Here is a 104,657-nt window from a genome sequence, read left to right as displayed (position 1 = left end):
GCAATTCTGACAACTAAGCAAATCTGTCTTGGATTCCACAACACCATTGATTATTTTTTTTAAACAATACTTAAATGAATTAAAAAATGCTGCTTTATATTTGAAAATACCATATATGATATACATATAACAATTTTAATTAGCTAAAAAGTCTGTTTTTAATTTTACATAAATCAACAAAAAATTAAAAGTTATTCTCATATAAAAATTGCCATATCTAACAAATAAACACAAAAAATATATAAAAAGCATCAATAGTGAAACAATTGTTACTTGTTTTATTTTACACCCCTTTTGCAGAAGACTTGTTGTAACGGTTACCTAATCTCGCTAGTCTCATGCAGACAATACTAAACGAGATTAATCGATGGGCCGTATCATGCGGACTGAATTTAAATGCTAGCAAGACAGAACTAGTATTGTTTACTAAGAAACACAGTACTCCCGAAATCACGCCGCCATTTTTAAATGGCACCAGGCTAACGATAGGGGATAAAGCAAGCTACTTGGGACTAATTTTGGACAGGAAGCTGTCTTGGAAACAAAACCTGGAAGCGAGGGTAAAGAAAGCTGCTACAGCGCTTTACACATGTAAAAGAATGGTGGGGCCCAGGTGGGGACTGACACCTCGGGTGGCTCACTGGCTGTACACAGCAATTGTAAGGCCGATCATGACCTACGGGATAGTAGTATGGTGGCCAATTACAGAAAAGAAATATGCGATTAGAAGCATGGAAAGTATACAAAGAGCAGCTAGTATTTGCATCAGTGGAGCTCTCAGAACTACGCCAAGCCAGGCACTCAACATAATTTTACACTTGCTGCCAACAGACTTATATTGCAAGCAAATGGCAGCGAAGTCAGCTCTAAGACTGAGGGAAGCCTCCCTATTAGTCGCCTGTAACAAGGGGCATTCTAGGATACTTAGGAAGTTCTCGTTTCTTCCCATAACTACGGATTTTTGCAATCCGGGGGAGCTGAACCTAAATCCGGTCCTCAATATTGCCTTTCCCTCCAGAGAGGAGTGGGAACGGGATGTAGTGGACAAGGAAGAAGGGATTAGCTTCTATACGGATGGTTCCAAACTGGATAACCGAGTAGGCGGCGGTGTCTTCTCGGCTAAATTAGATACCAAAATCGCCTTCCGGTTACCAGACCACTGTAGTGTCTTCCAAGCAGAGGTCACTGCAATTAAAGAAAGCCTTCTTGTGCTAACAAAAAGCGTAATCACAACAAGAAGTGTATTTATATATACAGACAGCCAAGCGGCTTTGATATCTCTGATGTCTCATAGGATTTCGTCGAAGACAGTGAAGGATTGCCATGATCTTCTAGCGGATCTGTCATCCTATTTCACTGTAAATCTGCAATGGGTTCCAGGACACAGTGACATCCCTGGTAACTGCGTAGCAGATGAACTAGCCAGAACAGGCACCACCCTACAACTAGATCCTGGTAAGGTGGACATAAATATGCCTCTGGCTACGTGTAGATACCTAATAGACTTGGCGCGCCATATAACGACTATTGTAGAAACTGTCAGGAAGTAGAAGAGGAGGAGACCATTAAACATCTTCTCTGCGATTGCGCAGCACTATATACGAAAAGAATCGCAACCATCGGTCGTGGGTTTCTTGACGACGTCTCGGAGGTTGCACAGATAAAACTTGTCTCACTGATGAAGTTCGTCAGAAGTACGGGGTGGTTCAGAGAGGAGCCAATAGAGTGAGGGGATCACAGTCCCAGTGGTATCACAATGGGCCTCCTAAAGGCCTAAGTGTGTCGAATGACAGCCACTTTACCTACCTACCTACCTAGTTGTCATCGTAGTCATCTAACTTAGGCTTAGAAAACGTACTCTTTTGACGGCGTCAAACCATAGGGTGAGGGATGTTTGATGAGTGGTGGCACGCAAATAGGTGGTAGAAATTTAACATATTACGTAATATATTCGTTGGCTAAATCATAGGCAGTCGTCTGCTGACAGCGAAACAGCAGGGCCACCCAAACGGCCAAATCGAAAAGACGACGCTGTAAAGCAAAGCGTAAAGCGAGGCATCAGTCAGTGAGATAGCCTTAGGCACTGCGTCTTCTTCATAAGCAAAACCCCGATGTGTTAACGGAAGATTGTGGGGTGTTGAAGGTCACCAACTCCGGCAAGGAGAATGGGCGCTAGAACTACATCCTCCAAATAAACAAAACGGCCGAGGACATTTTGTGTTGGGCGTAGGTAGCGTGTACCTTATTCAGACTCATAAGAAAGAAAATAAATACCTTTTACTTTTAAAACCATTAAAAATAATTATAATTTATTAACCTGAAGAATTGGTGGTTGGCGAAAATCCTCCGCTGAACCCTCTACGAGGTTGCGGATTGGTAATAGATACCACAGTTTCACGACGTAGGCAGGGACGAGCTGGCAGCAGTTTGCCCCTGTTGTAGTAGTGAGGTATCTAGCTCAGGTCAGGCTTCCTATCTGAGTGTTCGTTACTCTTCAATAGTACAGCTGAATAGTCAGCTGAAGAGGCTAAGCTGTCAGCCAAAGGACCGAAAAATAAGGGTGTGACGCCGGCACAATTTTTTTGCTGATGTGGCCCGGAACCGCATTATCATTGGAGTGCTGGATGAGGGAGATCCCGAAGGAAAAATCCAAGAGTCCAATGGAAGTGGAAGCAAGCCGCACTGACGAATGTGGCGTTGGAAGTACTATTAAGCAAAAAAGATTTTATCAGCGAGGGTATGGATACACCATCGCAGCCGGACTAGATAATGCAGCTCATCAGAGTCTGTCAACTGGGGGATGGAGATTTGTCAAGGCCTTCGACGACCCCGCAGCGGAATCTGGTGTGGAGACGAAACGAGCCACAATGCAGATTTTGTTGTTGCTAACAAAAGAATCCGAAGAACTGCTGGCGAAAAGTGGCGGAGAGATCGACTACGGATGTACTTAAGTAAAGGTAATGACCGATAAGTCAGACGCCGATGCAGGCGAAAACATGGCGTCGGAATCGGAATGTGAAGTCGAGGAAGATTCAATGGAGTCCTCGAGTGACGTGGAGAACATAGATCAAGGGGAGTGTATTTCGACGTCTGAGCTCGCAGACAGACTTTCTAAACTCTACACTAAGAGTGAGGTTTTGAGCGACTCTCAAGAAGACGCAGAAAAGACACTAATTAATGCGTCTTCTCCAAGTTAATCTGAACTACAACTCTAATAGTAAACCTCCATCTGGGGTTCCAAAAGACCTGTAGGTCTATTGCATAGCATTTTTTTTATCAACTTATGCATTTATAAATATTTATTTATTTTTTATGCAGTATTATTTTTTTCTTTCATACAAATTACACTTTTTGAGCGTGGTGGCCGATAAGAAAACAAATTGTTTTCTTTTATTAAATAAAAAAGAAGTAAATATTGTTTAAACTATTTTTATTATCTCACAATACAATAACCTACATTATTAAGAATTTTTATCATTGAAACTATAGGTTTATGGTAACTGAAATAAGTTTGAGATTTGGTATTATCTAAATATCTGAAAAATACCGCGTCAATGGTGGTCCCATATTTTTTTGTGGATTCTTGTGGATCATTATTCATTTTCAAATTAAATTTTCACGAAAGAAAAGTTGTTAACCGCTCTGATTTTTTATCAGCGATGTTGAAATCGCCAGCCAAGATAAGTGGAAATTTATTACCATTGATAATCCGATGGAAATACATAATTTCAATTGTATTGTTCAATTCAAAAGATGTACTGTTCCAAAACGTGGGGTAGCTATTTACCAAAATAATAATAATGTTACTTATTTTATTCTTAATAATATTATTTCCCATTAAAAGAATTGTATTTTAAATATAATTATTTTTTAATTACTCTGCTCTTCAATTGATTTGTTCCGCTTGAAATATGCGTAAATACGCCTAAAAGTACTGAACCGGTTAACTTATTAAAAAAAAATTAATAGGGATTTGCTACTTAAATGGCAAATATTCTAGATAAGATTCTTCTATAAAATTGTGCCACATAGCCCCACTTTACGGTTATTCATTCAAAAACATTGAACAAAAAAAAAAACGATATTAAGAGTTTGATCATCGAGTTTCGCCTGCATTTGTGATAATAATAAAATGTATGTTTGTATATAAAGTACTCACTCATGTTCTTGTTGTACTTTGTTTATTCATATTTGATACACTTTATACCCAAACTTTACGCGTACTCCCCGAACATGAGTTTGCCTATAAGCGTCTTTTCGCGACGATGGCAAAAATCAAGAATCATAAATTGAACAACTTTCCGATGTTCCTTCTGGAAGTCAACCCCGCAAGCCCGCAAACAGAAAAAAGTGACAAAAATGGCAACATAGTTCTTGTCGATTTAAAATATTTTGCAATTCTAAATTTGTTTTCTATGGCTCGCAAAATTTGCGTCGATATATAAACCGATAAAGGCTATACAATAGCTTAATAATAATGTTACTAATACTATGAGTCCGATATTGAATAATTTATTTTTATTAATTAAATTTTTATTAAATTCCACATTTTTATTTGCCATTAAAAAATTGTATCTTAAATATTGTTATTTTTGAATAACCCTCCTGTCTCTTCAATTTATTTGTTCCGTTTCAGATATGCGAAAACACGCCTAAAAGTATGCAAACATTTTGCGCATACTTTGTGATCGTGTTGGGTTTTTTCCGTTACGGAATTTCTTGATTCAGTCCCGCGCTCAAAGCCTGCGATAGAAGCTCTGCAATAGCTTAAAAAATTAAAGACTTCTTCAATTCCCGTTTTAAAAATTTAAGCACCTTAAAATATGTGAATATAAGTGCTGATATTTATGTATTGTTTTTGTAACTTAAATTTTTTTTATATTTTATAACAATGATCTATAAAAGTGCACATATGAATATTTTTGTTATTATTATTAGGTTGTTCAATTAAGCGGGAATTCTGTAATTGAAAAAATTGTTCAATTAAACGAGTATCGGTTATTTGATTCCCCGGTTAATTGAACCAAAAATTGTGCAATTTTTGGAGTGCAGTTATCCGGGGGATACTGTACAATTATTATATTCGATTGTCATTGTGGATGAAACAGAATTATGTGAAAATTGCGATTAAATATCAGGGGTTGATTTTAAAAGGGTGAAAATTATAATATATTGTTTTTTTTTAATGCTGAATCATTAAGAAAAAAAAAACATTTTGGACAAAAAACGAACAAATAATAATATTTGGGGTGAACCACTGTTAACTTTTAGGGGTATGTAAAATAGATGTTGGCCGATTCTCAGACCTATCTAATAAGCATACCAGATTTCATCAAAATCGATCTAACTGTTTCGGAGAAGTTTGACAACAAACACTGTGCACGAGAATTTTATATATTAGAATTCAAAAGATGGGGAATTGTACCACACATTTACACTAGTCTCTTTTTATTCATCTTTAGTTCATTTATTTTCGGGAAAGTACAGGGAAAAGTAAAACAAAGGACGCAGTGCATGATTTATTTTTAACCTATCTAACTAGTTGTTTTAAGCCATAATGTCATATGGGAGGCCAGGACCCGCCATTTACCGCCTTAAGCAAATGGCAAATTTTGTGCCCCTTCTAAGCCTATATTTTGCCTCAACAACAAAATTTACAACTTTTGAAACTTATTCAGGTCATTTAATTATAAAAAACACTCATATTCCAAAGGTTTAATACAATAATTCAAAAATTATTACAATTATTAGTACGATAAAGAAAAAGTTAAGTATTTTTGCGCCTTTAATTTGGAAAGATAAGACAGAACTGTTTTATTGTTAATAGTTTGTGCAACTTTATTTTCAATTGATAATGTTGCTAAACCTGTCTTTCTTGACACATTGTAGAGCGCATGCAACTTTGATAAGTATCATTCAGAGAAACTGTTCTCTCCACTAGCTACTGACAAAGGAAGTGTTAGTAACACCCGTATAGCCGTAAATAAATTTAACACGATATATATTAATTCTTTTGAACAAATAGTATAATTTAAAACGTCCAGTGGTATACTTTTATGAGCATTTTTTTTTGCCAATGGCTTGCTTGTTATAGATGCAACAATCCACAAAGAGTTAATGAAAATTCTAAACATATGTAAAAGTTTGCAGCTGATCAATATTAAATAAAAATTCAAAAGTTTTAGTAACTTGTTTCGACTGATCGTATCTTTCATCGATTGACAATACAATGCAGTATTTTGCTTAGCATCCCAAATTGGCTCTTCTCCCTTTTCCTAATAGAACTGTCTGTTTTCGAAATTGAACTGGTGCCGTTTTTAATTCGAATGTACATGCAAACATAAGTATGTGACATTTTGAGTGCAAATCAACGCATAGCAACGTACACCATACAGCAACAGCCCCTGGGTGGTACTTTTGATAAAAATTAACAATACTCCCGTTACTGTTTATAATTTGTATTAGAATGCGAAAATTTGAAGCTATGATTTTTGTATATTATGTACAAATGGAATAAATAAAGAAATTTGGTAATTTTTTTTTTTTGTAAATAAAATTAAAAAATAAATAAAATATGTAAAGAAAATTAGCCAAAATGCCGCTCTAATATTCTTGCAATTGCCTAACTCGCTTACATATATGGAAGAGCCGGTTCTGTGGAAGGACGACCCAAGCTTCCTTGTATCATTAAAGATGTTTATACACTAGTTATTTTTATAATAACTTATATATTTATTTCACTTTTGACAGCATATAGTGGAAATATTCATTAACAGCTAGTAAATATAGCAGGTTCCAATCGACTGATTATTGATTTGGTAGGTTTTACTAAATTTTAAAAAGAAATATAGTTAAATTCTAACAGGTAACTTAAGTGTTTATTAATTTATCTTTCACATTTATTTACCACGAAACGATTAACTTGATACCGTGGTCTTGCTTGTTGAGTGGTCTGTGTTAAGTTCCTCATATTTTCAAATCGCTCCCGTATGCTAAAGTTTTTGATATAAAAATTTGTTCCTATTAAAAAACCGTGCTGGTATTGATTTTTGAAGTTCAAACTCACATTTTTGTGCTTTCGATATTTGAATTATCGGATACTTCGTTAGAGTAGATATCAATACGACTTTCATACATTTCCCGCTCTTTCTCATTGGCCTCCCACTTCTCGAATTTCGCTCGTAGTTGCTTAGCACGTGCCGCTGCTTTTGCCTGTTGCGAATGCATACGGTATTACATAGTTCAGTAAGGTATATCATATGTACATATATGTATTTTACCTCCTTAAGAGCCTCGTCATCCAGAGTACACTTGGAATTCCTATTTGATGAGTCGTAATCTTCCTCGTCATCCTCTTCTTCAAAATCTTCGTTTTCATCCTGTGATTCTACGTCGGTGCTGTTTTCATAATCATACACATGGTTACCATCATCTAAAGGGGGTGTAAAACATTTCAGGGGTCGTGGACCAGCATTCTGGTCACTACTACTTTGTTCCATTTCACGAAACTTGTTCAACATCAGTGCAGTAGTGTGAGATTTTTCGAGTACGTGAGTTTCTTCCTCTATCTTATCAGTTTCGTTTGAGTCTTCAATTTCCGATTCAGGCGTTGGCATCTTCACAACTCCCTCCCTTGGCGGAGTTATACGAAATTCTTTCCTTTTTTGCTCGGTTGGACGATACGTTTCAAAAAATTTAAATTTCGAACTTATTTCTGAGGTCTTGATTTTTATATCCTCTGGTTTCTCATCATACTTAACGATGTCCTGTTTTTGCATGAAGGATGAATTTTATATAGATGGCATTACACAAACAAATACAAACTACCCGAGCAAATTTATAATAAGCAAATTATTAAAATATATTCATTCCAGAACGTATGGAAAACGTAGACAAATAAATACAATGAAATATCACAAGTCTACCATAAGACATACTGTAAAAACTAAATTAACTAAAGTTTAACATATGTATATATTGTCATTTATGTTGTGTATATAGAGTTTGAAGTTTCAAATGGCTATAAAATATAGGTAAGATTTTACTAAGAATAATATATATCAAAATTGCAAAAGATATTTAGTATTATTATAAATTCTGTTTCAAAGTTTACAATACAAACAGCGCGGAAAAATTCGCAAAATAGGGCCGTTTTTTTATTATATTTTGTATGTAGTGTCTACGCATCGTTTTTCCCAAACGTCTAGAGTTGATGGCATAAAAAGAAGTAGTCGTCCTCACGTGATTTGAACCAATTCAACTATAAAAACTGTTCGCGAAAACCCAGCAGTTGCTAGTTATTCTAGCCTATGTCCCTAATTTCATAGCTGCAGAGGATTAGCCGTCTAAAAGTCCAGATTTAAATCGAATGCACTACATGGCCTATCGAATACCCCACAAAAATTTGGAGAGACTCAAAAAATCTTTGTTTCGTGCAGCGTCGTCTATACCAATAGAAATTGCGCGTGCCGCTATTGATCAATGTATCATCGCTCATTTAATATATGCGTTATTCAATAGAATTAAAGTATTATAGTCATTTTTATATCCGTCTGAACTTGTAACAGAACTTATGGCAGGATTTTTAAGTTTGGTTCCTTTTCTCTTACCTCGTTTTCATTTTCGCTATTCTGTCTTCTTGTGTTATATATGTGTTGTTTATTTACTTGTGGATTTGGCGATTTTGGTGAATTCAATTGTTTTCTGTTAGCAACCACATTAGCATCCAATTCCATAAAAATGCTCCGTGAGTTTTTACTAATCGCTAAAATTAGAACGGCATAACAAATTTTAACATTTGTAAAAGGTTTTGTTGTTTTACCTGATTCAAAAACATCTTCATTCTGTAAAGCCTTGTGATTTGTCGAATTATCTTCGCTATTATCATTGGAGTTTTTAAATACTTCTCCTTTTTCGAATCGTTCCTTAAGTGAACGGGCGCCTCCATCATGCTTTATGTCGAGTTTTTTGTCTGATGCCGTAATTCCTATTAGCAACAGAAAATAAAATTATGATTGAATACATCTATTGATTATTCTGTTCTATCTTCAACTGGATAATCTTGTGCTTTCACATGCAAATTTTTGACAAGAGATCACAGCTGAAATATAACAAGAACAGAAGTAGCGAATAAATGTTCAACTTAAGTTCCAGAGATAGATAGGGAGATATTAAGCTGAAATATGGAATTATATTTCTTAAGTGGATTGTCTTTCGATAGATACAATGTCCGATATTTCTTTACAAATTCGTTAACCTATTTCTCTCACCTATTCTATATAGTTGCGAAATAAACAAAACAGTTGGAGAAAGTTAGTTTTACTGTTGTGAAGAGAAATTTTGCACATTGGCTCTATATGAAAACCTTATTTTCATAATATTTATTACACATGTCAATGTTTATACTGTTTGTTAGTCAACAAGTCCTACTGTTTGTTAGTCAACAAACTGCGCTAAAATGTCTTCTGACGCATGCGTAATTGTGCTACGATTATTTCTTGGTAGAGATATTTTTTTATTGCGTTAAAACACGATACAGTAGCCCTTTATTTTTACTTTCAATAAATTATTATAATGGATTTTAAGTCTTAAGTTTTAAAAATACAAGAAAAGAAAGGAATTTTTATATTCTTTTGTCGTTTCAAAACAAAAAAAAAATACTTGGAAACACTGATATACCACTTTAATGAGGTATCCGCAAACTCTCTTGTACGAATTCAACCCGATGGCTTTGTTGTGGCTTTTGCAATTTTCTGACAAACGAGCAGAAGCGAGGAGAGGAATGGCGAATCAAAGACAGCTAATAAAAAAGACATCTTGCAGCTCTCAGATGAGATAATTGTATTATAATTAATCTTATTTACAAGAACACATCAAAGGTCAGCCATCTGCCTCTATTCAATTCATACAATACTAAGCTTCTAAAAGTCGGCGGCATTTTCTAGTTTCTTAAGCGGCTGTATAGGTAGTCATAAAAACAATTATAAGAAAGCGTCTAAAATTGACGCTGTAATAACAACAAATCTAAACAACTATATTCAAAGAGTTCAGATTTATTTGTATGTTCCTTAAACTAGAACAGTAAAAGCAAAACGAATTTGACGTAAAAAATTAAAGTGAAGTAGATGAAAATTCCGGGGGCCTTTTAGAGAAGCATAACACATATATATCCACAACAAACCTTACATAATCTATGTATTTATCTAATGCATAAATTTTTAAAATTTTTAATTGAAATTTTGTAGGTAGGAAAATATGTTTTAGTCAATTTTTTATACTCCTAATGAACCTTTATCTCTGGAATATATTTTTAAAGTAAAACCTATTTTAAATTGTCTTTTATTCTTCCATCCGCGCATCATCATGTTTAATTACAGCTTTCTATATTTACATATAGATTTCATTACATGAAGTACATATCACAACGAAGCCGGATATTTTATCTAATTAAACAAAGTAAGGCGTGACCATGATTTCATCATGACCAATTCTTTAATTAGGGATCAGGGTCATAATGAGTATGTCAACTATGTAATGCCAGCTCAGCCTAGCGTATCAATAAACTTACCTTGCTCTGATTCAGCGACAGCTTGTTGGTACATCTCTTTGATGCGAGCTTGTTTTCCCATGAAGAGTCGTGAACGTATGTTTTGAATTTCCTGTTTACGTTCTTCCCGCCGCTCCTCTTTAGACATCATGTGTCCCTTCTCAAACCTCGTTTTTATATCGTGCATGGCATGACCAAGTCCGACTGGTCGTTCACGTTGTGTTCGTTTCTTTGAGCTAACTAAGTCCGCATCATCATCTTCATTACTATTTTCTTCAATTTCTATATCGCTTATATCACTGTTGCTCTTCGAGGAGTAATCACTCCCATTGTCTAGCTGTCTATCGCCAATCGCTTTTAAACTTAGATCTGAACTAATTCCTTGCGATTTCAATTTCGCTATTTTCGATAATATCGAATTGCTGTGCTTTACAGGGTTTCGCTCCTCTGGATACTTTTCTTGTTCCTGGTGGGTTTGTGCTGCATTTTCAAAAACTTGAAATTTTGAACGTACATTGAGTTGTTGTAATTCTTCCAAACCTAGATCGGGTTTGTCTGAAGCTATTTAATTTTTTTGTAATCAAAGAAAGAAAGAAATTAAGACATTAATATATCGGGTAGCTTGTGTTTTCATGAAAAACGTTTAAAAAAGTTGTTGATTATTGTACCTCTTACAACATCTGGAGGTAACTCAACTGGTTGATTTTCTCTAACGATTAATTCCGGTTTACGTGGAAACTCGGTCTCAGAATTTTCAACACATTTCGGGGAAAATAATAGTTTGAAATGCACCATACAGTAGAAGACTCCCTCATGACTTTGATAATTGTCGACCCTATGATAACAATAATACGAGGAATCAGCTCAATTATATCAATTTCAGTTAGTATACACAATGAATAACAAACAATATACAGGCTAGTATTATAATATATTATGTATGCAAAACATATACAACTAATAAAGAAGATTTCAGTTCGTTCGATGCCGAACTTCAGCTACACTTATTAATCGTACAAAGATATTACGTAAACAAGAAAGGGCTAAGTTCGGGAGTAACCGAAACTTCTGTACTCTCGCAATTTTCCAAGATCATATTAGGTCTAGTAAACAGAAATCCATAATTCTTTCAATAAATTGAATGTTATATTTTGCATAGTAAGAATGATCCAATAAGTGAACTGTCTGCTTGATTTATACACTGTTAAGTGAAAGAATCATATAGACGTTTACATTTTTGGTATGTGGGAATAAGGTGTGGTTGTAGTTCGATTTCGCCCGTTTTCACAATGTAACAGATGAATGCCAAGATAATATTATGCACCGAATTTGGGTAAAGTCGATCCCGAGATATAGAATTTCACCTAAATTAATCGTTATGAATCTTAAGGTGAGCGATGCCATACCCATTATTCAATATCGTCTCTTATGAAGCTTTTAAGCGCCATCTGGGCTGTGTAATTTAAAGGTTCTGACGTATTTATTTGATGAGTCGGCGCACTTTTAGTTATTTTCAACATAACCGTTATATAGGCAGCGGGCGATTTTAGTCGGTTTCATCAATTTTCTCACTGTTTAAGCTAGCTCCTCCAGAGGGACTTATTGTTAATAAGTTTGGTTGATATAGCTTTAGAGGTTTGTGAGATAACTGCAAATGCTTCTTCTTACTTCGATGCCCGTTGTGGCTTAGTTTTGGCCTTTTAAAATTGTTTACTTAACGGAGTTTTTTGGACGTGGCAACTTTCCAATTTCGCCCAACCAATCTGCCTAGTGTGCCACGGAATACATATTATATATACTAACCATATTATTTTTCGATATTTTTAAAATATCTTTTGGTGTCTTATGTTTCTACAAATATTCTCCAAGGGTTTACCGAAATTTTATTAGTTTAACCAATTATATGTATAGCTTAGTAAGTAGACACAAACAAAAAGCGGTGATCCAGTCAGCAACTGAATTAGACACATTTGTATATACTAATGAAATGAGTAGAAAAACTTACTTCAATTGTTTATTACATTCACAGCAGCGGAAGCAATTCTTATGATAAATGCTCTTTTCGGCCTTGATTTCCTCCATTTTGTATACAGGTTTAACGCACAGGCGACAATTGATTTCCTTATCACATTGTGGATTCTGCGACGGGAAATACATTTCTTACTGTTATAACATTAAAAACATGTATGAAGGGTTAAGTTCGGAAATAGCTGAACATTACATATTCTCGCTTTTTGAAAGATTTAAACGCGTGTGAAATGTTTCACTCACTCGTTCTTGGACTCACTTAGCTTCATTACTATACTACTACTTCCTATATCCGAAACATTTTATTATATTTAAAATCAACCTAACTAACCCAAATCACTAAATATTAATTTGTCCATTTGTAAACAATTTTTTTCCCCCCGTTCGTAATATTTCAATACTAAAATTCCTTCGAAAATAGTTTAGTATTTTTGTTTTGAAATTCAATTATTAAAAAATATGGTATGAATGCAAAACCATTTGTATTCGCTGGTAACGAAAATATTTCCTTATATACATATGTAAAGTTTAGCACTTATAATAAGATTTAATAATGTAAACATTTTGATTAGCAGATTGATAATATCACTAGGGATTAAATAAAATACACATTTGTTTTGTTTGAAAAAGATGATAGTGTTACATGTTTGGGTTAAAAATGAATGAATGCTTACATTGAATTTTTTTTGTGCTTTACCAGCGTCACTTGAACGTACATGTATTAAGTTGCGCTTCTGCAGGGCATCGAATTTGCTAAAGCTGGATTTCTAAAAAAAATTCAATCAAATTTTAAATAAATTGAAATAACAAATTCAAATTTAATTGAAATAAATAGAGTTGGACGAACTATATTTAATCTTACTTAAGGTGGACTTCACATTCCTTTTCACATAATAACTAATCTAGGGTAAGGTAATGTTTCAATTTCATTTTCAACAAATAGATCAGGGTAGACAATTTTAGAAAAAAAAAAAGTCATAGTAGTATGAAACCCATTGGTAATGTTAAAAACCAGCCCGTACTCCTACGTCCAGTTCGTGAATCTGGTCGCTCTGGATTTGGTGGAAGAAAGTGTCAAGCTCCTTGCAGAGAAGAAGCGAGAAAGGTCGGAGAGATAACCGTTTATATTCGAACACATGCCAATGATGCTATTGCCCGACATCAATATCGCAATCGTACTAGGTGATACAAATTCGCTCTGGTGGTTGATGGAGTTTCAAAATGTAAAAATTTAACAGTAATGGGGAGAGGGTACCACACTTCTGAACCCTCTGCTTAATTTTTCTACATTTGAAGTTTTGACCTCGGCGGTGCTGTGCACTTTGCGCAGCCATGTATCGGACGATGAGACTCCCCTTGGTTGGCGGGTTTGCCAGGTTTCAGTAGTCCTTCCGACTTTCCACACGTCGGGTATTTAAAGAGTTGCCAGCGACAAATTGAGGACCTTGGTTAGGTAGCTTAGTCCCGTCGAGCCTAGATGTTTTAGCATCAGCATGTTTTTTCCCCTCTGGGCCACTGGATTTGAATGATTTGGCCTTATTGATGACACTCCAAACCTTCTCATCGGTGAAAGTAAGTGGTGCGCAGCCGTCGGGTAAAATATCGCTTGGCCTTGTCTTCGAAGGATGCAGTGTGCAGCTGCCGGCGAAAATAGCTCGCGCTTTTCATTGAATTGAATTTCCACCCGATCGTCATGTCTCTTCGGATGGCGTTAGATATCGCGCTCGTTTGCTAAAACAGCTGCTTCGGATGAGAAGTGTTCAGATCGGATCACTATAACATATAGCTGACATACAAACTGAACGATCGGAATCAAGTTCTTGCATGGATAAAATTTTTATTTGGCGGCAAATCTTCACGAAATTTGCAGCGGGTTATTGCAATAAGGCAAACTCTCAAGAAATTGTTTCGATCGGATAACTTAAGCATACAGCTATCATGCAAACTGAACGATCGGAATCATACGTACTGAACGTAAAGAATCCTTTGTATTTGTGAAGTGTATTAAAAATTCGGTGCAACCGAAGTTAACGTTTTTTATTGTGTTTCCTTTCATTTTTGTTATTTTATCTTTATTTTCCAATATCATCTATTGCTATGAATTTTTTTTAACATTTACCATTTTCAAAGGTTCTGCACTAGCTTATTAGCAAGTAATTATCTCCTACCACTTGGTAAACTTAATCAGGTCTAAAGATGTGCGCTAAACTGGCATTGTGGAATAATACGTTTGGCCTCTGATTAAATAATTAGCCAAGGTCGGTGTAGTCGGCCCTTAAATCAATTTACCCATTTGGAGCTAGGCTAATCAAATGAAATGGCTTAATCGAAACTAATTAAACTTAATATAATCCCGTAAAAATAATTTAAGCGATTGATTCATTTACATTTAATCTAATATATGCACCTTTAATTAAAAAAAAAATAAAATGAAATCAAATTTATTGAATAATGAAAAATTCAGCTTTAGGTTTATCGTTAAAGCTCTCCAACTTACCACCGATATATTCTCATGATCCGTTTCACCTTTTCTACTTTTCTTACTTCTTGCTTTCTTTTTGCCATTGTCTGTTGCTAGCTCTTGTTTGCTTTCGACGGCTGCAACGTTCTCATTTTGCAGGACCTCGGTCGGCTCTTTTATGCTTGCGGAAGTTTTGGTTTCTGTGGTCGTTGAACTAGACATAGAGCTTATTGTAACGGCACCGGATAGTTTTTTCTTGGTTACTTTAGGCGGATAACTGCTCTCGAGGCCATCGAGAATACTGTTATTAAAATCAACGCTAATCGTCTCAATATTCTGGCTCTTAGCGGACTTGAGTGTTGACTTTTTGGTTACTTTGCGTGTAGTTTTTGTGGGAGCCACGGTTGTAGATAAGCTGGTAGACATATTGGCTAAGTATTGCTCTTCAACTTTGAAAACTGTTTGATATTTCAACAGAAAGCGCGACATAAACAAATTTGCATTAGTACTGATTTCTGAAGTAGTAACAAGATCTTGTCATATACTTCAAACAAAGGATATGAGACTACATTAAAGGTAACAGCTATCCACATGTTTTTAATTCAATACGATAAAAAAGTCTGCATCGTCTCCTTGAAGGAAATTATTTACCAATTAAAACACCATTTTCACATAAATAATTTTTTTGGAGGGATGCACAAATTTCAAATAATGAATTAACTTGAATTCACCAAGGTATATTTATACATATGTAAACAATGTAATTATCACAATGGGCCTCCTATAGGCCTAGGTGCGTTGTTAGACAGCCACTCTACCCACCTACCTACAATGTAATTATCATGTAAATATGCAATGCATAATACCGAAATTTTCTAAAGTACATTGACATAAAAATTAATATTAGTAATTAAATCGGACATAAGGCTTATGCGTGCGACGCAAAGAATGCGTACAAGCTACAGACTCACAATTTTTCCTTCCATTTCGTATGTTGTAATTTATTTTTAGAATTCTGCAATCAAGGTAGCAAATGAAAGATAAGGCAGATTAATAAAGAATGTTCACACCCTTTTGAAATCAAACATTGTAAGAACCATGTCATCATAAAACTTATCCCAATATTTATAAGAGCACTCTGGTGCACAGGAATCTTGCGACTATTGCCCAATAATATCAGTACTGGATGTAAACAATACTGCTGATCAGTTCAACTGTAGCATCATCCACTTCTCATATCTCACCCATTGCTTTAACAATTTGAACCAAATTCCGTGGACCAACCCATTGCTTTAACAATTTGAATCAAATTCCGTGGACAATACAACAGATTGAAAATTGGGAAATTTTAACCATAACTAAGCTTACTTGCCAGAAATATTTTACTCAGCTTGTATATTCCTTTTGAAGCTTGAATAAAAATTGCTATTAACCTTTGTGACCACAAATATCCATATAAACAAAGATACGTTGGATATTTCATTGAATTGATTTATTTATTCATTTTTATTGATTTAAATATACCTTGAACGTATTATTAAATTTTGCACGAAGTTTGTAACACCTAGAAGAAAACCTCGGAGATCAGCGTGACGAGCTGAGTCAGTTTAGTCATGTCCGTCTGTCTGAGTGTATACATGCGAACTAGTCCCTCAGTTTTTGAGATATCGATCTGAAATTTTGCACACAATATTTTCTTCCCAAGAAGCTGCTAATTTATTGGAACCGCCTTAATCGGAATACTATAGAATATAGCTGCCATACAAACTGAACGATCAAAATCGAGTTCCTGTAAGAAAGCATGAACCTCTGAAAGGTATTATAGCTTCGGTGCAGCCAAATTAACGTTTCAACTTGTTTTTTTTTTATCAAATTGTAACCGTCGACATTATTTCAAGCTTATTTATAGAAAAACACTCAGATTTGACCATGTGTGCATGTATTAATGGGATCTAGAGTATACTTTTATGTTAATCATTTCCACATTCGACGGACGTAGTCCATGTATTTGAAAATATATTTATTTACTTTTTCTTAAATTATTAATCCCTTTTTTTTGAAAGTGTAGTGCAGGAAAGTTCTGCTGTGGTTTATAAATGAAGACCTGCAAAAGCCGAAATATTTATGTCAAAATTATCTGCTGTTTGATGCCAATTCGAAATGCTTTTGTAACTGTATTATTATAGTAATTTTTATTTTAGCTGTACTATGTATTGTGTATACTTGAGGGCACTATTACCTTAGGTCGCGGTGAAAGTCCCCATTTCAATTTTATTGTGTATACTAAAATATAAATAATGCACTACTAAAAGACAAAAACGTATGACAAAATTCTGCAATATCGGGCGGCGTTTTATTTAAATATGCCAACGCAGGTACACTCAAACATAAATCCATATGGAGCTAGAAATTTAGTATATTTATGTAAGGCGAGTGAAACGATGTCGATTTTCTGTAAAATTTGAAGATACCTTTCGGAATGACGATGTATGTACATGCTTATACAGATATATATTTATAGACAAATAGGTCGCTGTTAAGTTTTGAATGTGGATTGGAATTTGTCATGAAAACTTAATCCTTCATTCATCATCATACTAATAATCATATGTTAATCATAACATACTGCGTGTACTACATATCTCTGTATGTATATATTACAATATTGCTGATTACTAATACGCCTGGTTGTCCGCAAATCTTTGAGTAACTTTACTGTTGAAAAAATTACATAAGTTTGCAGTATGCAGGTATTTGCAACGAAATCCTGCTATTTTACGTGTCACAATATCGTTAGTTTAACACAAATATTACTTTCATGGTAAAGATTACATTAACAACCAAATGATCTATATATGTATATGAATTCATCGATGTTTTTAAGAGCTAATTTTTATACGAGTATACCTACTTTAACTATTACAGATCTGCTAAGTTTAAACTCTATCAATAATGCACTCTCGAAATAGCCGACGTTGCTGCCGCTATTTGAGCAACACAAACGATCGAGTACGCCAAACTGATTGAATGCGCACCGTGCACAGTTTTCTGAACCAACGTAGGCCTCGAGCAGAAAACACTCGACCAACATTTTATGTACAAAGTCTTATATTCACGCATATATCATTAATACATTCACGTTTGTGCACGTACATAAGTGTATATGCAAGCGATTAATGCTGGCAATCGAACTATTTACAATTCGTAAAATCCTAGTGCACAAACGACTCAGAAAATATTTAATTTTCGGCACAGTAAAACGTATAATTGCTAGTTCGGGTATGTGTGTGCATTCACATGTATCAGATAGATGTTTATATTTTTTGCTGTGTGTAATATACGTACGTAAATAAATAAAATGCCTAAAATTCAACAATTTGTGTTTTTAAAGAAAGAACTAAAGTTTAGTTTTTGATATATTATTAAAATTTACGGTATTTGCGCTATTTACATATACATTTGAAAAGTTCGATTTTCATATTTAATAGTGTCATTTTTTTTTTTGCCAGGTGACGTGATTAGAACTTTACGTATATTTTCGTAACAAAAAGTTATGTATTATAATTTTCAACTAATTTTCTGTGAAAAATAGTGTAAGTAAAATTCATTTCTACTTCAACTATGCTAAGATATCATACCTGTTAAAAATTTGTAATTCAAACGGTACCAAAGTTTTGATATTTTAGATTAAAAAAAAACGCTCACATTAAAGAACGAAAATCGTATTTGGACTATTATTTATTAAGTTTATTACGGAAATTAGTATATTTTATGCTGTGTGCTGTAAATCACATCCGTATAGTAGACCAGCAACGGTATACTTTAGAATCGTGCTAAATGTTTGTATCTTATGATGGAAATTTGGGCTGATGGATGGTGTTAAAAAATAATCTTTATTTTGCGTGCATTGAGTTTGCTTGTATATATCTAATAATTTCTATAATAAATTACACATTACTGCACAATAATCAAAAAGCTGCTTATTTTTACATGCCATTTATTTTTTGACAAACTTGCACCTCTGTGAGAATGTCCTCAGCGGCGTCAATGCCAATTCGTCGAAAATTATGCAGAGCAAAAATTGTGGTTTTGGGTAATTTAAAAAAAAATAAATTTATATATTAACCAGAACTTAACTGACAGACGTGATTACGATGTATCCACCAGTAGCTTCTTTCATTATACACATATATATGCATACATGTACTATGAAGACGAAAACGTTATAGCCGGAAAATATGTAGATATGTATTAAGCGCAAATCAACATAAAATGTAACATTTTTTATTTTATTAATCTTATATTCAAGTTTGTTTGATTATATGTAACATTTAATATTACGAATGAGGTAAGTAGGGTAGACCATTCTTTATTATTAATTTTTAAATTTGTTTTAATTCAGTACTATTCGCTCTACAATATTCTTGTTTATCTCTGGCTAGCGCAAATAGAATCGATAGTTTTCCTACACGTGACATTAAAACATATAACATAGTTGCCCATGGGAAAAAGATGGATTTTTCAAATGCAAACTCATGTATTTATAGACATGGTGATAGCTAACTGAATGAGAAGCTGTAATCTCCTGAATTGAATCGTAGATTAAGATGGTATTATTGTCATACTTGGCAAAAAAAATATTGCTTTAAGAATATTGCCGGTGATCTTTGTGATGACCAAATTTGTACCCTTGAATAATCGAGTATCTTCAACCTAAGATTATACGGTGTCATTCCAGCTATACTTGTATGTACATATCTAGAGAATATAAAAGTTCAAGGGAAAATTTACAGGTTCATTTTCAGCCACAGCTGTATCGAATGATTTAAAAGACATCAGCACGTCTGGTAACGACTGCTGTATCTGGAACTCAGTTTAATATTGAAATTCCAAAATACCCAAAACATTTTTTTAAAATGCCCAAGAAGGCTGTGATGAAGAGATAGCCAACCTGTTCCAGTGTGAGAGAGAAAAGTTATGGTATATTACCTTGAAAGTGGGCAGGAAACTGTTCTGTACAATTTGCGTTGCATCAAACGACGTCATTTGGAAACAATTGTTATATAATATTTTTGGATGTTGACTAAAAAGTGTTTAGAGTAATTTTTCATACCAAAACCTGAGTGTAATGGATCAGGTGGTGGGACCAATTTTACTTTTCCACCAGCACAACATAATCCTGCAGATTCACCGCTTATTTTAAAGCTTTATAATGTTGACAAATGATTGATATTTTTTTAATTGTTATAGATTTGTCCCCCAATATTGCCTTCATCTCCAGAGAAGAGTGCGAAAGGTGCGAAGTGGATGATGAAGAAGATGGTTCAGAGAAGAGCTAATAGAGTGAGGGGTATCACAATGGTCCTAATCAAGGCCTATGTATGTCGAAAGACAGCCACTCTAACTACCTACCTTTAGATTTCTCGGCACTTTAGTTCATTTCCGGATCGTAAGAGAATCCTACCAGGTTCACTAAAGCATTGTGTCTGTGGAATCGATCAATTTCATTTTCTCGACTCGCTGAGCTTTTGACAAATTGTTGGGGCTATCGACACAACCTTATATATCCGTAATTGAATCATGAGTCCAATCAACTACAAGCATCAAATATTTCAATACAACGACAAAAATATCTTAACAAACTAACAATGACAACCTTCAAAATATTATTAATATGTTTTTTTTTTGTTGATTTATGTTGTCAACTCAAATACAATTTTCTTTATATTATTATTTCTTTCTCGCAACTTTTCTATAGTTTCTTACTTTTTAAACCTTCCATGGCCTACAATAAACATTTCAAACCCATAATCGGTCCAGCCTTTCTCGAGTTTTAGCGAAAGAAACGAATATTAGATGAGATTGGATATGTTCCTCGCAATTTTTCCATATTTTTTATCGTTTAAATCTTCCCCGAACTTCCACGAATACATATTTCATAATTGGCGAGACAGAAATTCATTTTTAAATACATATATAGATTAATAATAGTTCTGATGTGTATTTAAAGGAAATTATGGTGAAAATATTCTGAAATTATACTTATGATTATGAAATTACGCATACAAAATATCGCATACAAAAATTACCCATTTTTTGGCAACTATTATATCCGGAGGAAAACTGAAAAAACTTTTTTGTTTTTAATGGTTTGCATAATAGTTTCTGCATCTTACCACTGCACACTTTATTTTTCAATATCAATATATTTTATACTTTCTAAATAAATATAACCGTCGTAACTTTTAATCATTCACCTAATTGGCAATTATGTTTTCAATATATAAATTTATTTATTTAGAAATAGTCCAAATATATTCACGCAATATTATTCTATTCATTTCACTAACACGTTTTTACTTGAAACTAATAAATTGAATTCATTTTACGAATTAACACAAGTGTTTGTGTTTTTGTTCTATGCTTCTTTGACTCATTCTAAAATAATTACGTCACAAGATGGCGGTATAGTGCAATTTGTATTTGTAGCAATTGTCACAGCCTAAACCGAAAGGTAACGGTAAATACTTGTCGTGATCTTGTATTCTTTCATTCCTGATGTAAAGATTGTATTTTTTGCTTATTATGTTAATATTCAGGAATGAATGAGCCTTAAGAAAAATATCAGTTGACTTATAGTAATATTGCTATGTAGTACCACGAAGTTTGTAACACCCAGAATGAAACGTCAGGGACCCTATAAAATATGTACTTATATATATGATCAGCTTAAAGAGCTTAATCCATTTAGCCATGTACGTCTATACGCGAATTAGTCCCTAAGTTTTTGAGGTATTGATAAAAAATTTTGCAAACGTTTTTTTCTCCCTTAAAAACAGCTCATTTTTGCCGGAACCGGAATCACTATACCATAAGCTCCCATTCAAACTAAACGATCAAAAGTAAGGTCTTCTATGCAAAGCTATTTTATTTGATGAGATATCTTCACGAAATTCGGAGTGGATAATTGTCGCAAGCAACAGTACAATCTTCTAAGGAATGGTTCAGATCGGATATAGATATAGAATATAGCTGCCATAAAAACTGAACGATCAAAATCAAGTTCTTGTATGGAAAACTTTATAATTTATAATTATACAACGGTATAATCTCTTAAAAAATTGTTCAGATCCACTACAGCATTATTTGTGAAAAGTATTATAATTTCGGTGCAGACGAAGTTAACGTTTTTTCTTGTTGTTATTTTAATTAAGAAAATATGTACATATTTTTCAGCGACTATAAAAATAAGATGCGCGTGTAAATACTTTTAGGGATGCTACATTCAAAAAAAGTTTTGTATTTGGGATGCTCTATTTGTAAAACAAATGTTTTAAAATTCTAAATCGCTGCATATAGTTGAAAAGACTTATGTAAATACGAATTTTATTGCAGGAACTCATTAAGTTTTTTCTTATGCGGAATTGGTGTAATTTTTGTAATATACAATATATATAAAGTAGTGGCCAGCATTTTATCGCACAATTGTACATTCTAGCGTTGGCGGTATAACAGCAAACTAGTATCATGCAATGACCTCGCTGTAAAAACAAATGACCAATACGAGAATTCCGCGATTATAAAAAATTTTGGTGACATGTGTTGCATGCTGTAAAAATTTATAGATTTAATTATTTAAATTTCACAGACTCAACAATAATAATAATAAAAGTATATAGTCTTTATTTAATGAGTCAATTATTTTCCGGAAACATTCTTTCATTCAGTTCCCCGTATTCAGTATCTGGAGCGTGATAAGATTTGATCCGATTGCTACCATTTTTGAACGGGATATGACATAACTTTAAGGCACTATTTGTTCGAAGTTTTTTTCCGATAACTTAATTAGTGTTTGATTTGTATACTGTAATGTAGAAGAATCAGACGGAATTTGAAATTTTATTATATGGGCATATCTCACAAACCAATAGAGCTATTGCAACAAAAGTCCTTTTGGTACTGAAATTAAGTCCTTTTGGTACTTCTTTGTGTATTGTGAAAATCGGTTAAATCAGAAAATAATAATCATAGGAATCGGTATCAAAATTGGATAATGGGCCGCTCACCTTTAGGTGAAATTCTATATTACAAGAACTTCTGGACTAATTTCAACTAAATTTGATGCATAACACTATTTCAATATTCGCATCATGCGAATGTGAAAATGGTCGATATCGGACCACAACCACGTTTACTTCTCACATATAAAAATTAAAATTTCATGTGAATATCTTACTTTACAGAATATAAATTAAGCATCAAGAAATTTGTGGAAATGTAAACAGTGCCTCTAAGGTATACCACCTCACGTCCAAAGAAAAACGAAATCGGACTATAGATTTTCAAGTCCTAAGATACGTAACATGCGGAAAGTGCCAATAGTTTATTTTTGACCGAAATCATCGGTTAAACTTTGAGGTATATTAGAGAAAATTTATCTTATAATAGTGTGTCCTTAAGATGCCGCCATCGACGACATTAACCAGCCTCATTGAAATGTGCCAGAATGATAACTTTGCTAACACTGCTTTATTCCGAAATGCATGAAGTACATACAATTAACCATTAATTTTAAATGAAGACATGTGCTTGATGCTTAATAAGGATTGTCTGGATACACCAACAACAAAGACCAAACTCATCGAGAAAGTTTACCCAAAAAAATTGCACAAGATTACAAAAATCATGCATCACAAGGTTTAGCGAAAGAATTATATTGGCTGCAAATGGATTTTCAGATTCAAAATAAGATAGCTTGCGAATTAATGACACATAAATCGATTGATTTCGTTACTAACCAAGACGATGATGTCAACTATCCAAATAAGTTGCTTTATTCGCTAGAACTGCCCAGGTTACAATCTCATAATTTGCAACAAACAGTCGGATCGGCATGATTATGTTGATAAATATTAATCTGTCTCGTCTTTGAAATGGCACCTGACTTCTGATCAAGAAATTAATTAAAAACGTCATCGAAGCCACAATTTTGAAGGGGAAGTACAATGGCGAAGACGTTTTGATCTCACGAATTTGATTCCGAATGATATTCTATTCGATCTTCAAATAGTCTAGCAGGTTCAACGTTATCGTTTTCAAAAAAGATTGGAATATAATAGAAATATGTCAAATTGTCAGAATGTTAAATGATGAGAGTTGCCCAAAAATTTGTGAACGTTATCTGTAACCTATTTTTCAGTAAAAAAATTAATATTTAAAGTAAAGAAAACTCCTGAAATACCCTTAAAAATCCCATTCGACTCTTTTGACTCCTAAATTTAGGGGGAAACCCCCAAGTTGGTAACACTGCACTTCAATTTTGCATTTTCATTTATGATATTTCACATTTGTATGGTCTCACAAACATAAAAACAACAGCTGTATTTCTATGCGCTGTGTGAAGTATAACCGCGGTTATGTTTCACATGCAATAATTGTCTATGCAGTGCTGTGCAAGTATGCATAACTGAGCCTTAAGGTTTCGACTTGACTTGACAGAAATTTGAAGAAAAAAGAAATTAATAATTTTAAAATAATTTATTTGTCGGATTTACTTCAAATTTTCAGAGAACTTTTGTAAGATGTTATCCTTTAAGTAAATGCGAAAAAAATCGATTTTTGTAAACTCTGACTACCCCTACACGATAAAGATTTGAACACAAAAACTCTGATGTAATAAATTCATTAGACAGGTATAAAAAACTTCCTCATTTTGCTCCAATCGACTTGAAATTTTGCACAATATTGTTGAAATTATATGCATTTAGTTAACAAAAAATATAAAATAAACACATTTTTATACTCTCCTAATTCGATTAGTATATCCATAAAGGCTGCTTCGTCTTCAAACAGGTACAATTTCCAGTGCAGCTAGCATTTGCATAACAACCTCACTAAATGCCTGCAAACGCTTGGTGATCCCTGTTATCGACGATCATACCGACAATGTATACAATTAAAGTCACTACTCATGCATACATCGCAATTACAACCCATTTTAATCATTCACTTAATCGGCAATTATGTTGTAATACAAAAACGTTAATATGCACAGATAGCAAGTCTACAATCTCAGCTCTTCTTAATGGAACCAGCAATTCTTACCTCATTTCGCAAATTAGAAACATACTAATTGGTAACAGAAATATAAAAATTATGTGGGTCCCAGGTCACGCTGTCATTACTGGAAATGAATGGGCCGATCATAACGCCAAACTGGCTGCAAAACAGCCATTGATTGTCTTCGACTACATTGAAAAAAAGGATATATTCCGTTTAATCGCTTCACAGGAAAAAGACATAAAAGTTAATGCTTGGAAAAATGTGCAACACCACTACGCCATCTGCAATCAGAACAGGAATAAATCTGTCTACCCACCCTCAGGCCGATGCCATGACATCAAGGCCTTTGTTCGCCTTCGTCTTGGCCATACGTCATTAACGCACTCTCATATATTAAATGAAAACAGAATTCCACCCTGCACATATTGCAACTCGCCGACCTTATCCATAATCCATCTACTAGATGAATGCCCCTACTTCAACTCTGCAAGAACCAGTATCTTTCAAAACAATAAAGCTCTTGATTTACTAAAAGTAACATCTATTGTAATTATTACCAAAATCTCTGAATTCCTATCTCGTACAAATTTAAAAAAATACATTTAAGCTAATCCTTCCTTTTCTAAATTTATTTATAACATATAATTTTTATTGCATGAAAACATATTGTTTGTAAATAGTTTTTTACACGGAAGATATCATTTTTATTATTTAAGACCTTTATAATTAAAGCTGCGAGCTGAAAGCCTCTAAAGCTAGTGCTCCTTTTACTTTGTAAATTAATAATTGTATTATTATTTTTCATATAATAAATAAATAAATATGTTGTCAATATATAAATGTAACATTATTCTATTCGTTTTACAAAAACTTTTTCCTCATAAACTAATAAATTAAGTTTTTTTTCACGTTTTAATAAAAGTATAGACGTTTTTGTTTACAATTTACAGGCTATTTGACAATTTTTCTATGCTGCCTCTTCTCATTCTAGAAGAATGACGTCACATGAATTTGTTTGACGTAATCTTGTTTATTACCTTTCTTGGTTCGCTCTCATTTTATGTCGTCACTTCTGTCACAGCCGAAAACAAACGTAGTAACTTTAAAAAGTTGGCGTAAACTCTCATTTTCATTCATTTATCAAACATATAGGCCCTCGTTGAATGAAAACATGTATGTATGTATTTAATATGCGTTAATGGGCGACGGCGACACGACAGCGAAATTTTCAGGTCGGCAAATGTCTTGAAGCCCGCTTTTTGAACATTTTGAAGAAACATATCAAACAGCTGATATACACAATTTCCTTGTTGCCGTACTAAAACCTTTCACTTCAATGAAATTTAAATGATTTGTTCAAAGTGAAATTTTTTGTCCAAAATTTAATATGCGTTAATGGGCGTTGCGAGTATGAAAACTAATGCTCTGAAATCAAAGACGACGGCGACACGACAGCGAAATTTTCAGGTCGGCAAATGTCTTGAAGCCCGGTTTTTGAACATTTTGAAGAAACATATCAAACAGCTGATATACACAATTTCCTTGTTGCCGTACTTAAACCTTTCACTTCAATGAAATTTAAATGATTTGTTTAAAGTGAAATTTTTTGTCCAAAAAAAAAGGCAAATAGGTTGATTCATTGTTTTAAATTATCAAATAATATATCGCTACTATTTTATGCTTCTATTAGTAAAATAACATAAGAATTGTTAGAATAATTTTACATTTCACATATTAGTGGCAACAATACAGACCATTGTCGTTTTAATTTAGCGATAGCGACAATTGTAAGCCTGCTGCCGTGAAGTCGTGCTCCTGTTTAAATAACTGTGCTCATAAGAGCGTGTGTATTTTAATTTTGACAGATGCTGCCTGTCACTTGTCGTCGTCTATTGGCACAAACAGTCACCGACGCAAAACCGTGGACCGAATCAGCTGATGCGACCTATCTTATGAGAGCGCAATGTAAATCATCAGTCACCACCGCTTCTACCGTCCGCAAAGATGGCATGATGCGAGACTCTCCCATTTTCCCTAATTTTTCTGTTATTCTCTTTCCCTGATTATTAAGATTAGGGAATTTTGAACAGCTGATATCAAAAAAGGCGATGCCAGAAATAAACCCGCTAAAAATAGCTAACAAAAGCAGTGCGAAACGAAATTTCAAGGAACGTGCAACTAATTTAATTAAAAGCGTTAATCATAAAACCATGATATTTTATTATGACTTGTATTGCTTTTTTGTTATAATTTTTTTTATTTTTATATAATTTTTGTAATATGATGTTTTAAAAATTTTATAATATGAAAACACGTATTTAGGGATGTATATTCGTTATATAGGCCTACTCGGGAACCGAGGACTTAAAAATAATAGCGAAATGCATGATACCCAAAAGTTATTTTTAAAATACCCAATCCTTTTTCTTTCGACAGGGACAAATGTTATAAAAAATTTGAAAAAAAACATTTATTAATTGAGAGCTAATAAAATACATTTTTTGATTAATTATTGAAATTCCAAAAATCAATTGTTTTAATATATTACAAAATTAGAAAAAAAGATTTAAATAGTTTCTACATATGTTTAACGGATACATGTATAACAATATTTAATCATAATAAATGTCGGGTATTTTAATTTAAATTCCCAATAATACAATGGAAAATGTTATAAAAACACTAATTTTGAGACGCTCTCACACTGGAATAAGTTGGGCGCCAAATACGACGAATATTCGCCATCGCCCGTATTGTGTTTATGCTACAAATTGGATTTTTTCCGTAGAAACGAGTGAGCTGAGAGTGAGAGAGCAATCTCTTGCAACGCAGGGTTGCCAACCTCGATATTTTATAGTAATTAAAAAATTAACTTGAATATATTTGAAATATTTTTAAAATAACTCAAAATCACAGTCGAATACACTTATTTATAAATAGGCAAACTATTTTTAATAGCTGGATTTAAGTTTTGAGCTTTTACATTATGAAAAATGATAAATAAAAAACTAAATTTGTGAAAAATCGTGTATACAAATAGAACAATGGCAATATTGGTGAAATGAAAACAAAAGAGAACAACTGATTTCTGCGTTGCAACTACGGGCATAACTTTTGACAAATTTAGTTTGATACGGGCGGTAAGTAGGCGGAAGAGAGGAATGTCGGTGACTGTTTGTGCACTATGTGTTCAGCACTTAAGCTGGTAGCGCGCAAGCCACACGTCAAAAATAGACAAGCATAGCAGAGTCAAATGCTAGGCATGCCAATGATAAAAGGTTAGTCCACTTAATAACTTGGTGTGTGTCGGACGTTTATGTCGTTGAGTATATTCTACCTCCGCAATTGAGACGTCCGTTGCAATATCACAGCCGCTTCGATGTGTGTTTCCGTGTTCACAAACAATTTAGTTTGTCGAAATTGTAAACAAATATTGATGAAATAAATACAAGCATTTTTGTGTAATAGATTTTCTAACAATCAACCAACTCTAACGTATACCGATCATTTGATTTGTTGAACAACTAAGCCACCTAACTTAAAGGCGGTTTAAGAAAATAAATTGCAATAATAAAACGCTAATTAAAAGGTTGTGTAGTACTGCTTAACTAAATTTAATTGCGTATTTATGTATGAGCATGCAGATGCATTTTAAATGCATGTGCATGTGCAATTTAGCAACAACTAGCGCAACAGTAAGCAAATTACATAGTTTACATGAAAGTATCTACATAAATATTGTCTATATAAAAATGTGCATGTATGTATGTATTCTGCGCAATTTCCAATAAGCGGATATGTGTTGCTACACATATACATACCTATAAAGGTACGTGCTCGTGTAAACAAAGCAAACCGGAGCGAGTAAACTGCAGTTTCACGTCCTGAATTCGCACAAGCGCCATTCAAAAATACGCATTGTTAACAAACAGTCATAAATTAAGAAACTAGGGACAAAGTAAATCACGAAACGCCGGAAATGCATTTACGCGTGCGTAGCTCTGACTACGTTGCGAATATTATTGCTTCAAAATTGCGTGGAAAGGTTGTGTAATTCAATAACTACTACAGATAGCATTTTATTTACAAACATTTCAACGTCTGTAAAATGCCACGATATTTTAGTGCTTAATGAACAGAAAATAAGAAGAAATACTATATATACTGATTTTTGTTGCCTTAAATGTGAAATCAACTCGATACTGCAGATTCGTATATCTTTACATGCATGCCATAAGTATGTATGTTTATGTGCTTATATATTACTACGTGAGCAGGCATATGTGTACATACATAAATATAGAAGATTTAGTATGCACAGTAACCGAATTGGCATATGAATTCGATATTTGGATTGTGTGTTATTAGCAACAAATTTATTAATACAACATTAACAACACGCTCAAACTGTTGCGCGAATGCACAAGTTATTAACGCTATATCACGCTTAAATTAGAAAGTAGAGGTAGAGTCAAAAGCTTTTTACACAGTGCGCACATTGGAAAAAACAAACACAGCTAAGATAAACACTACCATACAAGTGAAGAATTTGAGTCTTCCTACGTATTTTCCGATTTCTCAGAAAATATGTATTGAATGTGAAAAGTAAACAACATAATAAGGCATAAATTGGCCTTGATTCGACTAAGTTGGTACTTACTGCACCTTTTCTGGAGTTGTCGTTCTGTTAATTGCCCATTATATGTAAGTGCCGTGAAGCTGGTAAATATTTACTACGAAAATGTACATTTTGGTTGAAAAATATTTTAAAAGCAATTCGTACAGAAACACACACATGCTTTTGTGAATTTTTTGTGACGACAAAGTTAAAGCTTCTTAATTTAAACCAATGGTGCATTAATGTATGTCATTAAAAGATTGTTGTATAAATTATTTTTACGAAGAAATAAAAAAATATGGCAATGACAACAATGATTCAAACGTATCTCCGCAAAAAACAGCGGTGACCCTCATAACTTGGTGCTGGATCAACCGAAAAGAAAAAATCAAGGTGCATTCCATAGTTTTCCTTAAGCAACGCCGAGAACGTTTTTCGAAATATCAACTTTTCATTTTTATACCCAGAACAAGGTATATTAAGTTTGCCACGATGTTTGTAACACCCAAAAAGAAACGTCGAATACTCTATAAAGTATTTATATACATATGTATATAAATGATCAGTGTGTCGATTTAGCCATGTCCGTCTGTATATATGGGAATTAGTCCTTGAGTTTTTGAGATAAAGACATTTTTATACCATTTTATGCTATAGAAAATGCACCTATACCAATATTAGAGATTCGGTGCCGTCGAAGTTAGAATACTTAGCATAGCACTGCCATACATGAGAACTTTCACAAAAAGAATCTGTTTAACACGTTTTGTATGCATTTGATTACCGAACGCAGGGCATGACATAGAAATTTGTTGAAGTTTGATTTCTATGCTGTGTGACATTTCATCGCTGCTCTCTGTTCTCTCATTGTCTCATTGCGTCTGTTGTGACACTTCAGCAGTGTTTCCAACTATCAACAATTTTTCTCCCTAAAATTCCAACAAAGACCCCCTAAATTCCAAAATAAATAATTATTATTACTTATTAAAATAAAATTAATAAATATTTTTATATAAGTTATATATTCAATTATAAGAATATTTATTAATATAAATAATCAAACATTATTGAATTATTAACAAATTTAAAAGTATAAATTAAAAATAACAAGTAAGGAAGGGCTAAATTCGGATGTAACCGAACATTTTATACTCTCGCAAAGTCAAATGGTATACTCGTTTGAGCTTTCTTTGTGGATTGACTGATATTTTCAGTAGAAGGTCAACTATAGGCACTTGGGTCCACATATTTAGCACTTAAGGGCTTGAACAGTTTTGGTTCGATTTAGACAATTTTTGGTCACAAGGTGGCATACTTTAAACGTATTATTCACGCAAAGTTTTAGCCCGATATAATCATTGTTGCTTGATATGCATACTGGAAAGTGAAAGAATCAGATGGAATTGAAAATGGTGTTATATGGGAAATAGGCGTGGTTGTAGTCCGATTTCGCCCATTTTCGTACTATAACATAGAAATATGAAAAACGTTATGCACCGAATTTGGTTGAAATCGGTTAAGCAGATCCCAAGATATGGGTAATTTTGAACGCGGTTCCTATAAAGTCATCTCATACCATCCCAGAGATAAAATTTAATGTCTCTGGCGTGTTTAGTGCTTGATTTATCGCGCTTTTAGTAGTTTTTAACATTACCGTTATATGGGGAGTGGGCGGAGTTGCCACCCGATTTCAACCATTTTCACACCGTCGATAGAAATGCTAAAAACATTTGCTTCCAGTGAATTTTGTTATATCTCAATTTTTACTGAAGTTACAGCTTGCACGGACGGACAGACGGACGGTCAGACGGACGGACGGACAGACAGTCACCCGAATTTCAACTCGTCTCTTCATCCTGATCATTTATATATATATAACCCTATATCTAATTCGATTAGTTTTGGTGATACAAACAACCGTAAGGTGAACAAAACTATTATACTCTGTAGCAACAGGTTGCGAGAGTATAAAAAGAAATTAATAATTTTAAAAAAAATTATTTATTTGTCGGGTTTACTTAAAATTTTCAGAGAATTTTCGTAAGATGTTATACTTTAAGTAAATGCAAAAAAATCGATTTTTGAAAACTCTGACTACCCCTACACGATAAAGATTTGAGCACAAAAACTCTCATGTAATATATTCATAAGACAGGTATAAAAAAACTTCCTCATTTTTATACTCTCCTAATTCGATTAGTATATCCATGTGGTTTTCAAGAAGAAATAAAGCGCATATAATTAAGAATTTAGCTTTAATTTAATGATTAGGGTTTGCCATTTTGTTTTAAAAATGATTTCGGGCAAGTGATCGCCGCGGGTGGCTCGAAAAAATTCCAGCCGAGATACTCAATTTCCGACCAGGACATTTATTTTGGGCATAGCTACATACATACATGTGTTATGTCATAGAAAAATATTTATGTTCAAATAAGGCAGTACAGATTATATATAGCAAAACTAATTGCCATAAGTACATATTTTTTTACATATAGATTTAATGAATACTTCGCTTGTAATGAATTTGACACATAAATTTCTAAAAGTTTGTCGATTAGCTTCTGCTCTTCTGAGATTTTGTTTTTTTTTTGTTTGCTCCATAAGTTTTTAGAGTGCCTATACTTTGCCGATATCAACAACGTTAACAGGAACGTTAGGATGGAACCACTGTTTGATTTGGCTAAACTAACCACTAGACTTTCCAAGTTCTCATGTCACCTTGATATTGAAATATATAATACGCTATAGGCTTAATTAGTTCGCATTTTGTTGACACTTAGAATTGGTATGAAATTTGAGATCGCCTTATGAAAACCATCAATCTGATACAATTTTTCACCACATTTTTCAAATATTTGATTCTAAACGGTTCAGTTGTAGTGCTGCAAAAAGTATTGATTACATCATCTAGGTGGTCAATTGATAGGCCATTTCTAGATATATTTTGGTCACAAAAACTTCATCCCAATAAATTATTCGATTAACGCGCGCGTTACAAAGCTTGTTACAACGTCTTACAGAAACCAACAAAAAAAAAAAACAATAACGTGAAACACGTAAAACAATTGATTTTGAGGAAGTGAATAAAAAGTCGTGATTTCGTCTCTGAATACTACATTTGGGTTATTAGAGTGTCTGTTATGCCAAAAATTTACCCCATCATCATGAGACCTATTGGATGCCTAATTGATTTTTATGAAACGTTTTTCAGCACAGATAGATGACTGAAGGTTTGACATTGCCTGTAGGGGTACCACATTTTGATATTTTTTCGGGACGTTGATAGAAATAGGGACCGAACGCTGGTCCTGCGCTCATCGCGTATACAATTAATAAGTACTTAATTCACAAAATCACATTGCTCAAAATCACCATCATTTTTACGTTTATATGTCACATAATCCTGAATAGGGTTTTTAAGTTTGCCACGAACTTTGTAATACATAGAATAAAGCGTATATATTGTAAATGATTATCGTGACGAATGGAGTCGATTTAGCCAAGTCGGTCTGCCTGGCTGTATATACGAGAACTAGTCCTCAGTTTTGAGATATCGATCTGAAGTTTTGGACAAGTTCTTTTCTCTCCGAGAAACTCATTTGTCGGAACCGCTGATATCGGACCACTTTAGCATACAGCTGTCATACAAACAGAACGATCAAAACCAAGTTCTTGTATTAAAAGCTCTTTCATTTTATATATCTGCACCAAATTAGGTATAGATGTTGTCCGAGACAACGCCAATATCTCTGGAACATTTTGTTCACATCGAACCACTATAGCACAAAGCTGCCAAACAAACTGATCGCTCAAAATTAAGAAAAAGATCTTCATGGAAAATCGTATTAAGTAACATTAGTTCGACTTGAAAGTAGTTAATATCAAATAACGTTGCTAGAAAAACTAACAAAACGTTTTCCTTAGAGTCAAACGTTTACGTTTACAGTTTTAGTTATTCATAGTAAAGTTACTATAAGAAATACTCGTGTGCAGGGACTACAGCTTCGGTGGCGACGAAGTTAACGTTCTTTCTTATTTTTTTTAAACAAATTGTCTAAGCAGAACAGTTAACTAATTTTCGCGATACGACGTTTTCATGTCATTTTTGAACGATTCTAACTTATTATATTTACAGGGGCGAAGTAACAAATTTTATAACGTGCAAAATTAAATATATAATTTTACTTAAATAACTACAAAACCGTCACGAAAATAACGGTAAATGGGACATGTGAAAAGACGCCTACAACAGGAAATTTAACGATGTTAACCAAAACAAAACTCAAACAATAAATCAGTAAGAAAATCTGAGTCTGGAAGTACATGGAATTTAGTTATGGCATACCTCATCACAAAACGATTAGTGCAGTAACATCAATTTAAAACGAAAAGCAAAATAAAAGCTTACATGAATATTTGAAAGAATATCACTTAAGTGCGACCAAAAAAATAAAACGGGAAACTATGAACACCACCTCTTGCAGCAAGTTGATAGCAACAACAAAAGCGGGCAGTCCACTGCACTTTCATTAGTGCGGCTGATGTTAAAACGGCGCGAAAAAGATCTTAAGATGGAAGCAATTGCAGCTCAGTCGACTGCTGGCTATGATTTGGTGCAACAGTCATCTTTTCTCTATGCATCAATTTTAAACACCTCTAAGAATGCTTATGATTTATTCGCTTCCAAAATGTTGCAGTGGTCCAATGCTGTAATTAACTCCAAAAACAGCCGTCGCAGACGGACATCTATCCAACAAATGGTATGTGGTGATGATAATGACAATAGATGTGTTTGCGATTACAAAACTCCATGTAACCGACAAAATATTTTAAAAAGTAAATGTATGCAAAATCGAAAGTTAAAGCAAATTAGCTCGTCTGAGCAAACACCGGCTATCAGCTTACAACACAGGCCAAATATCGATGGCGTTGCGGCAACATTTGAGACAGCGCTAGAAGTCGAGTTAGTAGCAACACCAGCAATCACAGTAAATGACAGCGTTGTTGAAATCCCGACTGTTACCTTGCGGTCAGACGCTAGTGCTTGCATATGTGCTGACGAGGTCAGAAGAACAACTGCAAAAAATGAGTTTGCCTCCACACTTTTTTCGAAGGAAGCACTTTTTCACGCCACTATCATTGCAAATAGTAGGGATACTATAATACCGTCAACTATAAAGATTGGAAAGCCAATTACTATAACAACAACACTCAAAACCGGCTTACTAAGTTTGATTCGAAATGTGTTTTTAATGGTCGCTATATTATTAACGGTATTGACTCTGCAACGAGTAAGCGGACAGTACTTATTATCCATAGCTGCAACCACAGCGGCTGCGACTGCGACAACGACCAGCACAGAAGCAACGTCTACAATCTCCACAAAATCCATAAACAGGATGGCCATAGCATCAACGAGAGATATAGGAACAACAACAATTAATCCCATGATTTCTACGACTGTTAAAAATATGATCAATATAACTGAAACAAATAATTTTAATGATAGGCAAGCCAGTAATAAAAGTAAACCTCCAAAAACAGAACTAAAAACACAGCAGAGTGGACAAAAACCATCAAAATCATATTACAATGAGCTAACGCTGCTGCCACCAATTTACTTGTCATTAAAAGACTTTGACACGCAAGCGGACGGGCCTTCCCAAAATCTTTGGGAAAATTATGTAGGCATTGTGTCAAATGCCGACGTAATAACCAAACACAAATTTACCTCGGAAAGTAATGCATCCGAAGGCATGTATATACATCAAATGAATAACGACAGTAGGCGCAAAATGCAGCGCAACAAATCAGTAACATACACTCCGGCGCATACAGGGAGTAGATCTCTCGTTCAGAAAAGTAATCATCGCAGCGTTTTCAGCCATGTTTCTGCCTCAACGGCAAAACTACAAAACGCTAATAAGCGCAACAAAATTAGTCAACTTATTTATAACAAAAGTAAGTTTTTTAATGAGGAACAATCCCAAGAGCGACAACAGAAGATAACAGCATTGCAACAGCGGCGTCGCAGCAAGCGCAGTACAGTCGAATCTATTGTTACACAACCTAAAAGTAATAATACGGAATTGGTCATCAATAGCAATAGAAGTAGTAAAAATAATCCTACTTTCAAAAGCGAAATATCTGGCAATTTGGCAGGTGTTTTTGGTACCTATATGGCTTCAAATATCACCACGAATAAGTATAGCATTAAAAATCCTTATACTATTGAGGATTCGAATGAAAAAGAGCATAGTGCAAATGACCAAAAGCTGCTTAAATTGGTAATGGATGGATTAGGTCTAGAACAATTGCCTAATATGAAGAAAGTGAGTAAACAGTACATGTTTTGTAAAATACTAAGATACTTTTCAAAATAATTTGAATACATATGCTTCTAAAAAATTTAGAGATCCGTATGTGACTAAAACTCTTGGTTGGTTAGGCCTATATTGGAATACGGCTGTGGTATGGAAACCTAGTTACTAAATTTATTCTGACAAGTTAGAGTCTGTTCAAAAACATGTTTTATTTTTCGCATTAGGGCATTTCCGTTGGGATTTCAGGTCAAGTCTTCCTCGTCGAATGCGCTATTGTGATACGTTTCTTTCTTGGTAGAGAAATTTTTTTTCGTGTCAAAAAACGTTTTTTATTTTTGTTATTTATAAACTATTTAATGATTATAAGACTTATTATTTTATTTCAGAGAAAAAAAAAATTTTTTACAATAATTTCATTTGTCATTTGTGTCATTGAAAATAGTAAAACTGATCTAAAATATGAAAATAAAAACTTAGTAGCATTAAAGATGACGGTTATACCACTTTAATGAGGTATCCACTGCTTATCTTTCGATTCGACCACAATTGATGCAATTTAGATGACTTTTTCGGCGTTAAATTTAACCTAGTGAGCACCGCACATTAGACAAAATATAATACTTTGTATTCAATTGTATGCAAACTTTGATTGTTGTCTGAGTATCTCATGGACCTAAGTTGAACGAGTTTCTGACTGCTAAATACTCGTACTTTGTGTTATTGTGTTATTAGTGTTTATTCACATTTAAATAGTATACACAAGAACAATAGGACAGTAGGTAGGGAATTAACAAAAGATGCGGAAACTGCAATTAATGCATGACAAATAATAATGACGCCAGAATAAGCATAAGAGCTATAAACTTACAATGGTGCTATCCGTATCTTTTAGCGATAATTAGCGTAGATAACAGAGAACTCATTTCGTATTGAAAGCCAGGAGATTTATTAAAAAATATAGCTGTGGTATAGGAATCTGTATGTGAAAGTTCATATTCATACAACTGCCTACTTGTGTTACTCCAAAAACATATGCACACATATTCGTCTGTATGCATGCAAATAACTTCCTTCGTTTAGGAAGTGTTAAAAAAATATATACGTAGTCCCGCAAACGCGCGGAAGAAATCAAAAATGATGGTTTGAGTGATCCTGATGGATAACTAAATCTCTTTATTTCAATTTAATCTTATTTATACAATTTTCTTATTTGCTTAATTCTTACAATAAGTGTCAGTTACAATATTCGCTTATTCAGTAATTAGTTTTATCGTTTACATTGTAAGGGTGGTCTTAGCTTTAATGAAAAGAATATTGATTGCTTAAGTAAGCAAAGATGTTTATTAAGAAGCTGTATTATTGCTAAGTGCAAAGATACAGTTTTGTTTATAATGAGCGTAAAGCACACACAGTAGCGGCTGCCGTTAACTCCCCCCTCTCTAAGATGAATCGTTCCCGATTCAATATCTTTTTTCGATAGGTTATTTATTTTATCCAAAATAGCGTTATATGATATTTTTTGAGATTCTCAATTTCTACTTATTTTAGAATTTTTATAAGATTTTTTAAATATTTCAATCCTATACATTATGTACATTATTAACAAAATTACAAGTATGTACCATAAAAATTAATGATGTTTAAAAACTTTCATTCGTTCAGCTAAAATATTTATGTTTTCAAGGTTCATTTCTTTATTTTTTGTTTCAATATATATTATAATTTCAAAATTATTAATATGATTGTTCTTTAAATATTTCCAAATTTTACAATCGACATTTCCATATATAACATTGTTAATATTTGTATAATTCTCAAAAGTAACAAGATAAATTCCATTTATGGAATAGCCATCAACTGTGTTATTTCCGGAGACTAATATTGCTCCTTCTTTAATTACATCTATTTCTTTATTTTTATCCTCTCGCAATCTGTTGCTACAGAGTATAATAGTTTTGTTCACCTAACGGTTGTTTGTATCACCTAAAACTAATCGAGTTAGATATAGGGTTATATATATATAAATGATCAGGATTAAGAGACGAGTTGAAATCAGGGTGACTGTCTGTCCGTCCGTCCGTGCAAGCTCTAACTTGAGTAAAAATTGAGATATCTTAATGAAACTTGGTAGACATGCTTCTTGGTACCGTGAGACGGTTGATTTTGCAGATGGGCGTAATCGGACCACTGCCACGCCCACAAAACGCCATTAATCAAACACAAATAAATTGCCATAACTAAGCTCCGCAATAAGATACAAGACTGTTATTTGGTACACAGGATTACATTAGAGAGGGGCATCTGCAGTTAAAATTTTTTTTAAAAGTGTGCGTGGTCCCGTCCCTAATATGTTTAATGTGCATATCTCCTAAACCGCTAATGCTACAATTCACTGGAAGCAAATGTCTTTAGCATTTCTATCGACGGTGTGAAAATAGTTGAAATCGGGTGGCAACTCCGCCCACTCCCCATATAACGATACTGTTAAAAACTACTAAAAGCGCGATAAGTCAAGCGCTAAACACGCCAGAGACATTAAATTTTATCTCTGGCATGGTAAGAGATGACTTTATAGGAACCGCATTCAAAATTAGACAGTGGGCGTGGCACCGCCCACTTTAAGGTGAAAACCCATATCATGGGATGTGCTTAACCGATTTCAAGCAAGTTCGGTGCATAACGTTCTTTTCATATTTCTATGTCATAGTGCGAAAATGGGCGAAATCGGACTACAACCACGCCTATTTCCCATATAACACCATTTTCAATTCCATCTCAATCTTTCACTTTCCACTATGCATATCAAGCAACAATGATTATATCGGGGTAAAACTTTGCGTGAATAATACGTTTAAAGTATGCCACCTTGTGACCAAAAATTGTCTAAATCGAACCAAAACTGTACAAGCCCCTAAGTATTAAATATGTGGACCCCAGCGAAAATATCAGTCAATCCACAAAAAAATTTCAAACGAGTATACCATTTGACTTTGCGAGAGTATAAAATGTTCGGTTACATCCGAACTTAGCCCTTCCTTAGGCAAGTATTTGTATTATTAATTTTACAATAGGTGTCAGTACAGTAGGTCATTTCTTTTTTACAATTTTTTATATTATATAATATAATCTTTTTTGCATTTTGAAATTTCTTTGCCAATTACTAATTTACCGTCTTCTTGAGTGATTGCTCTTACTTCATAGTATTTGCAATCATTTATAATTTCTATAGCGGCTTTTAACGTGTCCTTGGACGAAATGTTGTGTTTTCGAATCCTTTTTTCTAACAAATCCCATATGTTCTCTATGGGATTAATGTCGAGTGATTGTGGTGATGTTTGGAGTTGCTTGCAGTTATATAAAAGCCATTCGCGGACTAGGTACAACGTGTGTTTTGGGTCGTTATCTTGTTGAAAAAGAAATCGGCTGCTGTCGAGACCCAGTTTTTGCACGCTTGGACGCAAATTTTCCTTCAAAATGTTCAGATATATATATTTGTCCATTTTATCTGTAATAAACTTCAAATTACCCACGCCAGATGCAGCCATACACCCCCAAACCATGATGTTTCCCTCACCATGTTTGACTGTAGGTATCAAGTTATTTTCTTGCATCTCTGCATTGGCACGCCTCCACACTTTTATTACTCCGTCCGACCCAAAAATGTTGAATTTTGATTCGTCGGTGAATACAACATTCTCCCAAAACGAATCGCTTATCAAGATACTCTTTAGCAAATTTTAATCGTTTTTTCTTACTTGCTTTTGATATGAATGGTTTACGTCGCGCAGTTCGGCTATAATAACCAGCTTTGTGCAGCGCATTCCTCACAGTTTGAGGATTTACACTTTTTTTTTAAATTCGACGTTTATATTATTCGTAATCTTTACTGCTGAAATACGCGGATTTCGTTTAACTGCAACGATGGCATTACGTTCTTCGTAGGGTGTTAAAGCTTTAGGTCTGCCCGACCTGAGTTTTATATTTAGATCTCCGTTATTTGTATATGATTTTATAATGTTATAAACACTTGAATGACGTTTCCCTACTATGTTTCCAATTTAACATAAAGTTTTATTTTCCAAATATAATTTTAATATTAATTTTCTTACTTCGAGCGAAATTTGTAAGCCGCGCCCCATTTTTTTTTATTTCAGCTACTAATTACACTAAGCTTTAACACTTCTACGTTTTTACATTTGATTATGTGTAGTTCTCTCTCCGGCTTACACAAATTATTAAAAAAAATTAATAAAATACAACAAAATCAACAAACATGATACGCTGAATGAGCTGTACCTAAACTTTTTTGAGTATTTTTGGCTGCTTTTTTAATAACATTATTATGAAATTATTTTTTAAGTCACAGCGTCTAAGTGGCCCCACAAGATAGATAACGGCACAACAATCACTCAGTAACGATCAGCGAATGCTGTTCTAAGAATGTACATAACGTTTTTTTTGTTAACTTTTGTTGAAATTTGTTGTTTGAACGATTTTTGGTATGAATTGTTACTGTACCTAAACTTAATTGACTATATTCACTGTAAGTCTTCAAGTGTACAATATATTGCAGTTACAAGATTTGGTTGTAAAAATTCTTTTAGAATAGTCATTAAATTTTCAAGTGTATCATATTCAACAATATGTCTAGTTTTTTTTAAATTATTAATAGATTCGTGAATGGTAAAGCGACCTTTACTAAGAAATATTTGTTGCTTGAATTGATTCAATGGTTTTTCAGTTTCTTGAATTTGTGTATTATCAGAGCTCTCTGCTGAATGTTGTGTGTCATGTGATGAATCATCAGTTACATTATTTAAGTTTTGTCGGGATAAGGCGTTCGCGACTATATTAATTTTTATATAAATCATTTTTGGAGCATATTTCTCAATAATGGTATGCCATCTTTTCATTTTTACATTAGGATTTCTCGAAGAGACTGCAAAAGTCAAAGGTTGGTGATCTGTATGTATTTCTAAATCTGATACTCCTTAAGGTAGTTTCTTAAAGTTTTTAATGCCCAAACTATGGCATAAAGTTCTTTTTCATTCGTTGCATAATTCTTTTCTGTGGAATTCAATGGTTTAGAGATAAATGTAATAGGTTTTCCATCTTGGTTTAATACACCACTTAATGCATCATTTGAGGCATTGGTTGCTAATATAAATTTTGTATTAAAGTCTGGTTGCGTTAATTCTACTTGATTGGTTAGTTATTGTTTTAATTTTTCAAATGCTAAAATTGCATCCTGTTCTCATCGAACTTCAATTTTCTTTGACATATGCTGAGATACATGTCCATTTTCTCCTGATAAATGTTTGTTTAGTGGTTTAGCTATTGCTGCGAAATCCTTGATAAATTTCCTATAATATCCAATCATTCCCATGAAACTTCGAAGTTGTCGTACTGTTTTTTTAATGGAAAATTACAAATCGCTTCAACTTTATGCGGATCCGTTTTGATTACATCTTTTGCAACTATATATCCCAAAAATTCAAATTTCATTTTAAAAAAATGTTGACTTTTCTAATGATATTTTCATATTCGATTTTTAAAGTAGGTTGATTACTTGATTCAAATGTTTTATATGATCGACTAAATTGCGTGAAAAAATAATTATATCATCAATATATACGTGACAAAATTTTTCCAACAAATTCTCTTAATACATTGTCCATAAATAAACCAAATGGCATTCTTAAAAATTCGTATTTTCCATTATTTACTGAAAATGCAGTTTTCTCGATGTCCTCAGGCTTCATTAAAATTTGGTGAAATCCTGATTCTAAATCGATTGTGGAGAAATACTGTGCTCCTCCTAGATTTGAAAGTATAACATTTGTATCTGGTATCGGATATGTATCTGAAATAGTAATTTCATTTAGTTTTTTGAAATCCACTACCATTCTTAATTTTGCGGTGCCATCATCATTGATACCCTTTTTTGGTACCACCTAGATTGGATAATTATAAGGACTTTTACTTGGTCGTAGAACTACGTTTTTTAAAAGATTATCGAGATCTTTATTCACAAAAGCATTTGATGCTAAAGGATACTGATACTGTTTACTCCAAATTGGAGTATTTACCGAGGTTCTTATTTCCGCACGAATATCCGTTCGAAACGGTAAATTCATATTTATTTAAGAATGTATTTCATTTATTTTATTTCTTACTTTTTTCCTCAAATATTTAAATCTTTCTTCATTTATGCCGGTATTTTCTTCGACTGGTGCTTCAGAGAATTTTTCTCTAAAGTAATTTTGTTTATATAATTTTCTTTATTGTCGGTAAGTACGTCGACTGGCGTTGTAGAACTTTTTTGTTCCACAGTAAATTTTATTCTTTTGTTGCCGGTATTACCATTGGCTGGCGTTGTAGAACTTTTTTGTTCCACATTATATTTTTTATTTTTAATGTATTCATTGTGCTGGTATAAATCTTCAGCTGGCGCTTTAGGAGTCTCTGCTCCCAAAGTAATTATATTTGGATTAATGTTTTCATCCTTTAAATTTTCTTTAGTCTCATGTTGCTCAGATTCATTTCCTAAGCTAAATATGTCTTCTTCCTTTTCATTATTTATTATCAAATTTTTTTTTTTCAAGTTGATCACTGCATTAATTTCTTTCAGGAATTTATATCCAATTAAAAAGTCTGCTTCTAAATTTTCGATTTCGTAAAAAATTTGTCTTTTACCAATTAGAGTAATAAAATGATAATATCGTATTATCGAATATCCATTAATTGTTTTTACTCTTTTATATATATTTAATTCGTTTTTATTCTTATAAATTCCTGATTTTATATAACAACTTGTTGCTCCTGTATTTACAAGTATTTTAAAGTTTTGGCCATTCACCCTGTCATGTAAGAAAATATATGGCAGAGTTAGTTTTGATCTAAAAAATGATCCTCTTTAATATTTATCCTTTGTGTTTTATTTGGTGGTTGATTACTTATTTGTGCGCTGGCATATGGTCGTTTATCTGTAGTATATATTCTTGTATTCTGTACATTACTTGCATTATTTACATTATAATGTGGCCGATTTTGGATTCGAGTACTTGGATCGACATCCATTGGGATAGGTCTTGCCTGAATGTTTTGTTGCTAGGGCCTTTGGTTGTAGCCTCTTTGAAGTTGGGTTTGTGGAAACCGTAAATTATTATTGAAATTTCCGTTATTGATGTTAGTACGTTGTCTGTAAAAATTCGGATTTTTCCCGAATTGTGATGCGAAAATTGCTCGCATATTATTCGATTCTAATTCTTGTGGTTTTGTCAACGCCTTTGACAAATCACTTGGTGATTGTGAAAATAATATATTGGCTAAATTTCCATTTAGACCTGTTATAAATATACGCAACGCATCCCGCCTATTTTTTGCGTTTAATTCTTTAGTTACGGCACTATCCGATCCGTAAGTCATTATCGTTTTATTAATAAGTAAAGTTAATTTTTCATTAACCTTATTATAGTATTCTATAATTGAAGAAGTGCCCTGTCGCAAAATGCTCATTTCCTGTTCGATAATATGAGCTGGTCGCTAATCCACGTAAGCAAAATCGAGTCGTGCCAAAATGGCATCGAAATTAAGAACCGTCCCGTGATTGAATAAATGTCGTTAGCGTCGTTTATAATTTTAGTTTTTAGTATAGTTAATGCAGCAAAATATCTACTGCTGCCCCTTACATATAAGCTCATTGCGTTATTGGCTGATTCCCTCCAGCTAACGTATTTAGTTTGTTATCCATTAAGTTCTTGACCACCTCAAGTGACTCATCACAATTGATATGTGGATCGATCACTTCTATTTTATAATCAACGACTGTAGTTAACTGTGTTAAGTCCTGCAGTTGCCTTCGCAACTCCTCTACCTCCAATCTAAGAGAAGCATTTATTGCAGTTATTAGTCTAGCAACAAGATTTTCGTTCTCACTATTTAGAGCCATTTTTTACTATTTTAGTTTTTGTGTGCTTTAAATATGGACAAGTTTCAGTTCTAGGTTGCCCTTGCAATGATTACAATAGTACATCCTTTCGTATTTTAGTGTACTTGAATTATTTCCCATTAAAAATATTTTCTTCTATTAAAGAATGCTGTTTATATTCCTTATCTCGTTTTGCTTTTTACTATAACCATTTAAGATTTTTCTTTTCAATTTTATTTCTTTTTTGATAATCTTCGAATGAGGGTTTTTACTTTTCCCTATATGATCCTTATCTTGTTTTGTTTCTACTACAACCTTTTAAAATTTTAATAAGATTTATCTGACCTACATTTGTCTGAGTCAGTTGGTAAGGCGTCTGTCATTTTTGTCAAAGTTTTGGAAATACATTTTTTAATTTTATTTTCTTATATATATACATATTTTATTTTTTGCCGTTATTACCTTCGGCTCGATTTGTGGAAACTTCCTTTTCCTTTTTTTTTTAAATATATTTCCGGCTATATATTGCGGTGGTGAATCGCGATTTCAAAAATATTTGTTATATGGCTGGTCGAGCCTTCATTTATAACATGCTTTTTTATAAATTTGAGTACTTGTAAGTTTCAGATTTACAATGCTCACAGTACTTAGGCTTAAAATATTTTATATTACTTGGATTTTATACAATTTTGTTGTTATAAATTGAATATATGATAAATATAATATATTAAAGTATTAACTTACTACTTTTCGTCCTTTTCTAAGGGGTTTGTTAGGTTTTGGGTTTGTCCTGTCCCTCGTTGGCGACGCTTCGGCTTAGCGTGCAATGCCTTATTAGTAAGAATAAATTGATTTTTTACTTCACGCGAAAATATTTTCCACAATTCTTACTCTTCAAACTTTAAAAATCTTTAGTATTAGAACTTTTTGTTTTTTTGGTATTTGAATCGGTTTTTGTGTTTTTTTTATTTGTGCTCTCGCGTAGCCGTACTTTTTGATTTTCGGTCCTTTTATTTGCGTCGTGCTCGCGTAGCCGCGAAAGAAATCAAAAATGATGGTTTGAGTGATCCTGATGGATAACTGAATCTCTTTATTTCAATTTACTCTTCAAGTGTGCTTTCTTGATCCCGTTCTTCCCTCGGAACATTGTGGTCTGGTGGTCACTATGGCTATATATTTCGGCGACTTGCCATGATGTCTGTGAAACTATCGATGAGCTTACAAAGGTGAGGTCATGTAAGACGACGTCCTGCTTTTAATAAAAATTGGCTTGCGTCCGTAGTTAAGAAGTCGAGATTTGCGAATGATGATAGTTAGGCTGCACCTCTCGCATTTGTAATTGTACTTTCCCATTGGACCGTCTATGCATTAAAATCGCCAGCTACCACTGGCGGTACCTTTCTCCTAGCGAGCGTTGTAAGCTTGAGGAGCATGTCCTGAAATTGTGTAGGAGATAGGCCGGGGGCAGCGTAGCAACTAAAGAAATGTATGCCTTTTATCTTTGCATATACAAAACATTATCTTGAGTTTTGGGAGCGTCTTCAAATGGTAGATTGCTGAAAGTCCATATCGCGGATTTTGTGATTTTGTCTTCAGTTCAGTTACTGTCACTACTTGGGATTTTGTACTGTTCACTGAGTAGTAGTACGTCTGTGTTGAGGTCTGATACAGTTTTTGTCAATAGTGCTTGGGCTGCTGAGCAGTGGTTAAGATTCAGTTGGAGGTACCTATTCATTCATCTGAGGTTTTCCAACAGCCAACAGCGGGTGCTTATTTCCACCTTATGGGCATAGCGCACCCAGACCCTCTGGCTACTACTTTTGCTTTAGGACTCTGACTACTATCTTTTAGGACCTCTAAAGTGCGCTCTCCAAGTTTATTGAATTATGCCTTCGGTTAAGCTTTAAGTTTAAGCAACAGTTCACCCTTCACTGTTTTCCTTACCTTGCTCAAGCCGTTGCCGAGGTCTAGTAGTCTGAGGCTCAATTTTTTTTTTTAGCATATCTGAAATCACCAAAGCTTCAGAGCGCTTCGCCTTCCATTTTGGGGTGTTTGGTTCTGTATTCTTAGGTTTAGTCTTACTTCTATTGGTCTTTCTTTTGTTGCTGACCAGTACCCATTCAGGTTCTTGAACTTCTGGTGGAGTGATGTCTTTAATTTCGTAGGTTGTTCTGTTGTTAGGCGTTTGCGCTATTGGCTTTTTGACAACATTGGGTATACTGTTTTCGCGTCTAGTATGTAGTGAAGGTGTCCTCATTGTTGTTGAGCTTCTCCTAAAAGACGTGTGCTCGTTTGTGATGTTCATTCGTTTTAGTTCTGTTATGTGTTTCATGTGATATGTGCAATCGCTGTGTTGATCCCTTATGGGTGCCTACGTTCAGTGCATGCAGCATACTCAACCAATAATTGCAGCGCGAACTCAATTGCGGCAAGAATTGAACATACCCTGAGGCCTTGCCAGGGTTTTAGTGGGGACGGGGGGCATCCGTAGCATTAACCGGCTAGCCATTTCAGCAAGATTTCACTCCTCTTACTGAAGTTGCCGAATGCCACTTCTGTCAGCGCCAAATCTTCCATTTCCAAATCAACATTTCCAGTATGTTCTCACCAGGGTCTTCCTAGGCTCAGTCTCTTGCGTCCATTTAAACAGGCATTTGCCATTTATGTCGCGGTTTAGGACTTAATCCCAGCGCGTCGCGTTGCGTAATGTTAACAGCCTCCCCTAACTTGGTGAAGCCGCTCAATTGTGGGTCCGTCGCACCTGGGTTTTCGTATTACTCATCATGCGCCATGATTAGAGGGACATATATTTATAGGAGACGGTGTCTATTTGCCACATTCATAGGAGCTTCAGAAAATCTGCTAGCTTTATACCGCATCCTCCAGTTCTGCCACTCATGGTCGGTTATTGCTTATTCGTTTTTACTTATTTGGAAACTGACCTGCTATCCGCCGTTCCGCTATCTGCGACCAGCCGACCCCCCGGTAGATTAGAGCCCAGCTAATACGATAGAACAGACCACTCCGTCCGAAGCAGCTGATTTCTGGGTGCCTGCGTCTGAACGCACTGGAGGATGCATCTTGCGCGCAGGCCTCCGGTCGATTAAAGCGATATCCCTGGGGCACAACCCACAACTCCAGCCAAATGACTGGAAAAGGTTACTCTATTGGGCGCCAGACGGAGAAATGCCACCATAACGGTCCTGAGTCAACCGATGAGGCGTTGCACCGAATCGAGCCATGGGTTAAATGTGCGCTGCTACGACCATTGGTCCGCATAGGAATCGCAGTCTCCAATACCGGGACAGGCACCAGCACCGTTTGGGCAATCCTAACCGGGAGTCGATATTTCATACAAATTGAACGATTAAAATTAAGGCCTTGTATGGAAAAGAAAGGGCCATCCCTGCAACTTCCCTCTAATTTCATACGCTAACGTTCAAATTTCGCTTTTTTCACTGCTTTTGAGCTCTTCGAAATTTTTCGTTTTCGATATCTCGCAAGTAAATCAACCGATTTTGACCCGGTTTGCGGCAAACGATGTGTTTTTTCAAGGTTTAGAACTGATTAGTTTTTGGTGTCGATCGGTCAATTCGTTTTGGAAATTCGAAAAAAACGATTTTTCAAAATTTTTATTTTTGAGATTTCTCAAAATCTACTGGTCCGATTGGGTCCAAACTCACACGAAATTCAAGTGCAATGAAACCCTTTGGAATGCCGTTTAGTTTATTCAAATCGGTTGAGCCGTTTAAGTTATAAGAGGGTCACATACATCCACACACACACACATACATCCACACATACATACAGACATACGGACATCATCGTAGAAATGTTCGGGGAAGCTTTCTCGACCCTCAAAACGTCGAGATCTGTTGAGAACTCGATTTTTGCAAAATGGGGTGAAACCAATATCTTCCCGATTTTTAGAAAATTTTCAATTTTCTTAGCGGGAAGTTAAAAATTATATTTTTCCGCCCTACAAAAAAATTGTATTGATTTTTTTCATAAAAACATTTCCTTAAAAGTTATACGCAATTAAAGTTATATATCTAAGCACTGAGGCTCAGTAATTCAGTATGCATGCTCAGTACACAGCACCATGTCGTATGAGAAAAATGGGAAAAGAAACATTAAATTAAATAAAAGAGATTGTTTACGTTTGATCCTTTGTGTTTAGCGCAAAAACTGAAACTTCAGCTGCGTGGAATTTCAACTTGGGAAATAACTCTATTAGTGGGAGCCGCCACGATTTATCAATCCCAGCACAATGGCTCCTTGGCTACTTTTGTCTTACTAAATAACAGTCACCCCTTTTGTAGCTAAGAGATTTGCTGCATCGAAATGTCCAGATTTGCTGCATCGAAAGGTCCAGCTTAAGCTGGATCTAAGGCGCATATGCAGCTGAATTTCAACAAAAGTTAAAATTAATGTATCATATAATAAAATGAGCTAAAAATCATGAAAAATTAAATGCTTGGTTTTCTTTTATGTAATATATAAATTAAATAAATAGAAATGTAATTTAACTTTTTACACTATGGAAAACAGCAGAATCGTCCTGAAAGGTTGCTCTTACGACATGCCAAAAATGTTACACAATAGATGGTATAAGATTATGATCTAAACTTGTTGATACATTTCGGAGTTTACAGTTTTACCAATTAGTGGCAGATTTCCAACCCCATATTAAAAAAGCATTCACTCCACTCTTAAGGACTTATTTTTATGAACCGCCCACCGACTTTGTGTCGCACGTAGGACAAATTATCGGAACCGAAATTTTTCAATTGTTTAAGATCCAAGATTCGTATAATTTAACCAATTTTAGTCTTTTTGACGAATTTTAAGGGTAAAATTGGTTTTTTTTTTGTATGGCCGGCGTCCTTTAAATTCAGCCTCCTTAACGCTACAGTCAAGTGTTCATTTCATACGATTGGCCGCACTCGCTCTTTACATTTCCTTCCATATCGTGCAGTTTTAAACCGATTTGACATGCTTAAGAGCTTCAGGATACGATCCTCCTAGTGGTTAGTCTTCTTTTTCTTTACAGTGCCAAGCAGTGGCACGCCGGGCATTAAACCAGAGCGGCAAAAAATGATGGGTGACAAAATTTACTTATTCCTATTTTTCAACTTTTTGTTCGATATTTTCGAGGTATCGATACTTTTAACAAAATTTAAGTCACATCATTAGATTTTGGTCGTAGGGGATTACCCTTCCATATAGGCAATAGATTATGTTTAGAGCGTGTGTTGCCAGTTTCTCGTGACTCGTACCTATTTTCTTATTAAGTAGATTTATTTTTATCAATTAAGGAAAAAATGATTTAATACGGTTTAATCCTGATTTACTTTTTTACTGCTGCGCTAATTTATTTTTGTACCGACAATTCAATACGTCGAAATTTAAATTTAGTTAGTTTGATACCATTATAAAGAAGTGATAAGTTGTGATCTCCAAGTTCTGCAATTTCTCGGATAATATTTGATATTACGGATATTACTCAATCGAAAGTTTTAAAAATAAATTGAAACGTACTTGATACCTATCAATGTCGATAGTTTAGTTTCGATCCTTTTCCCGGTACCGATAAATCTGATACGACACTGGTATCGAGTAAAGTATCAATAATTTTAAAATTTTGTGGGACACTAAGAAGAAGAAATACCTAAATAGGAAATAAAGAACCAACTAGACTAGAACTTAGAAACTAGAATACAAAAAAAAATTCATCCGAATTTTCTGCAGATTTTAAATTTCTGAACTGGCAACTTTCAGTCTATTTTATGTTTGATGGGGATTTCCCTTAAACTTTCGGAGGAATACCCTTTGGCTATGATTTCAATACAACACAAGATTTGCGACAGTATAAATTTATGACATGTTATTAAAGATTTTGCAGAATGAAAAGTGCGAAGAAAATGACTATAATTACGAGGTACAATTAAATATTCTCTGAAAACCTGTTTAATTTTTGGTTTCATTATTTTGAGAAATAACTAATTTGTTTTGTAGTAAAATAATTGTTTTTTTATCACTATTAAATTTTAAAACAAATATTTTGTTGTGTCTTTTTTATACGTACCGTATGAGCATTAACTTAAATTATATGAACTGATTGAACTGAATACACAATAGGTAAATTTACTCTTGCTATTCGTATTGAAGACAAGATTGTTTTAGACCAATTTCGCTGCATAACATTGTTCTAACATTGGCATGTTCTATTGTGAAAACGGATGGAATCGTACAAAAACCACGCCTACTTTATATAAAATATATCCCAATTTTAAATTCCATCTGTTTCTTTCACTTTACAGTGCAAAAATCGAGAGGCTATGATATTATCGAAACACACCTTTGCACACAAAGTTTTTTTCTCGCTCTTCAAGTCCCCAGATACCGTGTATTGGTGACCTCGGTGCCTGTAACTGATCATTAACTTAAAATATCGGTAAATTTCTGAGATGTATTATTGAATTTCAGAGAAAATCGTTTTTTGATAATAATGTGCCTCTGGGCCAAAACGGGGTAAAATCGTTCCAAAACCTCTCCTAGTAGCCCCATTATCCCTCATATAAAGTTATTCGAACTTCAGGTTGACATTATACCGTATATATAGGTCAACCGAACTTAGCCTTTCCTTACTTGCTTGATAAAAAGTTTTGCTAACACCTGAAGGTATTTCTCCGGCTTTGATCTTTTCAAATTGCCAGAGTATAAAATGTTTGGTTACACTCGAACGTAGTTCTTCCTTACTTGTTTAAATATATAATTGTATATATTATATTTTTAGCTTCTTTGTAGATATTTCGATCTTTCGTGTTAATTACAATTAGCCATTGATTGTTCCACATGTTTTCTTTTGTTTGAGAAATCACATTTCCTTGACCAAACGGTACCAATTTCAATCAGCCATCCAACACTTGTAGCCAAAATTGAAATTTCCAGATAGAGCATAGATACAAGAAATATCTGCCAAAACACTTTAGTTAAGGTATTTCACCATTCTACGTCATACAATAACATTTTCTGTTCATTTCGGTTTGCTTACATACTATTTAAGTACATGTTGTAGCTAAAGCGGTAAAACAGGTGATGCTGCTCTTGCGTACAAAACAGTTTCTACATTCCAAAGATTTAAGCAATTAGAATTTAGAGTGTAATAAAATTAAAACCAAATACTACGACGCTAAAATAGCGATTAGGTATTTATAACTTTGATTATAAAAGATGTAAGAAATGAATGGAATTTTTTTCTCATTTCCTCTTTGATTTGCCCTCTTCGATTTTTACATTCATTCGATGCATATGATTAAACGTTTGTCTCTGTGTACTATCTTATGCTATGCTCACATTAAGAACAGATTATCTAATTCTGCCTTGAAAATAAAATGAGTGAGTTAGGAATAAAGTATTGAGCAATTAAAAGTAAATTAACTTAGAAATCCAATGTATATACATATATATATTTTTCGAATTTCTTGCAAATTTTCAATGGAATTTGAATTAATAAAAAAACGTAAATAAAGGAAGCACGAAATGTTGGGAAAACAGCAATTTTACTCGCTTACCACAAACCTTTCAGAGTTGATAAGTGTCTGTTATGACCAAAAATCAATCACAAATGGAAAACTCCTTAAAACAATAGATAACATTATTTTGTTTCTTTAATAGCTCTTAAAATTTAATTCAAATATTTATAAGTCAAAATAATATCCAAATAAATAACAAAGGGAATGCAACGAAAAATTAATTAAAAAGTTAATTTTTCAAGTTGTTTAGTTTAATACTATACCGGCCCCCCTTAAAAGCTTTCCTAACACCTTTCTCCAAATTACAGAAATCTTGTTATTTAAAAAACACAAAATATTATAATATTAATATTAATATATTTTTTGGTATTCCACGGAATTATGCAAAACTCTTATGAACCTGTTTGCTCTTGGAAAAATGCAGTAAAATGCCAAACGGAAAATTCATAACTTTCATTCAATTCATTTTCTATATCAAACCTTAAGTATTGTCCCTTGAATTATTATACCGGCAATTACGATTTCGACTTTATTCGTAAATAATATTTTTACTGTATTAAATAGTTTATCGTATATGTAAAAGTATTTAATGTACAATATATCATATCCATAGCATCGCATGGCCGAATATACTATCTATAGTATAATATTAAAATGAATCACTGAATGTGCTGCTAAGCGCAAATCTCGAGAACAGCTGAACCGATTTCGCTAATTCTTTTTGTAGAATAACATATTGTTTGAAGTACGCAGAGAAAATTAAAAAAAATTGTTTGAAAAAGCCTAAGCACGACACTTTTCTATACTCCCCTACAAACAATTCGTAATCATATATAATATATCTAAGTATATAAAAGAGAGTCGTGTTAGTAACAATATTTTTAACTCAAGAACGGTTTAACCGATTTGGCTGAAAATTGATGGGGAGATAGCTTAGAACCAGGGGAAGGACATAGGATACTTTCTATATCTTTATGTTCAAAGTCAATACACTTCATAAATACAAAATTTTTATTTCTAATCATATGCATGGGTTCAAAATTCATGTAGGTAGGTAGGTAGAGTGGCTGTCTAACGACGCACCTAGGCCTATGGGAGGCCCATTGTGATACCACCGGGACTACTGTTCCCTCACTCTATCGTCTCCTCTCTGAACCAACCTGTGCTTCTGATGAAGCTCATCAGTATAAATAATTTTATATTAGCAACTTCTGATACGTCGTCAAGGAATCCACGACCGATAGTTGCGATTCTTTTCCTGCATAGAGCTTTACATTCGCATAGAAGATGTTTTACTGTCTCCTCTTCTTCTACTTCTTGGCAGCTTCTACAATAATCGTTGTAAGGTACACCTAGCCTGCTGGCATGTCTACCAATTAGACAGTGACCTGTTAGTACCCCAATCAGAGTTCTTATATCATTCCTTTTGAATTTTAATAGTCGGTTTGTACGACTTTTGCTCCATTCCTGCCACGTTAGTCTGCTGGTGGAGCAGGTTATGGATTGTCTCCACCGAGATTCTGCTATATTTATAGCATGTTCGTTGATTAAGTGCTTACAAGTTGCCAGGGGCATAAAAATTTCCCCTTTTTCAGGGGTTAATTGTAACCCGGTGCCTGTTCTGGCTAGTTCATCTGCTTCGCAGTTTCCAGGGATATCACTATGCCCTGGAACCCATTGTAGGTTTATCGTGAAGTAGGATGTTAGATCTTCTAATAGATCAAGACATTCTTTCACTATCTTTGATGAGACCATAGGAGACTTGAGTGATTTCAAGGCCGCTTGGCTATCCGTATAAATATATATGTTCCTTGTTGTGAGCACACTTTTTGTCAATACGACAAGGCTTTCTTTGATTGCTGTGATCCACCTGGAAGACACTGCAGTGGTCTGGTAAGCGAAAGGCTATTTTGGTGTTTAAAGTTGCGCAAAAGACACCACCTCCCACTCGATTATCTAGTTTGGATCCATCCGTGTAGATGCTAATTCTTGGGTTCCTGTCCACCTCGTCCCTTTCCCACTCCTCTCTGGTGGGGAAGGCAACATTGTGGACGGAATTTAGCTTCAATTCTATTGGATTACAGAAATCCGTGGTTTTGGGTAGAAACGGGAACGATCTAAGTATTCTAGAATGCCCCTTGTTGCAGGCGACTAATTGGGAGGATTCCCTTAGTCTGAGAGCAGACTTTGCTGCCACTTGCTTACAGAACAGGTCTGTTGGCAATAAATGTAGAATGACGTTTAGTGCCTGGCTAGGCGTTGTTCTAAGAGCTCCGCTAATGCATATACTGGCTGCTCTTTGTATACTTTCCATACGCCTCACCGCGTATTTCTTCTCCATTATTGGCCACCATACCAATATACCGTATGTCATGATTGGTCTGACAACTGCTGTATAGAGCCAATAAGCTATCCGAGGCGTTAGCCCCCATTTGGGGCAAACCATCCTTTTACAAGTGTAGAGTGCTGTGGCTGCTTTCTTAACCCTAGCATCCAAGTTTTGTTTCCATGAAAGCTTCCTGTCTAAGATTAGTCCTAGGTAGCTTGCTTTATCTCCAATTGTTAGTTCGCAACCATTTAGTACTGGTGCCGTAACTACTGGAGTGTTATGTTTCCTGGTAAACAATACTAGCTCTGTCTTACCAGCATTTAAGTTTAATCCGCACGATACAGCCCAACGGTTTATATCGTCCAGGATCGTTTGCATAAGGTTTGCGAGAGTATTAGGGAATTTACCTCTAACTGATACTGCCACATCGTCAGCGTAGGCCACAACATGTACCCCATTCTTCTCTAGATCCCACAGCAACTTGTTCATTGTCAGGATCCAGAGAAGTGGAGATAGCACGCCTCCTTGGGGTGTACCCCTTTGGACGGATCTGCGCATCGTTGACGCTCCCAGCTTTGAAATTATTGACCTGCTCGCGAGCATCTGTTCAAATAATTTCCTGAGAGGTTCAGAGATGCCCAGATCCTTAAGCGCACTCAGTATGGCCTTAGGCTGGATGTTATTGAAGGCTCCTTCTATATCTAAGAAGGCGATTAGAGTGTATTCTTTAACTTCTAGAGATTTTTCAATCTCCGTTACCACAGAGCTCAGCGCTGTTTCTGTGGATTTACCTTTAGAATACGCATGTTGTGAACCAGCCAACTTGTCTGGTGTTAGTCTGTTTCTTATATGTAATTCTATTAGCCTCTCCAACGTTTTTAGAAGGAACGAGGAGAGACTAATAGGTCTGAAGTCCTTTGGATTTGTATGCGAGCTTTTGCCTGCCTTAGGTATGTATATTACCTTGACTTCCCTCCAAAGCGAAGGTAAATAGTTTAATTGCAGTGCCCCCTTAAGAATGGTAACAAGCCAATAATTTATGTAATTCTGCGACTGCTGTAATTGAGCCGGGAATAGACCATCTGGTCCCGGCGACTTGAAGGGCTTGAAGCCATTTATTGCCCAGCGTACATTGCTTTCTGTCACTGTGTTTATAAGAGTGGAGTCTATTTCTGCTCCACTGTCTTGAGTATATTCAACAGTATGGCTTTGAGAGCTACCTGGGAAGTGGGTATCCATTAGTAGTTCCAGTGACTCTTCACTGGATACCGTCCAGCTACAGTCTGGCCTCTGAAGATACCCGATACTATGCACCGATTGTGCCATTATTTTCCTAAGTCGAGATGCTTCCGCCGTGTTCTCGATATCATTACAAAAAGATTTCCAAGAATTTCTTTTTGCTCTCCTAACTTCCTTCTTGTATGACCTAAGGAGGTTGTAGTAATGATCCCAGGCTGACTCGCCTTGGGATTGCTTTGCTAAGTTGAACTGCTTTCTGCATTCTTTCTGTAACTTTTTAAGTTCGGGAGACCACCAGGGTGGCCTAATTCTGCCTCTACTTCGTGTTATTGGACAAGCCACTTTTAGTGCTTGCCGGCAAGATTCAGTGAATTGATCAACGAGGATGTCGAGATCCTCCTTACTTTTGGGCTGAAACGGCGGAATCATAGGGATACGTTTTTCCAGCTCTTGCATGTGCACCTGCCAGTTCGTTTTTCTATGATTCCTGAAGTTCATGCCTCTATCGGCCCTTTCTTCTAATGTACATTCAATATATCGGTGATCCGAAAATGAATGTTCTTCGAGGACTCTCCATTGGGCGCGTCGTCTCTCCGCATACCTTGCCTTTGTCGGGTCCTGAATATTGAAAGCGGGCCACTCTCTGGCAGATGCACTTCCAGCAGCAGCCCCTTTGGCATCTCCCCCCTCCCCCCGCTTCTCAGTCGTGTTTTGACTACAGGGTTTGGGCCTGGCTGCCTCCGGCGCTGCTACTTTCTTGGGGCCAGCTTTAGCTTCTGCCCCCCTCCTTGTGCCTGCCTTATCTGCGGGACCAAGCTTCGCTCCTGTCCTCTTGCCGATTGTTGACGAGCTCGTTGCAAACGCTGCTCTTTTATGGGAGCAACTCGCTCCCTCCGGATTTTTTGGTGAAGATCCGGACTCCCTTGTGTGTTTGTTTTTATTCGTTTTGTTGTTCATGTTCATAAGTGGTCCCACGAGTGTGGGGGAATGTGTGTCCGCTTGCGCATAGCCCCCGCTACGCAAGTAAGGCTATCATATTACGGAGGGCGCCAGGTATCCGTAAGCTCCGTTTGAGACTGGGCTATTTATGGGCCCCCAGCCAGGTTGATCCTCGGCACGGGTCGCATGACACCTTGATCCAGCCCTTCATAGTACCCCCGACCATGGTAAGGCTCCTTACCTGTATGCTGGGCTATTGAGGAACATCGAACACACAGGTAAGAAGTCTGACCTTAGCTAGATTCCTCACGTCTACGGCAGGGGCGATCTGTTACCAGCTCGTCCCCGCTTACTTCGTGAAACTGTGGTATCTATTACCAGTCGGCACCCTCGGGGAGGGTTCAGTGGGGGATTTCTGCCGACCCAAAATTCATGTAAGAATCCTTTAAATATATAAGTACTTCAAAAAAAAAAAAAATAATAATAATAACAATAACAACACATAGCTGCGCCAAGATTATAGTCATATTATAGTAATTTTGTATACATAACATTTGTATATGGGTTGTAGTGATTGTTGCTACTGAACATGGCGGATTTTTAAGACGCACCATGTGGAACCGGTAAGAAATTTTTATATCACAATATCACAACAGATAGATGTTAGGAATATAACTATCAAAAAGATTACAAGAAATATTATTGTAGCAACCATTTTGATTGGAAAATTTAGTAGAGAAATGGTCTTCTTGCCACGTTTTCCAGTGATACTGCCAGAATGTACGATACGAATTGAGCTAAATTCAATTTAAAAATGTTTATAATAGGTTAGGTTAGGTTAGGTTAGAGGGTCGATCCTAAGAAGGATCACACTTGGGCAGCTTAAACGCCGGTCCGTTGTGGTACCCAAAACTCCTATGAGCCGGATCAATAGACCCTTACATGTCGAGAAAGCGCTTTGTGCCTATTACAAACTTGTTGAGACGGCCAATATCTGTTTTGGCCAAATCTTCTGGTCCGCCAAAAGTGTGATTGCCGAGATGTTTCAATCTCAACCTAGCAAAAGCCGGACAGTGGAGGAGAAAGTGCCGGGATGTTTACACTTCACCCTCCTCCAAACAGCTTTGACAACTACCATCGGACAGTGCCCAGTGAGAACTCGAGGTGAACTTTGTTCAAGGCGAGAAGATCCCCCGACCTCCTGCGATCCACTCTCGGCCAGAAGGATCGCGCAGTCGCGCAGGAGTTGGTCGTCGACCAGCGTCTGCTGAGCGCATGCGAGGTCCATTGGTCCAGAGCCAGAATACAAGACGTAAGCGGAGAACCAACTCGATCCCATTCCGATGTGAGCGAGGCAAGGGTGCCCCCCCTGGCCAGCTCATCGGTTTTGCAATTCCCAGCAATTCCGCTGTGACCAGGCACCCAAACGAGCCTGATATTGAAGTAGCCTGATGCTAATTCTAGTGAGGATAGACACTCCTTGACTAGCTTTGAATGCACGGTTCGCGTACTCAGGGCTTGTATTGCCGCTCTCCTGTCGAAGCTGCACTTCGTAACAGTACTTCTACCGCCACCTTGATCGCGGCCACTTCCGCCTGAAAAACCCTACAGTGGTCCAGTAGCCTGAAGCAAAGATTGACGGAGAGCTCTTTACAGAAAACCCCCCCTCCAAATTTCCCTCCTAGCTTCGACCCATCCGTGAAAAAGCTCACCGCGCTTCTTCTCCAGCGGCTTCTTCCCCTCCACATCTCCCTCGTCGGGATATAAGCATAGAAAAAAAGGCGCCTCGAGTGGCCGCTGTGACGCAGTGATCCAAATTTTCAGGAATGCAGCTGAAGGAGGAGAGAATTGTGGCGTGTCCTTGTTCGGACCTAATAGCACACCTCGCAGCAATGCACCTACCGGCAATGTCCACAGGTGCTATATTTAATATAGCGTTGAGAGCTATCGTTGGTGTGGTTCGCAGTGCACCGGAGATTCCGATGAGCGCCGCTCTTTGGCTCGCTCAAGCTTTTTAGCCAGAGAAGTCTTTTCGAGCGCCCTCCTCCAGACGAACACACACCTTTGGTGAGAGTCCCGACCTTTTCCCTATAGCTCCCCTGCAGCAATATAAGGCGACCGATGCCTTCTTGACTTTCTCCTCGATGTTCGCCCTCCAAGAACGCTTTCTATCAAGGATGAGCCTAGGTATTTCACCGTATCAACAGGTTGGAGACGAGAACCCCCGAAAGAGGGGAGAGGCACATTTGGGATCTTATACCTCCTAGTAAATAACTTCGGTTTTACTTGGGTTGACGGCTAGACCGATACTATTTGCCCAGTTGGATACCACGTTTAGGTACCCTTTGGTGAGCTCATAGACGGTATTCAGGAATTTACTTTTAACCATAAGAACCACATCATCAGCATAGGCTATCACCCGACAGCCTTGCTCCTCGAGTTCTATAAGTAGGTCGTTTACCACCAAGATCCAGAGCAGTGGGGAGAGTACTCCTCCCTGCGGAGTTCCCCTATTAACCTTTCTGGTTGACTTGGCACTACCCCACTTCGCTACGACAGTTCTGTCGCAAATAAGACTGAAAATGAGGTGTTTGAGGTTAGATTCCACCTCAAACTTTTTGAGGGCTTTAACCACTGCCTCTGGCCGCACGTTACTGAAGGCCCCTCGATGTCGAGAAAGGTGGTACTTCTTCAGTAGAGCGATTCAGCGGAAAATGAGCATCTAGGAGTGGCTTCAGCGACTTCTCACTGCTCATAGTCTACCCGCTATCTGCATTTCTTAGATACCCCACTGGAGTGGGATTTTTTGCAAGAATGCGTCTAAACCTTGAGGACTCGTGACAACCCTCTACACTGCCGCAGAAGGCTCTCCACGAAGCCCTCTTGGCTTTCTTCAACTCGGACTTGTAAATGGCCAGTCCGGCAACGCCCAGTCGTCACTAGAGCCACTTTTGCGGGCTTTATTAAAGAGTTTCTACTCGAAGATCTAATCTCCGTTAGCTCCGAAGTCCACCAAGGGGGTTTCCCTTTAGTTTTCTGAGTTTTTAGAGGACAGGAGCTTTCAAGAGTAGTTCTACTAACAGAGCTGAAAACCTTGATGAGCTCCTCAATCGCATCCGCAGATAGGATCGAATCCTTGTCAGGCGCGGTTGGAAGAGCTGATCGAAGCGTGACGTCAAGGACTTCCGCCCTGCTATCTGTAACAAAATTAGGGCAGTTTCCCCTATTGCAGATAAAAAGGACTACATCACAAATAAAATCAAAAAGTGACTCACCTCTTGCGTTTGTGTCCGAGCTCCCCCAGACGGTGTGCCTTGCATTGGCATCCGAGCCTATTAAAACCGCGGCTCCTTTGCGCCTGGCTTCTGCCAGAGCCATCCTCAGCAGGTTCGGAGGTGGTTCCACCTCGTCGTCGTGCGGCATATAGGCTGAGACAAACCAGAATTCTCTAGCACTGTCCTCCAGCCCAGTAGTGACGACGTCCTCGTTGCTGAAATTAGGTAAAAGAAAAACGTTAAATTCATTTCTGACCAACAGACTGGTTCTACCTGTGCTGCTTGCCGCCAGGAGCTTATGGCTTTTTGTCCTTAGTCCAGATATTCCATAGCTGCTCACCCACGGTTCCTGGATAAGGACAACGTCGGCTTCGTCCCTTCCTAGACGAAGCAATAGATCGGCGGAGGCCGCCTATGAGTACTGGAGGTTAATTTGGAGGATCTTCATCCTCAGCCGATATGGTACCTGGGTCCTCTCTAGCCTAATCACCCTCCAGTCTTGGGTGGGAAGAGATGGATTGCAGTACCACAACATCTCTTCAATTTCGGCCGGGGTAGAAAGTTCGGCCGGAAGCCAGACCCGAGCCCGAGGCCGCATCGGGAGATCTGATTTGGCCACCGCCTCGAGCCTTGCTCCTTTCCACACCTCCCCTACCCTGGCTACCGCCTCCTTATAAAGGAGAGCCGACCGTTCGTCGGCACACCTAATTAATTAGTGAATGCCGTCACTCGCTTCCTCACCGGGCCCTTAGCGTTCGCCGAGTACCCCGTGACCCCCATGAACTTAGCAGAGGTTCCTCTGCTAGTGCTGGCGATTGCGCCTCGCACTGCCGTCCTACCCAAGGCTACCGTCGGCAGACTCCTGCCGACCCCCCCTGCCTTTAGTATTTTCGTTCGTATTCATTTTGTTGGGTCCCCACTCAGAGCCGCTATCCGCCTCCCGGAAAGGTAGTCGCCTTTTATGGTCCCAAGGTTGTCTCAGTTACGAGGCCAAGGCGAGGGTTGACGCACGCCCTTATGAGGCAATCCGTACAGAGCCGACCAGTGCAAGGAAGCAGTCATCTCAACAAACACCTACCACACCACCTTAATAATGACGTTAGGGGAATGTACTCAGAGGCCTGCCATGGTTTTAACGGGACGGAGGCAGTCTTGGCATTAGCCCATCAGCCATTTTTGCAGGGTATCACCCCTGCATACTCAGGTGACAGAATACCACGACCACCAGCCCAGGGTTCAACCGAATCCATCTAATAGTCCAGGCTATGTCTATGTCGAGCAAAAGTCAGATCAGGAGTTCAAAAAAGTCCGTAAAGGCCGCAGGTCATTTGGCGTTACCCAGGATACACCGCACGGAGGCGAACCTGCTCTACATCCCAATGTTTATAGTAAAAAACTATATATATTATTGTTGAAAATTAAGAATGATCTACCCTCTTTTATTATCTCAAATGTTATCAACTAACAACTTTGAAAAATACTCATTTGTTACAAACGTGAATATAAAATAAAAAAGTCATCATAATATATTTTATGTTTATTTGTGCTTAATAACAAAACAAAGAAAATTGGTACTCATCATTTTCAAATTCGGAAATAACGTTTTCGTTTTTATTCAAAAATACAATTTTACTGTATTGAATAATTTATAATTAATGTATACCTTAGCCACAGCAACGCGTGGACGGGGTTTTCTAGTACATACCTAGAAGTATAAAATATATCATGATGAGCTGAGTCGATTTAGAAATGATCGTCTGTCTGTCCCGATCTAAAATTGTGCACACGTCCTTCCTCTCCAAGAAGCTACACATTTGGCGAAACCGCCGGTAAGGGACAATTATAGCATATAGCTGCTATTCAAACTAAACGATTCAAAATATGAATAACTGTTTTTTTTAAATTTTTTTAAAAAGTGGGCGTGGTTCCGGCCCTAATAGTTTTAATGTGCATATCTCCTAAACTGCTAAAGCTACAATAACAAAATTCACTGACAACAAATGTTTTTAGCACCTCTACCTGCCCATACCTACCACAGTGTGAAAATGGGTGAAATCGGGTGACAACCCCGCCCACTCCCCATATAACGGTACTGTTAAAAACTACTAAAAGCGCTATAAATCAAGCACTAAACACGCCAGAGTCATTAAATTTTAACACAGGGATTGTATGAGCTGACTTTATAGGAGACGCGTTCGAAATTAGACAATGGGCGTGGCACCGCCTACATTTACGTGAAAACCCATATCTTAGGATCTGCTTAACCGATTTCAACCAAATTACATAATATTCTTCTCATATTTACATACTATAGTGCGAAAATGAGCGAAATCGGATTACCACCACGCCTATTTCCCATATAACACCATCTTAAAGTCCATCTGATTTTTCCACTTTCCACTATGCAAATCAAACAACAATGATTGTATCGGGGTAAAACTTTGCATGAATTATGCGTTTGAAGTAGGTTGTGACCAAAAATTGTCTAAATCGAACCAGAACTATTCAAGTCCCTAGGTACTGAATTTGTTGACTCCAGTGCCTATAGTTGTCTTTTTACCGAAAATATCGGTCAATGTGTAAGACATTTAATTGAAATAGTATGTTTGTGTCAAAAAATGGGTTCAATCGAATCAATACTTCCTATAGCCCTCATATACCTAATATAAAGATTTTTGAACTTCCGGGTGACTTTATACCGCATATATCGGTCAATATGTGAGTTATCTCAATGAAAATGAGAGAACGTGTTTTGCTCATAACAAGGTATTTTTGTGCCTATAATGGATGAAATCCAGTGAAAATTTTACCTGGCCCCCATGTAACTAATATCAGAAATTTCGAACATTCGTCTGACTTTACTCCATATGATTAGTGATGGTATGTGAGGTACCTTAATGAAACAGTATGTAGTATTGGCAAAAATTGATAAAATCGGGTTAATGCTACCCTCTACTTCCATATACTACTTCTAATACTTCTCGTATGTCGGTCAGTGAGTATTAACATTTTTTTTTATAAAATTGCTTCAAAATATGTTCTCTCTGCTCGAGTATAGCTGAGCAATGTAAAAATTAATATCTTTCTCTATCCCCAATATATATATGATTTCCAACTTTCCTCTTGACTTTAAACCGTTTCGGTTGATCAAAATGTGATATTTTAATGTAATAAAGTAGATAAGTTTTCTTAAAAATTATGTGGTTTGACGCTGAATTAGAATGAAAATAGTATATACCTTGATCTAAACCTCACACCTTCATATAATGAATTCCGATTCTCTAGTTGACGTTTTCCACACAAGCTTATAATATAAAATTTAGCCACATTGGTCGAGTTAATATCACATTCATACTTATGTATAATATATCTCACTTCAAGATGTTTTTTTTTTTTTTTTTAATATAATTAGCATACATGGTATAATTTATTCTGTTAATTTTATAATTTAATGAAATTAAATGGACATTTTTTCTTAAAAATAATATGGTTTATCGCTGCATATGAATGAAATTGGTCTAGACCTTTGTTTAAACCTTGTAACCCTAATACACTGATTTCCGCTCCTTTCGTACAACAGCAACCTCATATACCCCACATATTATATTTAACCCCTTTGGTTCAGTTTATATCACATATAAAATGTTTGAGTTAAATAGCTTCTTTTTGTTAAAGTTAACATTTCGGAGAAAAATAGTATCTATCTAAAATAGTAAATCTATGATCAATAACATAAGTTAATAAGATATCAAATAATAATCGAATAATAAATGTTGAATTCTTTCGTAACATTTTTATACTTTCGTAACATGTTGCAACAGAGTATAGTTTTGTTCACCAAACGGTTGTTTGCATCACCTAAAACTAATCGAGATAGATATAGATTTCTATATAGAAATATTTCTTCTAATATTTGGTGATAATCAGTAGATAAGTGTATTTTCTCAGCCATCACGTTGAACTTATAACAAAATATACCAGACAACAATGTAAAAAAGTTTCTTAGAGTGCTGGACTTTGTATAGAGCAAAAATATCTTTCTAGGAAAAATCGCGTGAGATAAATATTAGTAGTGCAGTATCAAAAGGGCTAAAGATCCTTTTTATGTGGTAATAGATAAACTGCGACCCCATCGGTTAAAATGCTATTATCTATTATTTCAGTTTTGCGACACATTTTAATATGAAGGTCATGAGGTGAACTGTAAAATATTGTTATATACAGTGGCAAGCAAAACCGTATTATATACAGTGGCGAGCAAACACATATACATATGTGCACCAGTATACCATAGTACCTATACACCGAACAGGAAAGGAGTCATAGCAAGGATTCAATTACAGTGAAAGAGAGCAGCACCTAGGATCCAACTTTTCAGACCTGGACGGACGGAATTATATAAGTATTTTATATATTAGGCTATTTATTATTTATTAATTATGCCTAGATTAAGTAGAAAATCTGTATTACTAAGTCGTCTTTAGAATAGAAGACGTATGAGAATTCTTCGTGCAAACTCTTTATATAGAGATACTGAGCAGTCACAAGATATTGTAAGTCACGCTAATCGTAGATTAGATTCCGATGTACGTCTGTGCGATCAAATTATCAATACAAATCAACATAGAACCAGGCGGGCAAATCTCGAGGTACAGTCTTTTGAACAAAATTTAAATACTGTTCAACATAGGGCAAGACGTCTAAATCCCCAAATCCGCTCTGAAGAGCAAATAAGAAATACTCGAGGTCATAGATCTCGGCGCGAAGACCCCGAGGTTCGATCTGTTGAGCAAGTTGTAAATACTGTTAAACATAGAACAAGGTGGCAAGATCCACAAATTCGCTCTGAAGAGCAAATAAGAAATACTCGAGGTCGTAGGTCTCGTCGAGAAAATACCGAGGTACGTTATGATGGGCAAAGTAGGAACACTAGGGATCATAGAGAATTTCACGCAAGAAATCCTGAGTATAGGAATTTAGAGCGCATTCGTGATCAAATGCAAAGAGAACATGCAAGAAGAAATCCTGTAATAAGGAGAGAGGAGATTTCAAAAGCATTTATTTTTAAAATATAAATATGGACCCTACTGAAATATGTATTTGCTGTGGCGGATTATGGTTTTCACACCAAGTTCGCAAATTAAATTTCGAAACTATTGCGCAAGGTCACCCGAATGCTGCATCTGCCTTCTATTTAATGCAAAAATTTCCTTCGGAAGATGGAAATTACAATTTTTGTGCTACTTGCAAAAATGCGATTGTTAAAACGAACGTTCCAAAAATATGTTTAGCTAACGGTCTAGACTTTCCTGAAATACCGCATTGTTTGAAAAGTTTAATCCCAATTGAAGAACGTCTCATAATGCCCATATTGCCTTTTATGACAATCCGTCCGTTAGGATATCAAGGTCAGAGTTCTCTCAAAGGTGCTGTTGTTAATATACCAATTTATGTTAACAATATTGTGACATCTCTACCAAGGTCCTTTGATGAGGCTCATGTGATACAAATTCACTTAAGAAGGCGTTTGGAGTACAATCATGATAACATGATCGATACCATACGCCCCGCAAAGATTATCGTGAACACAATTTACATATTAATGAGATCTGGATTTCAGAATTTAATGACAAAGAAGAAGTTTCGTTTGTTGCATCTGCAGAGGATTCCCGATTGGTTCAATCTTTTCGTGCGGCACAAACTTCTCATGATAATCCCTCAGGTAATAATATTCCCATGGGCCTTTTACCTTCCGAGCTAAACCCAGGCGGTCAAGAAACTCTTTTGGACAATATTCCTGTAGAAAACTTGGACTATAACCGTTTAGTCATAGCGCCAGGTGAAGGACAAAGACCAATTGACATAATTCAGAAGAGTTGTCATTTGGAACAATATACGCTGGGCAGAAACGTACATGCGCTGAAACATATTGCAAAATTATACGTTCTGAAATTTTGACAGAAGAGCGTGTACCATTCCAAAGTTGTTCTAGGATTACAAAAAAATAGAACTGCTACAAATTAAGAATAGTACATCTATTTGCCTTAGAAAGTTTTCAGGCCGCAACCAAGTTACGGCAGAAAATCTATTAAACGAAAACTTTGTTCAAAACTTGATTTAACACGATGATGGTTACAAGGTTTTGAAAGGCGTTAGATCCTCTCCTGCGCACTGGGAAGCTGAGAAGAAAAAGGCAATCGCTATGATTCTCCAATTTGGGTTTCCAACCTTCTTTATCACTTTATCGGCTGCAGAATCTCAGTGGGTTGAGCTTTTGGTCATCCTCTCTAAAACTGTTGATTCTAAAGATATTTCGGAAGAGGAAGCCAACAGTTTAACAACCCAAGATAGATATCGCTTAATTCGGTCAGACGCGGTTACTTGTGCTAGACATTTTGACTACCGCTATCGACAAATTCTAAGCTTTTTAAAGATAATGCCGGCATTTTTGGAAAGCATTTTGTCACAAATTTTTACTAGAGAGTGAAGTTTCAACAGAGAGTTATTGCTACCTCATACAGAAAGAAGCCAAAACTCAGAAAGACACAAGGAAAACTTTCTTAAAATTCAAAACCTTTTGAATTCAAATATGACTACAGAAGACATTTCTAATTTAAGAGATTTTGAACATTTCCTGTCTGATAGTAGAATAAATATGTCTTTTGATGACTATAAAGATGAAGTTTAACAAAACCCAAAATTTTTCTAAAAAGAAAATTACAGGATCGTTTTATAAACGCTTATAATCCTCTGATTTTGGAACTCTATAGAGCAAATATGGATATCCAGTATATATTGTTAATATATAATTAATTATATTAACAAGTTTAACAGGGCTCTGAAATGAAGCTATATCAGAGGTAAATGCTGGAAATTATACTATTGAGCAAAAACTTAAACATATAGGTCACAAATTTATATCAGGCACAGAAATATCTGCACAAGAAGCAGTATATTGCTGCATTGGGCTCCATCTTTCGGAAGCAAGTAATGCAGAAATATTTATAAATACCTCTCGACCTGAGGAACGTGTTCGAGTGGTGAAACCTAGAGCAGAACTTCAGAACCTTTCTTCAGGTTCGACTGAAATATTCGTAGCCGGTATTTTAGACCGTTATGTTCAAAGATCCGATCAGTTAGAAACTCTTTGTTTAGCTGATTTCGCATCTAGGTATAAATATTTTAAATCTAGTAGAAGAGCACAAGATAGTGATCATGAAGAAGAAGAGAGAGAAAACGATAATTTACCAGAAAGGTTTTGTGAAAAATCGTACCAAACCTTGTTTTATATGGTATAGAAGGTTTAACCCAGATTTGGCCAGAGTTGAGTATTTCCGCGAAATGTAAATGCTTTGTTATTCTTGGCGGAATGAACAGCAAAATCTCATTGAAAACGATAATGAGCAGACTTGCATAACACATCGTATTATGATTGAGGAAAATCAAAGAAAATATGATGGTTTTGAGCAAAGAGAACTTGAAAATGTTCTAGAAAGTCTTTATAATGAAATAGACTTGGACGAAGGTGCTCAAAATGAACTACCTATCGTGGAAAATGAGTTCAGAGTGTTGGCACTTCCAGAAATAAACCCAAATATAAATTTGCTGGACTTGCATGGTGAAGATTCAACAGATAATGTCACTGAATCTGATTGCAATATTAGACTTATTAAACACCCCCTTTAATTCCAGTTGAGGAATTATTTTCTTTAGTTCAAAGTCTAAATACTAAGCAAAGAACCTATTTGACACATTTGATGCACCACCTAAAAACAAATCTCCCATTTTATGAGTTCATTGGCGGCGGTGCAGGTGTAGGAAAGAGTCGTTTGATATCTGCAATATATCAAGCTCTTAACCATCGTTACAATTCTACACCTGGATCCAATCCAAGTCCCTTAAAAGTTCTTCTTTGCGCACCTACGGGTAAAGCAGCATTCGGAATAGGTGGAATGACCCTTCATTCAATATTGTCTTTACCTGTTAATCAGTTAAATAGAGAGTTGAGGCCACTTAGCAATGACACAGTTAATTCATTGTATTCCAGATTTATCGATTTAAAATTAATCATAATTGATGAAATATCGATAGTAGGTGCTCGTATGTTTAGCTCTGTTGATACGAGATTAAAACAAATTTTCAAAACAGTGGTATACCGATCATAGTGTTTGGTGATTTGAAGCAACTCTCACCTGTTGGAGATAGGTGGATATTCTATCCTAATCCTAATGATGCATACAGCACTTTAGTTGGTTCCCCTTTGTGGGAGTTATTTAAATACTTTGAATTAACACAGATAATGAGACAACGGGAGGATCAAGTATTTGCAATTGAATTAAATAATTAGGCATCTGGTACTATGACAAATGAGGACATATCACTCATTGAAACTCGAGTAGTTAATTTCGAAGAAGTTCCCGATGATGCCATACATTTATTTTGGTCCAATGAAGAGACAAATAATTTCAATGCCCTTAAGCTCAGTGGAATTCCAACTGAAGCTATCCTTTCAACTGCAAAAGACTCAGTTAAAGGAATTAGTATAATTGAAAATGATAATATTTTGGAAAAGTTTAAAATTTTCAAAACTTCTGAAACGCAGGGACTGCCCTATGAATTGACACTAAAAACATCCGTAAAATATATGATTACAGTGAATATAAACACGTGTGATGGCTTGGTTAATAGGGCAGCTGGACATCAAATTTTATGCCATAATGTTCAGAGTCTTCATGGTCACATTAATGACCGACTGTTTGATGCTGTCTTCAGATATTTTATGTTTTGTAGGATTTACTCCAACTAACGAGCTGAGGATAGATAGCACGGAAACAAGCAACAGAAATAAACGGGGCATTATAATATATGCAAAGCATAGTATTGCTAGCTCTGTAGAACCAAAGGCTGTAAAGAAAATTTATTCAGGCCGAAAGTTTTAGAAGCGGTTTTGTTTAAATGTTTCAGTAATTATATTCTGGTTCTATACAGAAATTCAGCTTTCTCTGTCAGACATTTAATTGTAGAGCTTCAGGAAGTCCTCACTTCTGAGTTATGCAATCAAAATGTGCTAATTGTTGGAGATTTCAACATTTGTTTAATGTCTACAGGGAGTTCAATAGAAAATCTGCTCCAAGAAAAAAACTTAAGTTCCCTGCTTGGTGTAGAATATTAAACTACACCTGCCGGTACACAAATTGATTGGGCATTTTCAAACATGGATCCTTCCCATGTTAATGCAATTACTTTTGAGACAGTACACATCTATCATGACAGTATTTGTGTCTCTATTTCCAACTAAAGTTTTCAGACTTATTCCAATAGTTCTTAATTTTTTTTTTAAAATATATATTAAGAAATGCTATAGAAATTTTGACAGTAGTTTTTAAGACAAATATGTAAATAATCTAACTAAGAAAATTTAAATTATATGTATAATTTGTTATTATATAAGACATTATTGTATATATATTTGATAGAAATTAAATAGTATAAGAAGAAAAGAAATATAATCTGGATATATGCATAAGAATCTATATAAAAATTTATATTTAATATTGTAAATATTATATATTGTACAAATTAATATAATAATATAATTTTTAAAGTTGTTAATATTTATTATTTTTAAGCTAAACATGTATAATAATATCGATAAAATAAATAAAAAATGTTACTCATTGTCAAAAAACGATTTATTTTCATACTCCTCAATACAGTTGTAATTCATTCTATATAAAATAAATTATAAGCGTATACAACAAAACACAAGAACGATTGTTCTAATTATTAAAATATATAAAGAAATCTCAAACGAGTATACCATTTGACTATGCGAGAGTATAAAATGTTCGGTTGCATCCGAACTTAGCCCTTCCTTACTTTTTATACTCTCGCAACCTGTTTCTACAGAGTATAATAGTTTTGTTCACCTAATGGTTGTTTGTATCACCTAAAATTAATCGAGTTAAATATAGGGTTATATATATATAAATTATCAGGATGAAAAGACGAGTTGAAATCCGGGTGACTGTCTGTCCGTCCGTCCGTCTGTCCGTCTGTGCAAGCTGTAACTTAAGTACAAATTGAGATAACTTTATGAAACTTGGTACGCATGTTTCTTGATACCGATACGATGGTTGGTGTTGCAGATGGGCGTAATCGGACCACCGCCACGCCCACAAAACGCCATTAATCAAAAACAAATAAATTGCCATATTTAAGCTCCACAACAACATACAAGACTCTTATTTAGTATACAGGATCACATTAGGGAGGGGCATCTGCAGTTTAAATTTTTAAAGTGTGCATGGTCCCGCCCCTAATAGATTTAATGGGCATATCTCCTATACCACTGAAGCCATAATAAAAAGAATTTACTGAGAACAAATGTTTTTAGCATCTCTATCGACGTTGTGAAAATTAGTGAAATCGGGTGACAACCCCGCCCACTCCCTATATAATGGTACTGTTAAAAACTACTAAAAGCGCGATAAATCAAGCAGTAAACAACCAAGAGGCATTAAATTATTATCTCTGGGATGGTATGAGATGACTTTATAGAAACCACGTTCAAAATTAGTCAGTGGGCGTGGCACCGTCCACTTTGAGGTGAGAACCCATATCTTGGGATCTGCTTAACCGATTTCAACCAAATTCGGTACAAAATATTCTTCTCATATTTCTATATTATAGTACGAAAATGGGCGAAATCGGATTACACGCCTATTTCCCATATAACAGCATTTTAAATTCCTTCTGATATTTTCACTTTCCAGTATGCAAATCAAGCAACAATGATTATATCGGCGTAAAACTTTAAGTGAATAATGTTTAAGCCCCTAGGTACTGAATATGTGGACCCCAGTGCCTATAGCTGACTTTTTACCGAAAATATCGGTCAACATAGAACAAGGCGGCAAGATCCACAAAAAAATCTAAAACGAGTATACCATTTGACTTTGCGAGAGTATAAAATGTTCAGTTACATCCGAACTTAGCCCTTTCTTACTTGGTTTTTGTAAATATCTCATTAATTGTGAAATGAACAGTAAGCTGATCTAAAAATTTTCAGTATGTTGGTAGACAAATCAGCAGCTTCTTGCAGTGCAGTTTCTTCAAGACTATATTGTATAATTACAATTACGGTACATCGACAGATGGTAATATTCATTTAAACTTAGATTGTCGCCAATTAAAGAAGAGATGTGTCATAATAATTTTAAAACCAAAATTACCTATTTAACAAGTATAAGTTTACAAGATTATTAAAGACGTAAAAATTCGTGCATTTTTATCAGCGCTACTTATGTATACATAGAACATATGTACAAGGCGCGTTCCAAAGTAAACAGTAAAAAAGTAACAAAGTAAACTTTAGTGGCGCCATCTATATGTCGACTAGTGCATTAGAATCTGCTATCCTTTATCGACTTCCAGTTCATGATATTTCATCTATTGGAAGTGAAGTTATTGCGTTTTAAGTGTCAGTATGTTTTTGTCATCGGTGCAAAAATGAGCTTCGAACAAAGAGCCAACATTAAATTTTGTTTTAAAATTGGTAAAACTTTTACCGAAACGTTTCAATTGATGAAACAAGTTTATGGCGATGATTGCCTATCCCGTAGCAGAGTGCACAAGTGGTTTCAACGTTTTCAAAGTGGTCGTGACGACATAAATGAGAAATAAGCCGAAACCCAAAAAATCGCGCCTGGAGAAGTCAAAAGTAAAGACAATGCTGATCTGTTTTTATGATTCCAAGGGTATTGTTGTCCACAAAGAATTTGTTTCACCCGACCAAAACGTTAATGTGGTATTCTACCTTGGAGTTTTGAAGCGTTTGGTGCGCCGTAATCGACGTGTTCGGCCCGAATATCGCGAAGATGAAAGTTGGCGTTTGTTGCACGGTAATGCGCCGTCTCATCGATGGACACTTGTGGCCGACTATTTGACCAAAAATCACATTTTAACAATCAACCACTCCCCCTATTCACCTGATATGGCACCGTGCGACTTCTACCTTTTCGGAAAATTGCATTTGCCGATAAAAGGAAAGCGTTATACAGACGTGGAGGCCATTTAAAAGGCTTGCACCGGCATACTGGCGGCCATACCGGGCAACGAGCTAAAACACTCGTTCAACATGCTTTTGGACCATGCAAAAAGCTGTATTAAAGCAGAAGGAGACTATTTTGAATAAAATTAATTGATTTTGTCGATAAAACCATTTGTTCTGTCTTTTTTTTCAAAAGTCCTGTTTACTTTGGAACGCACCTTGTATGTACGTATGGTATATATGTATGTGGTATATTGGCTTATTAATATACGTCTGGGTGACATGATAGCCAAAATCCAACTGACATGCTTAGCTTAGGATTTAATATCTTATATGCGTATTTAGGTAACGGTGATCAGCATCAGGTGAAGATGCTCTTAATGTGTAATGCATTATTATGATAGTTTAATTAACGTATGTAAGAGAGATAGCAGTATTGTAACTCTTAGGATAACATAACCCTTAGTTGTACTAATATAAATGAATTTAATATTAACCTGTGAATGCATGAAATAAATAAATTTAAAGATATGTTTAATGTGGGTGTCGCCACATATCTATGTACATACATTATGGATTTGTAGTTAATTACAAACATTATTTCATTAGTTGTAATATAACAGACAATATAAGACCAAAAGGCTTTACTTTAACATATCAAACAATTTACATTTTGAAATGATACACACATCCGCATGTTTTAATATCACGCGCTAATATAAAGAGCATATTTCCAAAGACGACAAAGTTACTTTATTTTTTCCAGTTACTTGCACTTTTTGAAGTAAAACTTCTAATGAGAGTTTGGAAATGGTTGCGTTGAACGTGGTTAAAGTGTATGTGAAGCATCACATACATCCATACCTACCAGCAAAATTATCAAGCGCATTTGTTCAACCGCGCAGCAGAGCAAGAAATCCCGAACCACCACTAAAATTTTCGTTCCGCTATTCTATTAATATCTTGTTACTGTGTAATTCTCAACTACTTTAAACAAGTTGTAGTATAAGAGGCTGCGTGTGTGCTGGAAAAAGCAAACACCGGAGCGAAGCTTATTAGCTTAAACACAATACGGGCGACGACGAATATTCGTCGAACTCGGCGACGCCGTCGGTGACAATAACACACGATTGTATATGAAGATTAACACAATACGCGACGCCGGCGAATTTCGCCCACCATGACGATTTTTGAGATAGAGCTATTTTTAATTTTATCGCCGACCGCGGCGGCAAAAACGGCATCACCATATCAAGGACAGATTATTTTCAGTAAAATTATTAAGGATTTTCAAAAAGAATGTAAGAAAATGTCTGCGTTGGCATTATTAAAATTGTTTATGTATGGTTTCGTCATTTATTGTGATATTTTTGAGCGCTGAATATACACTAACTTGCGACGAAAATCGTCGGTATTGTGTTTTACACGGCGGCAACACTCGGTGAAAATCCGTTCGACGGCGTCGCCGAGTACGACGAATATTCGTCGTCGCCCGTATTGTGTTTAAGCTATATGGTGGAAACAGTCACCGACGAAAAACCATTGACCGAATCAGCTGATACGACCTATCTTGTAAGAGATGGACACAGACCACCACTTCTACCGTACAGTAGGATATCCGCGAAGTTTGGATTATTTCCGTAGAAACGAGTAAGCTGATTGCTTTCTTGAAACGCATGGTTGCCAGTCTCTATATTTTGTAGTAATTAAAAAAAAAAGTTTGATATATTTGAAATATTCTTAAACTAACTCAATATCACAGTCGAATACATTTATTTATAAATAGGTAGACTATTTTTAAAAATTGAATTTAAATTTAAAGCTTTTACATTATGAAAAATTATAATTACAAAACTAAATGTGTGAAAGATCGTATAAAAAAATTGAACAATGAAAACAAAAGAGAACAACAGATTTCTACGTTGCCACTACGGGCATAACTTTTGGCAAATTTGGTTTGATACGGGCGGTAAGTACTAAAGTACGGAATGCTAGTGACTGTTTCCAGCATTAGCTATTGCACACTGAGTTGACCTTTGCAATTAGTCCTAATGCGGATAACTCGTGAGTGTAATTTTTGGAAGCCGAAAATGGCGTTCGCGTCGTCTACTGATAAATACAATTTGTGTGGTTTTTGAAGATGTTGGCGGATTTATTGATTTTTATAAAAAAGTAAACAATATTTCAAGAAAAACCTAAAAGTATTAATGAACAAACGCAAGATTCATATTCATACACCCATCTTTAAAACATATGGCAATGGCATAAATTAAAATTCGTATGTAGTGGGATTTCCTTTTTATAGACAAGAGCACGACTTTACGGCAGCAGGCTTGCAGATGTCCCAGTCGCTAAATTAAAACCATTTCAAATTTTGCCTACGAAAACGGGCAGCTGTAGTGTTGCCGCTAATATGTGAAATGTAAAAAATTGAAAGATTTAGCAAATCGAATGTTATTTTACCAACAGAAGCATAAAATAACACTGATAATGTAATAACAAATAATAATTGAAAACAAATTAATGAAATAGGTCGAATAGGTTTTGCACAAAAAACTTCACTGTGAACAAAATATTTAAATTTCATTGACGCTAAAGGTTTTAGTATGGCAACAACGATATTGCGTACATCAGCTGTTGAATATGTCGCTGACATCTTCAAAATGTTCAAGAAGCTGGCTTCAAGACGACATTTGCCGACTTAGAAAATTTCGCTGTCGTGTCGTGCCGTCGACTTTGTGTGCTGTCTAAATAACTGTGCCCATATGAACGTGTGTATGTTAATATATGAAAGATGCTGCCTGTCGCTTGTCGTTGTTGCATATAATTAAAATGTGTGAAAAAGAGGCTACAGGGGACGCAGTGAAGTCGAGGTTACGTGAAGGTACGTTACTGTTGATTTGGGGATTGTTTGTTTCGTGTTTAAATTTACAATTTCGCGAAAAAGATATTGTCATGCTCCACAATGATAACAATAATTTTAAAATAATTTCATGGGAGAGATGAGGTAGCAATCCCCAGTACTTCCACAGCTCAATGTTATCGTGATTACAGAGCATGAAAGCGAGCAGAGATGGATAAAGCGTTGTCAAATGCGGTAACTAGTAAGCAGGAAATTTAATTTTCACATTAGATAAACAAGTTTTCGACTTTAATAACTCGAAAAAATACTTTTCGATAATAGTATTTAATTGTCAAAGTTTTCGTAAGCACGCCAATGATTTTACCGGCAGATTCTTCTAATATACGAATATTTTAATTGGGGACTTATGTTACTTATACGTTTATGAGCGATGAAGAACCTCCTGTACAAGTACCAAATTTTGAATTTGTTGCGAGATTTCATCGTAAAGAAATTCGAAATTCAGATGCTGCCATCTTTCGTACTGACAAGGACAGATATTACGTTGTTACTCCTTTTTTGCGAATAAAAGATCCTTACTCAAGTGTGACTGATGTCACGGTATCAACATCAGCAATAATTGGGGACTTATGTGCAGTAGAGTGTAAAATCAACCCCAACGATAACAATAGTAAGACATTAATTCTAATAGCTATTTATCTATCAAATGCTTCAATGAGGGATATCAAATTATTCTTCGGAACAGCTTTGTTGCCATTGTTGAATTTAGGTTCACAAGTTCTGGACGATGTTATTGTTTTTTTTTATCAATTTAAGTTTTAAAACAATGGTTAAGGTGCTAAATCAAGCGCTATCCGGTATTTAAAATCTTTTGCATTTTATAGAACTAAATCATGTGAAATACGTCGAAATGTCTGCGAAGCTATTACGAGTATTATAAATGTTTTCAATTTGGCGAAATTGTGAACCAATTTTCCGTAGTTTATAGTCAGTCGAACTTACTCTGAATTTAGAATATCGCTCACATTTTTCCTCTTACGTTAATATTATTATACACTTGTACTAGGCGCCCTCCGCTGCGCTCCGGGACGCTCGCTTCGCTCGCTCGCCTACGTCCGCCCCCCGCCGAGCGCGAGCTAGCTCACTCTTATGTTAGTTGATTCTCGACAGCAGCAGAAAACTTTTATATATAATAGAGAGATTGGCATAAATCAGGGATTACTTCTTTGCTTGATTCAGTAAAATCATATTTGTATACCTATGTGGAGATTTTTCTCCATGGCTTTATAAATTTTTCTGACTAAATATCATTATGTTAAATAAAATTAATTTAAATTAGATATTCGACGTATTGCCCGAGATATGTATATCAACCGGCGAAATAGAAGTCCTAATATGCGGCGAAAGAATCCATATTTGGAATTTCGGAACAAAACGTGCAACATGCTAGCTTTTTCAAACTATGCTTATAATGCTTCAAACAGTCACCGACACTCCTCCCGCCTGTATCAAACCAAATTTGTCAAAAGTTATGCTCGTAGTTGCAACGCAGAAATCAGTTGTTAATTTTTCATTTCACTAATGTTGCCATTGTTCTATTGTATACACAATTTTTCAAAATATAAAAGCTCAAAACTAAAATCCAACCATTAGAAATAGTCTACCTATTTATAAATAAATGTTCGACTGTGGTTTTGAGTTATTTTAGGAATATTTCAAATATATTCAAGTTTATTATTAATTACTACAAAATATCGAGACTGGCAACTCTGCGTTGCAAGAGATTGCTCTCTCACTCTCAGCTTACTCGTTTATACTGAAAAAAATCCAATTTTCACGGATATCCTACCGTACGGTCTGTAGAAACGGACGGCAGGGATAATGGGATGCCCAACTCTTTCCAGTGTGAGAGCGCCTCAAAATTAGCGTTTTTTACAACATTTTCCATTGTAGCCAGATCGGACAAAATAATAATTTTTGGGAATTTAAATTAAAATACCCATAATTTATAAAGATTAAATATTATTATACATGTATCCGTTAAACATATGCAGAAACTTTTTATACTCTTTTTTTGTGATTTTGTGGTATATTAAACAATTGATTTTTGAGCTTTCAATACGTAATCAAAAGAATAAATGTATTAGCTCTCAATTAATAAATGTTTTTAAAAATTTTCAATTGAAAATCAATACCACTTAGCATGACATCATAAAAGATATCATCACATACATTTCAATTTCGCGTTTTCTTTCATTTTCATTGTTTTCCAATTTTTGTTAGTAATCTTCAACAGCAGCACAAATCTCTCTGTTTACATATTTTTCTGTAGGATTTTAATCTGGCTGTCCCTCTTTTTTCAATTGCTAAACGTCAGACCTACTGAACTTTGACAGTTGCTTGAGTTCAGTAGGTTTTGACGTTTATCAATTGCGCTCTCGTTTCCAGTGATAGACGAGTTGGGCATCTCTTTATCTCTGCGGACGGTATAAGCGGTGGTGAGTGTTCATTTACATTGCACCCTCAAAGGATAGGTCGTATCAGTTGATTCGGACCACGGATTTGCGTCGATGATTGTTTGAACTATAAGCCATCATGAATTGCTATAAATCAAACTCGTTAAAATTGCTTTGTGGGATAACATTATCCATCCAAATAATTTTGACTACACCACGTCAATTATCCAGTTGCTAAACTGTTTCGCATGACAACTAATGAATGCCATATACTTAATTTTATGTTTCTGGAATATTTGTTCAGTGAGTTATTGCTTCTTAGGTTAGCTGAAGTTATACTGGTCGCTGTCTCGCCATACATAAAACTACTGGTCCTTACTAATGCCAGATGAAGGTTCTGTTTAGTTGGAGCTGAACGTTTTTAGCTTTTTAATTCAAGGCAGTCTGATAACTGAATAATCGATTGCATGGGAGATATGTGATTTAGTTGTCCGATCTGGCCGATTCCGATGATCAATAAAATGTCAAAATGCACCTATGTAATAAATTTCATTCGGATATCACAAAAACTGACGAAGAAATTAGTAATATTCTCTTAGGCAAAGTTCTTTAAAATGATCCGTAGAACATTTCCCGCAAACGCGATTATTCCGTTTTTTTGGCTCCCACTTTAATGTATGTATTTACTATAGAAAATAGTTATGAGAAATCAATGTCCTCTAATCAAATATAGCACTTGCAAAGCCTTATCATCAACAGAAATGCACACAAAAAAATGTAAATAAATGCTCCTAGCAATATTTATTTGACGATGTTTGAAATTGACATTTTTTACCATTTTAGGTTAACATAAGTCAGCGTGAGTATGTTACAAAGTATCGGGAATATTTGCGGCGGGTGCACGATCGCAAGCGCCGGGAGCTAGCTGAATCAACATATGCTATTGGAAATACAGCTGAGTGGGAGTTAGAAAGCGTCCCGTTACGTATTGTCAGCATTGCTCCAAATGTCACGAAATACGAGACTTATTTGCGGCGAAAACGTAACATACAACACTTTTTAGATAACTTCCACCAAACAAAAGATGGGGTTACCGATGTTGAAACAGTTACTAATCATTTCGTATTACCACGCAAGCAGCGGAACAATGACCGCATGTTTCGGCAAAAACAAACTACTATGATTTTACATTTTGCCCTAGAGACAAATGCTGCTCAATTGCAACCCGGCGATGTCGAAGAGGCCAACATTCGGCTTATGTTAATATACAGCTCGGCTTTAGCAGTCAAGCCCAATAAGAAAAAGCAGAAATTTAAAAATCGATCCTGTGGCAACAGCGTAGAAAAAAGTGGTAAACGCCTTGCTAACTCCACGGTGGCCAATGATAAACAGAAACATGTTTTAAATTTGAAGGTATATCAACGTTTGGGAAATGGTAAACGCGTGTGTCTCGATAGCTCTAAGTTGAACGTCGAGATAGATCAGAGCCGCAGAGATGATACTCATAGCCAATGGCTGCAGTTTGATGTGACAAAAGCTGTAGAGACATGGTTACGCGAGCAGCATTCTAATCTTGGCTTGGAAGTGCAGTGTGATAATTGCCAACGTGTTGGTGCCCGTATACTAAACGACATATCGTCGCCCACTAATGTAGACGATATGGACGCCGCTGGTACACAATTAATGCCAATTTTGAATATAATTGGTCGTCTTGGCGTGTCATACAAAGAAATCAGAACCAACAAACATTCAAATTCCGCTGAGGAGGCACATCACCATCACAATGTGGCCACATTTTCTAATGGCCGACAACGCCCCAATGGTGCTATTGCCAATCATTCTTGCCATAAAGGCAGTCAACGATGCTGTAGGCACACAATGGAAGTAATATTTAAGGAAATCAAAGGTTTTGAATTTATTATTCAGCCAAAGGTATTCGATGCTGGGTATTGTCATGGCCGTTGTCCACCGCGATATAATCCCGCTCACCATCACGCCATGTTGCAGAGCCTTATATGGAAGCAAAATCGCGAGCGCGCACCTCGTCCCTGTTGTGCGCCTTCTAAACTAGTCGAACTCGAAGTATTACATGTGGACGAGAAAGACAGCGAAAAACTGAGGATTTCCACGTGGACAGACATGCGAGTGGTCGAATGTGCTTGCTCATGAACGTCACAGCCACTACAGCGACACCGTTTCGGCTATTCCTCCAGCAACAACTGTCTATTGGCCGGTAAGACCACAATTGTGTGATAGCGAAATGAGTTCTATAGTATTTAATATTGCGTATTTATTTATACAACACATATACACATACATATACTAAGACAGATGTCTACCCAACATCAACGGTCTAAATATTTATTCATATCGAATCAAATATACATAAGCATATATATTTAATTTTTTATACAAAAGATGTTTTTACATTATCTAAGTTTTTGTCTTAAAGTAACATATTTCGTTGCCTTAGTTTGCAAACGCTTACCACTTCCACTTTAATCAAAATTGAGAATTGCGCTGATAATATCTCAACTCTAAACACATCATTATCATAAACGTTGGTGGAATGCCGAACTTACTTGTTGTTATGGAAAGGAATCCAAATGCAAAACAAAAAAATCACAAATTTATTTCCCGCCTATAAGAAATGGTTTAAGCTCGTTTGCACACTAAGCGAACGATATGTACCATACATGTACATACACATGTGTGTGTCTGTACCTTTATAGTAAATAAACGCAAAAAGTCATGACCGTTGTTAAGCCAAATAAACAGCCTGAAATGCCAATGTGTTCGGATTTATGCTTGGAAAAAATAAAATATGTATGTATGTAGTTTTACACACATTTGGTCCTCTAAACGACACATACACTTTTTCTCAGGGTGATACTAATAAATGTTAGATACACATATTTGTATCCCATATTTTGTATAATTTTTTATACAACGGCAAATGCTAATAACAATAAAATAAAATAAAGTTATAATATTTTCCGTAAAGTGTTTCATTTGTTGTATAAATGTGAATGGTAAGTTATACGAAGAGCTGATAAAGCGAAGAAGTACAAATATTTGGGTTAAGTAACGGTAATAACATTTTGTGTTACTATTAGGGTAGACAGTAGCTCCAATTTATTTCATGTTTTAAATATCGATCTTACCGTTTACAACGTCGCCTTTGCGGTTGTCGTAGAGCATTCTTGCAATTGCGGATCAGTGTTGTCAGATCTGCCGCATTGTGAATCTGCTCAGCGAGGGGAAAGCGGTGGGACAGGGCGTTCAAAAATCCGGAAAATATTTTCTATATAAAACGACGTCAGGGCACTATTTATGTACAACACAGAATAAGCAATTTCATTAAAGCAAAGCATGTCTGCATGAGAAAAATATATGAAGAAAAATTCACTCATGAAAAAGGAATCCAGTAACTTCGAATGTCATCTGCATGTTATTTTTTTATTTTAGATTTAGCTTCTGAAAAAAATTAAAACACTAAACCAACCAACAGATTTATCATCGACTAAGTCGATTATCAAGCATAAAACTGAAGAATAATCACTGCTTCACAAGGGTTGATTGATTTTTGTCGTCTGACAGAAAATCATGTTCAAAATTGTTCGAGTAAACGTTTTTCATTTTATAAGTTGCAAATTTTTGTTAATCAGTTTCAGTTCTTGAAAATGCCAAAAAAAATAAAATTTTGAAACTAAACCATGTCTGCCATTAATATATTTTATTCCTTATAGTATTTGAAGCTTATATTTATCACGGCAGACACCTACATTGCGTACAAACATCAGCCCAAGACTAAATATCAGCAACCACCCGGCCTGCTACTATGTATAGTATTTCTTGTTTTATATTAACATATGTTACTTGTTATTTACTTTAATAGAAATTAATATTTTTTTGAAGTCTGTATACTTAATTTTACAAATTAGATGAAAAAATATCAGATTTTTTACACTAAAATCATAAATATTAAGGTATACTGTTGATAACAAAAAATTGAAGAAATGTAATGGGCTCTTAAAAGTTGTTGATAAAGCTCGCTTTTACACGGTGGTATTGAGCTTGCATCGAAGTTTTTAATTTTTTTTATAAAATTTTCATTGACGTCGGAAGCTTTATAGTTGCTTATAAATAATTGGTACCTATTATAGGTATATTGGTTGGTATTAACGTCAACACTTTTTTTGGCATTATATATTTGGCAAGTGAATCGTTGAATAATATTAAATAATTTTTCTAGCTGGTCCTTTGTTAGATTTGCTTCACCTAAAGCAGAAAATGTTTCTTGATACTCAATGCTTTTTTTCAGCAAAGTAAAAGGTCTCTTTATTCGGTCGTTTGTTGGAAATTTCCATTGATCACATCATTGATCTTGAAAAAGTGGTATCATATCCAATAACTCTGGTACCTCTAGCATAATGTCATCTAGATGGTGGTTTCTGCAAAACTGACAAATCTGTACTTGTGAAATGTCTTGAACCTGATATTGAGGAAGAACCACCACAGAAAACAGATATATTCTTGATTGATGGATTTTTCATCTCGACAACACGTATGTCTTCAAATGGTTTGATGGTGATCAGCTTCCAAATCTAGTGAGTGACTTTGTTACTGATGTCCCTGGTAAGTTGATAAAAAATACATACTTTTTTTATCAATTATTTACGGATGGGCTTACAATCTACTTAGTTTTTTTTACCGAACGAGAGATGTGACTCCGATGAAGATGAATAATGAACAAACATAAAAAAAAAATACAATAAATATTAGAAATATTTTTTGTTATCAGCAGTATACTTTAATATTTATGATTTTAGTGTAAAAAATCTGATATTTTTTCATCTAATTTGTAAAATTAAGTATACAGACTCCAAAAAAATATTAATTTCTATTAATATAGTGTTAAAGTAAATAACAAGTAACTTATATTAATGTAAAACAAGCAATACTATACATAGTAGCAGGCCGGGTGGTTGATGATATTTAGTCTTGGGCTGATGTTTGTACGCAATGTAGGTGTCTGCCGTGATAAATATAAGCTTCAAATACTATAAGGAATAAAATATATTAATGGCAGACATGGTTTAGTTTCAAAATTTTATTTCTTTTGGTATTTTCAAAACTGTCTGCCAAAAGGTTGACAGCGCGATAACTGTCTGCCATTGGTATTTTCCGCTAGTAATAATATTATATTTTCAAATTTCAAAACGGCAGACGTGGTCAAATAGATTTGTAATCAGCAAAAAATGTATACCTGCGCACTACCTGCGTCCGCCACTTTGCGCTTAGTGATCTCATTTAGGGTAGGTATATATAGGTACATATATAGGTATCTGCCCATGGGCTCTTAGACTAAAACGTTCTTATTGACAAAATGGAAGTCCAAACGGACTGGCATATCGCGGAATCAGATCCATTGAAAGAGTGCAAGAAAGTGTGAGAAAGATAGGAGACAAGGGAGCAAGCGAAAGGAAGGAAGGTCAAAGTCCGACCGTTCCCACGACAGTCGGGTCTACGTAACCGTTCAGTTCTCTTAATCAATCAAGTATATAATTTTTTTCTATCTTCGCTTGTTAAAAAGAGAACCTTACTTTTTCTTCCGAATTCATTTTATATAAAGAAAATAAGAAAATATTAATATTTTATATAAAGAAAATAAAAAAGAAAAAAGACAAGATACGTTTGAAATCCGGAAGAATCATAAAATCGGGGTATAAATCCGTACGAGCTGTTGCAGGCTCAAAAAAACCAGAAAATTCCGCGGATATGGCAGCGGTGTTGTAGATAAATAAACTCTTTAAGTAATGTTGAACTAATTTTTCTACTCCCACAAGATGTTGCTACAGAGTATAATAGTTTTGTTCACCTAACGATTGTTTATAGCACCTTAAAATTCTCGAGATAGATATAGAGTTATATATACGGAAATTGTTTAATCAAGGACGCCTCTTTCTCTGTTCGTTCACCCCTCCATCTATACTTGATGGCATCTGGTACACCTAGTCGAAATCAGACTACAATTATTCAAGAAGCCATATACCTATTTTTTAGCCCCTCCGATTTTAATTCGGACAAAGAGTGTTAATTGTTTTAAAGACTTGAAATAAGATACAATTGTTTATAAAAAACGTAAGGCATGGACGCTGCTCGAAACGAAGCTTTGTGAAAAAAATTATTTCTCCACCAATGAAAAAAACGCAACACAATTGTGAATGCATCGGAGGACATGTTAGCGCAAGGTTATATCGTAAGTACTTTTGAACAACTGATTTACTTTGTTTTATTCGCGACGCTCTAAAGCTAGCTGAAGCAGGGATTGCTCGCTTTCAATTGCTTTCTGGCTTGTCTACAGCCAGGAATAAAACTCCCGACACGGACTTTTGGATTTGGGAAAACTAGCACAACCAATCCAATATTTAAACCTGGAAATTTTTCTCTTAATACTTTTAGTTATTTTTTGGGCAACACATTTTTTAGCACATAGCATTCGTGGTATCTGTACAAGTATAAGAATGAAATATTCATTACAACGAAGTCATCTTTAAAATGGGTCGGTACCCTTACTCTTCCTTAAATCATGATTTTTATACCCTGAACAGGCTGCTTGTTTGTCAGATCCGCCGATATCGGTCTACTATAGCATATACAAATTGAACGATCAAAATCTAGTTTTTGTATGGAAACTTCTTTATTTGTTAAGTTTTTTCTTGTTTTCATTTTCAGTGCGTTATCCAATAGAAACCATATACAGGTGGCACACTATTAGCACACTGCATTAAAATTAAAAGAAAATTTAAGAAAAAAAAAAAAATATTGAGAATCTGTTTACAAATCTCGTTTTGGATTATCAATTTTAGCTTTCGAAAAACGAAGTTTAAATTTAACATTAAACTATAAAAAGAAGCCGCTGGTTCACTCTTCTGCCAAATTACGGATTGACTTCAATATATCTATTATCATTGCCACGAACAACGTTTAACATCCTGCTTTGAGTTTGGTCGGTGACGGCGCCACCTATTGGTGACATTTTTATCAACCAAGAGCCTGGCTATTACTATGTTCGCACCGACACAAAATTCGTGTTTTCATAGACAAAAGAGGTTTTCACGCGAAAACTTGTGTCTTCATCCATACAAAATCTGTCAAACGAAAACACAGTTTTCGCTGAAAACCTCTTGAAAACTTACATTCCACTCATTATAATCGGTGCCTGCTCTAGTTTAATCGATATTATTAGAAGACATATTTTGCCAGCCCTAAATGTCAGTTGACAATTTACTTACATTCCATAATTGGCCTAAACGTACCCTACAAGAAACTGCTGATGGGTTCACCAATACACTCACATTTGATATGTCAATACTGTTAATTTACATTTGCATTTTTAAATTCAGAACTATCCACTGATTGGAGAAAGACGTACGCAGAGCTATTGAGAGGAGGAGATGGTATGAAGTGAAAATTTATTTTGATAATTTTATATTTTTATATTTTATTATATTTTTGGATGCATTCCTTTTTATATTTAAGTATATTATTATAACTAATTCTGACTAAAAGTTTGAAATTTATTAAAGAAATAAAAATTATGGTCAGCAATTACTCAGAAAAAGACATGAAAGTGAGCAGTATAGATATATAGTGAATCAATTCCGAATACCCATGTGTTAAAGAGAGATGCAAACTCACACACATACGTTTGTTTACATTAGTTTTTGCACAAGGCTCTTAAGAAAATGATAAAAACTTTGTTCTGCGCGCTGACAAAATTTTTTCAGCTATGACTGTCATATTACTCATCAGATGACCGTCACTGTTCTTGTAGGGTACATAACAAATGTAAACAAATAGATATGTGAGCTGTCAATGAAAACACACAATGTCGGTCAGAACGATTTTGGTTCCACAATCCACAAATTGTGTTTTGAAGAGGATTTCAATTCGGTGCGAACATAGTATTACGCTTGAAGGGTCAAATTATTATTACATTTCCAAACCAATAGTGCCAATAGTGAATATTTCTTAAAGAGTGTTTTGTCTTTGTTTGTTAGTGCCTGCAGCGTCCTCTATTTTTCATTCTTGTTTGAGAAAAAAGGCCCTGAGATAGCTGATTAATTCAAACATTTCTTTAAACATTGTGATTATCGATAAAGGAACGTTTTCTCGCTTATGTAGATAGTCACGAAAAAACCGGAAGAGCTATTGCCGCTTTAATTTGCAAAAAATTGAACAATAATTCATTCTTTTGGAAGATTGCCGTGGACAGGGCTACGATAGTGTTAGTAATATGAGCGGTAAATATGAAGGAGCGAAAATTACCTACATACATGAAGAAGTAAATGAAATTATAGTAAAGAAGAAATTTAATTTAAAAAAAACACTTTCTACGTCACCTTTGGCAGTGTTATCTGTGGAATGAAGATTCGCCGCAGTGAATGACATAAACGAATCGGTCTCATTTCTATGGCAGTTCCATGATATGAAAGAAGATGAACTCAACGCAGCTGCAAAATATCTTACAAAAAAATATTTCGTTGATGTATCTGATAACTTGTCAAATTAAGCTATTGATCTCAAACACGTTTACGATGCAAATTTTGAAACCCGTCTTACTCCGTACAACTTATTGAATACCATTAATGCTCGAAAATTATATATATTTGCATTGTTTTGAGAATATTTTGCACTTTACCCGTTTCTATTTCAAGTCGTGAACGTTCGTTTAGTGCTTTAGCAAGGATCAAAATTGGCATCGATCATTTCACGTCACAAGGAAGGATTTCAGGACTAGCTACACTGTATTAACGACGCATTCGCTGCCGCCATAACTTGAAAAACTCACTTCTAAGTTCCAAATAAATGAAGATTGGAGTATTTTAAACTGCATGTCCAAGAACTTAATCATTATAGTCAATAGACTTTAAAATAACCGTTTTTTTATTAGTTTGATCGCTAAATAATTGTTTAAATGATATGTTTCTGTTTTCCTATTAACTGTCAAGTCTTGCTATCGCTATATTCATATATTCTGGTATTCTGGAAGTCTATGTATGTATCTAACTGATTTATACATTATTGATTTTCAAAATCGTACAAAACAAATTTGTTCAATCCAACATCAACATGAAATCAAATTTAAAACAGATGAGATGAGGGCATAAAACATTACGTCGTATTTGACTTATTCTTGAAACACATTAAAGTAGTAACTGGGAAAGTAGTTAAAAAAGAATTAGAAACATTCCTGTAGGAAGGGGCCCCGCATTGTTACCACTGGGCCGGTTTTTACTCGGCGGACCTGCTCCACTCTTCACAAATACAGAAGACTAACTTCAAGAACTTGGTCAGTTTTATGACAGCTGTATGCTATAGTGGTTTGGCCTGAACAAATTCTTTGGAGAAAGTACCATAACCCATGTAAAATTTCGTGAAGATATCTTTCCAAATAAAAAAATGTCATGAACTGGATTTTGGGAGAAAAAGATGTGTGCAAAATTACAGATTGATATCTCAAAACTGAGGTATAAGTTCGCATAGATACAGACAGACGGACGGACAGACGGACTTGGCTAAATCGACTCTGCTCGTCATGCTGATCATTTATATATATTTTATAGGGCCTTTGACGTTTCCTTTTGGGTGTTACAGACATAATATACAATGTTCATGATAAAAAAATTTATTGAAGTTTTAGTGCTTTTTGAAATTTAAAAGTTGGCGACTGTGCTTTAACATTTCCCACAGCACGCTCAGAGAGTGCCTTGCGGGCAATAGGCTGCAGACCACTGGTATATTTGTACATATAGTGTACTTAGCACATTTTAAATTAAAATATGTATAACAGTTTGTTCTCGTCTATTCCGAACAATTCCGAACTGCCCAGAACTGTAATGGCGGCTCTATGACCAATCAAAATACATTGCTTTCAATAAGCATTTAACGCATCGGCAATAAGTCCTGAGTTAGCTGCTACGAGTAGGAAAGCTAGTGTATACACAATTAACCGTTTATTTTACACAGGTCGGGCGGCACGAATGAGAACTGCTTATTGGCAATATTAAGCCACGCCCTTATGATTTTCATATGTAAAGGGTAGTTGATATATTTGACAGCTGAAATCGTACTCAGAGTGGTTGTACTTACTGTATACATACGTATATGCGTACGTGTTTGTATATATATTTACTATACAGGCTTTGAATCTGGGAAAATAAATTCATATTAGAATTTATTAGTTAATATTTGTCTGATTTTATGACATATAATATATTATATATCTTCTTTCATTAAATATTTAACATTCTTCGCATAAATATTTATATGATTTAAAACCAAAAAATATTGTGAATTTGTGTCAGTACGTAACGTGAAGAACCTAACTACGCCCACATAAATTTTATAAGCTTCTGCTTCTTCTTACTTTCCTTCTATTATTATTATTTCTATTATTGCAGAGTACCCGTTCAGTGTTGATATCTATATGTTATCTATATACATATATATGTGTATTAAAATTACGTGTAACGTTTTGTCCGGGGTTATCTCCTAAACTACTGAACCGATTTTAGTAAAATTTACAATGTATCCAGGTTGATCCAACACAAATGGTAGGATAATTTGAATCAAAAATTCATAATTTTTTCCATTGCCAAATATTTGTATGAATCATTTTCTATATCAGACCACCGGTACAATCCCTGAATTCTTATACCGGCAATTAGGTTTTCGACTTTATTCGTAAATAATATTTTTATTGTATTAAATTGTTTATCGTATATGTAAAAGTATTTAATGTATATCATATCCATAGCATCGCATGGCCGAATATACAATCTATAGTATAAAAATGAATCACTGAATGTGCTGCTAAGCTCAAATCTCGAGAACAGCTAAACCGATTTCGCTAATTCTTTTTGTAGATTAACATATTATTTGAAGTACGAGGATGGTTCTTACGCAGAGAAATTTAAAAAAAATTGTCTGAAAAAGCCTAAGCACAACACTTTTCTATACTCCTCTACAAATAATTCGTAATCATATATTGTATATGTAGGTATGTATATAAAAGAGAGTCGTACTAGTTACAATATTTATAACTCAAGAACGGTTTAACCGATTTGGATGAAAATTGATGGGAAGATAGCTTAGAACCAGGAGACGGATATAAAATACTTTTTATCTCTTTATGTTATAAGTCAATAAAATTCATATACATATACCAAAATTATATTTCAAATCATAAGTATAGGTTCAAAATTCATTTTACAATCATTTAAATATATTAGTACTTCAAAAAAAAAAAATAATAATTATAAGAATAACAACACATTGCTACTGCAAGAGTAGAGTAATTTTGTATACATATATACTATATATACATATGTTATACTGATTGTTGCTACTGAACATGGCGGTTTGTTTTAGGGCACACCATGTAGAACCGGGTAGACATTTTTAATATCACAAGAGAAACTAGCATGGATATTGCATCGCCAAGGCAAAGCGGCTACTTTGCTAGCTTATGAGCGAACGAGGCACATGCATGGCTTACAAATATTCTCTAAGCATTGCACAGAACAATGCAAGATGAAGTTTTCAGTTGTCTTACTACTGTCTGGGATTGCCGACAGCCCGGCCATTCTTCACTTATCTTAACGCAATGAGATTAACGAATGTTTAAGTAGTCATTTTTATGGTGAAACGTTGAAACACAAATACGTACATGCGAACAATTCAAAATTGATCCATTCTCAGGTATAATAGACGTTTTAGATATTGGGAATATTAGAATAGAACTGCAGCCAAATACGCAGTACATCACGAATAAAATCAAGTTTTTATTTAAGGTATATTCCTGAAAGTAAAAATTAATTGTTTGGGTCATAAATAGCTCAGTAATCGGGCTACATTAGTGGCCAAAAGTGAAGAAGTTGATGAAAATAGTTTCCAGTAACAACAGTTGTTGCTAGTCTATCAGATGTATTTTAAATCATTCGCCACTGTTGTTGATGAAAATGAAAACGTAAATTATGTACTTAGGTATACTCGGAATGCCATCACATAACCGATATCGGACCACTATAGCATATGGCTGCCATACAAACTGAACTGAATATCTTCACGAAATTTGGCATGAGTTATTTTCTAAGGCAACAATGTAATCTCCGAAAAAATATCTCTGATCAGATCACTATCGCATATAGCTGCCATACAAACTGAACGATCGGGATCAAGTGCTTGTATAGAAAATTCTTTCATTTGACGAGGTATCTTCACGAAATTTGGCATGGATTATTATTTAATGCCATCTCCGAAGAAATTGTATAGATCGAAAGACTATAGCATATAGCTGCCATATTAACTGAACGATCGGAGTAAAGTGCTTGCATGGAAAACTATTTTATTTGACGAGGTATCTTCACGAAATTAAGCACGAGTTGTTGTTTAAGGCAGCATTGTATTCTTCGCAGAAATTGTTCAGATCAGATCACTATATAATATAGCGCCCATACAAATTGAACGATCGGAATTAAGTTCTTATAAGGAGACTTTGTATTTGTGAAGGACATTATAGCGTCGGTGCAGCCGAAGTTAACGTTTTTTGTTGTTAAAACTTTCATTTGCTTCACGATTTGAATTCGTAGCAGATGGTAGCAGCATAGAGAAATACAAAAGAGTAGTAGTGAAAATCAAATCAATCAATAAGGATGAAAATGAAAACACGTTAAAAATGTTAATTATATTATGGATTTTCGCCATATATTATGATTCTTACATTACTTGATAGTCCGATAGTCACGGTGAGTCAGAGTTCAAATACGCAACTTTCGCCAGCCCTTCTTACCTGAACATCCTTAAGTTGTGTGAATTTATCTAACTTCACTTCCTTATACAAATTTTTGATTATTAATTCATTTAGAAAGATCTAATATTTTTATATATAATTTCAAATGATAAATAAACGATACTATGATATTTAATAGTGAGAGTGTTTATTTGAGGATGATAATCGATACAAGATGATCTAATTAGACAACCTGATCGACATATTCAAACTATTCTGTTATTGCTAAAAATTGTATATTTTACATGAAATTTTCCTAAAATTCAAATGCCAGTTGTCAAATCAATTCAATTGAATATAAGCATTAAGAATGGATATAAATTTCGAAAACCTTTGCTAAAATTGTATTTTGTAAAAAGTCAAAACTGGTTGTTATCCTTGATTTTAGTTTCGATTAATACTGCACTGCACACTTTTTATACCCTGAACGGGGTTATTAAGTCTGCCACGAAATTTGTAACACCCAGAATGAAACGTCGGAGACCCTATAAAATGTGTACATATATATAGGATCAGCGTGACGAGCTGAGTTGATTTAACTATGTCCGTCTGTCCCTCAGTTTATGAGATGTGGATTTGAAATTTTGCCTTTTATCCCTAAGAAGCTGCTTATTTGTCGGAACCGCCGACATTGGACCGGTAAGCATATAGCTGCCAAGCAAACTGAACGATGAAACTCGTGTCGTTATATGAAAAACTTTTGTATTTGACAAGATATCTTATCGAAATTTGGCATAGACTATTACTAAGAATTATGGTACAATCTCCGAACAAATTTGTTCAGATCAGAACATTATAGCATATAGCTGCCATACAAACTGACCGATCAAAATCAAATTCTTGTATGGAAAAAATTTTAATAGATACTTTTTTTATCTTCACGAAATTCGGCACGGACTATTGTCAAAAGTAACAGTACAATCTCTGAAGAAATTCTTAGGGTCGGACGACTATATCATATACCTCCCATACAAACTGACCGATCCAACTAAAGTCAGGGAACTTAAAAAGTACTAATTTGAGATTTTCACAATAGGGAACATCGAAAAATAGAACTTCGAAACATAAGAAATACACCACGCAATGACCGAAACGGTGAAAATAAATAGACACAAAGAATGTTCTTACATGAATTATGCGCATGCTGATTTACAATTGCATATTACCAAAAAATAATAATTTTTGTAATATAAAATAATCCTTTGAATTATATAAGAGGATTATTGGTTAAAGCCCAAGAATTTACAATAAACAGGTTGGTTGAAAAGTTTCTGCGCTCGAAATGAAAAAATACTGTTTTTGGTACGAAACATATTTTTTATTCAATATAATCTGCATTAACTTCAATACATTTATTCCAATGATCCTCCAAAAATTTTGTGGCATCTCTATAATGACTTTCCTGAAGCTCTGTAAAATACCCGTCTACGGTTGTAATAGCTTCATCATTCGACGAAAAACGCTTTCCGAGAGCCAAATCTGATGAATACGGTGGATGCTCAAGCAATTCGTACTTTAATTCGTTGAATTTTGTCATTGTTAAAACACCTTTGTGAGCAGCTTCATTATCTTAATGAAAAGTGATTTTTTTGAGCTGCAAACCAGGTCTTTTCTGACCCATTTTCTCATCCAGCTGATCCAAAAGGCTGCAATAATACCCAGAGTTGATTGTTTTACCTTTCTGCACATAATCAATCAACAAAATTCCATTTGTATTCCAAAAAACTAATGCCATAACGTTCTTTGATGATCGTTGTGACTTCACCTGCTTTGGAGCAGAACAACAGCTTCAGTAGTGGACTATTAGTAAACGTTCTTGTTTTAATTTAGGATCATGGTGGTAGATCCAAGTCTCATCCATAGTTATAAAACGAGGCAAAAAATCGGTTTTATTCTACTTAAAACCATCCAAACTATGCTGAGAAATTTGTTTTCGATCCAGTTTTTGTTGAATTGTTAACGTGTGCGGCACTAACTTTCCAAACAGCTTTTTCATATGTACATAATTCTCCATGTAAAATATGAAGTACTCGTTAGTCTGATATTCCTATGGCATTAGCAATTTTACGCTTAGTCACACTTGGATATGGGATGTAGAGCAGGTTCGCCTCCGCGTGGTGCATCCTGGGTAACGCCAAATGACCTGCGGCCTTTACGGCCTTGAAACTCCTGATCTGACCTTTGCTTGACCTGGACATAGCTTTGACAATTAGATGGATTCGGTTGAACCCTGGGCTGGTGGTCTTGGTATTCTGTCACCTGAGTATGCAGGGGTGATACCCTGCTGAAATGGCTGATGGGCTAATGCCAAGGTCGCCTCCGTCCCGTTAAAACCATGGCAGGCCTCGGAGTACGTTCCCCTCCCGTCATCATTAAGTTGGTGTGGTAGGTGTTTGTTGAGATGACTCCTTCTTTGCGCTGGTCGGCTCTGAACGCATTGCCCCATAAGGGCGTGCGTCAACCCTCGCCTTGGCCTCGTAACTGAGACAACCTTGGGACCATAAAAGGCGACTACCTTTCCGGGAGACGGATAGCGGCTCTGAGTGGGGACCCAACAAAACAAAATGAAGACAAATACAAACATAAACACTAAGGACGAGGGAGGAAGCGGGTCGAAACCGACCTCCGCTGTAGTGGACGGTTCCCTAGGGGGGACACTTTCACCGAAGGGGACGAAATCGTCCCCGGCTAAAGGTGAGAAAGGTAATCCAGGGGGTGCCTGGCTTACCGTCACGGGGGGCGGTAAGGTAGGGGGAGTCGGCAGGAGTCTGCCGACAGCAACCCGGGGTAGGGCGGAAGTGCGAGGCGGAATCGCCAGCACTAGCAGAGGAACCTCTGCTAAGTTCATGGGGGTCACGGGGTCCTCGGCGAGCGCTAAGGGCCCGGCGGGGAAGCGAGTGACTGCAGCTAAAAAGCTGAAGTCTGATCGTCGACTGGCTGCCAAGATTTTGGAGCGCTACGGTGACAAGCAGGCTGACCAGAAATCTGACCAGCATGCTAGCACACTGGAGTGGGCCAAAAAGGTGCTGAGCGACGTGGGAGACGGTAAAGTGGGGCCGAGCGGGCCCCAAACCTCAATAAAGCGGCAAAGATCGCAGGGGGGAATCCTCCCTCGGCAAAAAGCCTCGGGTCGGACCCGCACCTATGTTTAGCGAAATCGCTAAACTCGCAAGCTCAGTGGAGCTTTGGGTGTACGACCGAAGCAGAGGAGATGGAGCCATCTCCCATGACGAGTGGAAGCGGGTAGCGGCTGCTATCTCCGCTGTTTTCATGAAGGTGGTCAGGGGAAGCCCTGGACCACCCCCTAGATGTGAAAGCGCTGGGTGGAACCTCGGCATTCACAAACTCATTAGGTGTGCCGACGAGCGGTCGGCTCTCCTTTACAAGGAGGCGGTAGCCAGGGTAGGTGAGGTGTGGAAAGGAGCAAGGCTCGAGGCGGTGGCCCAATCGGATCTCCCGATGCGGCCTCGGGCTCGGGTCTGGCTTCCGGCCGAACCTTCCACCCCGGCCGAAATTGAAGAGATGTTGCGGTACTGCAACCCATCTCTCCCCACCCAAGACTGGGGGTGATCAGGCTGGAGAGGACCGAGGCACCATATCGGCAAGCGCTGATACTCCTGAACAAGGAGTCCCTCGCTCCTCTTAGTGTCACAAAGGGGGCCATAAGCTATGGCTTCGAGAGAGTCGTTCTCAAGACGCTCCCAACAGAAGCCAGGGCGGATGACCCGCTGCCTCCTGCGGGGGTGGAAGAGAGTGGGAAGGTTCCCCTCTCCAAAATGGACGTCGACCCTGTCCTCTAGGACGCGGTGAGCACGGGGGGCGGATCGTCAAGTGATGGCGGATCCGTCTTCAGTCTCGCGCATCTGTTCGAGGAGGCTGGCGTCGACGATATGGACGATGGTGCGGAACTCGCACTGCTGGAGAGGAGTTTGGAGGATGAAGATCCTGGAGAGGAGTTTGGAGGATGAAGACAGCTAGCAGGGCGGAAGTCCTTGATGTCACAAAAGTAGGGCAGTTTCCCCTATTACAGATAAAAAGGTCTACATCACAAATAAAATCAAAAAGTGACTCACCTCTTGCGTTTGTGTCCGAGCTCCCCCAGACGGTGTGCCTTGAGTTGGCATCCGAGCTTATAATAACCGCGGCTCCTTTGCGTCTGGCCTCTGCCAGAGCCATCCTCAGCAAGTTCGGAGGTGGTTCCTCCTCGTCGTCGTGCGGCATGTAGGCTGAGACAAGTCAGATTTCCCTAGCACTGTCCTCCAGCCTAGCGGTGACGACGACCTCGTTGCTGAAATTAGGTAAAAGAAAAACGTTAAGTTCATTTCTGACCAACAGGCAGGCTCTGGTTCTACCTGTGCTGCTTGCCGCCAGGAGCTTATGGCTATTTGTCCTTAGTCCAGATATCGCATAGCTACTCAGCCACGGTTCCTGGATAAGGACAACGTCGGCTTCGTCCCTTCCTAGACGAAGCACTAAATCGGCGGAGGCCGCCTTTGAGTGCTGGAGGTTAATTTGGAGGATCTTCATCCTCCAAACTCCTCTCCAGGATCTTCATCCTCCAAACTCCTCTCCAGCAGTGCGAGTTCCGCACCATCGTCCATATCGTCGACGCCAGCCTCCTCGAACAGATGCTCGAGACTGAAGACGGATCCGCCATCACTTGACGATCCGCCCCCCGTGCTCACCGCGTCCTAGAGGACAGGGTCGACGTCCATTTTGGAGAGGGGAACCTTCCCACTCTCTTCCACCCCCGCAGGAGGCAGCGGGTCATCCGCCCTGGCTTCTGTTGGGAGCGTCTTGAGAACGACTCTCTCGAAGCCATAGCTTATGGCCCCCTTTGTGACACTAAGAGGAGCGAGGGACTCCTTGTTCAGGAGTAGCAGCGCTTGCCGATATAATGCCTCGGTCCTCTCCAGCCTGATCACCCCCAGTCTTGGGTGGGGAGAGATGGGTTGCAGTACCGCAACATCTCTTCAATTTCGGCCGGGGTGGAAGGTTCGGCCGGAAGCCAGACCCGAGCCCGAGGCCGCATCGGGAGATCCGATTTGGCCACCGCCTCGAGCCTTGCTCCTTTCCACAGACCCCTACCCTGGCTACCGCCTCCTTGTAAAGGAGAGCCGACCGCTCGTCGGCACACCTAATGAGTTTGTGAATGCCGAGGTTCCACCCAGCGCTTTCACATCTAGGGGGTGGTCCAGGGCTTCCCCTGACCACCTTCATGAAAACAGCGGAGATAGCAGCCGCTACCCGCTTCCACTCGTCATGGGAGATGGCTCCATCTCCTCTGTTTCGGTCGTACACCCAAAGCTCCACTGAGCTTGCGAGTTTAGCGATTTCGCTAAACATAGGTGCGGGTCCGACCCGAGGCCGAGGGAGGATTCCCCCTCCTGCGATCTTTGCCGCTTTATTGAGGTTTGGGGCCCGCTCGGCCCCACTTTACCGTCTCCCACGTCGCTCAGCACCTTTTTGGCCCACTCCAGTGTGCTAGCATGCTGGTCAGATTTCTGGTTAGCCTGCTTGTCACCGTAGCGCTCCAAAATCTTGGCAGCCAGTCGACGATCAGACTTCAGCTTTTTAGCTGCAGTCACTCGCTTCCCCGCCGGGCCCTTAGCGCTCGCCGAGGACCCCGTGACCCCCATGAACTTAGCAGAGGTTCCTCTGCTAGTGCTGGCGATTCCGCCTCGCACTTCCGCCCTACCCCGGGTTGCTGTCGGCAGACTCCTGCCGACTCCCCCTACCTTACCGCCCCCCGTGACGGTAAGCCAGGCACCCCCTGGATTACCTTTCTCACCTTTAGCCGAGGACGATTTCGTCCCCTTCGGTGAAAGTGTCCCCCCTAGGGAACCGTCCACTACAGCGGAGGTCGGTTTCGACCCGCTTCCTCCCTCGTCCTTAGTGTTTATGTTTGTATTTGTCTTCATTTTGTTTTGTTGGGTCCCCACTCAGAGCCGCTATCCGTCTCCCGGAAAGGTAGTCGCCTTTTATGGTCCCAAGGTTGTCTCAGTTACGAGGCCAAGGCGAGGGTTGACGCACGCCCTTATGGGGCAATGCGTTCAGAGCCGACCAGCGCAAAGAAGGAGTCATCTCAACAAACACCTACCACACCAACTTAATGATGACGGGAGGGGAACGTACTCCGAGGCCTGCCATGGTTTTAACGGGACGGAGGCGACCTTGGCATTAGCCCATCAGCCATTTCAGCAGGGTATCACCCCTGCATACTCAGGTGACAGAATACCAAGACCACCAGCCCAGGGTTCAACCGAATCCATCTAATTGTCAAAGCTATGTCCAGGTCAAGCAAAGGTCAGATCAGGAGTTTCAAGGCCGTAAAGGCCGCAGGTCATTTGGCGTTACCCAGGATGCACCACGCGGAGGCGAACCTGCTCTACATCCCATATCCATAATAGGGGAAACTGCCCTACTTTTGTGACAGCTAGCAGGGCGGAAGTCCTTGATGTCACGCTAGCCTCTAGGGAAATTGCTCCCTTGATCTCGAAATGGAGAGTTCTAGACGACCACTCCTTTTCTGATCATAAATATATTGGGTTTAGCTTGGACGCCTCGCGCCCGAAGCATAGAACCTACAGAAACTTCAGGAATACCAATTGGGTCCTGTATTGCAGGAAGCTTCGATCAGCTCTCCCAACCGCGCCTGACAGGGATTCGATCCTATCTGCGGACGCGATTGAGGAGCTCGTCGAGGTTTTCAGCTCTGTCAGCAGATCTGCTCTTGAAAGCTCCTGTCCTCTGAAAACTCAGAAAAGTAGAGGGAAACCCCCTTGGTGGACTTCGGAGCTAACGGAGATCAGATCTTCGAGTAGACGACTCTTCAATAAAGCCCGTAAAAGTGGCTCTAGCGACGACTGTGCGTTGTACAAGGCCGGATTGGCCATTTACAAGTCCGACTTGAAGAAAGCCAAGAGGGCTTCGTGGAAAGCCTTCTGCGACAGTGTAGAGGGTTGTCACGAGTCCTCAAGGTTTAGACGCATTCTTGCGAAAAATCCTACTCCGGTGGGGTATCTAAGAAATGCAGATAGCGGGTGGACTACGAGTAGCATGGAGTCGCTGAGGTTACTCCTAGATGCTCATTTTCCACGAAATCGCTTTGCTGAAGAAGTGCCACTGGGGGAGCTTCAGGAAGGCTGTACAGCCTTCTTGGACCTTCTGAATGAGCGTCATCTTACCTGGGCGCTGAAATCTTTTAAGCCCTTCAAGTCCCCGGGTCCTGATGGCATCATACCGGCGCAACTACAGAGAACGGTTAAGGTGTCATGCAGCTGGCTGGCCCCTATCTACGCGAACTGTGTTAGATTGGGCCATGTCCCAAAGGCCTAGAGACAGGTTAAGGTTGCGTTCATTCCGAAGGCCGGTAAAAGCTCTCATGTCGGTGCAAAAGATTTCAGACCCATCAGCCTATCCTCGTTTTTGTTAAAAACGCTGGAGAGACTTATGGATCTGTACATCAGGTGCAGAATACCGAGGGGTAAACTGTTACGAGCGCAGCATGCCTACATCAAGGGCAGGTCGGTCGACACTGCCTTGCATGATGTAGTGTCATGGCTGGAGACAGCGCTTTTGCAAAAGGAATTTGCAGTGGGCACCTTTCTCGACATCGAGGGGGCCTTCAATAACGTTCGGCCAGAGGCAGTGGTTAGAGCCCTCGAAAAGTTTGAAGTGGAATCGAACCTCAAACCCCTCATTTTCAGTCTTCTCTGCGACAGAACTGTCGTAGCGGAGTGGGGTAGTGCTAAGTCAACCAGAAAGGTAAATAGGGGAACTCCGCAAGGAGGAGTACTCTCCCCTCTGCTCTGGATCTTGGTTGTAAACGACCTACTTATAGAACTCGAGGAGCAAGGCTGTCGAGTGATAGCCTATGCTGATGATGTGGTTCTTATGGTTAAAGGTAAATTCCTGAATACCGTCTATGAGCTCACCGAAGGGTACCTAAACTTGGTATCCAACTGGGCAAACAGAAGCGGCCTAGCCGTCAACCCAAGTAAAACCGAAATGGTTTTATTCACTAAGAGGTATAAGATCCCAAATGTGCTTCTCCCCTCCTTCGGGGGTTCACGTCTTCAACCTGTTGATAAGGTGAAATACCTAGGGCTCATCCTGGATAGAAAGCTTTCTTGGAGGCCGAACATCGAGGAGAGAGTCAAGAAGGCATCGGTCGCCTTATACTGCTGCAGGGGAGCTATAGGGAAAAGGTGGGGACTCTCACCAAAGGTGGTGTTCGGGGGGGTTTTCTGTAAAGAGCTCTCCGTCAATCTTTGCTTCAGGCTACCGGACCACTGTAGCGTTTTTCAGGCGGAAGTGACCGCTATCAAGGTGGCGATAGAAGTACTGTTACGTAGTGTAACTTCGTTTAGAGAGGTGAGCATTCACTCCGACAGCAGAGCGGCAATACAAGCCCTGAGTGCGCGAACCGTGCATTCAAAGCTAGTCAAGGAGTGTCTGTCCTCGCTAGAATTAGCATCAGGCTACTTCAATATCAGGCTCGTTTGGGTGCCTGGTCACAGCGGAATCGCTGGGAATTGCAAGGCCGATGAGCTGGCCAGGGGGGGTACCCTTGCACCGCTCACATCGGAATGGGATCGAGTTGGTTCTCCACTAACGTCTTGCATTCTCGCTCTGGACCAATAGACCTCGCAGGAGCTCAGCAGACGCTGGTCGGCGACCAGCTCCTGCGCGATCCTTCTGGCCGAGAGTGGAGCGCAGGAGGTCGGGGGATCTTCTCGCCTTGAACAAAGTTCACCTCGCCGCCATGGTAGGAGTTCTCACTGGGCACTGTCCACTGGGAACTCATGCGGTGCGGCTTAGAATACTACCCGATGGCAGTTGTCAAAGCTGTATGGAGGAGGGTGAAGTGGAAACACCCCGGCACTTTCTCCTCCATTGTCCGGCTTTTGCTAGGTTGAGATTGAAACATCTCGGCAATCATACTTTTGGCGGTCCAGAAGATCTGGCCGAAACAGATATTGGCCATCTCAACAAGTTTGTCATAGGCACAAAGCGCTTTGTCGACATGTAAGGGTCTATTGATCCGGCTCATAGGAGTTTTGGGTACCACAACGGACCGGCGTTTAAGCTGTCCAAGTGTGATCCTTCTTAGGATCGACCCGCTAACCTAACCTAACCTAACCTAACACTTGGATATTCACTAACAATATTATGAACTTGCTCAATGATATCTGGTTTGGCTCCGGTTTTTGGCCATCCTTCGCGTGGATCGTTTTCAAGCCTAGTACTACCACATTCACCAGCCCAAAATTCAACGGAGCTAGTAGTGCTATTCCTTGGTTAGGCGAACCAACCTGTATAACGAATAAAGCTTATACGTCAAGGGAATGTGTTTATAATAACTAGAAATACAGTCGATAGTAACTTTGCTCCACTTTTAACTGAATTGTTTCTGTACCGAAAGTATCAGCAAAAGATATTGTCTTATATTAATACTATTATCGAAATGTATTCGGATACTGACAATCTTTACTGGAATGCTTTTGAATAAAATAAAACAATCTTCATGGAGTAGGGGTAGCAGTGGGGTGCCATATACATATAAGTATATACATATGAGTATTACGGAAATTAAAAGCCAATTTCGGAGTCTGAAATAAATGATTCAAGAAAAATTAAAGCTTGCATTGCATGGAACTTTTTATACTACTTTTATATTATACATTTATTACACAACATGTTTTGTTCTCTCTACGATTTTTTACAATAGAAATTATTGAAAGTTTTTTTTGTTTTTTTTTTTTTGAAAATGACTATTTTACGATATACGATAGTTAAGAAACAATTTAAAGATCTATAGAAAAAATTTCTTTTAAATAAAACAAAATAATTACCTTAAGAATTTTTTTTTTAAATTTAAAATAAAAAAGTCCGAATAAAAAAATTACAATAAGGAAAAATTTATCATCTCAAATTGTGGAAAAATAGAAATGTTAATGTTTTTAAATGGCGCTAATCTATATGGACGTATGTATGTAAGATAGTGGATATTACAAATTAAATTTGTGAGGAGGAAACTCAATGAAGCTTGTGTTCAAAGCCATTAGAGGCGTATGTCACCCCCAAATTGGGTTAAATTATTTTGTCGACGACGGTGGCCTTTGAATTGGAATTTAAAGAAATTCCGCACTAGTGTCAAAAGGCCGTGGCTAAGTACCATTGTTACACTGCAGTGTGGATTCTTAAAATGTTTTAATTTCATTCGTTGTAATATGAACACATATTCCCCTGTGAGACCGCTATGTGGCTAAGCCTGATACGTAGTGGTAGTACACCTTTATCAAGATAAGAACGTCAAATCCTTTGGTTAATGTGCGGGGATTTATTGATTGTTGTTTCCCGCTCTACTATATTTGTGTTGATTGTATCCGCCACTATTAACTTTGCTATATCGGATGCCTCTATTGTAAAATTTGTGCTTACTTATATACATACATATATATGTACATATATATATGTATAAGGTCTACCAACAAGAACGACGTTGGAAATAGAGATCGTCCACGTCGATTTTATCAAATTCCGGGGAAAAAGTCGGTCAAAATGATGTTATAATGGTCGCTATTGATATTAACGACATTTCCTGTCTAATTTCGAAAGATGTAAGGCCGATGATGCCGCCATATCAAAATCCACACCAAACGGTTAATTTTTGGGGATGCAATTGCATTTTCCGGACCACACGAGGATTTGACTCACCCCAATAGCGAAAATTTTTTTTTTTGACGAAGCCATTAATCCAGAAATGGGCCACATCTGAGAAGCAGATTTTTCGATGAACGTGAATTTGTGAATTTTTCGGAGAACGTGAATTTGCGTAATAATCGTGGATGATTTCCAAGCGTTTTATCAAAGTGAAACGTGACATAATTAAATGACAAGCCCTACTGAATACACTGACAAAATTTGACACCAATCCGTAAACAAACATGGCCGCCACGAGCTGTCAAAATCTCGTTATCCTTATTGGTAGACGCTGTATATATTGAACCCCTAAAACCCCCTTTTGCGTATGCTCCTGGAAGCTGTAATACCCTTCACAGGAGCATTTTTATAGCAAAAAGGGGTATAAAAAGATCTGTACCTCGCTTTTCATCGATCAGTTTTTATGACAGCTAAATGCTATAGTGATCCGATCTGAACAAATTCTGCAAAGATTGTACCGTCGCTTTAAATCACAATTCGAGCCAAATGTCATAAAAAAATCTCGTTAAATAAATATTTTTCCATACAAAGACATGATTTTGATCGTTCAGTTGTATGGCAGCTATATGCTATTGTGATCCGATCTCAAAACTTTTTTCGGATGTTGTAATGTTGTCGTAGATAGTAATAGAAATTTCGTGTAAAAAGTTGTCAAATAAAAAAGTTTTCCATACAAGGACTTGGTTTTGATTGTTCAGTTTGTATGGCAGCTTTATTATATAATGGCCCGATATCGGTGATTTCGACAAATGAGTAGCTAAATTGACTCAGCTCATCACGCTGATCGTTTGCATACATATATAAATTATAGGGTCTCCGATAATTCCATAATCAAAATGCCATTAACGTGATATGAGACATTTAAGAGAATAATATAAGAATAGTAAAAAAGCAAATTATGGTATACATGTTATAAATAAAATCGATTAAAATGTTATTCCTAAATAAAGAAATACAATTTATAGAATTAAAAAAGATTTTGAAAATTTCAAGGGCTTAACAATTTGTAGGGAAACAAACATGAGTAGTTGAAAGAGTTAAAGGTTAAATGTATCAATAGGACAATGAGTAGCTTAAATTCAACTTGTTTAACTTTACTAAACAAATTTAGGCAAAATTAGAAGTCAACGAAGTACCTCAAGAAATAACAACAACCATATGACGTTATTCCTTGCATTTTTGCAACCACTGCCTTTAGAAAAGGTACTAATCGAATTAGGTACTTTCGTTAGGAATCCTAAAGAAGTTCCACCTTTTTATTTCAAGCGAATAAATTTTCTCAAAAAGGAAACATTACTCTAGGCAATGTGACAATTGCAGCTCTAATCACTATTATTCACTATACATTGGCAATAAGAAAAAATTTTGAAGTCATTGTGAATCACAAAGTTTCAGAAGAAACTAACAATAAATATTCTGAATTACATAAAAATTAATGATCTCCCTTTCGATGACGATAATATTTAGGAGGAAACACAATCAGTCAAATATTCTCCATGCGTAGCTGACACTGCATCAGCAATATTAGTTAGCAATTCCATAGACTACCACTCATTCTCTTAATTGCTGACAAATCGGCAATGTGAGGAACTCGCAGCAAATAAAGCTCTAATTTAAACTCATGGACGCAAGTCCGCTCGTTTTAAAAAAAATAAAGCTTTTGAAATAAAACTACTTTATACATCGAACAGGCACCAAGAAAAGAAAAAAATTAAAATGGTCTTATGAAGAGCTTAGACATGTTTATTGATATTGACTCGTATGCATGTGTGTATACACAGCGTATATAATATATACTTTTAGACATCATGCGTATCTATATTTTATATTGCAATGTAAAATTTTAGTTTGGCCAAACAACGGACACACGGCTGTGTTTCGACTATGAAGTTTTGTTGCCATATATGTTTGCATATTATACCATTCGCTTCGTTATGTGTTGGCACTTTTAGTGTCGTTGACGTCGGCGCCAACGTTTTTGTCATTTCGACGGTAAGAGTCGGCCAGTCTTTCAAGTGCAATGTGAAAAGATATAAGGAATAGTGATTAACGCGGCGCAAATGTGAGCAATGTGACTCTTTGGCATTGTGTTGAGCTTTCCGCCGGTTCATGTCGGTGTTTATACGCAAATAAAATGTGTGACAGTATGTCTCGTATGTCGTGAGAGACTTGTAAATAAATAAAATTTGACGCTTGGACCGAGTAAAAGGCGTTCCAATTTTAATTAGCTCGAATTCATGCATACATGTGTGTAAACACGTTGGTTAGTTGCTCGAGAACAAAATGTTCGCAAATTGTACTTTTATTTAATTATAAAATATACCGACCTAAATGAGTGTACTAGTGTCGTTGTATTGAAAGTTTAAATTAGTCAAATTCATTATTAAAATTATTAAGACATCATGATACATTATTTAACCTATAAGATCGGACACAGGAGTTCTATTTTTATGGCTTCACAAAGGACTGCATATATTAGTCCAAGTGCGAGAACCTAACCACTTGTTGCTTTTATAATTTTTTCTGGTTATAGCAAAATTTATGCCCTAAAGAAGCTACACACCCATTTTTACAATTTTATTTTTAATGTTGAAAATCGAATTGAAACCGAAAAAAATTGTTCCTGTACTATTTATATAGAAAATTATATTTTTGAATGAGCTAAACCACTATTGCACTTAAAACCTTTTTGTTGTGCTATAAAATATTATATTAGATTTTCAGGCAGCACATGCAAAACAATTGTTGCCTATGGTAATAAAAATGAAGCTTCTTAATAAACATATAAATGTTGTATACAAATTACATATGTTAACATACGTATGTATCTTTTTTTGTTCACAAAGCTAGATAACAGCCGTGTGGGTTTTTTATTGTGATTATGAATTCTAGGAGGTGTTCTCATTTTTTATGCCCCAAAAAAAAAACAAGTTTAAGTTTAAAGAAAATAAATTTAGGATTTTGAAAGAGATATAGAAGCTCTGTTGCTAATCGAGTTGGAGCTAAAAGAGACGTCCACATAATAGCATCGTTCATCACATTACAAATGATAGAGATGTGTCATAGTTTATACTGTTAATTAATATATCAGACGAAATTTCCAAAGTCTACCTGCATTTTTTCGATACTCGAGCATTTTTCGTACAATAAACATGTTTTGGTTCTAAACGATAAATAAAAAAATAAAACTTCGATTACTTTGATACTAACTATTACAAAAAACATGTCGCTCGCGTCGCATTGGTTTCGATCACTAAGCATGATAGTGCACTGCGCATAATTCTCTAAAAATACATATGTATGTAAGTATTTGGTCAAAGTCGAATCCACCCTCCATATACTGCCCGGTAAAAGAAAAACACAGATAATTTTTGATCAACTGAAAGTTTTTATGTTCATGTCATTTTGCGTATGGTTTATAATACGTTATAAAAAATTGTTTAAAGCAATTGAGAAGTTGACTTTAATTGAATTTGTTTAAGAAAAGTGTTAGTATTTTTTACAAACATTATTTTTTTCAAACCGTTACATAAAGATGTAAATATATTATATAATGTTAAGTACTAAATTTGGTTGAAATTGCTCATATAGTTGCTGAAATATGGAATTTTTCTCACCAGAGAGCCTATTGTCCAATTTTTATACCAGGTCGTATGCAATCGGCTTAGTTATAACACTTTATATTCGGAGAGACAAGAAAGACGTTATCCTACTAATTTTGTCATATGGATATGTATATATTTTAGGTATTACAAACAACCGCTAGGTGAACATTTAATTCACTTTGCAAGCCCTCCTCCTCCGCGATCTTAACTCTTTCTAACACGTTTTTAAACATAAAGGTACCTAAATTAAATAGTTTCTTTTATTATTTATTATCGATTATATGTTAAGGAGGTTAGAACTACCTCAATACTTACATTAAGTTATGTGTTTTAGCTTGTAAAGTAGTTTGTCGATTTCATTGTTTGTTTGCCACCCAATTAGCTTGTGCAACGCATTGGGTGCTTATTCAGCGCAGGCCATGTGAAAGAATTGTTACACGTGCTGCATAACGCCCCGTAAGTACATTGTATATACAGGCAGCTGTTTCATGCCAGAAATGAATCTATCCTTACTCCCATCGTGCGCATTGCCATTTTGGTTTGTTATTTCTCTGTCATTTGCAAGACAACTAACTTAGGAGCATTAATTTATTGTATGACATTGCGTTTTCACTATTGTTTTTATTATACTCTCGCAACTTGTTGCTACAGAGTATAATAGTTTTGTTCACCTAACGGTTGTTTGTATACCCTAAAACTTTATCGAGTTAGATATAGGGTTATATATTATATATATAAATGATCAGGATGAAGAGACGAGTTGAAATCAGAGTGACTGTCTGTCCGTCTGTGCTAGCTGTAACTTG

At 36.4% G+C, this 104,657-nt stretch overlaps 2 protein-coding genes and 1 long non-coding RNA gene across 6 annotated transcripts; 2 read left to right on the top strand and 1 right to left on the bottom strand.

The window, feature by feature from the left end:
* Nucleotides 1-6,708: 6,708 nt before the first annotated feature.
* On the bottom strand, nt 6,709-18,161 carry LOC106623363 (LIM domain and actin-binding protein 1). Of its 4 annotated transcripts, none has more exons than XM_014242857.3 (12): nt 17,947-18,086; nt 15,072-15,493; nt 13,249-13,341; nt 12,552-12,685; nt 11,215-11,381; nt 10,568-11,107; nt 8,822-8,986; nt 8,610-8,764; nt 7,281-7,766; nt 7,067-7,212; nt 6,908-6,992; nt 6,709-6,828 (listed from the first exon to the last, which is right to left on the bottom strand). In XM_014242857.3, the coding sequence occupies exons 2-12, from the start codon at nt 15,459-15,461 to the stop codon at nt 6,826-6,828; spliced, it is 2,364 nt and encodes a 787-aa protein (XP_014098332.2). In that variant the 5' UTR covers nt 15,462-15,493; nt 17,947-18,086; the 3' UTR covers nt 6,709-6,825. The 4 variants fall into 4 exon arrangements, with proteins under 4 accessions (XP_014098332.2, XP_014098334.2, XP_036215105.2 ...); XM_014242859.3 differs by having other exon boundaries at nt 13,291-13,341; XM_036359212.2 differs by lacking the exon at nt 15,072-15,493 and having other exon boundaries at nt 17,947-18,161.
* Nucleotides 18,137-24,592, top strand: LOC118680265 (uncharacterized). The gene is made up of 3 exons (XR_004975792.2): nt 18,137-18,376; nt 18,545-18,628; nt 21,875-24,592. It is a non-coding gene; the product is annotated as an uncharacterized lncRNA (long non-coding RNA).
* Nucleotides 24,593-34,098: 9,506 nt separating this feature from the next.
* On the top strand, nt 34,099-79,656 carry mav (maverick; the record flags this gene model as incomplete). Its single annotated transcript, XM_036359207.2, is given in 3 exon segments — nt 34,099-34,231; nt 34,234-36,047; nt 77,503-79,656. Coding segments are annotated over 3 exon segments (3,273 nt in total), but the record flags the coding sequence as incomplete, so codon positions are not given.
* Nucleotides 79,657-104,657: the final 25,001 nt, after the last annotated feature.

This window comes from Bactrocera oleae, chromosome X, assembly GCF_042242935.1.
Source record: "Bactrocera oleae isolate idBacOlea1 chromosome X, idBacOlea1, whole genome shotgun sequence".
Lineage (NCBI taxonomy): Eukaryota > Metazoa > Arthropoda > Insecta > Diptera > Tephritidae > Bactrocera > Bactrocera oleae.
The sequence above is the reverse complement of the archived record's forward strand: the minus strand, read 5'-3'. Positions and strand labels throughout refer to the sequence as shown.

Coding starts and splice junctions, on each gene's coding strand:
- LOC106623363 (XM_014242857.3), bottom strand. CDS start 15,461: ATGTCTACCAGCTTATCTACAACCGTGGCTCCCACAAAAACTACACGC. Junction 8,765..8,821: donor TGAAGATGTTTTTGAATCAG/GTAAAACAACAA, acceptor TTCTAATTTTAG/CGATTAGTAAAAACTCACGG. Junction 7,767..8,609: donor ATAGCGAAAATGAAAACGAG/GTAAGAGAAAAG, acceptor ATGCAAAAACAG/GACATCGTTAAGTATGATGA.